The sequence below is a fragment of the Bufo gargarizans genome, chromosome 2 (assembly GCF_014858855.1).
Source record: "Bufo gargarizans isolate SCDJY-AF-19 chromosome 2, ASM1485885v1, whole genome shotgun sequence".
In the NCBI taxonomy this organism is placed as follows: Eukaryota; Metazoa; Chordata; class Amphibia; order Anura; family Bufonidae; genus Bufo; species Bufo gargarizans.
In genome coordinates, this window is record NC_058081.1 from 151,312,347 (window position 1) to 151,448,575 (window position 136,229).

A 136,229-nucleotide genomic window follows, 5' to 3' on the forward strand; every position below is an offset into this window, starting at 1 on the left:
GAACACAATATATATAACAGTTATATGACATCTGAACATGAAGTCACTGTGTCACTGTAAATAACTCTGCTTTTGTCTTTAACACACAAACATAGGAACTGTATTAAGGTTATTGGTAGGTCTAGCTGTATAAACATATAAGCTATATTAGCAACCTAGGACAGGTATTAGCTGGCCAGCTACACAGTTCATTGAGGGAACCATGAATGACAACATGTACAGTGACATACTGTAGCAGAGCATGATCCCCTCCCTTCGAAAACTGGGCCACAGGGCAGTATTTCAACATGACAACAACCCAAAGCACCTCTAAGACAACCACTGCCTTGCTAAAGAAACTGAGGGTAAGGGTGCTGGACTGACCAAGCATGTCTCCAGACCTTCAACGCTATTGAGCATCTGTGGGGCATCCTCAAACGGAAGGTGGAGGAGCGCAAGGTCTCTAACATCCACCAGTTCCTTGATGTCATCATGAAGGAGTGGAAGAGGATTCCAGTGGCAACCTGTGAAGTTCTAGTGAACTCCATGCCCAAGAGACTTAAGGCAGTCCTGGAAAATAATGGTGGCCACACAAAATATTGACACTTTGGGCACAATATCACTTTTGTTGCCAGCAGTTTAGACATAAATGTGAGGGGTGTACTCACTTTTGTGAAATACTGTAACATGTCTTTTCTCTAGCTGGCTTACTAGCAGAATTTTCACTCTAACCAGTGGAAAATGGGACCAGTCGATTACACAGCAACCGTAACTAAGAAACTGTCAGTTAGTCATTATCGTTCCTGGGGAGAATCTATTTAGTTAAGATGATATCCTTCGCATGACTGCTATACCCTCTTCAGATGATCCCTCTACTCCTCACACATAAGGATGTATCTCGCCTACAGAAGGCATTCTCAGCCTTTATATGGAGAGGGATAAGACCTTTTTTCTCTATGGCAAAATTGTTTCTTCCTAAATCTCAGGGCGGCATTGGCCCTGCAGGGGTTATATTCTGGCGTGCCATATGTGACATGTCTCAGATTGGCTGGGGCATACTAATACCCATTCCAGTTACAGCCTAGAGAGTAATCTTTCAACGTCATGGGATTTGGCGTCCCTATTGCATCTTCCTTATTCAGTGCTCCAGGGGGACATAAAAAAATGTTGAGTCTTAAAAGATACTATAGCAGCATGAAAGGAGGTTCGGCTTCAATTTAAACTGTTGAATCGCAAATCGAGTCTCTAAATGGGCAAGTTGCAACACTGAGAGGCATTGACAATTTGCAAAAGAGATTGCTTCTCACCGAGCAAGCATTCTTTGGGGTAGATGAGGGAAAAGGTAACAGAAAGCGGGGTAGAGGGAAGAGTGCCAGGGAGGCTAGCCCTGATCTGACACACCCCAACAAGTTTGCACGTTTGGGAGATGAGGAAAATGTCAGTCCAGGGACGGCACTGCCGCAGCCGGACACTTCCTCTGCCAGTCAGGGGAATGTCAGCTCCGGTAAGCAGGGGACCAGGAGAGCAGGGCAGGCCAGACAGGTGCTGGTAGTGGGAGACTCAATTATTAGGGGAACAGATAGGGAAATCTGTCACAAAGACCGTGATCGCCGAACAGTGTGCTGTCTTCCTGGCGCTAGAGTTCGACACATCGCGGATCGGGTTGACAGATTACTGGGAGGGGCTGGAAAAGATCCAGCAGTCATGGTCCATATCAGAACCAATGACAAAGTTAGGGGTAGGTGGAGAGTCCTTAAAAATGATTTCAGGGATTTAGGTCAAAAGCTCAGGGCAAGGACCTCAAAGGTAGTATTTTCCGAAATACTACCTGTACCACGGGCCACACAAGAAAGACAGTGGGAGATTAGGGAGATTAACAAGTGGCTCAAGAACTGGTGTAGGAAGGAGGGGTTCCTGGAGAACTGGGCCGACTTCTCTATCGGCTACAGGCTCTATTGTAGGGACAGGCTGCACCTCAATGGGGAAGGCGCAGCTGTGTTGGGGAAGAAGATGGCTAGAAGGTTGGAGGAGTGTTTAAACTAGGGACTGGGGGGGAGGGAAATTACATTATAGGAGGGGAAGAAGGGTGCAGATAGAGACCGGGAGCAAGGTAGTGGGACTGGGGGAGGAATGGAAGGAGGGACTAGAACAGTTCAGAAGGAAAGGTGTAGGGTAAAAAATATACATAAACCTTTCAAATGTATACTAATGCCAGAAGCCTGACTAATAAAACTGGGGAGCTGGAATTAGTGATGTGTGAGGAGGACTATGATAGTGGGAATAACTGAGACATGGCTGGATGATAGCTATGACTGGGCAGTTAATGTACAAGGTTACAGTCTGTTTAGAAAGGATCGTCAAAACCAGAGAGCGGGAGGGGTCTGCCTTTATGTAAAGTCCTGTCTAAAGCCCACACTCCGTGAAGATATAAGTGAGGGACATGAACATGTGGAGTCAATGTGGGTAGAGATACATGGAGCTAAAAACAATAATAAATTACTAATAGGAGTTTACTATAAACCACCTAATATAACAGAGTCCACAGAAAATCTACTACTAAATGAGATAGACAAGGCGGCAAATCATAATGAGGTGGTTATTATGGGGACTTCAACTACCCAGATATAGACTGGGAAACTGAAACTTGTATATCTCATAAAGGAAACAGGTTCTTGGCAATAACCAAAGACAATTACCTCTCCCAAATGGTTCAGGACCCGACTAGAGGGACGGCCATACTGGACTTAGTATTAACCAATAGGCCTGACAGAACAACAGACGTGCGGGTTGGGGGATACCTGGGAAATAGTGACCATAAAGTAATAACCTTCCAATTATCATTCAAAAGAGCGTTTCTACAGGGAGGAACAAAAATACCAAACTTCAAAAAAGCTAAATTTAGCCAACTAAGAGAGGTCATAGGCCTAACTAACTGGGACAAAGTCCTCAAAAATAAAAATACAGCCACAAAATGGGATATCTTTAAAAGCATCCTAAAATCTCATTGTGAGAGATACATACTGTATGAGAATAAAAGGTTAAGGAACAAAAAGAAACCAATGTGGATAAACAGAACTGTAAAGAAAGCAATAAATGACAAAAAGAAAGCATCTAAAACACTAAAACAGGAGGGTAGCACGAAAGCACTGAAAAACTAAGGAAAAAAATAGAACATGTAAAAAACAAATAAAAGCAGCCAAACTAGAGACCGAGAGATTAATTGCCAAAGAGAGTAAAACTAACCCTAAAATGTTCTTCAATTATATAAATGTTAAAAAGTATAAATCTGAAGGTGTCGGCCCTTTAAAGAGTAATGAGGGCGACGCAGAGAGCGACGAGGAGAAAGCAAAGCTGTTAAATATTTTTTTCTCCAATGTATTCACTGAGGAAAATAAACTGATGACATGCAGAATGTAAAAATAAATTCCCCATTAAAAGTGCCCAGTCTGACCCAGGAAGAAGTACATCAGCGACTTAAAAAGATTAAAATAGACAAATCACCAGGACCGGATGGCATACACCCCCGTATCCTAAGGGAATTAAGTAATGTCATAGCCAGACCCTTATCTCTGATATTTGCAGACTCTATGCTGACAGGGAATGTCCCACAGGATTGGCGCATGGCAAATGTGGTGCCAATATTCAAAAAGGGTCCAAAAACAGAGCCTGGAAACTATAGGCCGGTAAGTTTAACATCTGTTGTGGGTAAACTGTTTGAAGGTTTTCTGAGATATGCTATGTTAGAGCATCTCAACGGAAATAAGCAAATAATGCCATATCAGCATGGCTTCATTAGGGATCGGTCATGCCAAACTAATTTAATCAGTTTCTATGAGGAGGTAAGTTTTAGACTTGACAGCGGCAAATCAATGGATGTCGTATATCTGGACTTCTCCAAAGCATTTGACACTGTACCACATAAAAGGTTAGTATATAAAATGAGAATGCTCGGACTGGGAGAAAACGTCTGTAAGTGGGTAAGTAATTGGCTGAGGGATAGAAAACAGAGGGTGCTTATTAGTGGTACACACTCAGATTGGGTCACTGTCATTAGTGGGGTACCTCAGGGGTCAGTATTGGGCCCTATTCTCTTCAATATATTTATTAATGATCTTGTAGAAGGCTTGCATAGTAAAATATCAATTTTTCGCAGATGACACTAAACTGTGTAAAGTAATTAACACTGAAGAGGACAGTATACTACTACAGAGCGATCTGATTGCAAACCTGAATGATGAATGAGAACTTGATGGCGGCCTCCAGGGAGGTGACCAATTGGGGCCCTTTGTGATGTGATCATCCCTTGATGGGGCCCTTTGTGATGTGATCATCCCTTGATGGGCCCCATTGTGGTACGTATACAGTTCTGTCTATGCATATTTTTATGGGGATGCCACTTTGATTTGCATTTGACCAGACCTGTTGTCAGGACTGGAATAGTGGATCAGGTATGGAATCCTTTGGCAGGGACGAAATAAACCCCAAAAATTAGCGTGGTACAAAAAAGGTCAATCCAATCGGGTAGTCGGCTCCAGTTCCGGGTCGTGGCGGGCAGCAGAAATCGTAATCGAGGAAACAGGCAAGGAGTCGGTAGCTGGAAAGTCAGATTAAACAACAGGTTCACAGGAGGGAGCTGGGTGTTCACCATAAGGTTGAATAACTCAGCAATGAGTCAAGGCTCTGACCGGCTTTAAGTACACAGCGAACCCAGGACCGCCCCCCCTGGTTGCCGGGCAACCAGGAGGCTTCCTTAGTCAGAAGCCAATCATAAGGCTGAGGGCGGTGACGGAGGCTGAAGCCCTCCCCCAGCCTGAATAGCACCTGTGGTCTGGAATGGAGCATGTGCACTACGCTCGTATCCCCGCGCACGCGGCTTGTGTACCGCGCACCCGGCTTCCGACTCGCGCAGGCGCACTGGCCACATCGACGTCAGGTGTCCTGTCAGGAGGAGCTATCTGCGCCCGCCACCCGCGCCTGCGAACCTGATGCGAAACGGCCCCCCTGGTTCGCTGACAGAGCCCCCCACCAAGGAGCGGCCGCCGGACGCGAACCTGGGATGGCCGATCAGGATGAGCCCTGTGGAATGCGCGGACCTTGGCGTCTGCATGAAGGTTACCTGCCGGTTCCCAGGAATGCTCCTCTGGCCCATATCCCTTCCAGTGGACAAGGTATTCCAAGACTCCACGGCGTCTGCGGGAGTCCAAGATCCCCTGGACTTCATACTCATCATTGTTATCCACCTGAATGGGAGCGGGTGGCACCGGCACTCTGCCCACAAGGGTGTTGGCACGGTAGGGTTTCAGTAGTGATACATGAAACACCGGATGGATGTTAAATGAAGTGGGCAGGTTTAGTCTCGCCGCGACGTCGTTGACCATTGAGGCGATGGTGAATGGTCCCAAATAGCGAGGGCCCAATTTCTTGGACGGGCAGGTCAGTTTAAGGTGCTGAGAAGATAGCCATACCCTATCCCCACTTCTGTACTTGGGGCTCTCGGTGCGTCTCCGATCGGCCTGAGTCTTTTGTTGTTGCTGGGTAGTGCGGAGCTTCCGCACTAGGGTACGTAGCAAACCCCGGAGACGACGGAGGCGCTGGGCCACTTCAGGTACGGGATCAAGGGATGGTACCCGTAATTCGCATAAAAGGGCGAGAGTCCTGTAGAGGTATGCTGCTGTTGATTGTATGCATATTCTGCCAGAGGGAGAAGGTCCACCCAGTCGTCTTGTAGGTATGACGAATAGCAGCAGAGATACTGCTCCAAAGTTTGGTTCGTCCTCTCCGTCTGGCCGTTGGACTGGGGATGATAAGCAGAGGACAGGTTGCGGGTGATGTGGAGGCAGCGGCAAAATTGGCTCCAGAAACGGGAGGTGAACTGCGAACCCCGATCAGATACAATAGAGGAGGGGAGTCCATGTAGGCGGAACACGTGCTGTAGAAACAATTTTGAGGTATATTGGGCTGTTGGAAGGCCGGTAGTTGGAATAAAGTGGGCCATCTTGGTGCATCTATCTACTACAACCAAGATCGTAGTGTGGCCCTGTGAAGGAGGTAAGTCCACCACAAAATCCATGGCGAGGTCCCTCCAGGGCACCGTTGCCACGGGTAGAGGTTGTAGTGGGCCGACTGGCCGGGTGTGGGGTCTCTTGTGCATGGCACAGATAGTGCATGAGCCCACAAAGGACCGTACATCCGCCGCTAGGGAAGGCCACCAGAACTGCCTCTGCACGTACTCTAAGGTATTGCGTATTCCCCTGTGACCTGCGGTTGGGTGGTCGTGATGATGTTGTAGGATCGGCACCCGATGGGAAGTAGGCACGTAGATCTTTCCCTGATGGTAACGTAGACCCTGCCTTTGTGGCAGGTGTGCTGCTTCTGACGGTACGGTCATGCTGGCTTGTCGGATCTCTTCGAGTAATGAATGTTGTGTGGCCAAAAAGTAGGTGCTTGGAAGGATGGTTTCTGGAGGTGAAAACACTGCATCGGTGTCGTGAAGACGGGAGAGGGTATCGGCCTTCCCGTTCTTTGATCCAGGACGATATGTTATCTGGAGGGTGAAGCGGGAAAAGAAGAGGGCCCATCTGGCTTGCCGGGGCCGTAACCTCTTAGCAGTACGAAGGTATTCTAGATTACGGTGATCAGTATAGACAGTTACTGGGTGCTTGGCTCCTTCCAGCAGATGCCGCCACTCCTCCAGCGCATTTTTTATGGCCAGTAGTTCCCTCTCGCCCACATCGTAGTTTCGTTCCGTCCTTGGTTAACTTGCGGGAGTAGAACGCCACTGGGTGTAGGAGTTGTTTCTCCCCTTGTCTTTGGGAGAGAACTGCCCCGACTGCTTTCTCTGAGGCATCTGTCTCCAGGTAGAAGGGGAGAGCAGTGTCAGGCTGTGCCAGTACCGGAGCTTGTGTGAAGAGTCTTTGGAGGGTTTGGAAGGCCTTATGAGCGGCAGGGGTCCATACAAACGGAACGTTGTTCCCGGTTAGGACCGTAATAGGAGCGCATATGCATATGAGAAATTCCGGATGAAGCGACGGTAGAAATTTGCGAAACCGATAAACTGTTGGACCATTCGTCGATTTCGTGGGATAGGCCATTCTAGGACGGCCTGAACCTTCTTGGGGTCCATCTCCACTTTCCCGGGGGACAGTATGTATCCCAAGAATTCAATAGAAGGAACCTCAAAGATGCTCTTCTCCAGCTTCCCATAGAGTCGGTGTGTCCGAAGGCGCTGGAGGACTACCTTCACATGTCTCTCATGCTGCTGGAGTGTGTGGGAAAAAATAAGGATGTCATCCAGATACACTACCACATATGTGTCCAGAAGATCGCGGAAGACATCGTTGATAAAGCTTTGGAAGGTAGCTGGGGCGTTACAAAGCCCGAAGGGCATCACCAGATACTCATAATGACCGAATCTGGAACGAAAAGCCGTCTTCCACTCATCGCCCTCACGGATCCGCACAAGATTATAGGCCCCCCGGAGGTCGATCTTGGAGAACACTTTGGCATCCTTCACTCGGTCCAGGAGATCAGGGATGAGAGGGAGAGGGTATTTATTTTTCCTGGTGATGTTGTTAAGGCCCCGGTAGTCCACACAGGGCCGAAGACCCCCGTCCTTCTTCCCCACAAAAAATATACCTGCACCGACTGGGGAGGTGGACGGGCGGATGAAGCCCTTTGCCAGGCTTTCCTCAATGTAATCCCTCAGCGCCTGGGTCTCAGGCTCAGACAAGTTGTATAACCGTCCGTACGGTAGCGGGGTTTCAAGGAGAATAGTAGCTCGCAGGAAATAATAAATGAACGGCATTTCTTCCTGTCTCCAGAAAAGCGTTCTGGTAGGGCTACTGCGGGTTCACTGTTCACCACTTCTAGTGAGGTGCGTGGAGCGGGAGGAGGTGAAGGTGGTAGTGCAGTGAACTGGGCCTGGCGCAGCTCCTGGGCACGCATTCTCCCTAATAGGTGTGCATGGCTGGCCTGCATGTCCTGAAGGGCTTGCGCCATCATCGTCAGTTGTTCGGACAAAGAAGGGGCACCGTCTGCAGGTCCCGCGGATTCCATGGTTTGGCTGAGTTATTCTGTCAGGACTGGAATAGTGGATCAGGTATGGAATCCTTTGGCAGGGACGAAATAAACCCCAAAAATTAGCGTGGTACAAAAAAGGTCAATCCAATCGGGTAGTCGGCTCCAGTTCCGGGTCGTGGCGGGCAGCAGAAATCGTAATCGAGGAAAGAGGCAAGGAGTCGGTAGCTGGAAAGTCAGATTAAACAACAGGTTCACAGGAGGGAGCTGGGTGTTCACCATAAGGTTGAATAACTCAGCAATGAGTCAAGGCTCTGACCGGCTTTAAGTACACAGCGAACCCAGGACCGCCCCCCCTGGTTGCCGGGCAACCAGGAGGCTTCCTTAGTCAGAAGCCAATCATAAGGCTGAGGGCGGTGACGGAGGCTGAAGCCCTCCCCCAGCCTGAATAGCACCTGTGGTCTGGAATGGAGCATGTGCACTACGCTCGTATCCCCGCGCACGCGGCTTGTGTACCGCGCACCCGGCTTCCGACTCGCGCAGGCGCACTGGCCACATCGACGTCAGGTGTCCTGTCAGGAGGAGCTATCTGCGCCCGCCACCCGCGCCTGCGAACCTGATGCGAAACGGCCCCCCTGGTTCGCTGACACCTGTCAATCCAATGAACCAGCTCTGTGGTGAATGGGCTGATTAGAACAAAACAAGCCAGCCAAGAGGCACCCTGGTCTCTATGCATAATTGCTTACAGATATCGTACATTGACATGTTGGGCTGGATTCTGATTTTGGAAACCTGGACAAGGTAAGGAAGATGCAGCAGTCCTAGAGAAGTGTGGTACCAGCACAGCACATGGATCGAACAGACAGGTTTATTCTTTATCTCCCTGGTCCAAAAATCCATACAGTATATGACATCCCACAGAATGGATCAGCGCAGACACTAAATTGATGTGAACCTACAACACACAAGTCAAGATGGAAAACCAGCAATGGTTCCACACCAGTGGTGGCCACTTTAGTGCCTCTGGTTGAAGGAACAGGGGGTCGGGTGGACATGGACACACCAGCATAACAACGTACACTTTGAGGTGCATGCGGTTACTCATATATCATATTTTCAATAGCTACTTGAATTATTTTTTACTGGCAATTTATTAGTACTAGAGCATACATTGGATATTTTGTATGGATAAATACATGCATCTTACTTATAATTTGATGTTTATAGGATACTGTATGTCTTGGTGTGCATGTATTTATTTATGTACTATATTTGATTGTGCATTTTTATCATTTGGTGCATAAACTGACAACAGATATAATGCATGCACGCTTTCAGGTGTCTGCTCATTAGCTATAGGGCATATGCACTTACTGATTTGTCTGCATGAGCACTTTCTTATCTGGTTACTAGCATTGCATGAGGCCATCATCATTTGGCCTGCGCTGCTCTTGTGTGATGTAGGTGTACTAAGTGCAAAATGTCATCAGTCTTCAGGGGCGTAGCTATAGTGAAAGCAGGGGAAGTGGCTGCTACCAGGCCTGAATTCAGAAAAAGGGCCCGCCCAGGAGGAGGACTGGAAGATTTTATTATCAGGGCCCCCTCAACAGTATTATACAATGACATTATATACAGTGACATGACACACAGTATACAGTATATGAAACAAAGAGAATGTTGGCACTCTCTAGGCATTCGGACCACAAAGAGTTTATTAATACATAAATTAATTAAAATATCAACTTCCCATACTTTAATAATAACATCTTATACAAACTTCAACAATCATACGTATCATCTGAATAATAGCAGAATAAATAATGCCAAAAAATATGGAGGTAATGGCACGGCCCTGTAGCAAAAAATAATTGTGAATGGCCCAACAGATAATGTCAATGAGGTGGATGGGTACCAGATAATAAATATTCCCAAATACAGCTGTCGCAACGTCCTGGAATAATGCCAATGAATACTCCTGGTGTAGTATCACAAAAGAATGTCCTGTATGCCGAACCGAAACAATGTATATATGTGCGCACACAGAGGTACACAGAGGTAGCGGCACCCCGCTAAATAATTGCCAGCGACGTCCCACTGGAGAAACTTTCTTGTAGTCCTTGTGAAAGCCTGCCGAAGAAATTAGAACAGTCTTACCGTATCGATGAGTGTCCCGCAACTGCTCAGCTGGATGGTCCTATATTTGTCAGACCAGTGTTCACGAGCGTTACTCGTCCCCTCTCTCCCGCACTGGTAGTTTGTTTGGCACGTGCAGCTAGACGTGTATTGCTGGTCTTGCGCTGTATAGCTCAAATTTCCATTCGCGCAGCGGACGTTATTTGTATAAACGGCAGGCTATTCACATACATCAGGTAGTCGTAGAGTGTGTACCTCAGTGTGCGCACATATATACATTGTTTCAGTTCGGTATACAGGACATTCTTTTGTGATACTACACCAGGAGTATTCATTGGCATTATTCCAGGACGTTGCGACAGCTGTATTTGGGAATATTTATTATCTGGTACCCATCCACCTCATTGACATTATCTGTTGGGCCATTCACAATTATTTTTGCTACGGGGCCGTGCCATTACCTCCATATTTTTAGGCATTATTTGTTATGCTATTATTCAGATGATACGTATGAATGTTGTTGAAGTGTGCATAAGACGTTATTATTAAAGTATGGGAAGTGGATATTTTAATTAATTTATGTATTAATAAACTCTTTGTGGTCCGAATGCCTAGAGAGTGCCAACATTCTCTTTGTTCATACACCCACTTTCAAGAGGATAGGGTGAGTCCTCTTTTTCTGAGTGCACCTCTGGTCTTAGCGAGTCCTGTGCGTCACATCTGGTATTTATTCTCAGTATACAGTATATGTGTAGGAAACATGGGAAAGTGACATAGGCTATATACAGTAAGTGTGGAAAATTAATAAAAAGGCAGCCGAGAAACACCACTTGCATAAAAATGTGTGCACAAGTGGTGTTGAAAAAGTGGCAAACTACATGTTCATGCCAGAAAACTGGAGTATCTTTATAATAAACTAGTTCCTCAGTGTTTGATCAGTCGGTTATTTCCATCAGTAATCGTGAGACAAAACCAGGCAGGGATAAAAAAATAAAAAAAATAAAATAAAAAAAAACAGCAGCAAAACGTTACTTGATACCTTATCACTATGTACGCACCACTTCTGGTTTTGGCTCACAATCACTCACCAAGTCACTGAAGTGTGAACTAGGCCTAAGGGTGCTATCACACATAGCAACTGAAAAATGTGTTCCATTCATCTGAATGCGGCTCGCAGAAAAGCATGTGTTTCCCACCAAAACAACCCCATCGAATGAAACTGATTTTCAGTTGCAGAAATTTTCTGCAACAAAATCTGCTGCTTGTACAGACACCCTTACTAGATGGGACACTTTATCGTGAGGCAGAGGCATGATGGGTATTTGATATCTATGTAATCTTTTGAAATAAATCTTAATGTTTTTGGAATATACAGCAAGGTGCAGCCTGCATTATTCTATTCATTTTTTCAGCATTCTGGGGATTTTTTTTTATTTTGCAACATTTTATACAGGCTTTTATCCTACAGGGACCTATGATAAAATTGCCAGCTGAAAACACCATACCTAAAGCATAAAAAATACATCACTAAACCCAAAATGCCCCCCCAAAAAACAAAAACATTGTGTAGGTAGCAGTGTTAGAAACATTCAGAGTGTGTACTGTGTTCATACTAAAGATGCAGAGAGACAGGATGACTTGTTCAAGGCCACAATCTATTTTTAGGTTGAGAGTAGTGGAAATCTGAGAGAGCAGAGATCTAAGACATGGCTACGTAAATCAACGCAGATATGTTTTCAGCCTCCTGTAGAACCATCTGCTGGTATCCAAGAGACGTCACTGTTTTACATTTCCTAGAAAACATTCAATGCAAGAGGATACTGGTGCAGCTGCACTAATACAGTTTCTCTGAATGAATGTGTAGTTAGCTTTTTGAACATTAGGTAGCGCTGCTGACTTCTGAAAAACTCATATGCTTTAGAACGGGCAAGTTATATATGATTAAAATCAGAAAATTGTCCAGGATAACCCTTTAAGGATCAGGCCATTTTTGGATAAATTTTGTAAACTGGATTCTTTAAAACATAACCTTTACTTGGTCAATTAAAATATATTTCACACTGGGTGAGAGACAAAAATAACAAAAAACAACCTCCACTATATCACATAAAACCTATGAATACGTGAATAAATGGGTGGATCTCACCTCATCCGAGCAGGATCCACAATCGCAGAGGGTGGTCCTGGCAGTTGGTGGTGCCTGTGACCGGTGTGACCCGGGTGCTGAGTTCGTGATGGCAGTATTAAGCCTCCTACTTAACCCTATTCTGGCTTTCCTGCCTACCTAGGGGTAGGGGGCTGTTCTTATCACCTGCCTACCACACATGGAGCACCCGCCCCGACAGGGGCGACCCCACACCGAACCTTACCCTCGGTATGGGTATAGTGTTCTATATAACCCTATTACAATGCCCTACATGCCATGTTTCCATCTTTTATCATAGACATCATCAGGGGACTTCACATGTATTCAAGGGTGATCAGAGATCAGGGTGGTTTTAGCCTCCAATCAACTACAAATAAAATTACAGACATACACTCAGTATGGGTCACATATACTATTGAGCAATGCATAAGTAATCAGTTCTAAGTCAACTCAGTGCACTTACTCAGAGATCAGGGTGGTTTTCGCCTCCAATCAGCAGGATAGTTGGTGACTCTTATCCTCTCTGGAACATGGGAAGTGTCCCATGTCAGAACATGTCTCACCCAAACTAACAATGATCTGGGTGAGCAATGGGTGGTGTTATTTGCCTCCTCTTATCCCTCTCCTCCCGGTCAGTGCCCGCCACCCTCGATCAGTTATCTCACCTGTCCGAGTCTGTTAAGAAGCATGTTACTCCACGTGGAACGCACGCCGCTCGCGTGCGTTCCACCGGACCGGAAGTTCAAGTCACATGGTACGGGCTGGCCGGAAGTGAGGTAAGGACCTGCGCCTGAGCGTTGCTCGTTGCATAGCAACCTCTAAGCTCAGAGCGCCCGGCCCAGATTCAAAGCAATTGATAGCTTGCCTTCTTTTTACATATGCTCAATCGCATTTTGCGGATTTCAAATTAGCAGGACCGCCCAACACACGCCGCATTACTCCGAATATCTGACGTCAGTTAGGTCAAGGACATTAGTATGTTTTTTACTTAATGTGAATTTACTGGAACCGGAGTTCCAGCAAATTAGATATAGCTAGCCCCATTGGTTCTTCTAGCGAGGTTCACCATCGGGTCCCGTGCGCTCGTTTTTAAGGGCACGCAGGATCCAAGGGGAGGGGGGGGGGGGAACCCACCAGATACTTCCATATAATTAGCCCCATTGGTTATTCTTGCAGGGTTCGCCGTCAGATCCTGCCCGTCCCTGTCTGCGAGCACACTAAGTTCAAGGGGAGAAAGGTCCGCCGGACTGCAAAGTCACTATTTGGGCCTTGTCTGTGTCCTCCGTCGGACCACACATGCTCGCATATATATAGGGGGGCACATGAAGCCAGAGGGAGACACAGACATGTTATAGCCTTCTCTAGCGACTTAAATCATAAAAAGCAGCAGAAGTTCTGTTGTTCATTTAAACCAGACGGGTGAACTGTTTTAAGATAAAAGATCCATTTCGCTTCGCATTGTAGGATTCTCCTATCTAAGTCCCCCCTTCTCATTCCTGGTTTAATTAGTTCGATTCCCATAAAAGAAAGGCAGTCGAGTCTGCCGTCATGTTCGGTGTTCATGCAGTGTCCCAGGGGGGTCAGTAGTGTAGCTTTAGGTATGCTGGGCTTTGTAGTGCAGGGCAACCCACTAACCTGGGATTCATTGTCGTCTTCAATCTGGGTAGATACTGGAACAGGCAGTTCATAAATGTTCGTGACGCCAGTGTCAATTGAACGGTGACACGCCGTATAATGTTATGTAGAATAATGGAGTAACCACGTGATAGCCAACCAAAACTGGAACTTTACTAGAATTTTCAATAGTAATCAAGCATGGATGTCATTGGAAGCGCAGTTCCATTGAAGACAGTTGGTTTGCATATGAAGACAGTGGTTTTACATAGGTTACAGACAGGCCGGTTGTAGCAAGGTGATTTTCAGAGGGTTAAACACAGGACTTGTAGTACAGGAGGCTTGCACTCTATTCCTGACTGATCCTGAAACATGTGACTTATTCTCCAAGGTCTGATGCCCTAGCTCTGGCGTATCCTTGAATCTGTCTTTATCAAGTACCTCCTCTGTTACCTTGAGTACCTCTTGCTGATTAGACTCGTCTTCTGTTTTATTCTGGGTCTTCAGGCTGTTTAACTATGCCCTTCTTGCTTCTACGAATACGGACTCAGGAGGGGAACCTTCTCCTCAGATCTGGAATCCGGTTACAGGGCTTACTCTACCCTCTCAGCACTGAGTCTAGAAACTTCTGCCTTCCTGAGCTAGGCCCTAGCCTATTTATACTGAACTGGGGGCTCCCTCTGCTGGCTGTGACAAGGATTGCCGGTAACCGGCCTGACTGGCTTAAAGGGAAATACACATTCCAATCTAGCAGTGTCGGGTAGCCTACCCGTATGCTGCACACCCCCAGACTTTAACGTGAGTAAGGCCTCGTACTCACACACATGCCTGAACCAACATAAGCTGATGCATAATTTAAACATTACATTATAAATATGATAAACAACTATTTCACACAAAAATATAACTTTTGCGACTTGATGAACAAATGACGCAAGAAAAGGGGCGTCTTCTTTCTTCTTAGGCACGGCCGCTGACCTGGCACAGCGGACTTAAGGTGAACCAGGTTAGTCTATTTTTCTTGACTGAAGTATAATAAGGAACTACACAGGGTTTCCCCGTGGGTGTAGAACAGGCAAGGGCTCACGTGGAGGAGTCCATTCTTGCGCACAAACGTCAAGCAGGCTTTTTCTAGTAACAACTGTTCGGGAGGAGACACCACCAGCATAGTCAAAGTCTCCTAAATGGACTGGCGGACGTCCCCTGGTCATCCGGGTGGACCTTCTCAACACAGGGGTTTCCTCTTCCCTTAGCACCGAGGTAGAAGAGAGAGGAGCAACAGGAGGATCTCCATCCGTGAGACCTTGGTCAGGAACAACAGGAACAACAGGATCCACAAGAGGGGGAACTGGATCCGGGGCATCTTGAACCGGCTCTTCTGGAAGTAAAGGTACAGTAGGTGCCGGAGCGGGCACCAACAAGTTCAACCATGGTGTCAGAAGCCAATGCATGGGATCAGCATCATACCTTAGATTATTGACAGCCTGCATAGGATCCTCGGGCTGTATTGATGACTCTGACACAGGGGGTTCAGATATAGAACTCTCGGCACTGGGTTCTGGTGTCAGGCAGAGCTTTAACCGGTTTCGGTGTACAATTTGGGATCCCCTGCCTTCCCGGGTGATCTCATAAGTGTGAGTTCCAACATTTGGGATTGCAGTGACAACATGGGGACTTTGCTCCCATTTACTGTCCAGTTTACTGGTACGGCGGTTATTTTTTAACCATACCACAGCCCCTATTGTCAAGGGTTCTGCATGGGCTGCTTGGTCATAGTCTCTCTGCTGCCGGTCTCTAGCATAGTCCATACGTTCCTGAACAATAGCTTGGGCCGTATTCAATCGCCTTTGGTGTTCAGCAACCCAGTCGGTATTAGGTAATGGGTTGATGCAATCAGGTACGAGTACGTCCAAGGAGTGGTCAGCAGGCAATAACCCTTGGCGCCCAAACATCAAATAAAAGGGGGTATACCCGGTGGAACAGTGTATGGTATGATTGTACGTGAACATAAGCTGTGGCAACAGATTAGGCCAATCTCCCCTGGTTTCAGGAGGCACGGTCCTCAGCATCTCTATCAAGGTCTGATTCATTTTTTCACATAATCCATTACCTTGCGGATGGTAGGCCGTCGTCCGGATCTTCTTACAGTTGTGCAGGCGGCACAGTTCATGGAACAGATGGGACTCAAAAGCAGGGCCTTGATCGGTGAGGATCTTTTCTGGACAACCGTAGGGCAGGAGGAAGTGTTTCCAGAACAGTTCGGCTGTAGTCTTGGCCGTCTGGTCTCTCACAGGCACCGCTACAACAAACTTAGTGAAATGGTCAATAATAGTCATAGCGTACACATACCCTGAGCGACTAGACTCCAGTTTCACATGGTCGATGGCGACAAGTTCAAGAGGACGAGTACTTACAATGGGTCTCAGTGGTGCCCTCTGATCATGGTGTTCACCTCGTTTCAAGGCACAGGCTACACACTCCCGACACCACTTCTCCATGTCTTCTCTCATGCCCACCCAGTAAAACCGCAGGTGGATATTGGCCTCAGTCTTTTGGACCCCAAAGTGACCGGATTGATTGTGGTACATCTCCAACACCATACCTGCATCTCGTCGGGGTATGAGAATCTGATGCACTCTTTCGTTGGACACTGGGTCTAGGCTTCTTTGTAGCAACAGGCCCTTTTGTATGAAGAGCTGATGGCGCTGTCTCCACAGTTTGATGAGCTCCGGATCTGTACTCTTACGCCGAATCCTCTCAGGGGCTCTGCCACTGGTAATGAAGTCCAACAATTCACCCAGCACTCTACTTTCAGACTGTAGTTTCACCCACCTTTCTTCTTTGAGTTCAGGCCTACTGGAGGGTGAAGGGACTGCAGCTCTGTCACTGGTAGCCCGAGCCTGATCCTGTTGAGCAAATTTATGGTAGAAGGCCGGCATTTCTACATCTTCCCAAGCATCTCGCCCATCATCAGGAGCTGTCTCTGTGGGAAGCCTGGATAAAGCATCAGCATTGTCATTAGTACGTCCAGCACGATATTTTACCGAGAAATCATAGTTGGCGAGGCGAGAGGCCCATCTTTGCTCCAAAGCCCCCAATTTAGCTGTATTTAGATGTGCCAGAGGGTTATTATCAGTGAATGCAATGAATGGGGTAGCGGCTAGATAATCTTTGAATTTCTCCGTCACTGCCCACACTAATGCCAGGAACTCTAGTTTGAAGGAACTATAATTCTGGTCATTTTTCTCAGCTCCTTTCAGGGAGCGGCTTGCATAAGCTATCACTCTTTCTTTTCCCTCTTGGATCTGGGCTAACACAGCCCCCAGGCCTCGCTTGCTAGCATCAGTATACAGATGGAAGGGCTTGCTGTAGTCTGGATAACCTAACACGGGAGGCTCGGTCAGTTTCTTTTTTAACAACTTGAACGCTATCTCTCTTTCTTCATTCCACTCAATGGACACTGGAGTTCTAGGACTTTTCTTGGGCTGCCCCCTCAAGAGTTCCTGGATAGGATCGGCTATTTGAGCAAAATGGGGGATCAAACGTCTATAGTAGCCGGCAAAACCAAGGAAACCCCTCACCTCTTTGACGGTAGTGGGGACCGGCCAGTTACGGACAGCCGCTAACTTATCAGGGTCAGGTTGCACGCCCTCTCCGCTTACCACATGCCCCAGGTATTTTACCGCAGGTTTGAGCAAGTGGCACTTGGATGGCTTTACCTTCAGGCCATATTTGATAAGGATTTCAAAGACCTCTGCTAAGTGTTTCAGATGGTCTTCATATGTTTTTGAGTACACAATGACGTCATCTAGATACAGCAGCACTGTTTCGAAGTTTTTGTGACCCAAACACCGCTCCATTAGTCTCTGGAAAGTTCCTGGGGCATTACATAACCCGAACGGCATACAATTGAATTCGAACAGGCCCATGGGAGTGGTGAAAGCAGTCTTTTCCCTATCTGCCGGGGCCATGGGTACTTGCCAGTAGCCACTGGTCAAGTCCAATGTGGAGAAATAGGCAGCGGAGCCCAGAGCAGTTAGTGACTCCTCAATGCGGGGCAGTGGGTACGCGTCTTTGTGGGTTATTTGGTTAATTTTTCTATAGTCCACGCAGAAACGGATACCACCATCCTTCTTCTTTACAAGGACCAGGGGTGCTGCCCACGGGCTACGACTGTCCCGGATTACATTAGAGTCTTTCATCTCTTGGATCATTTCTTTTACAGTCTGATATGAAGTAGGCGGTAAGGGTCTGTATCTCTCCTTGATAGGCGGATGAGAGCCAGTAGGGATGGTGTGTTGTATGGCACTAACCTCTCCATAATCAGTAGCATGTTTACTGAAGGCCTGGTGGTGCTCTTTGACAAGCTGTAGTATCCCTTCTTGTTGACGTTGGGGGGTAGTCTCGTCCCCGACATGTAGCTCCTCCCACCAGGGTACTTGTGACTGGGGCACCGGCGGACATCCGCTGACTGCAGCTGGCGGCTTTTCTGTCACTGGAAGACGGATGATGTCTTGGAAGAACACCTGAGAAAGCTGGGCAACAGGGTAATGCTTAGTAAGCGCAACAGGATGATCACTCAGGTTAATCAGACAGACAGGTACTTTACCTTGGGAGACATTCACCAGGCACTTGGCAGCTCTCACATAAGGGTAATTCTCCATCTGGATTGGTTCCACCAGGGCCGGATAATCTCGGCCTTGGACTCCCAGGACAGCACGACACCATAACAGAGTTTGGGAATTAGGAGGCAAAGTCACAAGCTTATTATCACGAATCCTGGCAGTACAAATTTCTCCTTTCCCGTTAGCAAACCTCTGCTGGGCACTTAACACAGTGATAGTCTTTTGAATCACCCTCTTGGATGCAGAGGAAGCAGTGAGCAGAGTCTGGTGTAATACGGCAAGTATTTCTGCATAACAGTTTTTGAAGACATTGGTGCCTAGAATGACAGGATGTCCTCCTCTGTCGCCGGCCTGTACTACTATCACCCCCTGTTGAGGCAAGGTTACTTCTCCCACCTGCAGGGTGGGTTCCCAGTATCCATGAATCTTTACTGGTTTGCCATTGCTGGCGATAATCTCTACCCAGGATTCAGGCGGCTGGGTCAATTGGTTGGTGTCCCAGAATCTTTCGAAGGCGGGCAGCTGAATAGTAGTGACTTGAGACCCAGTATCTAATAGGGCTTCGAAGGGGACCCCGTTAATCTCTACATTGATTTTAGGATGGGATCCTACATACCGTGGCATCCAATTTGGATCCTTTGGACCTAGTGTTCTACCTCCCGAGGAGTGGTCCTCAGCCTCAGGGGTTGCCTGTTTAACTGCCAGCACGTGGATTCTGTGTGTCCCACCTTTTTGCAGTATGTACACACGGGCCGCTTGCGATCCCTATTGCGCCTCCCAGGGTCCCTGGGGTGAGTCTCTTGGTATGGAGGTGGGAACGGCTTAGGTGGTGACAGGAACTCTTCTTCTGACATCATGGGTTTTTCCCATTCCTCCATTTTTCTGCACACTCTCTCTAGGCTTTTAGTGAGGTGATTTACTTGCTCTGTCAGCATGGCGATAGTATCGGTAGCTGTAGCTTGAACAGCTTGACCGGCCTCAGCTCGGTTAATGATAAACGGTTTTGACCTGCAGGCTGATAACTCAGGTGGTGTGCTCAACTCTGTAGATGCTGCTGACCCCAGAATTTTTATAGCCAGTTCTTTAAAGTCCAGAAAGGTACTGTTAGGGTGTTGGGCAGACAGCATCTTTAATTGGGTCCTTATTTGCTCACTAGACACTCCGGTAATAAATTGTTCTCTCAGGGTCTGATCCTGGTTATCAGCTTCCTTGGGATCTATCTGGATTACAGCCCCCAAAGCCTCCTGAAGTGATAGGGCATAGTCACGGAGGGACTCACCGGACTTCTGTTTCTTGCCAAAGAAGTGCATCTTTATCTCTGAGGCAGTCCTCGTTTCAAAAGTGGCCCTAAGGCGGGTGAATATCTGCTCTAGAGTACTCCGTTCCGCAGCAGGCCAGGATAATACCTCTCTGCGGGCAGCCCCCTCCAGTTGTGCTAGCAAGATTTCCATTTGCTGATCGGCATTTATGGGGTACAGTTTGAATAAGGCCAGCAACTTTTCTTTAAAGTCTCTTAGGGTATGAGCCTCTCCGCTATAGCGGGGAAACCATGGGGCCCCAAAATAGTAAGGCATGGTAAAGGGCATCACGCTGGGGGTTATGGGATGATTAGGAGCCGCAAGCTCTCCCGGGTCCGGCCGCTCGGCAACTCCCGGATCTGATATGTTAACTTATTACGAGGTGGCCGCTGGTGACTAAAGGGGCCGGAACAATCCCCTTCCCTCCGGTTACAAGTTCTTACCGGTATCGCCGGGTTGGCGCAGGCCAAATCTCGAGAGACTCCGGACTTCCTGAGACCGCGGTGACGTAGAGGAAACAGGGCCGCGGCGGTGCGATGATGAAGAGGGGCGGGCTTTTCGGTGTCTTTGAAGGGATCCGCCCACGAAGGTCCTCAGCAGCGCGGGAAACTTTACTCCAGGCGGCCGGTGGCCATCTTGGTCACCATTACCTGACAGCAAGCAGGGTTGTTGAGAAGTTAATAAATTGTAATCCACAACCACGATTTTCTTTTCCTGGGGGTAGCGCAACACAGCACAGCGCCTCCGATTCCTCCCAGGCACAATTGTAATCCACCGACTTGGGAATAAAGGGTACAGTCCTTGCAATACGGTGATGGAATAGTTAAAGCACACAGTTCACACTTCTCTGCACTCCAGAAGTATGCGGATCCTGTTCGTGACGCCAAAAAGAGCGATGCAGTGTCCCAGGGGGGTCAGTAGTGTAGCTTTAGGTATGCTGGGCTTTGTAGTGCAGGGCAACCCACTAACCTGGGATTCACTGTCGTCTTCAATCTGGGTAGATACTGGAACAGGCAGTTCATAAATGTTCGTGACGCCAGTGTCAATTGAACGGTGACACGCCGTATAATGTTATGTAGAATAATGGAGTAACCACGTGATAGCCAACCAAAACTGGAACTTTACTAGAATTTTCAATAGTAATCAAGCATGGATGTCATTGGAAGCGCAGTTCCATTGAAGACAGTTGGTTTGCATATGAAGACAGTGGTTTTACATAGGTTACAGACAGGCCGGTTGTAGCAAGGTGATTTTCAGAGGGTTAAACACAGGACTTGTAGTACAGGAGGCTTGCACTCTATTCCTGACTGATCCTGAAACATGTGACTTATTCTCCAAGGTCTGATGCCCTAGCTCTGGCGTATCCTTGAATCTGTCTTTATCAAGTACCTCCTCTGTTACCTTGAGTACCTCTTGCTGATTAGACTCGCCTTCTGTTTTATTCTGGGTCTTCAGGCTGTTTAACTATGCCCTTCTTGCTTCTACGAATACGGACTCAGGAGGGGAACCTTCTCCTCGGATCTGGAATCCGGTTACAGGGCTTACTCTACCCTCTCAGCACTGAGTCTAGAAACTTCTGCCTTCCTGAGCTAGGCCCTAGCCTATTTATACTGAACTGGGGGCTCCCTCTGCTGGCTGTGACAAGGATTGCCGGTAACCGGCCTGACTGGCTTAAAGGGAAATACACATTCCAATCTAGCAGTGTCAGGTAGCCTACCCGTATGCTGCATTCACGTGGCGTGCCACCGATGTATCTCTGCCATTTCTTACATCACTCAGATGCTCTCCAATTCTTCTCCTTAGTTCTCTACCTGTCTTCCCCACGTATTCTTTTCCACATTCGCATGTGATTTTATAGACTAGTCCTGTACTTCTACAGTTGATGATATCCTTGATTGTATATATTTTGCCGGTATTATTGCTTCTAAATGACTTTGCTTTGGTCATGAACGGGCACGCTACGCATCTTCCGCATTTAAAATTGCCACTAATACCTCTCTCGAGCCATGTTTTTTTCTGTGGTACTGGTGTATAGTGGCTGTGCACCATCATATCTCGGATGCTTCTACCGCGTCTATACGTAATACTGGGGCGCCCCTTTACCGCTTTGCAGATGTCAGAGTCCATTAAGAGCACATGCCAGTGTTTGGATATGATGTCTCTAATTGCCGAGGAGCACCCATTGTAGGTACTAATGAAGCGGATCTCCCTGCTTTCACCAGAGCTACCATAGGTGGGGGTGTCTATTGGTGGGGATAGTAGAGACACTCGATCCTTATTCAGGGCCATCTGATATGCCGGTGTCAATACACCTGCTGGGTATCCACGATCCAGGAAACGATTTTTTAGGTCGCCCGCTTGTTTGATGAATTCTGAGTGCCTGGAGCAGTTCCTCCTTAACCGCAAGTATTGACCTCTCGGTATTCCCTTCCTGAGGGGATACGGATGACTACTTTCCCATCGCAGGAGGGAATTTGTTGAGGTAGGCTTACGGAATATGGAGGTCTCCAGGCAACCCCGATTGTTAATATTTACTTCGATGTCAAGAAAGGGAAGTTTTAAGGCGTCACATTCAGATGTGAAATGGAGGCCTATCTCGTTCTGGTTCAACTGTCGGACCCAGGACGAGAAGGTCTCCATACTTCCCTTCCAGATGACAAAGACATCATCAATGAAGCGCGCCCACTTTTGGACGCACTGTAGCTCGACTATGGATTCGTCCCTAAATACTATGGTGTTTTCCCACCAGCCCAGGAACAGGTTAGCATACGATGGGGCGCAGGGGCTCCCCATCGCAGTGCCCCATAGCTGGTGGAAAAAGCGCCCATTGAATAAGAAATAGTTCCTAGTTAATGAGAATTCTAACAGTTCCAGTACAAAGGCATTATGTCCCTGGAAATGTCTCCCCCTTGATGACAGGAAGTGTGATACTGCATGTAGGCCCCATTTGTGTGGTATGGATGAGTATAGTGCTTCGACGTCTACACTCCCCAGTATACAATCACCATCTAATTGTATGCCATCTATCTGTCTGAGTAGGTCCCCGGTATCTTTTACGTGGGATGACAGGGAAAGAACAAAAGGTGCCAAGATCTTATCTATGTATACACCTAGATTTTGACTAAGGCTGTCAATGCCGGATACGATCGGACGCCCTTTCAGGGGATCGTAGCCTTTGTGTACTTTTGGGAGGCTATAAAAAGTAGCAATTTGAGGATGTTCTGGGTACATAAAATCGAATTCTTCTTGACTGATTAGTTTTGCAAGTTTTTTCTGATAGAGCCTTCTGTCAGAAAAAATACATTCCATCATACGAGGTTGCCTTTAAGGAACTAGAAAAAGTGTACAAGGAACAGATAGTTTCTTTGTGGGAAGTCCAAAGTCTTGAACACTATTTAGAGCATAATATTGTTCCGCGCGGCCTACGGATTAATCTCACTCCTGCATCCCGGTGTAGAAATGCCTCCCTGATGAGTAAATGGGAGTCAGAAGCTACTAGTAGCTCATTAAGGTTCATGAGACTACTAATTGAACAGGAACGGCAAACCCTTGCAGGATTAGAGATTAAACTACGGGACCAGATAGCAATTACACAGTCCTTTGCACAGGAAACAGATTTTGGGACAAAGGAGAAACAACTTCAGACCTCGCTTGATAAGTTCCAATACCATCTTAAGGAGCGAAAACACAAACAGTTTACACGGGATCTAGCGGACTTTAAAGAAAATAAAGTATATGGCCAAATAACTGAAAGAAGGAGAGTAACTGAAAGGGATACTGACATCTCATCAACTGAGACAGACCTGTCAGGATCAGAAAAAGAACAATATATAGGAAATTGTAAAAATCTAACGAAAGGTAGAGGTCGTGGTAGGAAAAACAATCGGGGGGGATATTATAACAAGGCCGGACAAGGTTTTTTAGACCAGGGTTCGACATACCCCCTACAAAACCGAGTACCACAACAACAACCTCAGGGAGCAACAACAGTGCTGGCCCCAAAATAATAAATTTGTCAGACCATATTCTATCTACGACAGAAACTAAGGTCCTCGAGAAGGGTCTCTCCTTTGTCCCAACACCCAAATATAATCCATTTAAAACTGCTGTAGATTTAAATCTCTTCACACGGAAACTGCGCTGGTACAAACATTTTTGTAATATTGAGAAAAAACAAAGCGTAGAAATGGGAATCCCGAGAGATATGATATCTGACGTGAAATTGCTGGAAAGCTTGACAGCGGCCAATGAACCATCCTTAGGTGAAGGACCATTTACATCTTGTAAAAACAAGAGTAAGAGGGCACCGCCTATAGGAGAAATAAATTGCGTGGACGTATTCCTTAAACTAGTGAGTAAAGACTTGGAGACCACCCACCTGTACTCGGCACCCCAAAATTGTACTAGGGATGAACTGTCCGCACTTGATGACTTGTCTAAAAACAAAAATATCGTTATCAAGCCATCGGATAAAGGTGGAAACACAGTCATCCTTAGTACAAATAACTACGAAGCAATGTGTGAGAGCTTATTAGCTCCACGGGACTGTTATGAAATTCTACAGAGTGACCCGACAGCTGTCTATAAAAAAGAACTAAAAGGCATATTAGATAGGGCAAAACTTGCAAAACTAATCAGTCAAGAAGAATTCGATTTTATGTACCCAGAACATCCTCAAATTGCTACTTTTTATAGCCTCCCAAAAGTACACAAAGGCTACGAGCCCCTGAAAGGGCGTCCGATCGTATCCGGCATTGACAGCCTTAGTCAAAATCTAGGTGTATACATAGATAAGATCTTGGCACCTTTTGTTCTTTCCCTGTCATCCCACGTAAAAGATACCGGGGACCTACTCAGACAGATAGATGGCATACAATTAGATGGTGATTGTATACTGGGGAGTGTAGACGTCGAAGCACTATACTCATCCATACCACACAAATGGGGCCTACATGCAGTATCACACTTCCTGTCATCAAGGGGGAGACATTTCCAGGGACATAGTGCCTTTGTACTGGAACTGTTAGAATTCTCATTAACTAGGAACTATTTCTTATTCAATGGGCGCTTTTTCCACCAGCTATGGGGCACTGCGATGGGGAGCCCCTGCGCCCCATCGTATGCTAACCTGTTCCTAGGCTGGTGGGAAAACACCATAGTATTTAGGGACGAATCCATAGTCGAGCTACAGTGCGTCCAAAAGTGGGCGCGCTTCATTGATGATGTCTTTGTCATCTGGAAGGGAAGTATGGAGACCTTCTCGTCCTGGGTCCGACAATTGAACCAGAACGAGATAGGCCTCCATTTCACATCTGAATGTGACGCCTTAAAACTTCCCTTTCTTGACATCGAAGTAAATATTAACAATCGGGGTTGCCTGGAGACCTCCATATTCCGTAAGCCTACCTCAACAAATTCCCTCCTGCGATGGGAAAGTAGTCATCCGTATCCCCTCAGGAAGGGAATACCGAGAGGTCAATACTTGCGGTTAAGGAGGAACTGCTCCAGGCACTCAGAATTCATCAAACAAGCGGGCGACCTAAAAAATCGTTTCCTGGATCGTGGATACCCAGCAGGTGTATTGACACCGGCATATCAGATGGCCCTGAATAAGGATCGAGTGTCTCTACTATCCCCACCAATAGACACCCCCACCTATGGTAGCTCTGGTGAAAGCAGGGAGATCCGCTTCATTAGTACCTACAATGGGTGCTCCTCGGCAATTAGAGACATCATATCCAAACACTGGCATGTGCTCTTAATGGACTCTGACATCTGCAAAGCGGTAAAGGGGCGCCCCAGTATTACGTATAGACGCGGTAGAAGCATCCGAGATATGATGGTGCACAGCCACTATACACCAGTACCACAGAAAAAAAACATGGCTCGAGAGAGGTATTAGTGGCAATTTTAAATGCGGAAGATGCGTAGCGTGCCCGTTCATGACCAAAGCAAAGTCATTTAGAAGCAATAATACCGGCAAAATATATACAATCAAGGATATCATCAACTGTAGAAGTACAGGACTAGTCTATAAAATCACATGCGAATGTGGAAAAGAATACGTGGGGAAGACAGGTAGAGAACTAAGGAGAAGAATTGGAGAGCATCTGAGTGATGTAAGAAATGGCAGAGATACATCGGTGGCACGCCACGTGAACACCGAACATGACGGCAGACTCGACTGCCTTTCTTTTATGGGAATCGAAACTAATTAAACCAGGAATGAGAAGGGGGGACTTAGATAGGAGAATCCTACAATGCGAAGCGAAATGGATCTTTTATCTTAAAACAGTTCACCCGTCTGGTTTAAATGAACAACAGAACTTCTGCTTCTTTTTATGATTTAAGTCGCTAGAGAAGGCTATAACATGTCTGTGTCTCCCTCTGGCTTCATGTGCCCCCCTATATATATGCGAGCATGTGTGGTCCGACGGAGGACACAGACAAGGCCCAAATAGTGACTTTGCAGTCCGACGGACCTTTCTCCCCTTGAACTTAGTGTGCTCGCAGACAGGGACGGGCAGGATCTGACGGCGAACCCTGCAAGAATAACCAATGGGGCAAATTATATGGAAGTATCTGGTGGGTTCCCCCCCCCCCCCCTCCCCTTGGATCCTGCGTGCCCTTAAAAACGAGCGCACGGGACCCGATGGTGAACCTCGCTAGAAGAACCAATGGGGCTAGCTATATCTAATTTGCTGGAACTCCGGTTCCAGTAAATTCACATTAAGTAAAAAACATACTAATGTCCTTGACCTAACTGACGTCAGATATTCGGAGTAATGCGGCGTGTGTTGGGCGGTCCTGCTAATTTGAAATCCGCAAAATGCGATTGAGCATATGTAAAAAGAAGGCAAGCTATCAATTGCTTTGAATCTGGGCCGGGCGCTCTGAGCTTAGAGGTTGCTATGCAACGAGCAACGCTCAGGCGCAGGTCCTTACCTCACTTCCGGCCAGCCCGTACCATGTGACTTGAACTTCCGGTCCGGTGGAACGCACGCGAGCGGCGTGCGTTCCACGTGGAGTAACATGCTTCCTAACAGACTCGGACAGGTGAGATAACTGATCAAGGGGGGCGGGCACTGACCGGGAGGAGAGGGATAAGAGGAGGCAAGTAACACCACCCATTGCTCACCCAGATCATTGTTAGTTTGGGTGAGACATGTTCTGACATGGGACACTTCCCATGTTCCAGAGAGGATAAGAGTCACCAACTATCCTGCTGATTGGAGACGAAAACCACCCTGATCTCTGAGTAAGTGCACTGAGTTGACTTAGAACTGATTACTTATGCATTGCTCAATAGTATATGTGACCCATACTGAGTGTATGTCTGTAATTTTATTTGTAGTTGATTGGAGGCTAAAACCACCCTGATCTCTGATCACCCTTGAATACATGTGAAGTCCCCTGATGATGTCTCTGATAAAAGATGGAAACATGGCATGTAGGGCATTGTAATAGGGTTATATAGAACACTATACCCATACCGAGGGTAAGGTTCGGTGTGGGGTCGCCCCTGTCGGGGCGGGTGCTCCATGTGTGGTAGGCAGGTGATAAGAACAGCCCCCTACCCCTAGGTAGGCAGGAAAGCCAGAATAGGGTTAAGTAGGAGGCTTAATACTGCCATCACGAACTCAGCACCCGGGTCACACCGGTCACAGGCACCACCAACTGCCAGGACCACCCTCTGCGATTGTGGATCCTGCTCGGATGAGGTGAGATCCACCCATTTATTCACGTATTCATAGGTTTTATGTGATATAGTGGAGGTTGTTTTTTGTTATTTTTGTCTCTCACCCAGTGTGAAATATATTTTAATTGACCAAGTAAAGGTTATGTTTTAAAGAATCCAGTTTACAAAATTTATCCGTATATTTTGGGTGTAAATAGATACCACCACACCTGTACTGTAAGTGGCGGTATAATATAATTCAGGCCATTTTTGTCCTTAACACAAATTTTTGATTTATTTTTGTCAACAATGCAATATGAAGTTGTTTTTTGAGTAAGAAGTTGTAGTCAGGTTTATATTAATGTATACACATTTTATTTAAAAGAGTTTTCCAAGATTTTCTAACTGATGGCCTATTCTCCGGATAAGCCATCGGTATCCAATTGGTTGAGGTCTCACACCCAGGACCTTTTGAGAAGGCACTGACTCTTCTGTGAGCGTCGTGGCCTTCTCCGTGCTTACCAAGCCCAGCCTCATTCTTTTCTATGGGGCTGAGCTGCTCCTAGGCCACGTGACTGATGAATGTGTTGTCCCTGGCCTAGGAAAAGCTGTGAGAAGGCCATGGTGCCAGTGCCTTCTCAAACCTTATTGGCAGGGGTGCTGGAAGATACTGATGAACTACCCTCTAGACTTAGAAAGTCTCTGAAAACCCCTTTACAATGAAATGTATAGTCTTTTGCAGTGCTTTTGTTTTCTCTCTGTTTTGTCTGTCTTTTCTTATTTATTTATTTTTGAAATTTTTATACACACACTAGAGTAGTAGTGGAAAAAGCAGCGCCTTGTGTGCACCAAACCTGGATCTAAATACTTTCATAATTGCATGTAATTTAAAATGTAGTATAGCCCCTGAACTTTTCAATAAAATGAATCTGTGTAGCACCACCTGCTGTTTGTTCTTTCACTTATTTCTTGTCCACCTCACTGAGGTGGTCACATGTGCTTTAAATCTTCATCTAGGTTCAGTTAAATCTTCTGTTAGAAGCTGAGGGAAAGAGCTACAGTAGACGGGACATACCTCTAAGAAAGGGCATTTCCCCTGAGCTGCCAGCCTGAAATAAATCTAGCAGAGCAATTGGAGCAATGAATGAGGAGATCTCTGGACCCATGCGAGGTACAGGGCTGGTTCTAGCTTTGTTAGAAAGAGATTGTCATGTACTATATGATGTCCGATGTTTTTTTTTTTTTATATCTAACATGAGATAACCCTTTACCTGAAGTTTGTTGGAAAAAATGGCACAGTTGCACAATGTCTATAGAAATAACTTTTATTGCATATTTATTGACAGTAGAAGCTTTGAGGGGTCTGTATGAATTTGGGAACTGATGTGGTGTGTAATCTAGGGTCTGTATAAATTTGGGGTCTGATTTGGGTCTGTATAAATTTGGGGGCTGATATGGGGTCTATATGAATATGGCGGCTGATGACTTTTAAAGTCTGGCCTGTGGGTCTGTATTCATGCTGGGGTCTGACCTGGGAGTCTGTATTCATTTTGGGGTCTCATCTGAGGTCTGCATTAAGAAAGGGGGTTGTCCAGCCATATGGAATTTATTTTTATAAACTGATTAGAAAAATGTAGGGATACCTCTCTCATCCCACTGTCACTGTGTCAACCCACACATCACCATGGCACTTAACTGTGGCTGTTCTCAGCCCTACTCTGCTCACGTACGATGAGCAGACACCCTTGGCCACTCATGCAGCCTGAGCACACAATCACACTGGTGCCAAATGCTACTCATTTTAACACTTCTGCCTACCCCTTCCTCCCAGACAACCACAACCATCGGCGCCACAAAACTCACTATCATATCAGTGTGTGGGTCTGAGCTGGTGCTTGGTATCTCCTCCTTGAAGCTAGCAGCTGGAAAACCAGTGTGTATGGCACACAGTTCCATGCAAGTACTTTGCACAGCAGTCTATGTCCACAGAACAGCAAAGCACATGCACAAAGCTGTGCAATCTTATACTCCAGTAAAAGGAAGCAACATTTTTAACCACCTCAGCCCCCCTAGCTGAAACACCCTTAATGACCAGGCCACTTTTTACACTTCTGCACTACACTACGGTACTTTCACAGTTTATTGCTCGGTCATGCAACTTACCACCCAAATGAATTTTACCTCCTTTTCTTCTCACTAATAGAGCTTTCATTTGGTGGTATTTCATTGCTGCTGACATTTTTTGTTATTAATCGAAATTTAACGATTTTTTTGCAAAAAAATGAAATTTTTCACTTTCAGTTGTAAAATTTTGCAAAAAAAACGACATCCATATATACATTTTTCGCTAAATTTATTGTTCTACATGTCTTTGATAAAAAAAATGTTTGGGCAAAAAAAAAAAATGGTACAAAAATGTGAATTTCCACTTTTCGAAGCAGCTCTGACTTTCTGAGCACCTGTCATGTTTCCTGAGGTTCTACAATGCCCAGACAGTAGAAAAACCCCACAAGTGACCCCATTTCGGAAAGTAGACACCCTAAGGTATTCACTGATGGGCATAGTGAGTTCATAGAACTTTTTATTTTTTGTCACAAGTTAGCGGAAAATGATGATTATTATTATTATTTTTTTTCTTACGAAGTCTCATATTCCACTAACTTGTGACAAAAAAATAAAAACTTCCATGAACTCGCTATGCCCATCACAAATACCTTGGGGTGTCTTCTTTCCAAAATGGGGTCACTTGTGGGGTAGTTATACTACCCTGGCATTTTAGTGGCCCAGATGCGTGAGAAGAAGTTTGAAATCAAAATCTGTAAAAAATGACCGGTGAAATCTGAAAGGTGCTCTTTGGAATGTGTGCCCCTTTGCCCACCTAGGCTGCAAAAAAGTGTCACACATGTGGTATCGCCGTACTCAGGAGAAGTTGGGGAATGTGTTTTGGGGTGTCATTTTACATATACCCATGCTGGGTGTGAGAAATATCTTGGCAAAAGACAACATTTCCCATTTTTTTATACAAAGTTGGCATTTGACCAAGATATTTATCTCACCCAGCATGGGTATATGTAAAATGACACCCCAAAACACATTGCCCAACTTCTCCTGAGTACGGCGATACCACATGTGTGACACTTTTTTGCAGCCAAGGTGGGCAAAGGGGCACACGTTCCAAAGAGCACCTTTTGGATTTCACAGGCCATTTTTTACACATTTTGATTGCAAACTACTTCTCACGCATATGGGCCCCTAAAATGCCAGGGCAGTATAACTACCCCACAAGTGACCCCATTTTGGAAAGAAGATACCCCAAGGTATTTCATGATGGGCATAGTGAGTTCATGGAAGTTTTTATTTTTTGTCACAAGTTTTGCAAGACGGGTGGTAACGAGCCGTTGGGGGAAGCCCGCGCGACTAGTTCATACAGCAGCCAATCTGTTCTAGAAACAAATGCCTGAAGAGGGCCACACTTGCTTGGGATGTATTGTTTGAAGCCAAGGCGCCCGGTAAAATGTATAAGGGACTCGTCTACGCAGATGTTTTGCTCAGGGGTATACAAATCTGCAAATTTCTGGTTGAAGTGGTCTATGAGGGGCCGAGTTTTGTGGAGCCGGTCAAAAGCTGGGTGGGACGGGAGGTGGGACGGGAGGTGGTGTTATCACTAAAGTGCAGGAAATGCAGGATGGACTCAAATCGTGCCCTGGACATGGCAGCAGAGAACATGGGCATGTGATGAATTGGGTTCGTGGACCAATATGACCGCAATTCATGCTTTTTGGTTAGACCCATGTTGAGGAGAAGGCCCAGAAATTTTTTAATTCGGAAACTTGGACTGGTTTCCACCGGAAAGGCTGGGCATAAAAGCTTCCCGGGTTGGCGGATATAAATTGTGTGGCATACCGGTTTGTTTCTGCTACAGCTAAGTCCAAGAGCTCCGCAGTCAAGAACAGCTCAAAAAATCCCAGGGCCGAACCGATCTGAGCTGTCTCAACCCGAACTCCAGACTGGGCGGTGAAAGGGGGAACTAATGGTGCGGCTGAAGTTGGGGGCTGCCAATCGGGATCCTAGGGGGGTCTACAGGCCCGTCTTTGCGGTGGCTGCGACAGGGTAACTAATGCATGTGCCACCGTACCAGCTTCAACTGCCCTTCTGGTGCTCGCCACTTCACCATGTTGTACGGCAGTGCTGGTACTAGGTCCAGGGAGGGCTGGGCTGCTGGTGTATGCCTCACCACGTAATCCGACAGCACCAGCCCCACTCTGCTGCCCTTGAAGCGGATCCTGCGCAACCTGTGGTCTAGCAACACGGGGCCGGGTACGCCTGGTGGTATCAGGGACCTCAACCTCCTCGTCCGAACTTTGAGTCAGACTGCCACTGCTTTCTACAGGTTCATATTCTGACCCGCTAGATTCGTCAGATGAGGGTTCCCATTCCTCATCCGACTTGGTCAGAAGCCTGTAGGCCTCTTCAGAAGAATACCCCCTGTTTGACATTTGGGCTACTAAATTTAGGGGTATTCCCTGAGACTACCCAAGGAAAAAAGCGAGCCTGTCTTACAAATGGGAGGCTAGCGAAGTACCGGAGGCCGCTGCGGTTGATAAAAAATATCAAAACTGATTTTTTTATCGCCGCAGCGCTTGTAAAGTGAATGTGCAGTGATCAAAAACGAACACACGTGTGGGCGACCGATCAGGCCTGATCGGGCAAATACTGCGTTTTGGGTGGAGGGCGAACTAAGGTGACACTAATACTATTATTGATCTGACTGTGATCAGTTTTGATCACTTACAGATACTATAAAAGTACAAATGCTGATTAGCGATACACTAATCAGCGAATAAGTGACTGCGGTGCGGTGGGCTGGGCGCTAACCGATCGCTAAACTACCTAACCAAGGGGCCTAAACTATCCCTAAAACCTAACAGTCAATACCAGTGAAAAAAAAAGGTGACAGTTTACACTGATCACTTTTTTCACTTTCACTAGTGATTGACAGGGGCAAGAAGGGGTGATCAAGGGGTTAATTGGGGTGCAGGGGGGTGATCTGGGGCTAAGTGTGCTGTTTGGTGCTACTCACTGTGAAGCCTGCTCCTCTGCTGAGACCAACCGACGAAAAGGACCAGCAGAGGAGCAGGGCAGCCATTTAACACATCATATTTACTAATATGATCTGCTATGTGGCTTCTGATTTGATATTTTAAAAATCGCCAGCCTGCCAGCAACGATCATTGGCTGGCAGGCTGGTGACGTGACCCCCCTCGAACTTTTGCCGGCCCGCGATGCGCATGCGCGGGCCGGCTAAACGTGTCATCTCGCGTCTCGCGAGATGACACGTATATGCGTGACTGTGCGCAGCGCTGCCGCCTCCGGAACGCGATCCTGCGTTAGGCGGTCCGGAGGCGGTTAATGATGAAATTCTGGTCTAATTTATTGTGCGGGTGGTTACACACACAGTGGATTTTGGGGGGGAAAACACCAGATGTTGTGGCGGTTTTTCAAAAGAAAGCCTGGAGAGGACTGAATGGGATAGGATACATCACACAACATGAGATGTCCCATAGCAGTCCATAAGGATGGACAAAAGACAAACCATACCTCCCAACTTTGAATTTTTTTTAAAGAAGAACAACACCAGCAGCACGTGTAGCGTGCAGTTGTAAATGTTTGCATTAAGCCACACCTCTAACCCCGCCCAGTCCCCCTTTGCCCCCAACATGGTAAGGATGCCCCTTTAGACAGTAATGATGCCCCCGTAGCCCACCCCGAGCAACATTATGCCCCCTAGTGCCCCCATGCATTATGATGTTCCCATAGTGACCGCACACCATTGGGCCCTCTTAGTGCCCTCTATTCAGTATTATACCCCCTTCATACCCCCCTTACTGCCTCCCAATGCAGCATTATGCTCCCTTATTGTAACCCCATGCTGTATGATGCACATTAGTGCTAACCACACAGTATGATGCCCCTTTAGTCCTTCCTGTCATATAGCTACTGTATAGCACCAGGCATTTCACATTTTTTCAGTTGTTTTTCAGTTGTGCAGTCCCAGGAGGGCTCCCACATGTTCCATTTTTAACTGTCCTCAGGACACAGATACAGTTGACTGCAATGGAGAACCCCCTGCTCCACCATTCACTCTGTAACCCCTGGCATCAGTGGTTTGGTGCAGGCAGGCATGATGCAGTGAGTCATCATGCCTGTTACCCCAGGCCACAGACATATCTGAGATATCTGCTTATTGTTGGAACATAGGCTAGGTAAGTATTCATTTTGGAGCCAATAAAGGGACATCACACTGTGGGCACTTATTGGGACATCCTACTGGGAGGGGCACTTAGGGGCCATCATACGGTGTGTGAAGGCACTAAGGGGTATCATGCTGTGTGAGGGCACTAAGGGAGCATGACTAGAGGCACTATGGCACTAATGGGGTATCTTTACTGTGTAGGAGCCACTAAGGGGGCATAACTACTGTGAGCAGCGGTTTAGAGGTAATATTTACAGTGAGTGGTCAGTAAAGGGCATTACTTTGAGCAGGTTCATCATTATGGTTTGTGGGGCACAAAGACTGGATGGGATTGGGCATGTATGGATAGCTATTGGCCAAGGATTGAGCCATGGTTTAACTTTAATGGATCACAAATTTTTAACAAAACTTTTGATATGTCATTGAACCGTATCAAATGTTTATTTTTCATTGGGGGTCTGAGCACTGAGATCCCCACCGATCCCTAGAACGAGGGGAGAGAAGTGTGTGCATATTGGACTCTCTATTCTCACTACTGAGGACAAAATCGAGACGAGCCTATAGACTTTTATAGAACCCGTCTCATGCCGTGAGAGGAGAGAGCACACTATGCGCGTGCTTTTCTCCCGCGATTCTAGTGATCGATTGGGATCTCAGCGCTCATACCGCCACTGATCTAAACTTTGGATATGTCTCTATGACATACAAAAGTTTTGTAAAAAGTTTTGGACCCTTTAATGTAAAGAAAAAATAGCCACAGTGCACTACGCATGCAGCAGGAGTTTGTCCCTCTTTGCGTTCTTTCAAACTTTGGATGTATTAAGTATGCCCCGATAAATTATACTTTATCATTTTGGTTTCAGTCCTTGTCTATAAAAAAAATACTGTTAGTCAATGTTTTATACTGTATAATAAACAGTTGTTACAATATATCTGCAGGTATGTGATCTACCACTAGAGGGAACTGTAGAAGTACCGTATTCATGATTTCTGTCCGGTAAGAGCAGTGAGACTATGGAACTCTCTGCCTGAGGAGGTGGTGATGGTGAGTACAATAACCCTGGGTTCACACCTGAGCGTTTCTGAGACGCGCGTTTTACGCACGTATTTGTTGCGCGTTTTTATGCGCGTTTTTTGCAATAGTAAACGCGCGTTTGACGTGCGTTTGTGTGATTGACTGCAGTGTTTTCCAATGAGTCTATGGCCAAAACGCGCGACAAACGCCCCAAAAAAAGCTCAAGAACTTGTTTATGCGTCGGGCTCAAGTGTGAACCAGGGCCATAGGGAAGCATTGGTTTTCACGTGTTGAGCGTTTTACAGCGCGTTTGAACGCGCTGTAAAACGCTCAGGTGTGAACTTAGGGTAAAGGAATTCAAGAGGGACCTGGATGTATTTCTGGAGTGTAATAATATTACAGGCTATAGCTACTAGAGAGGGGTCGTTGATCCATGGAGTTATTCTGATGCCTGATTGGAGTCGGGAAGGAATTTTTATTCCCCTAAAGTGGGGAAAATTGGCTTCTACCTCACAGGTTTTTTTTTGCCTTCCTCTGGATCAACTTGCAGGATAACAGGCCGAACTGGATGGACAAATGTCTTTTTTCGGCCTTATGTACTATGTTACTATGTCCTGTCTGACGATCTGCTGATACCCCAGTTTATTCATTTTAATACAACCAATAAATCTTGTGTTTTACAGGATGATAATCATGAAAGCATAAAATTAAAATTAAACTACTGTACGCAAAGAGAGTCTGGTATTTGTGCTACACTTTACAAAACCTTTCTACATTATTACACTAAAAAAAGACAATGGCAACTGAGTGCTTAGGCTACTTTCACACTTGCGTTCGGGGCTCCGCTTGCGAGTTCCGTTTGAAGGCTCTCACAAGCGGCCCCGAACAGATCCGTACAGCCCCAATGCATTCTGAGTGGATGCGGATCCGCTCAGAATGCATCAGTCTGGCACCGTTTGTCCTCCGCTCCGCTCAGCAGGCGGACACCCGAACGCTTCCGTCCAGCCCCAATGCATTCAGAGTGGATGCGGATCCGCTCAGAATGCATCAGTCTGGCACCGTTTGTCCTCCGCTCCGCTCAGCAGGCGGACACCTGAACGCTGCTTGCAGGGTTCGGATGTCCACCTGGCCGTGCGGAGGCAAACGGATCCGTCCAGACTTACAAGTCAATGGGGACGGATCCGTTTGAAGTTGACACAGTATGGCTCAATTTTCAAACGGATCCGTCCCCCATTGACTTTCAATGTAAAGTCAAAACGGATCCGTTTGCACTATCATGAAAAAAATTAATAATATATATATATATATATATATATATATATATATATATATATTTTTTTTTTTTTTGTTCATGGTAATGCAAACGGATCCGTTCTGAACGGATCTAAGCGTTTGCATTATAGGTGCGGATTCGTCTGTGCAGATACCAGACGGATCCGCTCCGAACGCAAGTGTGAAACCTGCACAAAATGCTCAAAACTATGTCTGATCTCCTTAACCCATCAACATCAAAAACACACACTATTTGTGGTATATTCTGGGCAATCATGTGCTAGGTGGCTGGCTGCACATTGCTACAATATCTCAGGACGGGTTTACACATTTAAAATGCATCAGAAATGTATTGGAAAAACACATAAAAATGTATGTATATGTACGGTGATTGAGTGTGTGTTCACAGGTGAGACATGTTAATCAATGTGGTAACTGCCTATGCAGTTTTTAAAGGTCAAACACGTTGGGACAAAAAAAGAGCGAATTTCATATTTTGAAATTCGTCCACACTTTGTTGATAAAAGGTGAATTGCGTTATGGATTCCGTTACCCCTGACCATAACGCAATTGTATAATGGAATGCATAACGGAATGCCTTTAGAGGCATTCCATTATTCATTGAGTCATAATAGAAGTCTATGGGCTGCAAAACAGATCCGTCCCGTTCCCGTTATAACTCACCTTTTACCAACAAACGAAGTGTGAATAAATTTCATAAGCGGAAATTCGCTCATCTCTAATTGGGACAAATTTACTATCGAAAATGCGCCAGTTTTTGTATGCTTTATATCTTATTTACCAACTGTTTTGAACACCTTTCTAAGCTTTTTCTACCTCGTATGACAAGCGGCTGTGGCTTCATGGGAAAGTCATGTGGCCTAAATGCCCCACCATGTGCTAAAAATGCACCAAAATTTGGCAGCATTTTTTGGAGTGAAACTAGGACAATTTATAGGTGGCCTAAACCTAGATTTGACAGTTTTTTTGGTTGCATGGACATATTTTTTTTGGGGGGGGGGGCATGAACACATGTGGACAGAACTTTTGGCATACCGACAAAATTCTGGTGCACAGACAAAAATTGGGTGTAGGGATAGAATCTGGTGCAGAATTTAGCATACTTCAAACTTACAAAGGTCCGTGCGCTAGAATAGTACATTTGTCTAATATATAGATATATATATTCCTAGACAGTGCAAAGTGTGACACTATTAGTAAATCTGCCCCATAAAGATGCAGGTGGATGCTCACAATAATAGTGAAGCAGGTGGTGCAATGACCAGCCCTTTACTGAGGGACAGTCAGTATAAGGCCCCTTACAGACGAGCGTGTCTGGATTAGGTCCGGATGCGGTGCATCTGCGATCAGGGAAAATCATGCGAGTAGGTACGCAATTGCAATCAATTTTGACTGCGATTGCGTTCCAATGTTCAGTTTTTATTGCGCGGGTGCAATGCGTTTTGCACGCGCGTGACAAAAAACTGACTGTGGTACCCAGACCCGAATCCAGACTTCTTCACTGAACTTCGGGTTTGGGTTGGTTGTTCTGTATATTTTATTATTTTCCCTTATAACATGGTTATAAGGGGAAATAATAGCATTCTTAATACAGAATGTTTACTAAAATGTGGCTTTAGGTGTTAAAAAATAAATAAAAAATTAACTCACCTCATCCTGTTGCTCACGCAGCCGGTTTCTTCTTCTTTCTTCTTTTTTCAGGACCTGCCAAAGGACCGTTGATGACGTAATCTTCTATCTTCATTCAGCAGGACCTGCACTGACGTCACCGCGCTCACCACGTGGTGAGCACGATTACGTCACCAAAGGTCCTTTTGCGGGTCCTGTAAGAAGAAGCAAGAAGAGGATGCCGGCTGCGCGATCAATTTGAACAGGTAAGTACATTTTTTTTCTTTTTTAACACCTCAATCTACATTTTAGTAAGCATTCTGTATTAAGAATGCTATTATTTTCCCTGTTATAAAGGAAAATAATGCAAGTAATACAATTTAATGGGGTCCAGGGTTGCTTTCATCCCTATCATCTCCTAGCAACCATGCGTGAAAATCGCACCGCATCTGCACTTGCTTACGGATGCTTGCGATTTTCACGCAGCCCCATTTATTTTATGGGGCCTGCGTTGCGTGAAAAACGCAGAATATAGAACCTGCTGTGATTTTCACGCAACGCACAAATGATGCGTGAAAATCACTGCTCATGTGCACAGCCCCATTGAAGTGAATGGGTCCGGATTCAGTGCAGGTGCAATGCATTCACCTCACGCATTGCCCCCGCACGGAATTCTCGCCCGTGTGAAAGGGGCCTAAGGGCTCATGCACACGACCAAATTGCGGATCCACAAAACATGGATAGCGGCTGTGTGCATTCCATAATTTGTGTAACAGAACGGCCGGTCCCTAATAGAGCAGTCCTATCCATAAGGGTCCATTCACAAGTCTGTAGTGTATTGCGGATCCGCAATACACCCGGCCAGCACCCCCATAGAACTGCCTATTCTTGTCCGCATTTGGACAAGGATAGGACATGTTCTATTTTTTTCTGGAGCCGCGGACCGGAAGATCGGGGGCGCACTCCATAAATGCGGATGCGGACAGCACACTGTGTACTGTCCGCATCCATTCCTGCCCCATAGAGAATGAATGGGTCTGCACACTTTTCACAATTTGCGGAACGGATGCGGACCCATTCTACGGATGTGTGAATGTAGATAAGAATAGGACATGTTCCATTTTTTTGCTGGGCCACAGAACAGACATACGTGGCATCCGTGTTAAATCAATTTTTCCCTGAACACTAATAGGAGATGCTCTGGAAATTAATTTTCAGATGAGCAGCATCCGTGAATTACAGAAAACACGGAGGGTAAAAAACGGACACACAGACCAAACATGGATCCTTCATCAACATCTTCAAAGAAGTAACACAGATGCTTTATTCACGGACTTCAAAATAACATGGAAATGTGAGCGAGGCCTAATACAACAAACAGCGTGACAGGTGCGATCAACATTCAACTTAAATGTCTGTTAAAGTAATCATTTTTGTTGATCGAGCATGCTTGTCCAAACACTGAGTGTCCTCCCCGCACGTTTTTTGCCTGCTACATAGTAACATAGTACATAAGGCCGAAAAAAGACATTTGTCCATCCAGTTCGGCCCGTCATCCTGCAAGTTGATCCAGAGGAAGGCAAAAAAAAAAAAAACACCCTGTGAGGTAGAAGCCAATTTTCTCCACTTTAGGGGACTATAAACTTCCTTCCCGACTCCAATCAGGCAATCGGAATAACTTCCTGGATCAACGACCCCTCTCTAGTAGCTATAGCCTGTAATATTATTACGCTCCAGAAATACATCCAGGGCCCTCTTGAATTCCTTTATTGTACTCACCATCACCACCTCCTCAGGCAGAGAGTTCCACATTCTCACTGCTCTTACCGTAAAGAATCCTTTTCTATGTTTGTGTACAAACCTTCTTTCCTCCAGACGCAGAGGATGTCCCCTCGTCACAGTCACCGTCCTGGGGATAAATAGCTGATGGGATAGATCTCTGTACTGACCCCTGATATATTTATACATATTAATTAGATCTCCCCTCAGTCGTCTTTTTTCTAAAGTGAATAACCCTAATTTTGATAATCTTTCAGGGTACTGTAGTTGCCCCATTCCAGTTATTACTTTAGATGCCCTCCTCTGGACCTTCTCCAGCTCTGCTATGTCTGCCTTGTTTACAGGAGCCCAGAACTGTACACAGTACTCCATGTGTGGTCTGACTAGCGATTTGTAAAGTGGTAGGACTATGTTCTTATCACGGGAATCTATGCCCCTTCTGATGCAACCCATTATCTTGTTGGCCTTGGCAGCAGCTGCCTGACACTGGTTTTTGCAGCTTAGTTTGCTGTTTATTAAAATTCCTAGATCCTTTTCCATGTCAGTGTTACCGAGTGTTTTACCATTTAGTATGTACGGGTGACTTGCATTTTTCCTTCCCATGTGCATAACTTTACATTTATCAGTGTTAAACCCCATCTGCCACTTATCTGCCCAAGCCTCCAATCTATCCAGATCCCTCTGTAGTAGTATACTGTCCTCATCAGTGTAAATTACTTTACACAGTTTAGTGTCATCTGCGAAAATTGATACTTTACTGTGCAAGCCTTCTACAAGATCATTAATAAATATATTGAAGAGAATAGGGCCCAATACTGACCCCTGAGGTACTCCACTAGTGACAGTGACCCAATCTGAGTATTTACCATTAATAACCACCCTCTGTTTTCTATCACTGAGCCAGTTACTTACCCACTTACAGACGTTTTCTCCCAGTCCGAGCATTCTCATTTTATATACTAACCTTTTATGTGGTACAGTGTCAAATGCTTTGGAGAAGTCCAGATATACGACATCCATTGATTCACCGCTGTCAAGTCTAGAACTTACCTCCTCATAGAAACTGATTAAATTAGTCTGACATGACCGATCCCTCACGAAGCCATGCTGATATGGCGTTATTTGCTTATTTCTGTTGAGATGCTCTAATATAGCATCTCTCCGAAAACCTTCAAACTGTTTACCCACAACAGATGTTAAACTTACCGGCCTATAGTTTCCAGGCTCTGTTTTTGGCCCCTTTTTGAATATTGGCACCACATATGCCATGTGCCAATCCTGTGGGACATTCCCTGTCAGTATAGAGTCTGCAAATATCAGAAATAAGGGTCTGGCTATGACATTACTTAATTCCTTTAGGATACGGGGGTGTATGCCATCCGGTCCTGGCGATTTGTCTATTTTAATCTTTTTAAGTCGCTGATGTACTTCTTCCTGGGTCAGACTGGGCACTTTTAATGGGGAATTTATTTTTGCATTCTGCATGTCATCTGACAATTTATTTTCCTCAGTGAATACATTGGAGAAAAAAATATTTAACAGCTTTGCTTTCTCCTCATCGCTCTCTGCGACTTCCCCCTCATTACTCTTTAAAGGGCCGACACCTTCAGATTTATACTTTTTAACATTTATATAATTGAAGAACATTTTAGGGTTAGTTTTACTCTCTTTGGCAATTAATCTCTCGGTCTCTAGTTTGGCCGCTTTTATTTGTTTTTTACATGCTCTATTTTTTTCCTTATAGTTTTTCAGTGCTTCCGTGCTCCCCTCCTGTTTCAGTGAATGATATGCTTTCTTTTTGTCATTTATTGCTTTCGTTACAGTTCTATTTATCCACATTGGTTTCTTTTTGTTCCTTAACCTTTTATTACCACACGGTATGTACTTCTCACAATGAGATTTTAGGATGTTTTTAAAGATATCCCATTTTGTGGCTGTATTTTTATTTTTGAGGACTTTGTCCCAGTTAGTTTGGCCCAGTTAGTTTGGCCTACTCACTAATTCCAGCTCACCAGTTTTATTAGTCAGGCTTCTGGCATTAATATACATACATTTGAGAGGTTTATGTATATTTTTTACCCTACACCTTTCCTTCTGAACTGTTCTAGTCCCTCCTTCCATTTCTCCCCCAGTCCCATTACCTTGCCCCCGGTCTCTATCTGCGCTATCTATCTGCGCTACGCAGCCAATAAACGTGCAGGTAAGTACTGCCATTGACTGTAATGCCATAGCCATGTTAGTTACTGGCATTACAGTGATTGGCTGGCCAATACGCGTCATCGGGTGCTATATAGCACCCGATGACACGTGTTTAGCTCAGTGTTAGTCAGGGAGAACTGTGCTGAAGAAGGGAAAGATAGTGTAGGGAGTGAAATTATTATTTTTTTAAGTTGAAAAACTTGTCAGAGACTCAAAAGTCCTTTTAAGATATATTGTTTTGTGTGGCAGCAGCAATATATATTTTTAGCACAACCTGTGCTAAATTGCTAAAACTTTACAGACCCAAAAGTCCTTTCAAGGACTATTGTGTGTGGCAGCACTATCTATTATTAGCGCATCCTGTGCTAAATTGCTAAAACTTTACAGACCCAAAAGTCCTTTCAAGGACTATTGTGTGTGGCAGCACTATCTATTATTAGCGCATCCTGTGCTAAATAGCGTTCAATAGTTAGGTCGCTGCAGACAGTAATATAAGCTTTGCTACATCTCCTGTGTAACGTGTGCACATTCAAAAAATATCAGTGACATCCAGTGTACTTTTTCCGTAGACTGTGTCCGCTGCGGACAATGACATTTCCTGGGGTACCTCTCCTGTATAACGTTTCCACATCCCAAATACCTGTGACATTCCCTGTAATTTTTGATTAGCCGCTGCTGACATCAGCGACATTATCTGCGGTATTTCTCCTGTGTAACGTTTCACATCCAACATACCTGCGACCTTCCCTGTAATTTTATATTAGGTGCTGCAGACATCAACGGCATCTGCAGTATAGCTCCTGTGTGACATTTCCACATCCCAAATACCTATTTAAAAATTTTTGCGCATACTGTCACGACCGTAGGTAGGGACACGCATTAATACAGTGAGCCCTAAATTGAACCCAGCCCACTGACCCTGTCTACTTTCAGAACAAGTCCTAGGGGACAAGTCCACAACTGGTCGATGATCCCTATACTGGTAAGTGCAGAGATACAATCCAAGTGCCCGCGGAACCGCAGGTACCTGTTCACACACAGGACAGATAAACAAAGACCAAGGGAAGTCGCACCAGAAACAGTCAAACCAGGAGATCAATACCAACAAAATCACATAGCGGAAGGAGGAGGCAATAACAAGCCAAGGGTCAATACCGGACAGGAAGAAGGTACAGAATCTCTAAGCAGAGACAGAGGTCTAGGTATAGCCGAAGTCAAGTCCAAAAGCAACAGTTCAATTAACACACAGGCAGCAGAGCACAGCAAGGAAAACCTATAACTGGCAATAGTGATTGCCAGTTACAGCCTTAAATAGGGAGCTAATCACCTGAGCACTGACATCACCGGGAGCGTAGCTCAGGTGTGACCTAAGGGGGCATGGCCAAAGAGGGCTGTTAAGAGGGGGTGTGGTCTATATGGTGCCAAGAGAGGTGTGGTCCCTCTCATTGGCCTAAACACAATGAGAGGGGTGTGGCTTAAACGCCGGGTCACCAAGGGGCTTGACATGACAGCACGTCTGGCAAGCGCTGCAGTGTCTGAGCCCCAGACTGCAGTGCTGGAGCTCGGACAGGCAAGTTGGTGACACATACACCTACAAATCCTATGCTACTGTATGTGTGACATACTTTCAAGCATATTTAACATTTAATATGAAGCCGGCGAGCAGTAAGGGACAGGGAAGTGGCCGTAATGCTGATGGTGCATGTAGAGGCCGTGGCCCTGGGCACGTTGAAACTGTGCCTGCTGCAAGAGCACAAGAAAAACAATAATCCACGATACCTAGCTTCATGTCCCAGTTTGCAGGGCGGTGCAGGACAACGCTCTCGAAGTCAGACCAGTGCGACCAGGTGGTCGGTTGGATTGCGGCAGATAATGCTTTCAAGTCGGTTAAGCACCACCCTGTCTTCCACCAAGTCCAGTCTCAGTAGCCAAGAGTCTCGTCCACACAATCCTCACCCTGATCCTCCTTCCTCCCACCATGAAGAGTCTTGCCAAACAAGTGATCCCACACTCGGATATTCCGAGGAGCTCTTTTCAGCGCCATTCCTTCATTTGGGCTTCTCGACAAGCCCGCTTGAAGAGGGATATGAGATCTTGTGCCCTGATTCCGAAACTCTTGAGCATCCACAGTCACAAGAAGATGACTGTGGGGAATGGCAATTAGTGTTTCACGAGGTGGATGATGATGAGACACAGTTTCCAATAAGTCAATGGCAATTAGTGTCTCAAGAGGTTGATGATGAGGATGAGACACAGTGGTCAATAACTGAGGTTGTTGTTAGGTCAACAAGTCAGGAGGATGAGTAGAGTGAGGAAGTAGAAGAGGAGGTGGTGAACGATGAAGTCACTGACCCAACCTGGGAAGGTGGCAAGCCAAGCAAGGACAGCAGTACAGAGGGGGAGGGATCTGCAGCACCGCAAAAGGCTGGAAGAGGCAGTGGGGTGGCAAAAGGGAGAAGGCGGGCCTCACAAAACAGGTCCACAACTATTCCCCGGAGCACCCTCTTGCATAAATCTCCCTTGCCAAGGGGTAGGTGTTCCGCAGTCTGGCGCTTTTTTGAGAAAAGTGTGGACGACAAAAGAATTGTAATTTGCAACCTGTGCCATACAAAAATTAGCAGGGGCGTGAACACTAGCAACCTCACCACCACCAGCATAATCCACCACATGACATCAAAGCACCCTAATAGGTGGGCTGAACGCCTGGGTCCACAATCTGTGTCTGCGGGTCACACCACTCCCTCCTCTTCCCTTCTGTTATGTACTGGCCAATCCCCTGTCGAACGCGCAGGCCCGGATGCCTCCCGCCCTGCATCTGGACCTTTGCAAGCACCATCAGCGACCACATCCACTTCCATGTCCCAGCGCAGCGTACAAATGTCCTTACCCCAGGCATTTGAACGCAAGCGCAAATACCCAGCCACCCACCCACAGGCCATAGCACTAAATGCGTAACTTTACAAATTACTGGCCCTGGAAATGTTGCCATTTAGGCTTGTGGACACTGAGGCCTTCCGCAGCCTGATGTCGGCAGCCATCTCTTGTTACACAGTCCCCAGCCGCCACGATTTTTCACGGTGTGCCGTGCCCACCTTACACCAGCATGTGTCCAGGGCCGTCTTTAATATTGATTGGACCCTGGGCAAGAATTTACTTGGGCCCCTGGATCCCCCCCCCACCCACTTCCCACTTTGCTGTACTTGCTATACAGCAGCACTTACCTGTCACGTCCAGGGCCTCCAGGTGACGTCTCCTCTCCGTCATCATCTTCTCTGTAGATCTTCTCTCTCATCATCTTCTCCACTCGGTCTGGACAACTTCTCTCAGCCGCCTCGTCTCTGCAGAGTGTGACACACAGACATCTTAGCTTCCTCACATTCTATCATTATCCCCCAATCGGAGTCCCCACAGTGTTATCCTGCTGCTTGCTGTGCCCCCCCCCCCATCCCCCAGGGGTGTAGCTATAGGGGGTGCAGAGGTAGCAGTCGCTACCGGGCCCAGGAGCATGAAGGGTCCCAAAGACACTTGTGCTGCATAAGAAGACACACAAAGCACTGAGGGAAGGGGGGCCCAAGCTGAACTCTTTCACCGGAGACCATGAGCCTTTAGTTACGCCCCTGCCCCCCCCAATATTATCCTAAAGAAACATTACTGCCCCCCATAGTAATAGTGCTCCTCATAGTCCCACCAATAGTAATTCCCTTCTAGAATACCCTCATTAGTAACACTGCCCCAACCGTGATAATGCTCCTCAACAATGCCCCCATTATTAGAAGAGCCCTCCCATATTAATAATACCCTCACAGAGTCCCCAGTAGAAATAAGGCCCCCTATTGTTCCCCCAGTGGTAATAAAGCTCCCTACAGACCCCTCAGCAGTAATAAGGCCCCCATAGTGCGCTTAGTAGAAAAAAGGCGGATCTATAAGACCCTCCTATAGAGCCCCCAGTAGTAATAAGACCGCCTATAATGTCCCCTGGATCTGCAGTTATACTCCTCCCTCCACCATACAGCCCCATGTAAATAACATCACCTCCTCCCCAGCTGCCTCCAATGCACAATCCAATGTAAACATCACCCCCTAAGGCTACTTTCACAATTGCGTTCGTGCGGATCTATCCTGTACTTGTATAGGACGGATCCGCACCGATAATACAAATGAATGCATCCGTTCAGGACCAATACGGATCCGTCCTGACTTACATTGAAAGTCAATTGGGGACGGATCCGTTTACAATTGCACCATTTTGTGTCAATGCAAAGGGATCCGTCCCCATTTACTTACATTGTGAGTCAGGACGGATCCGTTTGGCTCTGCAAGGCCATGCGGACACAAAAACGCTGCTTGCAAAACGGAACGGGGGGCCGTACGGAGCCGAACGAATGCATTCTGAATGGATCCGCATCCATTCAGAATGCATTGGGGTTAAACTGATGCATTTGGGGCTGCTTGTGAGAGCCTTGAAACGGATCTCACAAGCGGATCCCCAAACGCAAGTGTGAACGTAGCCTAAACCCCATGTACATAAACATCATTCCCCCCACCATCCACTTTCAACATACAGTCCCATGTAAATAACATCACTCCCTCCCCCAGCCACCTCAAGCACACAGTTCCATGTCAATAACATCCCTCCCTTCAGCCCTAACATACATCCCAATTAAATAACTACAACTCCCAGCATTGCTCTGCCTCCCCCTTCACTTACCTCTCCAGTCCTCATGTACAGACATCAGCATTAGGCTCCTTCCCTTCTTCACTCCGGTCCAATCCTGCACTGGTCACATGATGGTGACATCATCCAGGTCATCCTATCACAGCCTGTTTTGCTGATCACATGACCTGTGATGTCACCACAGGTCCTTCACCTCTTCCCAGTGGATTACATTCAATTGTATTATCGTCCTTTGTAAGGGCAGGCAGGACATTCGGGGCCTGGGACAAAACATCCGGGGCCCAGGCCCTGAATGTTTTAACCTAGCGACGGGCCTGGAATGGGAGTCGGGAAACGGAGCTCCCTTGGGCCCCCAGGAGCAACTGGGCCCGGGGCAGCTGCCCATTTTGCCCTGCGGCAAAGACGGCCCTGCATGTGTCCCGTAACATCACCCGTGCCCTGACCAACGCAGTTACTGGGAAGGTCCACTTAACCACTAACACATGGACAAGTGCTTTCGGCCAGGGACGCTACATTTCCCTGACGGCACACTTGGTGAATGTTGTGGAGGCCGGGAGCGAGTCATACCCTGGGATGGCACAGGTGCTACCGACGCCAAGGATTGCGGGCCCTACTTCTATCAGGGTTTCTGCCCCCACCTACGTTAGTGGCTCAACCCCCACTTCTCCTCCTCCGTCTTCTCCTCCACTTCCACCTCAGAATTATTCTCTTGCAGCACCAGTCAGCCATAAGTCGATAGCTGGAAGCAGTGTAGAACTGCAGTGGGGAAGCAGCAATAGGCCGTGCTAAAGCTGATATGCTTAGGGGACAAACAGCACACCGCCGCAGAACTATGGCAGGGGATAAGAGACCAGACTGAGCTGTGGCTATCGCCACCTAACCTAGAACCAGGCATGGTTGTGTCTGATAATGGCCGTAACTGGGTGGCTGCTTTTGAGCTCGGCAAGCTCACACACATCCCATGCCTAGCCCACATCTTCAACTTAGTGGTTCAGCAGTTTCTCAAAACCTAGCCCAATTTGCCTGAGCTACCGGTGAAGGTGCGCCGCATGTGTGCCCATTTCCGCACGTCATCGACAGCTTCCGCCGGTCTGTCAACGCTGCAGCAGCGCTTACAATTGCCAGCTCACCGACTTTTGTGTGACGTGAGCACGCACTGAAACTCGACGTTCCACATGTTGGCCAGGCTTTGTGAGCAGCAGAGGGCAGTAGTGGAATACCAGCTGCAACATGGTCATTGCCTTTCTAGTCAGCTTCCACTCTTCACAAGCAAGGAGCGGGCATGAATGTCTGAGGTTTTAAGAAACTTTGAGAAATCAACACAGATGGAGAGCGGTGATAACGCCATTATCACTTCTGTGTCTACTCAAATGCTCGCTGCCAGTGGCGTACACACAATCCATGGGGCCCCTGTGCGAAACTGATCCAAGTGCCCCCCCACCCTCCCAGTGTCCCCGCCCCCCAGTGTCCCCGCCCCCCAGTGTCCCCACCCAGTCGCCCACCCTCAAGCCACACCTACGCACAGCCCTACCTATATATCGCGCCCATACCTCTTACATCCAGTGACGTCTCCTTTGATGTAGATGTTCTCTTTCTTCATCTTCTCCATTCAGACCGGACCACCATGATGATTTCTTTCAGCCATCTCTCATCTCTGCAGAGTTTGACAGACAGACATCTTAGTTTCCTACCCCCATCAGACCCCCAGTCAGCCCCCATGAGACCAAAGATCAGCCCAAAGACCCACAGTCAGCCCCCATCAGACCTCAAATCAGCCCAGAGACCCCAGTCAGCCCCCATGAGACCTCAGATCAGCCCAGACCCCCAGTCAGCCCCCATCAGACCTCAGATCAGCCCAAAGACCCCCCATCAGCCACTTTTGGGGTCATGGTAGGCCAGGGCCCCCAGGGGCCCTCACTACTCAAGTCAGGGGCCCAGCCTGGCCAGCGGGCTTTTCCTGCCAGGCAGCTCAAACCCCCCCCCCCCCCGGGTGCCTGGGGGGCTGGGGGCCTAATGTGCCCTGCTGCTGCCCCCCCCCCCCCCCGTTATCTGGCAGGGGGGATGCCGGGGGCCTAGTTTGCCCTGTGCCCCAGAGAGACGACGATTGCCAGGCCAGCCCAGGGTCCGGTCGGGTCCGGTACGCAGGGGGGATGCCGGGGGCCTAGTTTGCCCTGTGTCTTTAACATATGGCTGCTGACGGCTTCTTCAGTCCAGCGTGCTATTATGAGAACATGAGGGTAGTAGGGTCAGGTTATAGCCAGAGCAGGAACAGTACAAGGACCCTGACCACCACAGCACTGCAGAACATGAATGAAGGTGCAGAAAGCATGGTCTAAAGTTAGATGGTGACGTCTGTGGATCAATACTGCGACAGCCCAGGTGCATATTGGTACCAGTGAGAGACGACGATTGCCAGGCCAGGCCAGGCCAGCCCAGGGTCCGGTACGCTCCCCCCCCCCCCCCCGGCTTTTACTTACCGTCGAGTTACCGGCTGGCAGGGCAGGGGAACTTCAGTTCTTCTTCTGTTCTTCCGGTCGTCGCCTCGGTGGTCCTCTTCTCGAATCTGACGTCCTCTCTGAATTCCCGCGAGACCTGCACAGGAGTTCACACAGGTCTCGCGGGAGTTCACGGGCCCGGCGCAGGGAGGAAGGAGGAGGGAAGGAGGAGGGAAGGAGGAGGGAAGGAGGAGGGAAGGAGGCGGGCCCGGGGGGGGGGTGGCAACTTAAATGTGATGTGAATCGGACGGATGGATGCCAGACGCAGCTGCAGCAGGGGCCAGGGGTCCGCAGGCGGCCGGGCCCCCCTGGGGTGCCGGGCCCGGTCGCAAGTGCGACCCCTGCGACCCCTATATGTACGCCACTGCTCGCTGCTCACAATTAAGGCTGACAATTTGCATGAGAGGTGGAAATGGGGGAAGACATTACACAGGGTGATAGCCAGACAACCCTCAGTTCGTCTTCTCAGCGCAAATTTGATGATGAGGAGGAGGAGCAGGAGACGTTGCCTCCGTTACAGAGGGTAGTACCCATGGAAGTTTAATTCCATCTGTTCAGCGTGGATGGGCAGAAGAGAAGGAAGAGGATGAGGAGATTGAGATTCATCCTCCTGATAACAATAGTGAAGTCTTGCCTGTTGGGACTCTGGCACACATAGCTGACTTTATGTTAGGCTGCCTTTCCCGTTACCCATGCGTTTTACGCATTTTGGACAACACCGATTACTGGTTGTTTACCCTTCTCGACCCCCACTACAAAGAGAACTTCTCATCTCTCATGTCTGTGGTGACGACTCTGGCGGCAGAGTACGTAGTTCCTTGAGCAACCGAGGAGGGGAGACGAGGGGAACACACAGCAGTTCCAACAGAGGCAGGGCAAGACTCTCCAAAGCCTGGGACAGTTTCATGACACCCCGCCAGCACCCTCACACTGATATGTGGCCTAGTGTCACAAGGAGGGAAAATTTAGGGAAGATAGTGAAGGAGTACGTAGCAGACCATGTCAGCGTCCTCAATGATCCCTCTGTGCCTTACAACTACTAGGTGTTCAAGCTGGGCACGTGTCGCGAACTGGCGCTCTATGCCTTGGGGGTGCTGGCCTGCCCTGCCGCCAGCGTTTTTTCAGAGCGGGTATTTAGTGCTGCTGGGGGCATAATAACTGATAAGCGCATCCGTCTGTCAACTGAAAAGGCTGGCAGGTTGACTCTTATAAAAATGAACAAGGCCTGGATTGCCCCTGACTTCTCTACTCCACCAGAGGAAAGCGGCTGAACATAAAGGCACTTTAAATGTGTTTTGTTATAATGTACTGAATACACTGTATTCCCATGCACCCCTTTCACCACAAAAAAGGGTATATGGTTCAATCTTCTTTTCTCGTCCTCGCTCCTAATGTTGTAGAGGGCCAGCTCACCTGCAGGCTTCCGCATGTAATGTTTTAGAGGGTCAACTCACCAGCAGGCCCTCACCTTCAATCTTTTAGAGGGTCAGCTCATCTGCAGGCCCTCGCATATAATGTTTTAGAGGGTCAGCTCACCAGCAGGCCCTCACCTACAATTTTTATAGGGTCAGCTCACCAGCAGGCCCTCAACCATAATGTTTTACAGGCTCAGCTCCCCAGCAGACCCTCGCCCATATTTTTTTCAATGGTTAACTAAGCAACAGGCACTCATCCATAATTTTTTCAATGGTCAGCTCAGCAGCAGGCACTCGCCCCTAATGTTTTAGAAAGTTAGCTCTGCAGCAGACCCTCATTCCTAATGTTTTAGATGGTCAGCTCTGAAGCAGGCTCTCGCCCGTAATGTTTTAGATGGTCACCATCAGGCCCTTGCTCCTAATGTTTTTGTGGGTCCCCAGCAGGCCATCAATCATAATTTTTCAAGGGTGTATGATGCCCTCCTTTATGTTTAATGAAGGGTGTATTGGAGTGCCGGTTTCTTGTAATTTTTGGAAGCCCTTTCACTTAGTGCCTAGGCTTTATGAGTATATGAGTACCACTACCTGAACAATTGTACTACAACATGAATGAGGCCCTCCTTTATGTGATATACAGGTTGTATCGGAGTGCCTCTTCCTTGTAATTTTTGCCAGCACTTGCACTTTATATATAAGTAAATATACAGGAAAGAATGTTTCCTAACAATTTTTCCTCTAAAATCGATTTTATCTTTTTTTGTGCGTATTATTGTCAGTCTGTAAAAGTACTCGGACAACATCGTTCCCAGCAACGACCTGGGAGTCCAAGATGCATCCAGACATCCTCCCCATGCTGTTCCTGAACCATTTTGTTGGTGTGTCCATCAATTTCTGACCTTTTCCTATGAACCAGACACCCTCCCCTCTTCAGGAGCAGGGGGTACCTGGTTTAATGCTCGGGTTTTCCCATTGACTTCCATTGTGCTCAGGTGCTTGGTAGAGCACCCGAGCATTTCAAGGTGTTCGATCCGAGCACCCGAACACCTTGGTGCTCGATCAACACTAGTAATTTTAGATGTGAACAGTGTTTAGAAATTATATCCAGTTCCAGGAATGACTACAGCAACACAAAATATACTCCTATATGTTTTCAGTTCAACAGTCCTTATATCTGATGCCCTTTTAACCTGATGATTTGGACTCTCTGTAGTTTTTTATGTGGTTCTTAGGCTACTTTCACACTAGCGTTTTTGCTGGATCCGGCAGGATTCAGCAAAAACGCTTCTGTTACAGATAATACAACGATCTGCATCCTTTATGAATGGATCCAGTAACTGAAAGTCAATGGTGGATGGATCCATTTTCTATTGTGTCAGATTGTGTCAGAGCAGTGGCGTGCCTAGGGTGTTTGGCAGTCGGGGTGGGTCCTTTCCCTGGCATCTCCCCACCCCCCCAATCCGTTAGGGTCCATTCACACGTCCGGACCCATTCATTCTCTATGGTCCAGAAGAGATGCGGACAGCAGACAGTGTGCATTTCCGGAGCGCGGCCCCGATCTTCTGGTCCGCGGCTCCCGAAAAAAATAGAACATGTCCTATTCTTGTCCGCAATTGAGGAAAAGAATAGGCAGCTCTATGGGGGTGCCGGCCGGGTGTATTGCTGATCCGCAATACACTACGGACGTGTGAATGGACCCTTAGACCGCCATGACAAATTCTTTCAACTGAATCTCAACTCTACAGAGTTTTTAACACAGACATGTTATATTTCTCAGTTTTTCCATCAACCTCCCCATCCTGGTGTCCCGACAAAGTCATCCTGCTTCCACCCCCAATACTGTGCCCATTGTGCCCCCGAATGCCCCAGGTACTATACTGCTGAAAAAATAGTGACCCTAATAGACATAATTGGAGTCATTTATCAAACTGGTGAAAAGTAGAACTGGATTTCCAAAAGAGCTGTCAAAAATAAAAGGTGGAATCTGATTGGCTGCTATGGGCAACTAAGCCAGTTCTACTTTATACCAGTTTGATAAGTTACCACAAATGTCCCTATAGTGTCCACAACAGTTATAATGTCCCCTAGGGTGCCCCCAGTAATAACACCCCATATTGTGCTCCAGGTAATAATCCCTGTATAGTGTCCCCAAAAATAATAGAATTGCCCCTACAGTGCCTCCCCAATAGCAATGCCCCATATAGTAATTTCCCCCACACTGCCCCATATAGTAATTTGCCCCACACAGTAGTTTACCTCACACTGCTCCCATACAGTAGTTTCCCCACACTGCCCCCCACACAGTAATTTTCCCCACATAGTAATTGGCCCCACACTGCCCCCATACAGTAGTTTTCCCCACATTTCCCCCATAGTCATTTCCCCCACACTGCCCCCACACAGTCATTTCCCACACATAGTAATTTGCCCCACACTGCCCACACACAGTAGTTTCCCACACACAGTAGTTTCCCCCACATTGCCCCATATAGTAATTTGCCCCACATATCCTTCCCATAATAATTTGCTCCCACACAGTATCCCACCATAATATTTCCCCCCCACATAGTAAGTTAGCCCCATACTGCAATTTCCCCGGTATGTACTCTCTTCACATGTCCCCTCATGTGTGTCCTTCTCATGTCCCCCAAAGTTAGAACATAAAATAAAAATCAAAGCTAAATACTCACCTATGTCCACTATGCCCCGCCGCAGTCTGTGGGCGTCAGCGCCCCAGTAATGAGCTCTTCCATCTGTATTGATGAAAGCGCTCATTGCTTCTGGCACCCCCCTGAGAGCCGGCACCTGGGGCGGACCGCACGCCTTCCCCCCGGCATGCCACTGTGTCAGAGAAAACGGATCAGTTCCCATTGACTTGCATTGTGGGTCATGACAGATCCGTCTTCCCCGCATCCCAGGACGGAAAGCACTCAGGTATGAGAACGCATTTTGGAGCATTCCATTCTGTTCAGTATTACGTTTTGTCCCGATTGACAATTAATGGGGAGAAAACGGACGGATTCAGCCAGACAAAACTCAGGCGCATGATCATTTTTTCATATAAATATGCCACCAATCATCCAACAAACAAGCAAATGCTTATTTGTAGGGTGATCAGATCATTTATGTGAGCATAAAATGCCTTGTTTGTGATCAACACACCTCCCCATGTAAACCAGATATGCCATAAATATCTGAGAGCTGCTGGACTGGTCCTACCTCTGGGACTCATATCTCCAGAATGTGAACCAACCCCCTGTCCTGCCTAATGAAGTAGCTGCCATAGCCTGGGGCTGGTCTTCAGTTCTTCTACTCCTTGTGTGACCACTGTGATTTCAGAAATGGCCAACAGATGTAATTATGGAGACAGTCTAGTCTCTTATATACAGTGCCTTGCAAAAGTATTCACCTCCCTTGACTTTTTTCCTATTTTGTTACATTACAGCCTTAAGTTAAATGTTTTGTTAATGTGAATTGTATGTGATGGACCAGAAGACAATAGTCTAAGTTGGTAAAGTGAAATGAGAAAAAAATATAAATAAAACTATTGTTTAGAATTAGAAAACAGAAAATTGGCCTGTGTGCGTATGTATTCACCCCCTTTGTTAGGAAGCATATAAAAAGCTCTGGTGCAACCAATTACTTTCAGAAGTCACATAATTTGTGAAATTATGTCCACCTATGTGCAATCTAAGTGGCACATGATCTGTCATTACATATACACACCTTTTTGGAAAGGCCCCAGAGGCTGCAACACTTAAGCAAGAGGCATCACTAACCAAACATTGCCATGAAGACCAAGGAACTCTCCAAACAAGTAAGGGACAATGTTGTTGAGAAGTACAAGTCAGGGTTAGGTTATAAAAAAAATATGCAAATCTTTGATGATCCCCAGGAGCAACATCAAATCGATCATAACCAAATGGAAAGAACATGGCACAACAGCAAACCTGCCAAGAGACGGCCGCCCACCAAAACTCACGGACCGGGCAAGGGGGGCATTAATCAGAGACGCAGCACAGAGCACCTAAGGTAACCCTGGAGGAGCTGCAGAGTTCCACAGCAGAGATTGGAGTATCTCTACATAGCACGACAATAAGCCGTACGCTCCATAGAGTTGGGCTTTATGGCAGAGTGGCCAGAAGAAAGCCATTACGTTCAGCTAAAAACAAAAAGGCAAATTGTGAGTTTGCGAAAAGGCATGTGGGAGACTCCCAAAATGTATGGAGGAAGGTGCTCTGGTCTGATGAGACAAAAATTAAAGTGGCGCAAACCCAACACGTCACATCTCCCAAAGAACACCATCCCCACAGTGAAACATGGTGGAGGCAGCATCATGCTGTGGGGATGTTTTTCAGCATCCGAGACTGGGAAACTGGTCAGAGTTGAGGGAAAGATGGATGGTGCTAAATACAGGGATATTCTTGAGCAAAACCTGCACCACTCTGTGCGCGATTTGAGGCTAGGCCGGAGGTTCACCTTCCAGCAGGACAATGACCCCAAACACACTGCTAAAGCAACACTTGAGTGGTTTAAGGGGAAACATGTAAATGTGTTGGAATGGCCTAGTCAAAGCCTAGATCTCAATCCAATAGAAAATCTGTGGTCAGACTTAAAGATTGCTGTTCACAAGCGCAACCCATCCAACTTGAAGGAGCTGGAGCAGTTTTGCCAGGAGGAATGGGCAAAAATCCCAGTGGTAAGATGTGGCAAGCTCAAAGAGACTTATCCAAAGCGACTTGGAGCTGTGATTGCCGCAAAAGGTGGCTCTACAAAGTGTTGACTTTAGGGGGGTGAATAGTTATGCACATTGACTTTTTCTGTTATTTTGTCCTATTTGTTGTTTGCTTTACAATAAAATAAAAAATCTTCAAATTTGTGGGCATGTTCTGTAAATTAAATCATGTAAATCCTTTAAACAATCCATGTTAATTCCAGGTTGTGAGACACCAAAACACGAAAAAAAATACTTTTGCAAGGCACTGTAGGTGCAACATAAAGAGGATGGAAAGCTCTTGAGTCACCAAAGCTGCTTGTTGGTCAAATTGTGGGGATGCAGCAGCAGGAGAAGAGACCACAAAAGGGCTTGGAAGTCCTGGCCTGCAAGGGGTCTGGTTATATTTGGATTATTGGATTCTGGATATGGAATCCATGGTGTCTGCCATCTCCTTAGCTGGTCTAGTTCTTGTTTATGTGGGTAGGTCAGGTGTGTCCTGATTTTGAGGTTTTTGTGTCTTTCTTGCCATGTCTGTAGGAAGTTTCAGTAGGTAATTATCCATACTCCTCACAACAATAAGCAATGTAATTATAGTGGCCGCAGGGCAAACTTTAGGCTTACCGTAGCTGGTGTTCTACAAGACTCTAAAATGTTAGTGTTGTTAGGGAGAGTTCACATCACCGTTATTTTTCTGATTCGTCAGAAGAACAGAAAATAACGTATCCTGAAAAAAATGGATCCTATTAATCTGTTATGCCCATTTGGCATCCGTTTGAGCCATTTCCATCAAGGATCCCTTATTTGAAATGGGAAAAAAAAGTCTTGCATGCAGTACTTTTTTCTGTCTGAAAAACGGATGCCAAATGCCAAATGTGCACAACTGATACACAGGATCAATTTTTTTAACGGAATCCTGTTTTCCGTATTTTCTTTCCGTATTCGTTCCATTCATTTCAATGGGTCCACAAAAAAAAAGCGGAAGTACATTCCGTTTCCGTATATATACGTATGTCCGTATTTCAGTTCCGCCAAAAAATAAAACATGTCCTATAAATGTATGCATTACGGACAAGGATAGTACTGTTCTATTAGGGGCCACCTGTTCCATTCTACAAAATACGGAATGCACACGGACGTCATCCGTATTTTTGCGGATCTGTTTTTTTGGACCGCAAATACATATGGTCGTGTGCATCAGGCCTTAACCACCTCCGGACCGCCTAACGCAGATGTGCGGTCCGGAGGTGGCAGCTCTGCGCAGAGTCACGCATATATGCGTCATCTCGCGAGAGCCGGGATTTCCTGTGAACGCGCGCACACAGGCGCGCGCGCTCACAGGAACGGAAGGTAAGCGAGTGGATCTCCAGCCTGCCAGCGGCGATCGCTCGCTGGCAGGCTGGAGATGTGATTTTTTTAACCCCTAACAGGTATATTAGACGCTGTTTTGATAACAGCGTCTAATATACCTGCTACCTGGTCCTCTGGTGGTCCCTTTTGTTTGGATCGACCACCAGAGGACAAAGGTAGCTGTGCAAAGTACCAGAAAACACTACACTACACCCCCCCCCCCTGTCACTTATTAACCCCTTATGAACCACTGATCACCCCTGATCACCCCATATAGACTCCCTGATCACCCCCTGTCATTGATCACCCCCCTGTCATTGATCACCCCCCTGTAAGGCTCCATTCAGAGGTCCGTATGATTTTTACGGATCCACTGATACATGGATCGGATCCGCAAAACACATGCGGACGTCTCAATGGAGCCTTACAGGGGGGTGATCAATGACAGAGGGGTGATCACGCATATAGACTTCCTGATCACTTCCCTGTCATTGATCACCACCCTGTCATTGATCACCCCCCTGTAAGGCTCCATTCAGACGTCCGTATGATTTTTACGGATCCACTGATACATGGATCGGATCCGCAAAACACATGCGGACGTCTGAATGGAGCCTTACATGGGGGTGATCAATGACAGAGGGGTGATCACCCATATAGACTCCCTGATCACCTCCATCATTGATCACCCCCCTGTAAGGCTCCATTCAGACGTCCGTATGATTTTTACGGATCCACTGATACATGGATCGGATCCGCAAAACACATGCGGACGTCTGAATGGAGCCTTACAGGAGGGTGATCAATGACAGAGGGGTGATTACCCATATAGATTCCCTGATCACCTCCGTCATTGATCACCCCCCTGTAAGGCTCCATTCAGACGTCCGTATGATTTTTACGGATCCACTGATACACGGATCGGATCCGCAAAACACATGCGGACGTCTGAATGGAGCCTTACAGGGGGGTGATCAATGACAGAGGGGTGATCACCCATATAGACTCCCTGATCACCTCCGTCATTGATCACCCCCCTGTAAGGCACCATTCAGACGTCCGCATGTGTTTTGCGGATCCGATCCATGTATCCGTGGATCCATAAAAAATCATACGGACGTCTGAATGGAGCCTTACAGGGGGTGATCAATGACGGAGGTGATCAGGGAGTCTATATGGGTGAATACCTTGGGGTGTCTTCTTTCCAAAATGGGGTCACATGTGGGGTATTTATACTGCCCTGGCATGTTAGGGGCCCTAAAGCGTGAGAAGAAGTCTGGGATCCAAATGTCTAAAAATGCCCTCCTAAAAGGAATTTGGGCCGCTTTGCGCATCTAGGCTGCAAAAAAGTGTCACACATGTGGTATCGCCGTACTCAGGAGAAGTTGGGGAATGTGTTTTGGGGTGTCATTTTACATATACCCATGCTGGGTGAGATAAATATCTTGGTCAAATGCCAACTTTGCATAAAAAAAATTGGAAAAGTTGTCTTTTGCCAAGATATTTCTCTCACCCAGCATGGGTATATGTAAAATGACACCCCAAAACACATTCCCCAACTTCTCCTGAGTACGGCGATACCAGATGTGTGACACTTTTTTGCAGCCTAGGTGAGCAAAGGGACCCACATTCCAAAGAGCACCTTTCGGATTTCGCAGGCCATTTTTTACACATTTTGATTGCAAAGTACTTCTCACACATATGGGCCCCTAAATTGCCAGGGCAGTATAACTACGCCACAAGTGACCCCATTTTGGAAAGAAGACACCCCAAGGTATTCCGTGAGGGGCATGGCGAGTTCCTAGAATTTTTTATTTTTTGTCGCAAGTTAGTGGAATATGAGACTTTGTAAGGAAAAAAAATAAAATAAAAAAAATCATCATATTCCGCTAACTTGTGACAAAAAATAAAAAATTCTAGGAACTCGCCATGCCCCTCACGGAATACCTTGGGGTGTCTTCTTTCCAAAATGGGGTCACTTGTGGGGTAGTTATACTGCCCTGGCAATTTAGGGGCCCATATGTGTGAGAAGTACTTTGCAATCAAAATGTGTAAAAAATGGCCTGCGAAATCCGAAAGGTGCACTTTAGAATATGTGCCCCTTTGCCCACCTTGGCTGCAAAAAAGTGTCACACATGAGGTATCGCCGTACTCAGGAGAAGTTGGGGAATGTGTTTTGGGGTGTCATTTTACATATACCCATGCTGGGTGAGAGAAATATCTTGGTCAAATGCCAACTTTGTATAAAAAAAATTGGAAAAGTTGTCTTTTGCCAAGATATTTCTCTCACCCAGCATGGGTATATGTAAAATGACACCCCAAAACACATTCCCCAACTTCTCCTGAGTACGGCGATACCAGATGTGTGACACTTTAATGGCAGCAGCAATAAAATACCACCAAATGAAAGCTCTATTAGTGAGAAGAAAAGGAGGTAAAATTCATTTGGGTGGTAAGTTGCATGACCGAGCGATAAACGGTGAAAGTAGTGTAGTGCAGAAGTGTAAAAAGTGGCCTGGTCATTAAGGGGGTTTTAGCTAGCGGGGTTAAAGTGGTTAAAGGGAACCTGCCACCGGGATTTTGTGTATAGAGCTGAGGACATGGGTTGCTAGATGGCCGCTAGCACATCTGCAATACCCAGTCCCCATAGCTCTGTGTGCTTTTATTGTGTAAAAAAACCGATTTGATATATATGCAAATTACAGGACAGGACTGATCTCAGGTTAATTTGCATATGTATCAAATTGTGTTTTTTTTTTACACAATAAAAGCACACAGAGCTATGGGGACTGGGTATTGCGAATGTGCTAGCGGCCATCTAGCAGCCCATGTCCTCAGCTCTATACACAAAATCCAGGTGACAGGTTCCTTTTAATGAGCAAGAGTCAGACTGTAGCACAATGACCAGTATACGGTCATGATGGGAAATAGTTGCACTCTTTGGCCACTAGATGGTAGTGCAGGTTAAGATATAAAAAAAATTCCACTTGTAGAATGAGTGCTGACCAGTTCCTGGGAAGAGCAGCTGGATCTCTGTGCACCATTTCTCAAAGAAACTGAGATGTTCAAGGGAAATTAATATAATTCTCTCGCAGTCTTCAAAAAAAAAAAAAAAAGCGCAAACACACAAAATATAAAAGAAGACACAGAGGAGGGCTACACAAATAGTATCCATAGCACCTGGACAGTAAGTAGCGTCGGGCTGAATTGATGTTCAGACCCAAAGGTCACCCCAAATGACATTTGTGTAGTGTGCCAAACCTCTCTTTTATGGAGACAATGTACTTGGCACCAATGTCGGACTGGAATGCCTAGGGGCCAAACAGTAAATTTTATTCTGGGGGCCAACTGTAAAGCTACATGCAAATAGTATCTGCCCTCACAGTGTCAGCAGCAGCAAGATGCTGCAAAAAGATGGCTTATGGGGTTTTTGAGCACAAGGTATTGGCATTGCAGGCAATGTGTCTTCCTCAAGGTGAACCTCAGGACATTGGGTTAGGTAAGAAGCTGACACAAGCTGAGGACTGCCTGTTACAAGATATTAGGGGTTGAAGATCTAGTTACCAGCAATTGGCGGGCTATTGACTTCCACACCTGTGTGTGGATTAGGAGGGCAGAGCACCGGTTCCAACCACTCCCCCTCCAGAGCTGTCACCTGTGTACCTGTATGTGGGGGTGGGAGAGCATTGCCGAAGTCTACACCCCCTCTCCTCCCAGCAGAGCTGTATACAAAGCAGCCACTGGTGATCACTCCAGAATGGTTCATGCTCTTGTGAACAGGTGCAGATCCTAAGTCCTCCTGTGCCCTTTACACTTTAGACACGGATCCAGCAACGATGATCACGGTGTTCTTCACAGCCCTTCCCGGGCTGCTGCTTCTACCCTTGCTCATAAGCTTCATCTTCCCATATATCTTTCAGGACATTGCCCACCTCATCACTGTGGTGCGCTTTGGCATCAGAGGCAAAAAGCAGGTGACGAAGACCCCGGCGCACACAGTGGTGGACATCTTCTTGGAGCAGGTAGAAAAGTCTCCGGACAAGCCCTTTGTCATCTACCAAGAGGAGGTGTACACTTACTCCGAGATAGACCGGCTCAGCAACCAGGCAGCCCGGGCTCTGCGCAAGCATGCTGGGGTCAAGTCTGGGGACTGTGTGGCCATATACATGAGCAATGCCCCCGCTTACATTTGGATCTGGCTCGGGGTGGCAAAGTTGGGCTGTGCACTGTCCTGCCTCAATAATAACATCAGGTCCCATTCATTCCTGCACTGCTTCAAGAGCAGCGGAGCCAAGATCCTCCTAGTGGAGCCAGGTAAGTGCCCCTTCACACCTGCAGGCTTCAGGCTTGATCCGATTTAAAGCCAGAATCAGGATTGCATAATAAAAGCAGAAAAGGTAGAAATGACGGATAGTACTTCTTTTCTTTTTTTGAAGGAATTGCTGGTTTTGGATTCATAAAGAGAATAAAAAAACCTTCATGTGTAAATGTACCATAACTTTACTCTAATATCTAAAACCCAGTTACCACGGGCTGTACTAAAACAAAGAGCAAAATAAAATAAATCACAGACTGGTCTTAAGTCAGTCATAAGTGGCTTGCGTTATGGTCTGTGATGGCAAAAGCCACTTGCAGCTAATGACCTGCCAATACAAATTTTTGGATGACTGTTATGTTTTGATCATTAGATGCAATGCTGTAATCTTCATGTCGCTGTAACTGGTCTTTATTAAAAAAATAAATCTGAACAGTTTTTTGTTCTGCAGCCTGTATATACCGTATTCCAATACACAGGAGGCTGCAGAATGCCGCTCACTGCCAAACAGAATGTCTGTCTGGCTTGTTCTCCAGCAGCTCTTGTGATATCCTGAAAGCTCAATGTTTATGATATCACCTGTTAAGGGCTCATGCACACGACCGTATGTATTTTGTGGTCCGCAAAAAACGGACCAATTGAAATGAAATGTGGACCAATTGAAATGAATGCTTCCATATACGGTCCGCAAAAAAAACGTAACGGACATGGAATGAAAATGCGTTCGTTTGTCCATTCACAGGTCCATAGGTGTTTTGCGGTCCGCAAATTGCAGATCCGCAAAACACAGACACCGTCAATGTGCGTTCCGCAATTTGCGGACCGCACATCGCTGGCACTATAATAGAAAATGCCTTTTCTTGTCCGCAGTTGCGGACAAGGATAGTACATGTTCTGTTTTTTTCGGGAACGGAATTGCAGATCCGGAAATGTGGATGCGGACAGCACATAGTGTGCAGTCCGCATCCGTTCCGGCCCCATTGAAAATGAATGGGTCCGCACCCATTATGTACCCAATTATGCTGAACGGATCCAGACCATTCATACGGACGTGTGAATGGACCCTTAATGAGTAAGGTCTTTTTCACACGTCAGTGATTCACATATGTGTGCTGTCCATGGTCTCCACGGGCTGCTTACATGTTGACTTCAATGAGTGTATTCACAGATTAGTGGTTCACCACGGACCTTGAATCTGTGGTGACACCATGGAAGCATGACCTATTTTTGTCCACGATTACGAGTCCCTCACGTAAATAGTATATGGCTTGCTTTTGGTCGATGGATTTCACGGACAGTTACTAGAAGATGCTTTGGAAACTAATTTTCAGCCTGGCAGTGTCTGTAAAGCATGGATCACACACGGACCAAAAATCCCAGAACCACGGATCATGGACAGTGTCACGGATGAAAGATGGACCATGCCATCATGTACATACCACAAACACGGACATGTGAATGAGGCCTTACTGTAGCATTTGTAAAAGCCATTTAGGGTATGTTCACATGTAACAGGTGCCCTGCAGATTTGCTGTAGCAGTACTAGCAAAGTGGATGAGATTTTTAACGGCTCAGAGATGACCACATCTGTGTTGAGATCTGGAAGCCTGCTTATCTCTGACTCCCACCGCCGTAGAAGGGAGTCCACCATCTAACAAGAAAGGAGTGGATGCAAAGAGCATCTCAGGGTCTGGAGGACCCAGCATCTTTGTGTATTACATATGCAGTATATTGATTTCAATAGTAACATGCCTGACCATGAAACCTAGATGTTTTAAGCGCCCTTCCATTTAGCCAATAAAAAACATCACAAACATCTACCATGGTCAACATTGAATGCAATATTTCCCCCGTGTCTGGGTTCCAGGGGAATTGAATGCTTACTGATGGGTTCCCCTGCAGATTAAACCAATCTGCTGGGACATACTGTGATTGGTTTATATTTGGAAGTCCCTTCTAACAAAAACGACTAGAATCTATTACACTTTTGGCTAAAGTGAAAATTAATCATGTGTTAAAACTGGTGTAAGGGAAACCTGGCTTGGTTCTGCACAGCAACCAATCAAATCCCACCTTTCATTTTTCAGAGCTCCTTTGCTAAATTAATGGTGGAATCTGATTGGTTGCTATGGGCAACTAAACCAGTTTTCCTTTACACCAGTTCTAGTAAATCTCTCTTCACTCTTTATACACTAGCGGAAAATGTGAACATGAAAAATACAGTAGAACTTCTGGAAAAATGATTGTGATGCTGAGATTGACAAAGTATAAACTGCTAGTGGTGCTTGGTCAATGATTACACAAAAGTAGTCCCCCTTTATTTTGGGTTGTGCAGCAGGGTATATGTTGTCAGGGTCACATTATTACTGGGTGGCACCCTCCCCCCAGGGTCACATTATTACTGGGTGCCCTATTACTGGTTGCCCCCCCCCCCCCCCCCCACACCTTGCTGTAATACAGACTGCCGCTCTGGCATAATAATGGTCATACAGATGCTAGATATTCTCCTGTGGTACGCCATGCCAAGCTCTTTCATCTTGGACCTGTAGTTCAGCCATAGTGGCTGTTAGCTGCTGCATCTAGGAGGTCCATGTAGGTGGACGTTATCTTGTTTGAACACCTTGTCTCCTAAATCAGAAAAAGGTGTAGGACTGGTTCCACAATGTCACGAACATACTGAAGGTCGCTCCTTTTTACCACGAATACCAGATAGGAATAGCCATGGTAACTAATGACGCCCCACTCCGCGGCTCCTGGTGTTGGTCCTGTGTGTCTCCGCACTATGCATGATGGCAGTAGGTGCTCTCCAGGGCTCCTGCACACTGATGCGTCCATCATGTTTACCAAGGCAATACCTGCTTTCATCACTGAACACATTTGTTTGCTGTAGTGATGAGGACTATGTTTCTACTGATTGGTGGGGGTCTCAGCAGTGGGACCCCAGTGTTCAGACATTTATTACCTATACTGTGGATAGGTGATAAATGTCGATTGTGGGAAGACCCCTTTAAACTTAGTGATCATTAATTACAGTATATTCTAAGTATATACAGATACAAATGCACTATATATACACAAAAACATAAAACATACTTATGTCCATACCCATTACACACACAAAAACAGAAACACAGCCATACAAATAAGTCATCTCTTTCCCATCCCGCACTTTAGACGCAGTGGAGCAGAGGTCAGGCAATAGGATCAAGAGCAGGAGAGGCACAGGAGGAGCGCAGGTAGCCCCTGGACTATAATTTGGCCAATAGACCTTCCAGTGAAATACATTTCTGGTCTGCTGTGTTGAATATTTTCATCTAGGGCTCATTCACATCTAACAGTTGTATCTGGCTAGGTCTTTCGTCAGTAGACATGCGTGGTCAGGGTTCTCCACGGACAGCACACATATCCATTGATTTTAATGTGTTTATGCACTACTTTGGTCCATGTTGCGGAATAAACATCCCCATTAAGGCTACTTTCACACTAGCGTTCGGGTGTCCGCTTGTGAGCTCCGTTTGAAGGGGCTCACAAGCGGCCCCAAACGCATCCGTCCAGCACTAATGCATTCTGAGTGGACACGGATCCGCTCAGAATGCATCAGTCTGGCAGCGTTCAGCCTCCGCTCAGCAGGCGGACACCTGAACGCTGCTTGCAGCGTTCGGGTGTCCGCCTGGCCGTGCGGAGGCAAACGGATCCGTCCAGACTTACAATGTAAGTCAATGGGGACGGATCCATTTGAAGATGACACACTATGGCTCAATCTTCAAACGGATCCGTCCCCCATTGACTTTCAATGTAAAAGTCTGGACGGATCCGTTCAGGCTACTTTCACACTTAGAATTTTTTTTTTACAATATAATGCAGACGGATCCGTTCTGAACGGAGCCACCGTCTGCATTATATGAGCGTATCCGTCTCAGAAGGATCCGCTCTGAACGCTAGTGTGAAAGTAGTCTAAAGTGTATGGGTTTGTGAAAATCATGGCATCTGTGTTCTTTCAGTGGTTTTCACAGATTGTTGGTAGGAGATGCTCTGAAACTCACCATTTTAGCCTAGCAGTATCCGTGGAATATGGATGATACACGGAGAGCAAAAAACAGACCTTCACGGATGAAACAATGACGATCTTGTCATGGATAGCATCATGGACATGTACAAGAGGCCTTAGCTGAGCTAGGCAATGACAGCTGTTGTGTACATTGTCAACCTGTGTGGCATCCATAGTTGATGTATTTATTAGCCCACATTTACTAATGTGAGTGCAGATACATTTTGGAACATCTAGGTTTACAGAAATTACCTATAACTAGTTAAAAAAAGAGGTGTGGCTTCTCTGGAAAGGGGGTGTGGCCTGATAGGCATGAAATTTTGTCACGGGGTACACCAATGAATAGTTGGTACAGACAAAAGTGCCTATCCCTGAACCAGATTTGTCACCCGGCCTGAGCCCCTGTGAGACAGCCCATGTGTATGCCATAGGATTAGTCTGTCTGCCCCATTGTTTCTCTGTCTGGCTTGGGGAGACAGCCAGTGTTAAAACTGGTGCCCAGAAAGAAACCTGACCTCACAAGCAACAGATTTGCTGGCAGCGTTTAGCATTTAGTGAAAGTATACAATGAATTGTCATACCTCCCAACTTTTCAAAAATGGAAAGCATCGCGCGCTGCAGCAATTTTGTAGTTTACATTAAGCTACACCTGTAAAACCAGGGGTGCCCAAACATTTGCATACCAATGTAGATGTATAGCCCCATGGAATTAATGGAGCTTTCGAATAAATAATAATAATGCTTGGGGGTCTGATTGCTAGAAGCAATAGCTGCGCTCGTGCTCTCTTCTTGCTGCAGGACATGAGCTCACGTCGATGGGCCTGTCTCAGTTCTGTCCTGGGCAACGAGAGCGCAATATGCAAGCTCTTCTCTCTACTCATTCTAGCAATTGGTGGGGCTCTCAGAACTCAAGTCCCCACCAACCCAAACTTCTCATATGTCTCTATGACGTATCAAAAGTTGTTTGAAAACTCAATGACCCTTTAAGAACCACCCCTGACTTTGGCTAAAAAAGCGAAATATGACTCTCTGCATTCTGTGTGCCTTGACTTGAACAATGAAATGCAACCACTTAAGGTCCAAGGACATTTGGTGCAGTTTTCAGATTTTAAAGTTATTTTAAAGGCTTAGGCAATGTGTGCAAGCAGAAAGGGGACAGAAAACTATATAACACCATCGATACGCCACGTGTGTGTTTAGAGCACATAGCTGTCTTTGGGGATAATATGCAGTCCTCTGTTTTCTTCAGTAATATTGCTCCAATATGAGTCAAATGTCAATGCGGAAATCCTCAAATCTGTGTATTTCATGGAAAATTTCATATAGAACTATATTTTTATGGACATAATGGGCAACATTTTAGCTTCCAAATTACTGTAGAAATACCTGGCGCTCCTGCATAAGATCCTTTGTTGATCTACAGAACCCATGGCTCAGTAGAATGGTGTATAGAGCATACATTTGGTTCAGGCCTATCTATAATGTATGTGTCTGATGGAGGCCTGTAGAAATATAGCAGGATTGCACACGACACTGGTCCAGGCACTTTAGTTTAGATGAGCATTTTCCTTTATTTCAGTAGTGCACGTCAGGTAAAACAGCAACAATGGGTTTCGGGGATACCAAGGTGCCCTTCATCAGGTTCACAGGCTGGTAATGACAATTGGTGCTTATTGTGGGTTTTTATACAAAAAAAATGCCAAAAAGGACACCTGAGTCAGCCCCATAGGAGTTGTAGCCTCCACCAGGTTCCTCATTAGCATATTGGGGTTCAGGCTTAAAATACTGCAATAGATAAAAACCGTGTGAGGTGGTGAATAAGGAGTGTTTATATACATCTACTGTGTTGTGATGTATTTAAAAATCACAACCAGTACTTAAAATAAGAATATTGTGTTAATCTAAACCAATCAGAGGTTGGCCCGGGGATCCTGCGCCAATTGACCGCTACGTCATGGGTCATGTGACAAGCAAGTGTGGAGTGAACGGGAGGTGGCCCGGTGTTCCGTTACATTTACCTACTTTGTGAGATTTTCCTACCCTCGTCACTTCCAGGCTGCACCGGACATGACGTGAGGAGGTGTGCCGCACCGCGCAGGCGCACAACGACACGGTAGGGAAATTTCACAGCAGAGTTAGCTAGACACCGGCCAACACTGCGCATGCGCCAGGAGCCTCACCAGCGGTTATGGTAGGGAAAAATTACGGGCCAGTGCGCAGGCGCGGTGATCGGATGGATGTTCTCAGCTGGACACCGGCCGACACTGCGCATGCACTGGGAGCCTCACCAGCGGTTAGGGTAGGTAAAAAGCACTGGCCGTGTCCAGCTAACTCTGCTGTGAAATTTCCCTACCACGTCGTTGTGCACCTGCGCGGCGTGGCACACCTCCTCACGTAATTTCCGGTGCAGCCAGAAGTGACGATGGTAGGGAAATCTCACGAGGTAGGGAAATGTAACGGAACACCGGCCAGACTGATGAATAGACTACGTGACCGCAAGTATCGCAATCACGTGGCTAACTTTCAAGGCAACAGGATGCCTTATAGAGTAAGAGTAAAGGTCACGTGATCGCATGTGATCTTCTCGGGGAATAGAAGCTACTTAAGAAAAAACGTATGTCATGCGATCTTAATAGAATCGATCACATGATATAATAGAAGAGGAAAATGAAGAAATAGGATGGAATCCAGCTTCTGATTTAAAACAATATTTTTATTTCTTTTGCGGTAAAAGCATACACATTGACACCAAATGGAAGGGGAATGCAAAGGTGTGGGTATAGATTTGTAAACTACTGCCCCCAAGAGGTACTTGCATAAATTAAGGTTTAGTGTACCCTCAAAATTTAAGAAAAACTAAAAATTAAAATACAAATTGAAAATAAAAGCAAAGATAAAAGGGAAACAAATCACATATAACAATAAAAGTAGTGATCAATATAAAAGCAATACAGAGCTTCATAACTAAAAGAACATGTTCTAGGGGGGATTGCACATATCGAGGAAATCAGTATTACCAAAGGGGTCTATGTACAGGTTACAAAGAAGTTTGTATTTACACATAGCTGTACCGTAAATATGTATTATAATTGTTTCCGGAATTTTAAAGGTTAATTTTGAAAGCTTCATTAAGCCCGTATGGGTTTTTGCGCTGATGGATAGGTATCTATGAACGCATTGCACCCGCAGTGAATCCTGACCCATTCATTTCTATGGGGCTGTTCACATGAGCGGTGATTTTCACGCATCACTTGTGCATTGTGTGAAAATCGCAGCATGCTCTATATTGTGCGTTTATCACGCAACGCAGGCCCCATAGAAGTGAATGGGGCTGCGTGAAAATCGCAAGCATCAGCAAGCGGATGCGGTGCGATTTTCACGCACAGTTGCTAGGAGACGATCGGGATGGGGACCCGATCTTTATTATTTTCCCTTAGGGAGATCCGCTACGCGACCAAGTGGATTAAGGTGAGTTAAATTTGTTTATTATTTTTAAACTATGCATTCTGTATTAAGAATGCTATTATTTTCCCTTATAACCATGTTATAAGGGAAAATAATAAAATCTACAGAACACCGATCCCAAACCCGAACTTCTGTGAAGAAGTCCGGGTACCAAACAAGCCGATTTTTCTCACATAGAGCAAGTTCTATCTTTTTGCGGAACGGACGGATCGCGGACCCATTCAAGTGAATAGGTCCGCGATCCACATGTGGCTGGCCCACAGTTGGTGCACGTGCATTGCGGACCGCAATTTGCGGTCCACAGCATGGGCACGGGCTGCAAACGGTCATGTGAACAAGCCCTTAGTCGCATGTCTGGATATACTGTGCTTCTGGAATTTCTTTTTGGTATTTGACCTATGCTTGTTCAGTCTGTTGCAAAGGGTTTGTATCGTACGTCCTACGTATTGCAGACCGCATAGGCATTCTATGATATAAATTACATAGTAGAGCCTGTTATTTGAAACAATTCATCATCTTTTACTTTTGAAGTGGGTTTTTTGGTAGATGATCTCGCAACACAAACATTTGGTTGGCCGCATTTAGTAATTGGTGCTAAAATATTTTTTAGGGTGCGTGCTCTTCTATAAGTAAGACAGGGTGTTTTAGGAATGATTTTCCTTAAAACCGGGTCTTTTTTCAAAAGATGTCAATGTTTGTTTGTTTGATTGATTTGATCAGATTATGATTCTGGCTATAGGTAGTGATGAAATTAAACGAGTAGTTGTCCTTTTCAGTGGAAGTTTTTGTTTTTGGCAGCAGACATTCTGATTGAGTGAATGTAGATGCTCGTCTCTTTGCTCCAGTAATGATTTCATTGGGATATCCTTTTTGATGAACCTGGAGGATAGGATCTTACTTTGTTTTTCAAAGTCCTCCTCAAGGGTACAGTTCCGTCTGATTCTCTTGTATTGGCTGTATGGAATATTATGTTGCCACTTTTTGTAGTGGGCAGTGGCTACTTTTGAAGTCAAGATAGCTATTGCTATCTACCTTTTAAAAAAAAAAAAAAAAGGTCTGCGTGAGGATTTTGTTTTCTTGGGTATAGATCTCCAGATCTAGGTATTCGGTTCTGGTTTTGTGGTAAGATCCAGTGAAGGAAATTCCCCACTCGTTGTTATTTAGATGCACAATGAATTCTTCAAAAGTAGTGATGTCCCCTTTCCAGATGATATTCAGGTCATCTATTTATCTTTTGAAGAAAATAATGTTGTTTGTATACTAAATGTGTGTTTCCTCAAACAAACCCATAAATAGGTTGGCAAAACTTGGTGCGAAGAGCGTGCCCATTGCAGTACCCCATATTTGCCTGTATATATGGTCTTGGAATTGGAATGTATTATGTGTTAATATGAATTCAATGCCTTTGAGAATTAATTATTTTTGTTGTACTGGCATGGATGGGTCTTTGGTCAAAAAATCTGATATGCCTTTTATTCCAAGTTTATGTGAAATATTGGAATACAGGGCCGAGACATCTAAAGTCAGCCAATAGTATGTGTCATCCCATTTAATGTTTCTCAGTTCCATTATGAGCGAGGTCGAATCCTTGATATATGACTCAAGGTTCGTTACATATTTTTGTAGAAAAATATCGATATAGTGGGAGAGATTTCTAGTGAGAGATAATACCCCGGAGATGATGGGACTACCTGGAGGATTATTTAGGCTCTTGTGTATTTTGGAGAGATGGACGGACAAGAATAGGACATGTTCTATTTTTTTTTTTTTTTTTTTGCAGGGCCATGGAATGGAGCAATGGATGGAGACAGCACACGGAGTGCTGTCCGCATCTTTTGCGGCCCCATTGAAGTGAATGGTTCTGCATCCGAGCCACCAAAACGGCAGCTCGGATGCGGACCCAAACAACGGCCGTGTGCATGAGGCCTAACGTATCACTATATCATTATTGATTTGGAGTTTTTTTAAAGCTGATTTTTCATGAGGTCTGAGGTTGTGTTTCTGAGTACAGCCTAAGTTTATTTGTCGGAACTCATCTGATACCATAGTATAGAATGTATCAATAAAGTTTCCCTTTTGATGAACAGGGTAAAAGTTAGATGCTCATTTGAACCAGATGGCAGACTAATAGGAGTGTCTGACTCTTTGTCATCTTTATGTGCCGTAAGTGTTTCCTTTACTGCGTGGTCCTGGATTTTAAAATGTCTCTTGATGGTTAGTTTTCTTATGAATTTGTTGACGTCCAAAAAAAGATCAAATTCATTAATTTTGACTGTGGGACAAAAAGATAGGCCTTTCATTAGTAGAGAGATTTTACTCTTAGTGAATTTGTGGGTAGATAAATAAAAAATACCTAGGGTTTGAAGTGCCGTGGAGTCTATATCTACAGTGGGTTTTACTGTTTCCTTTTGTTTTTATTCCTGCCCCCCCCCCCCCCCCCATCCTCTTCTGGATTTTTTTCTTTTTATAGGTTTTCGTTCTAATGGTTGAAAATAATTTGATGGTTGGGGAACAGCTAAATAAGAAACGGATGTTGATGTCCCCATTATTGGAAAGTGTTCCAAGGCCTATGACAGGGTCCCTTTGTAAAAAAAAAACATATTGCTTGGTAAAAAAAAAATTCTGTAGCCTTCATTATCAAAGTACAGTCCTAGGGCAGCACGGTGGCTCAGTGGTTCAAATCCGACCAAGGACAACATCTGTATGCAGTTTGTATGTTCTCCCCGTGTTTGTGTGGGTTTTCTCCGGTTTCCTCCCACACTCCGAAAACATACTGATAGGGACCTTAGTTTGTGAGCCCCATTGGGGAAGTTAGATGCTAATGTCTGTAAAGCGCTGCGGAATATAGTAGCGCTATATAAGTGCATTAAATAAATAAATATGCTTTTGGGCTAAGTCAAAGTAAATGAGGGCATATTGAAATATTAACGTATACACCAGGAGGCTTTTCCGGATGTATACATGGAAGCAGTCCACCATGTATTGTGTGAGGGCCAAAGCATTCTATGGAGAGCATAATCGGGATCTGTATAACAGATCTCAAATACAGATGCGTAAATGAGGCCTGGGGCGGATTGGCCATAAACTTTACAGGGAAATTTCCCGGTGGGCCGATGCCCAGGGGTCCACTCAAGCCCTCTTGATGGCTGCAGGCCAGATACATAATGATCTGATGCTTAATGGCCACAGGTACCCTCCTGAACTGGACTGTATTATCGTCCTCATGATGGTGATACAGTTGAATACTGTGGTTGGGGCGGCAGTATTTTGTGCTGCCCTGTGGCATTTGGTTCTGCTGGGGCAGTATTCTGTGCTGTACTACGGTATTGCAGTCTCTGCCTACTTGTTTTGTCCTAGCTTCTGTCAATGTGGGGCACCTACAACATGGGTCCAATTTTTATTTTATTTTTTCCAGGGCCACTTTAAGTTCCCAATCCGCCCCTGCTTAGACACGTGATACATCTGTCAAAAATGACCAAAAACCATGTACTAAACTTTGCATTTAGAGATATGAGAAAAAGAAAGAAAAAATGAAGTACTGAAAGTAGTTCATTACTGTGCATTGTGTTGGTAAGGAAATAGTTAATATACACCTCTCAGCAACAGGATAATAATGGCAACAGGAGTGTTGTAGAGGCAGCTAATTAAAATGGGTGCCCTCAGACTAAGTAGAGTCCTATGGGATCCAGGAACCTGGGACATTTAACTGTTTATCCTCTTCGCTGCCATCAAAGAAGCGCTGACAATCTAAATTCTTGTTTTAGTGAAGGCCTTATTACACAGGCCAAGGTTCAGGGCAATTACCACCAATCACCGGACCGAAAAACGCTTGTTTGTCAGGTGATAGTATCTTCATGCTGCACATCTTCATTCGCCGCCACTCGTCATCCTGTGTAAACAGGGATCTGCTGCCAACAAACTGAATTTATATGGAGATGAACGATCACAGTAGAGCTTATTTGTCCCCATACAGAGGAGAAAATCGCTGCAGTAAATACAGCTGTCACATCCAGTCACAATCAGTCAGCTATTGGGAATGTTTGGTTAGTTCCAGATCATTGCCATTGAATTGACCCATGTAAACTGCCATCATGGACAATGGGGGCATATCGCTAGGATATGCCCCCATTGTCTTATAGGTGCGGGTCCCATCGAGAACGGAGTCCCGCAAGGTGGTGGCTGGAGGATTCTGGTCCACTACCAAGCCAGGATATGCCTCCATTGTCTATGATGAGACAACCTCTTTAGGTCCTGGAAGCCCCTTCAAAGTAAAGCTCATTGGCTCAATAGTCAGCAAATTTAAGATCTAGTATTTTTGTAATCTATATACAGTATTTATTCCATGTCTCTAATTAAAGGGGTTGGACCCTTTCTGGTTGTTCTTGACCAATGTGTGTAATGGTGCAAAACCCCAAACAACCAGAGTTTAAACAATGGTGGATTTATTAAATGACGGCAGTATGGTCCAGACCAGAAATCATATGCAGGTAATCAATCCAAATAATACCTTGTGCAGGAAAACTCACAAGGGACAGCCAGACCAGGCCAAAGTTCATATGCACAGAAATAGTCAGTGTAACGTAGAACCTAGGGACGAGACATTTCCAGGGTCCGATCCGAGGTCCAACACAAGACAAACTGTTCCGCATAGAGGTTTCCCACAAGCAGTCTCTAGAGATGGATTGAGGAAGTCAGAGGTCATGCACAGGTAGTCTGGAAGAATGTGGACAGCAACATACACCCGGGATGTCAAAACAACAGTGGACACTGACCAGTCAGGGAGATCACCTCTTAAACACCTAGCCAATCACAGAGAGCCTTGTGTCTATTCCTCATAGCCCATATGATTATCCAATCCCTGACACTTGTGCGGCCTTGGCTGGCCATTGATCACTTTACCCATGCCTGCCCTCTAATCTACTCGAGGTTATGTACAGGTATATTCCCCGTCAGCGGCCGGCGTAGCGGATAAGATGCGCGTTCGTTCGGTCCACGTAACCCTTTGCGAACCTCCTCTCGAGCGTGCACGCGGACTCCCAAGCGGCGCAGCATGTATACGCGATAGCGTCGGCACAGACGCCGGAATCGCGTCCGCCCACAAAGGAGTCGGAACCGAAGATTCCGCAGGCACATGCGTGACCTGTCCCGCTACTCCAATGGGAGCCCCAGTGGACCGCGAAACAGGAGAGTGTCTTACAATGTGTTTGTAAGATGATTATATGGAACCTAATAATATAGCCTTTGTTCAAATTTTGTGCCACTTTCTATATTTCATAAGGTATGGTCTCTTGTTTGCACAGTCTTTACTGCTGTCCACACAGAGGTCCTGTCCATAAAATGGCTGCTGATGGAGGGTCATGTGACCATGCAAATCATTTAACCACAATTCAAATACACAGCACCTGCCATCTGCACTTTTACTGTTCGGAGCAGTGTGTTTACTGTAAGTAAAGGAGACTGAGTGATGTCTGGTCACATGACCCTCCATCGGTGGTCATCTTTGGACAGGACCACTATGGAGGCAGCACAGAAGATTTGCCTAACAAGGGACATGGTTTATAAAATATAGAAAACGACACCGAATATCAACATAGTCTATATTAGTGTCATATAGTCATCTTATATACACATAGGTCACAAGTAGCCAGAAAGTGACCATTCCCTTTAATTGTCTTTAACTAACATGGGTTTACTGAGACACCAATCTATTACTGAAATATCTTAAGGCTCTTAATACATTGTTTGCATCACATAGTGAAAAGAACAGGTTTTAAGCAAAATAATCACTAGAAGAACCAAACAAACAAAAAAAGATTCTGTGAATCTACATTTTTTTGGAGGTCTTATGTGTGGTTTTTAGTCAGAGGGTTAGAGGATGACTTTTTTTTTCTTGTTTTTATTATTTATTTTATGTCCTGACCATAACAGTGTTGCATTGATTTGATGGTATGTGTCACATCACTTTCTATTTGGTATGCACTTTGTATGTGTTTCAGGGTCTTTTTAAGCAATTGTGGCACAAAATGGACATTATTGCCTTGATTGTCCCCAAATAATGCTGTACAGCACTTTAAACATATGCTTTACTAAAAGTTACAATATTTAGCTCTGTAAATATGGTAGATCTAGCATGCCGTGTGCATAAAAAGAAATCGGTGTAGTGTGCATGAAGAACAAAAACATCTCAGATCATCATCCCTAGGTATCTCAGGTCAGCATGCTAGTAAATATGCCCTTTGCCCACCCCAGCAAACAATGGATTAGGTCTCGCAACATATGTAACAATTAACTGAAAGCCAATAACATTCAACATAAGATTAAAGGGACACTGACAGGCCCAATAAGCATATTTAGGTATATATATCACAGTACAGGTCTTATAAAGTGTATTAAAATCATCTAAGTATCCCCTCTGTCCACCTTATAAATACAGAAAACTGAAGTTTTATAACCTGGTTGAAGCGTCTTCAATCTGCCCAAGGGGCGGCGTTTCAGCTTCACTTGCGCCCAGCCACCCTCGCCACAACTGCCGTTTTGAAGCGCCGCCCAGCTCATCAATATTCACTTCGCTGGGCGGCTACTACTGTCCCCGACTTCACAAGATCCGGCGCATGCCCAATACAATCCTATGGGCAGCGGCCTCCGTCTCATCTTCAGCGCATCTTCAGCGCATATCTCAGATATCTCATAGTAGTTCACCTCCACTATAATATCAGCTGCATATATCCCACCGGATGCTAATGCCAAGCTTGCTACGAGCGAACTTCTTGCGGTCATCAGCAAACAACAATCTGCACACCCCGTGGCTGCATTTATTGTAGCGGGTGACTTTAACCCAGGCATGTCCAAACTGCGGCCCTCCAGCTGTTGCAAAACTACAACTCCCAGCATGCCCTAATAGCTGTAAGCTATATAGGCATGCTGGGAGTTGTAGTTTTGCAACAGCTGGAGGGCCGCAGTTTGGACATGCCTGCTTTAACCACTCCGACCTAAGGTCAGTGCTACCTAAATTTCATCAACATGTCTCCTGCCATACCAGAGGGGATAAAACCTTGGCCCAGGTCTATACAAACATTATTACAGAATTAAATACATGACTAAAAGAGATCAGTACAGGGAAAGGCGACATCATCTGGAGGAAGACACAGCAGATACAAAGTTCAAAAATTGTCCATATTGATATAAAAAAACAAATCAAATAAAGTGCAATTGCATTGATTTATCAAATACATATAAGGGACAAAGAACAGTTACCCATGCTGTGTCCCTCTGTGATGACGCCACCCACAGACGAAGGTTTGCCGACACGTGCGTTGGGGCTGGTGCCATCCTGGTGGAGACCACCAGGATGGCGCCAGCCCCGACGCGCGTTTCAGCGAACCTTCGTCTGGGGGTGGCGTCCTCACTGAGGGACACAGTTTAAATACCCAAAGAAACCAATCGCAAAGACCTTATACATTAAAGGGAACCTGTCATCTGGATTTTGTGAATAGAGCTGAGGACATGGGCTGCTAGATCGCCGTTAGCACATCTGCGATATCCAGTCCCCATAGCTCTGTGTTTTTTTATTGTGTCAATAAAACGATTTGGTAGATATGCAAATTAACCTGAGATGAGTCCTGTCCCTGAGATGAGTCCAGCGTGAAGACGCCCAGCACCGCCCTGCATTCTCCGAATCTCCTCCTTGCTTCCCGACCTCACAAAGCTAGAGGCCGTAATCTGGCGATGCACGAGCCAGCGCATGCGCAGTTCATTCCGAGGCTGATGCCAGCACAGGGAAGGAACACTATGCTGACACTGCGCATGCACTAGCTCGCGCATCGCGAGATTAAGGCGCTCTAGCTTTGTGACGTCAGGGAGCAAGGAGGAGATTCGGAGGATGCGGAGCGGTGCTGGGCTCATTCACGCTGTACTCATCTCAGGGACAGGACTCATCTCAGGTTAATTTGCATATCTATCAAATCGTTTTATTGACACAATAAAAGCACACAGAGCTATCGGGACTGGATATTGCGGATATGCTAGCGGCCATCTAGCAGCCCATATCCTCAGCTCTATTCACAAAATCCAGGTGACAGGTTCCCTTTAAGCACCTGTGAGGAGATATGGCCGCGCTGTTTCGGCGCTCTATATCATAAGTCATGTGATGGCGCATGTCACGTGATATCATCACGTGACCACACCGTGAATCACTTACGCAGGACTGGAGTCGCGACGTACACATAGCGAGATCCGGGGGTGGCGGCATCAAAGGCATAAATGCGCCTGCTCAGGCCTGGCAGTTAGATCCAAACAAATGGTATCAGTCATAATTATTGTATTTGCATGATTGATTATACTAGATGTGAATTCTGGCCAACAGAAAGAGTGGAGAGGTAAGAATCAAGAAGAAAACAAATCAAAAGGTACAAAATAAATAAAAATATATGTTTATAATTAAATGAGATCCATGGTTATAATAAATAAGTGCCAAGCTGAAATTAATTACAATTAAATGATCATGATAATGAATGGGAATGTGCTAATAAAATGGGAATGTGCTAATAAAATAATATTTGAATATGTGAAATGTATGATGACGAATATCAATCAAAATAAAGTAAATGTGAAATGATTGTGCAAAAGTGATTCTATAAATATCATTCTACATAATTGAAAAAACACAATTACAATATGTGAAAAAATTTACAATAATAACCCATACCTCAAAATCATAATCCCTTAATCTATTCACTCACTCCCCACCCCACTTCTATACCTCAAAACCATACTCCACCTCCATGGTGCAAATTCAAAGTGGTAAGATAACATAAATCCCACAAAAAATGACCCAAAAATACTGGAGTAATTAAAATACATTAAAATGATTTAAACCATGTGGAAAATGGAGACCCGGGGAAGTCAACAGAACACGCACAGGAACAACCTATAAGAACGAGGAGAAGCCCGTAGATTCATTTAATCCATTTGGGCGCAATGTGTTAAGTTTCCAGATCCATTTACATTCCAATTGTGCCAACCTTTTTGAGATATCACCACCATGAACATTCCTTAGCACACAATCGATAGCTCAAACTTTCAAAACCTTATGCCACAGGCATGATGAAATTTAAAGTGTTTAGCAACAGGTTTTAAGTTTGTTATATCCCTTTCATCAGTCGCTGACATTATGTCCCTGACATGTTCGCGTACCCTGACCTTTAGTTCCCTAGTCGTAAGACCCACATACATTCTGGGGCAGGGATATGTAGCATAATAGATAACCGCTGTACTTGAACAGGTCAGACAGTGTGTTATCTTAAACATTTTCTTTTCTGCTGAATCATGAAAGGAAGTAGCTCTTTCCATGTTTGGGCATGAAATGCATTTCCCACATGGAACAAAGCCCCATTTTGGTTTACCTATCCCTGGGAAGATAGGAGGAATCTGTTTCATAAAATGACTGCGAACCAGATGATCTCTCAGATTTCTTGACCTTCTGGCTGTTATAGATGGACCCGAGGCAAGATATTTGGCAAGAATTGGATCTGTCAAGAGAACAGGCCAAAACTTTTTTAGAATGTCTTTCATCTCAGACCACCTAGCATGATACCCTGTAATGAATCTCACTTTGTTATCCATTACCCTTTGTTTCTCGGAAAAGAGAAGATCATGACGAGAACAGGATTTTGCTCTTCTGTACGCGTTCTTGATGGAACGTTGACTATATCCACGATTCGTGAATCTTTACCTCAAGTCATCAGATTGTTGTTCAAATTTCTGGTCCGTTGAGCATATCCTACGAATTCGTAAGAATTAACCTGTCGGGATCAAATTGATCATCTGTGGGGGATGAGATGAAGATGCATATAAATAGGCATTAACAGACGTCGGTTTCCTAAAAACGTTAGTTACACTAGAGCCATCAGGTCCTCTCATCAACTGAACATCCAGGAATTTAATACTGTTTTTATCACATTTATATGTCAACTTGATATTTTTGGAGTTCTGATTCAACATAGTAAAAAAAATCTTATAGTTCAACAGAACTGCCCTGCCAGATCATAAAGACATCATCGATGTACCGCGCCCACAAAGTGGCGCGGTCCATTGATGTGTATTAGTCTGACAGGAAAAGTTCTCTCTCCCACAACCCCAGGAACAGATTTGCGTAAGAGGGCGCACAACTTTTTTCTTGATTATTACCTCTCCACTCTTTCTGTTGGCCGGAATTCGCATCTAGTATAATCAATCATGCAAATACAATAATTATGTCACGACTCCGGTCTCGTGTCATCATTATGTGATTGGTGGTGTGGTGACGTGATGATAACACGTGGCACACACCATCACGTGACTTCTAATGATATCGAGCGCCGAAACAGCGTGGCCACATCTCCTCACAGGTGCTTAATATATAAGTGATTGGTTTCTTTGGGTATTTAAACTGTGCCCCTCAGTGATGATGCCACCCTCAGACAAAGATTCGCCGAAATGCTCGTTGGGGCAGGTGCCATCCTGGTGGAGACACAGCATGGGTAACTGTTCTTTGTCCCTTACACCAATGCACTTGCACTTTATTTGATTTGGTTTTGTATATCAATATGGACAATTTTTGAACTTTGTATCTACTGTGTCTTACTCCCAGATGATGTTGCCTTTCCCTGTACTGATGTCTTTTAATCATGTATTTAATTCTGTAATAAAGTTCTGTATTTGATTTGCAAGCGGTCTGGTATTGCTTTATAGTTATTTATTTAAGTTATTATACCATAGGCTTTTTTGTGATAAGTCAGGGTGCCAATTTGGCAGATATGTTAATTTTTGGGGCTTCTTGGTTGTTCTTTACAAACATTTTTGGAGCCTACAAGGTAAAGCCCGTCCCCCACTTGTGACAGTCTGATCACCTTTATTTGTTTCTCACCGCCAAGTACTTGCCGCTTATCAACCGTGTAAAACCATCAGTGAAGACAATCCAAAGTGTGACCAGCAGGGGTAGATTCTGTACTCCAGGACAGGTTTGAAGACACGGACTGGAGCATGTTTGCCTCTCAGGCCACCTGTGGTTCTTACACTAACATCGACTCTTAGACGTACTCAGTACTGGAATACATCAACACCACAATTGACAATGTTACCACAGAAACGCAGATCATAATGTACCCACATCAGAAACCTTGGATGAACAAAGAAGTGCGGAATCTACTAAAGGCACGTAACATTGCCTTCAGATCAGGTGACACTCAGGCCTACAGTACGTCCAGGGCAGACCTGAAGAGGGGCATCAAGAAGGCCAAGCACAGCTACAAGCTGAAGGTGGAGGAACACTTTGTCAACTTTGACCCGCGACTCATGTGGCTGGGCATTCAGGCCATCTCTGACTATAAGCTCAGCAATTCCACACAGACGGCCATGACTGTGTCCTTCCTCAATGAGCTACGCTCGTTTTGACAAGGACAACATAGAAACATAGAATGTGTCGGCAGATAAGAACAATTTGGCCCATCTAGTCTGCCCAATATACTGAATAATATGAATAGCCCTTGGCCCTATCTTATATGAAGGATGACCTTATGCCTATCCCATGCATGCTTAAACTCCTTCACTGCATTTATATAAGGAAAAGTTAGCAAAAACCCTACCCTCTGACTGTCATACCCTCACTCTCACCATCATAGATGTCCATAACGCACTGAGCAGTATCAACGCTCACAAGGATGCTGGCCTTGACGGCATTCCTAGACGTGTGCTTCGAGCATGTACTGAGCAGCTTGCAGGGGTCTTTACTGACATCTTCAACCGGTCGACTATCGCCCTGTAGAACTCACGTCTTTATAAAGTGCTTTGAGCAACTGGTCCTGGCACACCTAAAGTTGTGCATGCCCCCCACACTGGATCCTCACCAATTTGCCTATCGAAGTAATAGGTAGGAGTACAGAGGATGCTGTATCGACAGCGCTTCACTGTGTACTCTCACACCTGGATAACAAGAATACTTATGCAAGAATGCTGTTTGTTGATTTCAGCTCAGCATTCAGTACAGTCATTCCCTCCAAGTTGATCACTAAACTTGTGGATCTTGGAATCAGCAACCCTATCTATAACTGGATCATGGACTTTTTTGACCAACAAACCCCAGGTCAGGAAATAACTGCTCCACCACCATCATACTCACCACTGGCACTCCACAGGGCTGTGTGCTGAGCCCATTCTTCTACTCCCTTTTCACCTATGACTGCAGGCCTAGGCATGGATCCAATTCCATCATTACGTTTGCAGATGACACCACGGTGATTGGTCTTATCACTGACAGCAATGAGTCTAACTATAGGGAAGAGGTAAAGCGCCTAGCTATGTGGTGCGCTGACAATAACCTGCTCCTGAATACCAGCAAAACAAAAGAGCTCATTGTGGACTTTAGGCAGGAGAAGAGAGACACCCATGACCCCATCCACATAAATGGCACGGCTGTTGAACGGGTTTCCAGATTTAGGTTCCTGGGGATCTACATCTTTGAGAATCTGTCCTGGTCAACCAACATCTCTAGCCTGGTCAAGAAGGCACATCAGCGCTTTTCTTTAGGACACTGAAGAAAAACCACCTGTCTGTTGACATCACTGTGCGATAGAGGGCATCCTAACCAACTTGTTACAGTCTGGTATGGGATTTGCTCTGTTGCTGACCGCAAGGCACTGCAGCGGGTGGTGAAAACTGCACAACGAATCATAGGGACTGCACTTCCTGCTATTGAGGATGTTAACAAGAAGAGATGTCTACGTCGGGCACACATCATTCTTAGGGACTTCTCTCATGCTGCCAATAAACTCTTCCAGCTCCTTCTTTCCAGAAGGCACTACAGGAGCCTTCAGACTTAAACCAGCAGGTTTAGGAACAGTTTCTTCCCCACAGCTGTTAACCTACTGAACTCAGTCCCCTCAGAACCTGTTCATCCACATTCACTTAACCCTCTACACTCCTCCTCCCCTCCATCCCTCCCAATGACCATAATCATGACTGTCATTCATTCTCAACACTCACGGTATGTTCACATTGGTTACCGCTATAGTTGGGACACTGTCACAGCATAAGTCTCTGTTATAGTACGTACTTACACTTGTAGTACTTGCACTACATTGTTCACTATTATAGTCTGTCCAGGACACTCTTCCACTTCTGGAGCTATATTCATAGCATTCTGCAGATCTGTTTATTATACATCTGTAAATTTGTATATACGTAGCACATCTGTATACTTGTTTATAGTACATCTGTATATTTGCCATCTGTATAGCAATATAGAAACTGTTCATCTGTATATCTGTATACATCAGCAAATCTGCATATCTGTATATATGTATACATCAGTACATCTGTATATTTGTCCATAGTACATCTGTATATTTGCTCTCTATATAGTAATATAAACACCTGTATACCTAATTTATTTGTACATAATCTGTACATAACTATTCCTACTTTCTATACTATCCGTATCTGTATATAACTTGTTTTTTATTGCACTTGCTGCTCTTTGCACTTCTGATTGGATGCAAACTGTATTTCGCTAACCTGTATTATACATGTGTAATGACAACAAAGTTGAATCGAATCAATATCCCACTAGGCTATGTGAGCCCAGTTCAGGCAGCAGGATGCTGCCTATTGACTAAAGTAGCCACTAGCGTCCCAGCTTGTCGGTGTACTGGTTAGCCATATTTACTGCTTTTCCAGCTTCATTGCTTCAGCGCTGCTATTTTAACTCTGCCACCTCAACTCAGTTGTTCCATTTTGCTGGATCAGCTCTGCTGCTTCAACTCTGCTAATTCAACTGGACCACATCAACTCAGTTATTCCACTTTGCTGTCTCAGTTCAACTGCATCAGCTCTGCCATTGAACTCAACTACATCAACCAATGAGGGGGGCCTACACAGTATTAGGCAGGTAGATTTATTGTTATAGCTGGTCAATGTATTCCTTTCTGGCTCAAACTGAGTCACAATTTTGGCATACAGGCCATGCACCACACTTTTTGGCTCATTCAACAAGGGGGCACCGCTTAGCAAAAAGGTGGTGTGGTTTAGCAGAGGAGGGACATGGCTTAAGAGGCACCAAACATTTTAGTGCCGTTTTTTGGCACAATGTAATCCACCTAATAGGTGGTATAAACATAGGCTAGAAAGCCTAAATGTGTGCCAAGACTGCTACCTAGCATCGTCTAGTGTAATAAATCTGGCACACTGGCACATCTTTAGACTGCCTAAGTCTGCATTGCCAAAATTTACACAGTATTAGTAAATCTACCCCAGTGAGTTTAAGTTCTTGGGCCTAAATGCAAAATGTGTAACGGGGTCCCTCCATCCATGCTCCTCCATGCTCTGAAGGGGGCTTGTCATGTCACAAGAAGGGTCAGTGCCTTCTAAGAAAAGGGGGAGACCTAGAAAAAGGGCATGCCCATGCCCTGAAATAATTTGGGCAAGCAGGCATCTTCCAGTGACTGATTACTAAAAGTTGATAAATATGAGCTACGCCCCTTACTGAAGAACCCTTTATCAGGGAAGGAAATTGACTAGTGACTACTGGTCTCTTTTTATATCCATTCTATGGGCACAAAACAATTTTGCATTGAGGCAATTTGGATGGAGAAGAGGTATTTGAACTAGCTACCTTGAAACCTGTTTTTATTCTCGGAGGATTATGGAGGGAAACTACAGGGAGTGCAGAATTATTAGGCAAGTTGTATTTTTGAGGATTCATTTTATTATTGAACAACAACCATGTTCTCAATGAACCCAAAAAACTCATTAATATCAAAGCTGAATATTTTTGGAAGTAGTTTTTAGTTTGTTTTTAGTTTTAGCTATTTTAGGGGGATATCTGTGTGTGCAGGTGACTATTACTGTGCATAATTATTAGGCAACTTAACAAAAAACAAATATATACCCATTTCAATTATTTATTTTTACCAGTGAAACCAATATAACATCTCAACATTCACAAATATACATTTCTGACATTCAAAAACAAAACAAAAACAAATCAGTGACCAATATAGCCACCTTTCTTTGCAAGGACACTCAAAAGCCTGCCATCCATGGATTCTGTCAGTGTTTTGATCTGTTCACCATCAACATTGCGTGCAGCAGCAACCACAGCCTCCCAGACACTGTTCAGAGAGGTGTACTGTTTTCCCTCCTTGTAAATCTCACATTTGATGATGGACCACAGGTTCTCAATGGGGTTCAGATCAGGTGAACAAGGAGGCCATGTCATTAGATTTTCTTCTTTTATACCCTTTCTTGCCAGCCACGTTGTGGAGTACTTGGACGCGTGTGATGGAGCATTGTCCTGCATGAAAATCATGTTTTTCTTACCTTGCAGACTTCTTCCTCTACCACTGCTTGAAGAAGGTGTCTTCCAGAAACTGGCAGTAGGACTGGGAGTTGAGCTTGACTCCATCCTCAACACAAAAAGGCCCCACAAGCTCATCTTTGATGATACCAGCCCAAACCAGTACTCCACCTCCACCTTGCTGGCGTCTGAGTCGGACTGGAGCTCTCTGCCCTTTACCAATCCATCCATCTGGCCCATCAAGACTCACTCTCATTTCATCAGTCCATAAAACCTTAGAAAAATCAGTCTTGAGATATTTCTTGGCCCAGTCTTGACGTTTCAGCTTGTGTGTCTTGTTCAGTGGTGGTCGTCTTTCAGCCTTTCTTACCTTGGCCATGTCTCTGAGTATTGCACACCTTGTGCTTTTGTGCACTCCAGTGATGTTGCAGCTCTGAAATATGGCCAAACTGGTGGCAAGTGGCATCTTGGCAGCTGCACGCTTGACTTTTCTCAGTTCATGGGCAGTTATTTTGCGCCTTGGTTTTTCCACACGCTTCTTGCGACCCTGTTGACTATTTTGAATGAAACGCTTGATTGTTCGATGATCACGCTTCAGAAGCTTTGCAATTTTAAGAGTGCTGCATCCCTCTGCAAGATATCTCACTATTTTTGACTTTTCTGAGCCTGTCAAGTCCTTCTTTTGACCCATTTTGCCAAAGAAAAGGAAGTTGCCTAATAATTATGCACACCTGATATAGGGTGTTGATGTCATTAAACCACACCCCTTCTCATTACAGAGATGCACATCACCTAATATGCTTAATTGGTAGTAGGCTTTCGAGCCTATACAGCTTGGAGTAAGACAACATGCATAAAGAGGATGATGTGGTCAAAATACTCATTTGCCTAATAATTCTGCACGTAGTGTAGATTAAGGCCTATGTAATACATCTGTTATCTATGTGGCAGCATACGGTGCATCCATGCAACTCCCTGTTGATTTAGTATTGGCTTGGTCACAATATCTCAAACTTTTACAGGTGGCTGTGAGGCAGTATAAAAGGCATGGGCACCGGCAGCATGCAACGTCGCGACACACCATAACACAGGTTGTCTTAATACTAGTTTTTGAAAATCTCTTGTTGTATAAACTTCACTGTCAGACAAATGAATATAAAATGCTCATTAGAGGGAATGGTTGTTGAACTGTCCACATTTTTCCATATCTTCTATTGATCTTTGCTATGTAGACAATAGTTTACTAACCCACCACTCTTTAAACAAGACTGGTTAGACTCGTCCTTCATTATTGGTCAGAACAACTTTTCTAATACATGTTGTTTTAACCATTTGTTACAGTTTACAGCTTAACGTCCAGTGCTATGCTGTCAAACAAGTATATGCGTCCTTAACATACACCCATACATAACCAGTTTATGTATCTTGTCAAGGGCTTTCTATGACAAATTACACAGTGACCTTTGTCTGCACCACATACATTTCTATGTAGTGCTGTGTTCAATGGAGGAACATACAATCTACTCCCAAGGGCCTTCTACATAGGCCCTTAGGGTTAGCAGTGACTGTGTCATTTATGTGCAGCAATGATCACTGCTGTATGATGGTTACTATAATCATTTGTCCCCATGCAGTTTCATACAGTTGTTTGTTGGTAGCACATCCCTGTTTTCACAGGGGAACGCGCTACCAAAACTGAGGATTTTTGTTAAGGCTCCTAAGCCTGCCATAGCTAAGTTCCTATTAAGTCCTGCCTGTGGTAGGGCGTAATAGGAACAGATCAATTTTTCTCAAACTGTTTTGTCAAATTGTTGCAGTTTATGGTATATAAGTTATTAAATGATCGTTTTCTAAAGCCCCCACTAAAAATTTAAAGAAATAAAAAAAAGATTTAATATTTTTTTTTAATTCAAAACACCCCCGTTCTCCATTTTACATATAAAAAAATAATTGGGCTTGTGGCGTCCGAAAACTATATATAAACGTATTTATCCTGAACGGTGGCCACCATAACAGAATGAATCAATCTGTCACTGAATGAAAAGTCATCAAAAAGTCATCCATAACCCAAAATGGTATCAATAAAAAGTACATATTTCCACGCCAAAAAGTTGCCTTCACACAGTTACATAGACAGAAAAATTGATGTCATGGCGTCAGAATATGGTGATGCTTTTAAAAGCATTAAAACGTAAGCTATTTAAAAAAAAAAACTATACAAATTACCGTATTTTTCGCCCTATAGGACGCACCGGCCCATAAGACGCACCTAGGTTTTTGGGGAGGAAAATAAGAAAAAAAATATTTTTAACCAAAAGGTGTGCTTTTGGTGGGTTTGGAACTAATGGTGGTCTGTGGGTGGCACTATTACTGGGGATCTGTGAAGGACACTGTTATGGGGGGATCTGTGGATGAAAGACACTTATGGGGGGGATCTGTGGATGACGGACACTGTTATGGGGGGGATCTGTGGATGACGGACACTGTTATGGGGGGATCTGTGGATGACGGACACTGTTATGGGGGGATCTGTGGATGACGGACACTGTTATGGGGGGATCTGTGGATGACGGACACTGTTATGGGGGGATCTGTGGATGACGGACACTGTTATGGGGGGATCTGTGGATGACGGACACTGTTATGGGGGATCTGTGGATGACGGACACTGTTATGGGGGGGGGATCTGTGGATGACTGACACACTGTTACGGGGGGGGGGATCTGTGGATGGCACTGTTACAGGGGGGGGGATCTGTGGATGGCACTGTTACAGGGGGGATCTGTGGGTGGCACTGTTATATATGTGCCATCCACAGACCCCCCACCCCATAACCGTGCCATCCACAGCCCCCCAGCCCATAACAGTGGCATCCACAAATCAGCTCGATCATACCGCCACCCCCCCGCCGCCGCCGCCAGTATACTAATATTAAATGTCTTATTCAATTAAATTGTATTATATATGCCCCCTCACTCCTATATTGCTAATCGTACCTTAAATCCTATTCCTAGATGCTGTAATGCAGGCCGGGCGGCCGGCGCGTCACACGCTGACGTCACTTGCCTGTGCCGCCTGCTTCATTCATAAAGTAGGCGGCGCAGGCACGTGACATCAAGGAGTTACACTGCCACCCGCCCGGCCTGCATTACAGCACCTAGGAATAGGATTTAAGGTACGATTAGCAATATAGGAGTGAGGGGGCATATATAATACAATTTAATTGAGTAAGACATTTAATATTAGTATACTGGAGCGGCGGGGCGGGGCTATAGTACATTGATTGCACCGCCCCGCCGCTATTCCCGGCCCCCAGCTCCTCCTCCCAGTCCCTCCCCCGGCCCCAGCTCACTCTACATCGCATCCAGCGATGTTAAATTGTCAGCATTCGCCCCATAAGACGCAGGGGCATTTCCCCCCGATTTTTTGGGGGGGAAAAGTGCGTCTTATGGGGCGAAAAATACGGTAGGTATTACTGTAATAATGGTATTGACCCTCAGAATAAAGGCAGTGTATTTTTTACTGTCTAGTGAGTGCTGTGAATATGAAGCTCTTAAAACAATGGTAGAATTGCATTTTTCTTTCCCATTCCAACCCATTATTGATCTTTTTTCCAGATTCCCAATACAATGTATGAAATATTACATGATGCCATTTGAAAGTGCCACTTGTCCCAGGAAAAACAAGCCCTCATACAGTTATGTGAACAAATATTAAAAATGTTAGAGCTCTAGGAAGGCAGGGAAGTAAAAAACAAAAGAGGAAAAAAAAAAAAAATTGGCTGGATCCTTAAAGGATAACTGTCACATTTAGACCCTAATTTCAATTTTCATATATGTAGTTACTAATAACATGATATTCCAGAATCAGTTACTATTAGACTGACTTACCCCATATTTAATAAGATTCAGCCTTTAGCAACCAGTCTGCATAAAACTGCAATTTCACTATTCAGTTAAGATGGCCGCCACTGCCCTCACCCTGAGGCTAATCCCGCCTGCCCTCACTAGCCAGTAACAATAGCCCCCCAAAAGTGTCAGTAACCAGAGCCCTCCCCCTAAAGGGTTAATCTCCTGCAGCACAAAGGGGTCCTCTTACCACATGTTGCTTTCATTTATACACTGAGCAGACGGCAGATCTCCCTTCCCTGGTCTGCGCTGCTTCAACTCTGCATTCTCCAGCTCTGCTGAGTGAGGGAGCGTCTGCCAAGCGCAGGGACAGGGAGAAGTGCACACAGCCCAGGCACTGCTATCAGCTGCTGGGGAGGACCTGGCTTTAATCATTTTCTTACAGTCCCTGGCTGTCAGCAATGTGACCTTGCACGCTGCGTGCTTCTGCGTCCTCCGTCCTTCAACAGATAGACGGACCATGCCTAGCAACCCTATTTTAAGCACAGGTAAAAGTAGGCAGTACAGGGAACAAAAATGTGGAATTAAGGGGTAATTGAATACACAGTGAAAAGTAGAAATAGGGCCACCAAGGTGATATTAATCACCACAATCCAATACTCCAAAAAATATATATATGACAGTTATACTTTAAGGGGTTAAAATTGTTCTGGTCATGTGTTGATGTACACAGTTCATTAGAAGAGATCTCAGATAACTGCATCGTAATGGTTTCTGTGTACCTATGTGATGTATTATTTTCTGAAATCAAACTACTACTTTAAAGGGTTAAATGAAAATGGTAGTGTAAAAGCTAAGTACCAACACTATGCAACCAATCCAAATTGCAGATAGGAGTTTGTGCACTGCAAAATGTGGCATGTAGTTCAATGTTAAAGGGTTTGTGCAGTGCTAAACTATTGATGACCTTTCCTTGGGAGCGGTCATCAGCGTCAGATCGGCAGGGATCCAACTCCAGACACTCCTGCCAATCAGCTGTTTGAATGGGTAGCGGTTCTCATGCAAGTGCTGCTTCCGCTTCAAAATTACCTGTGCTCTCTCGCCTTTGTAGTGCCAGCACAGTGTAGTTGCAACTTCTCGTCACATTCACTTACATAGGACAAGCAGTTGTAATTGCACTGTACTGCCTATACAAGCAGGACAACACACAGGTAACTTTGAAGTGGAAGCAGCACTTGCACGAGATCCGCTACCCCTTCAAACAGCTAGTCATCAATATTTTAGCACTGCCCACCCCCTTTAAGTTTAGGAGAGTAATCCCATCCTTACGCCAAGCAGTAACATGAGGGCACACCTTTTCTTCCCCTGGGCACACTAGATGTTGGGGCACCTGTCTGATTGTACTGTAGTTGGGGTGCCCTTGGTGTTATGAGACTTTCCAAAGTCTCTCTCTGCAGAATCTAAGGCTGGTAATAATATTATATATACATTACAGTTGGCCAGGACCTTGTCAGTGTGGAAGGGTGTATTAGCAATGTCCCTCTCACTGCAGTAAAGTCTCTAGTCTTAAAAAGCGATTACCTTCCTGACTGAATCCAATGCTCAACCATGCAGATTTTGGACCTTCTAGTTCTTTTACTCTACCTGGAGTACTTTAAGTAAAGATGGCTTTCTCGATGCAAATATTTCAGAGATAGTGATTCTCAGGCACTCAGGCCTAGTTTCTCTGAGAAGTGAGCACATGTACAGTAGGTCCTCTCTCTAACTTAGCTAAAATTATATGAGATTCACCACACTAAACTAGGGGTGGACCTAGGTCCATCTCCTAGCTTTCTACAAAGTCAGGGCTAAACTATATGGGTTATACAATATATCAGAACTTTAAATAATATTTAAATACAAGTTTACAAGTAACAACTTTGCAGGTACCCTACTCTGGGGTAATGCAACAGCTGTTTTCACTAGAAATGTTGGGCTTCTTTTTATAACATATCTACCAGAGCACATCGGTCTAGATACAATCTAGGAAATGTGGATATGATTTTATTCAACAATTCTTAACATTTCTGAAAAATCTAAATCTATTTGACGCTTCTTGCTATCACATGATGCCATACTTCATTCCCTGTGCCCCTTTCACCTAGTTTTATTCTTGTGCAAGTGGAGACTTTCATCTAGGAGTAGACTTTTGTTCATTTGCTAAAAACAAGTTTAGCTCAAAGTTCAGTGAAAGAGTAGATAAAAGACTCTTTGCACAAGCTTCTCTGTCTGAGCAAATCACAACCATAAAATGTATTTCATAGAAACATAGAATGTGTCGGCAGATAAGAACCATTTGGCCCATCTAGTCTGCCCAATATACTGAATACTATGGATAGCCCCTGGCCCTATCTTATATGAAGGATGGCCTTATGCCTATCCCATGCATGTTTAAACTCCTCCACTGTATTTGCAGCTACCACTTCTGCAGGAAGGCTATTCCATGCATCCACTACTCTCTCAGTAAAGTAATACTTCCTTATATTACTTTTAAACCTTTGCCCCTCTAATTTAAAACTATGTCCTCTTGTAGCAGTTTTTCTTCTTTTAACTATTCTCTCCTCTTACCTTGTTGATTCCCTTTATGTATTTAAAAGTTTCTATCATATCCCCTCTGTCTCGTCTTTCTTCCAAGCTATACATGTTAAGGTCCTTTAATCTTTCCTGGTAAGTCTTATCTTGCAATCCATGTACCAGTTTAGTAGCTCTTCTCTGAACTCTCTCCAAAGTATCAATATCCTCCTAGAGATATGGTCTCCAGTACTGAGCACAATACTCCAAATGAGGTCTCACCAGTGTTCTGTACAGCGGCATAAGCACCTCCCTCTTTCTACTGGTAATGCCTCTCCCTATACACCCAAGCATTTAAGTCTTCTGAAATAATAACCCTAAATCCCTTTCCTCAGATACTGAGGTTAGGACTGTATCACTGATTGTATATTCTGCTCTTGGGTTTATATTCTGCTCTTGGGCATATTGCCTGGTAGGGTTGATCATGCTGAGTAAAATTATACCTTTCTATAATCGCTATGGTCAATATCTTCAGCGATATATATTACTTTTTTTATATGTATGCAGATTACCAATTTCAAGCACCAAGGGGCTGGCCATAGTGCTTGGAGTCCCTCCTCTCCTTTGTTTGACACGGCGACCTCCCCTCAGGGCCGGACTGGGAGGGAAATTTAGCCTTGGCATTTGAAAATGCACAGGCCCACTTGTGTGATAAATACCAAATGCAGTGTTTGTGTGCTTGTAGGTTACAGATTATCAGGATACATATAACACATTTGCAGAATATAAACTGCTATAAGAGTCCATGCACATTGCACAGCGGATCGTCAGCATATACAGTAAGTTTTGAATTCAAGTCTTTGGTAATGATGAGTGGCTTTTTTAAGGTCTCATGTACACTACTGTTCTGTGTTGCATGATACTGTACTACTGTGCCCAAGGCCTGTGCAATGAATGCAGGGTGCACCGATTCTTCCCTCAGGACACTCCTGGTATTAGGAGTCCTGTCTGGTGGTAGTTGGGATGCCCTTGATGGTGATCAGTTGGTAGGGTGCAAGGCAGTAGGGCATTAGGGCTCTCCTGCTGCCTGCTTCACTCACTGTGCCTGCTCCAAATACTAAACAAGACGGTACAGGCGCGGGATTTTACAGGCGCAAAGGAGAACTAGGATGTCAATCAACTGGACATGGGCATGCCAAAGAGTGACAAGATGGAGCCTCTAGGTGCTGCAGCAAAGCCCCAGTAGCACCTAGAGGGTCATTTGTAACACCCCAGAGGTGTGTTACTATACTCCTCTACCCCGCTACTATCTTCTAGGAGCTGTTATATTTTCATCTGATGTGATTTTGATTATGTCTTCACAAATGTGCATGTAAAACCTATGTTAAAGAGGACCTTTCACTAGTATACAAACTAAAAACTAACTCTATCTGTGGGCAGAGCAGCGCCCAGGGGTCCCCCTGCACTTACTAGTATGCCTGGGCGCCGCTCCGTTCGCCCGGTATAGGCTCCGGTGTCTCAGCTCCGTCTGTTGTATTGGACTGATTTTTTGCATTAGGCGTGTCCCTTGCTGCAGCGCTGGCCAATCGCAGCGCATAACTCATAGCCAGGCTGTCCCTATACATCAGAGGTACAGAAAAGTGCAGAAGATTAATTCCTGCCACAGTTATAGAGCTACCAAGCAGACGTCCTATCCTGCAAGCTCCCCATATATCAAGCAGAAGCACTTATTCCTGCCAATGATTGCTAAAACCTGCTGGGACCAAAGACCAAAGCTGTATACTGCTTGGATACAAGTTATCTTCAGTAAATAAATGTTTGAACTTAATCTAAAGGTCTGAACATAATTTTTGCTGCAAAATTCCTCTATTACTCCTACTATAACTACACTCAAATTTATTGCAAGTGAGCCAGGAGTCCAGCTGTACCCAGGTAGGAGACACCGTTGACACAATTATCACCACCCTATAGAGACAATATAGGCCATTACACCACTCTGGCATTCCTAACCTGGGACGTGCATTATGACACCTTGGCAGGACCCTGTGATAGTACCCTGCGCACACTGCAATTGGCGTCATGAACAAACTACAAACTATTATCCACCCATATCCGCACGTTGCATAAGTGACACCAGCGTACCCGTTCCTGCTCACTGCACATTACCATATTATAAGTCTTTATTTTGAGGGAACGGCGGCAGGCAGGGACTTAAAAACCTTACAGTTATGTACTGCTGACATTAGCACATCGCTAATGTCAGCCAGATACATATCGATTTTTTATTTTATTTTTTTTTTTTTAGGACAGAAACCCTTTAAAGGGGATATCCCATGACTAATGAAAAAAAAAATGAAAATCAGAGATCATATAGTACATGATAATCTAGTAACATAGTACATAAGGCCGAAAAAAGACATTTGTCCGTCCAGTTCGGCCTGTCATCCTGCAAGTTGATTCTGAGGAAATCAAAAAAAAAAACTGTGAGGTAGAAGCCAATTTTCCCCACTTAAGGGGAACAAAATTCCTTCCCGACTCCAATCAGGCATCAGAATAACTCCCTGGGTCAACGACCCCTCTCTAGTAGCTATAGCCTGTAATATTATTACGCTCCAGAAATATATCCAGGCCCCTCTTGAATTCCTTTATTGTACTCACCATCACCACCTCCTCAGGCAGAGAGTTCCATAGTCTCACTGCTCTTACCGTAAAGAATCCTCTTCTTTGTTTGTGTACAAAACTTCTTTCCTCCAGACGCAGAGGATGTCCCCTCGTCACAGTCACAGTCCTGGGGATAAATAGCTGATGTGATAGATCTCTATACTGACCCCTGATATATTTATACATAGTAATTAGATCTCCCCTCAGTCATCTTTTTTCTAAAGTGAATAATGTTGATAATCTTTCAGGGTACTGTAGTTGCCCCATTCCAGTTATTACTTTAGTTGCCCTCCTCTGAACCCTCTCCAGGTCTGCCTTGTTCACAGGATCCCAGAACTGTATACAGTACTCCATGTGTGGTCTGACTAGTGATTTGTAAAGTGACTATGTTCTCATCACAGGCATCTATGCCCCTTTTGATGCAACCCATTATCTTATTGGCCTTGGCAGCAGCTGCCTGACACTGGTTTTTACTGCTTAGTTTGCTGTTCACTAAAATTCCTAGATCCGTTTCCATGTCGGTGTTACCCAGTGTTTTACCATTTAGTATGTACGGGTGACATGCATTGTTCCTTCCCATGTGCATAACTTTACATTTGTCAGTGTTAAACCTCATCTGCCACTTATCTGCCCAAGCCTGCAATCTATCCAGATCCCCCTGTAGTAGTATACTGTCCTCTTCAGTGTTAATTACTTTACACAGTTTAGTGTCATCTGCAAAAATTTATATTTTACTGTGCAAGCCTTCTACAAGATCATTAATAACTATATTGGTGAATAGGGCCCAATACAGGACCCCTGAGGTACCCCACTAGTGACAGTGACCCAATCTGAGTGTGTACAATTAATAACCACCCTGTTTTCTATCATTGAGCCAGTTACTTACCCACTTACAGACATTTTCCCCCAGTCCAAGCATTCTCATTTTATATATTAACCTTTTATGTGGTACAGTATCAAATCTATACATCCATTGATTCGCCGCTGTCAAGTCTAGAACTTACCTTCCAAAGAAACTGATTAAATTAGTCTGACATGACCGATCCCTCACGAAGCCATGCTGATATGGCGTTATTTGCTTATTTCCGTTAAGATGCTCTAACATAGCATCTCTCAGAAAACCTTCTAACAGTTTACCCACAACAGATGTTAAACTTACCGTCCTATAGTTTCCAGGCTCTGTTTTTGGACCCTTTTTGAATATTGGCACCACATTTGCCATGCGCCAATCCTGTGGGACATTCCCTGTCAGTATAGCGTCTGCCAATATCAGAAATAAGGGTCTGGCTATAACATTACTTAATTCTCTTAGGATGCGGGGGTGTATGCCATCCGGTCCTGGCTATTTTTATCTATTTTAAACTTTTTAAAACGCTGCTGTACTTCTTCCTGGGTCAGACATGACACTTTTAATGGGAAATTTACTTTTACATTCTGCATGTCATCTGACAGTTTATTTTCCTCTTTCTAATAAAGGTAGAACAATATCTAAGCCCAGGGGGCACATCAGCACTAAAAGGAAAAATCCTGAGGGTTATTCTTTCTTGCTTTGTATGACACTTGGAAGGAGTCATATTTATAGGACTGAGAATCATTACCTGCACTAATTCCCTTCCAGTCCAGAGTCCATATCACTGCCATCTACTCCATAGCTTCCAGCACAGCCTTTCTATATTTGCCCTCAGACGCCACAGTAACCACCTGACATGTTTATGCCCATGTGTTAAGAGCCAGCAGAAGCTGTTTGCCCTCTTCCTGAGTGTGGTAGACTGTACCATCTTCCCATAGGTGTCATTTGACAGCGTTCTTTACTAGTTTGCTGTACCTTTATCACAGAAAGAGCAACATCATTGATACACCATTGCAGGTAAAGCATTTAGGGGTGGCTTAATTGCCCATAGCAGCCAATCAGATTCCACCTTTCGTTTTGGACAGCTCCTTTGGAAAATGAAAGGTGGAATCTGATTGGTTGCTATGGGCAAGTAAGCCAGTTCTACTTTACACCAGTTTGAAAAATCTCCCCCTTTTTTTCTGTATATATCACAAATTAAGCACTGAATCGGCTTAGTGACTTGGTGCTTGCACCGTGGATCGGATGAGCTCAGCTGTAGTAACGCTGAATCACTGGGCCATGACAGTCTAGGCACAAGAAAACCAGGCTAGGAGAGAGGTCTAGTGCTCTCAAAGGGGAAGGGGGAGTACATAAGTATTGCATTAGCTGTGCTCCAGGCACTACGGCCAGCCCCTTGGTGCTCGAAATTGGTAATTTGCAGAATATAAAAAGTAATATATCCCTACATCTATTGACCCTAGAAACAAAAGAAATGTATTATTTTACTCAGCATAATCAACTCTACCAGGCGATATGCCTGGTTTAATAAGGTCCATCATGCTGACAGATGCTCTTGTCAGGAGATTTGTACCAATGAATCTGGCTAACCTGTTGCATATGCACTTGGCATCTGTGTTGGTCCCATGTGATGACGTTTACACTGCCTGACCCTGTCTCAATCAAACTGCAGAGGGTGCAGCAGTTGTAGAGAGAGCAGAGCCTCTAGGTGTAGTGGAAACACCTTAGTTGCTTCTAGAGGCTCATTTGCATATATTAAAAAAATCATTTTTCTCAACAATATGACCAACACAGATGCCTTCAGCTGCCAAGCGCACATGCAATAGATCAGCCAGTTTCATAGGTACAAATCTGCTGACAGATGCCCTTTAACTCAGATACAAACAGATAAAAATGTTTCTCTTGTACCTGTCCACAGTAACAAAACATCATCAATATATTTTGTCCAAGAAGAGATAACAATATAGATCAGCTTTGACAGACATGGGCCTGAGTATTATAGGCCACTGTATAATACTGTATGGTGGTTGCTATTGAACACGGTGAGATTTATCAAGGCTTTTACACCACAAAAGTCACATTAAATAGTGACATTTTCACGCATGCTATATTTACATCATGATTTGCAACTTTTTGCACTTCTCCTCAAAAAAGGTAGGACTTAGTGGAAGGGGAAGACTCTCTGCAGCCTGCTGGATTTAAAGGGAATCTGTCACCACAATGTTGGACTATTATGTACAGTAATACATGAGTAGTACTGAAGATAAGGCCTCCAAATCACCATTTTTATTTTCCTACTACAACCAGTTTCCCCATTGTCAGCCTTTAACACCTTAATGACCCAGGACGAGATGGCTCGTCCTCAAACGCCGGCACTTAGCGCTCGAGGACGAGCGCTCTTGTTCTGGAGTCGTTCCTCCCCCCGCCTGCGGTCCCCCCGGTCAGCAGCAGAGATCCGGCGGTTACTGACCGCCGGATCCCTGCTGCATCTACCAGCATCGGCGATAACGCCGATGCCAGTGGATTAACCCCTCATATGCCGCGGTCAGCGCTGAACGCGGCATATGGGAGGTTTGCGCTCCCTCACCTGAAGCATCAGGTCCCCGCTCTGCTGTGGCGGGGACTCGATCGTTGTCATGGCAGCCCCAAGCCATTCCGAAGCTTGGGGCCTGTTATCTACAGAAGCCTAAGAGGCCCAGCCCCCAGGCTGGGTCTCCTAGGCAACTGTTAGCGTCTTACAGTGTAAGACACTAACAGTTCAATACAGCACAATACAGATGTATTGTGCTGTATTGAAACAAGGATCAGACCCTGTCCCATAGTGGGACAAAAAATAAAGTGAAAAAAAGTTTATAAATTTAAAGTTAAAAAAAAAAAAAAAAAAAGTTTCAAGTAAAAAAAAAAAAAAAAGCGTCCTTGTCCAAAAATAAAGTAAAAAAAAAATTTGAAAAAAAATAGGAAGAAGACATATAGACATATTATGTATCGTTGCGCCCGTATTGAACAGCTCTATAAACATATCACATGACCTAACCCCTCAGATGAACACCGTAAAAAATAAAAAATAAAAACTGTGCTAAACCATTTTTTGTCACCTTACATCACAAAAAGTACAACAGCAAGCGATAAAAAAGGCGTACGCCAACCAAAATAGTACCAATCTAACCGCCACCTCCTCCCGCAAAAAATGAGCCCCTACTTGAGACAATCACCCAAAAAATAAAAAAAAACTATGGCTCAGAATATGGAGACACTATAACATCTTTTTTTTGTTTAAAAAAAGCTGTTATTGTGTAAAACTTACATAAATAAAAAAAAGTATACATATTAGGTATCGCCGCGTCCATATCTACCGGCTCTATAAAAATATCACATGACCTAACCCCTCAGGTGAACACCATAAAAAATAAAAAACTGTGCTAAATAAACCATTTTTTGTCACCTTACATCACAAAAAGTGTAATAGCAAGCGATGAAAAAGTCATATGCACCCCAAAATAGTGGCAATCAAACCGTCATCTCATCCCGCAAAAATAATGCCCTACCCAAGATAATCGCCCCAATACTGAAAAAACTATGGCTCTTAGACTATGGAAACACTAAAACATAATTTTTTGTTTGTTTCAAAAATGAAATCATTGTGTAAAACTTACATAAATAAAAAAATTGTATACATATTAGGTATCGCCGCGTCTGTGACAACCTGCTCTATAAAAATACCACATGATCTAACCTGTCAGATGAATGTTGTAAATGGCAAACAAAAAAAACGGTGCCAAAAAACAATTTCTTGTTACCTTGCCTCACAAAAAGTGTAATATAGAGCAAACAAAAATCCTATGTACCCTAAACTAGTACCAACAAAACTTCCACCTTATTCCATAGTTTCTAAAATGGTGTCACTTTTTTGGAATTTCTACTCTAGGGGTGCATCAGGGGGGCTTCAAATGGGACATGGTGTAAAAAAAAACAACTGTCTAGCAAAATCTGCCTTCCAAAAACCGTATGGCATTGCTTTCCTTCTGCGGCCCTGCCGTGTGCCCATACAGCAGTTTACGACCACATATGGGGTGTTTTTGTAAACTACAGAATCAGGGCCATAAATAATGAGTTTTGTTTGGCTGTTAACCCTTGCTTTGTAACTGGAAAAAAATATGAAAATGGAAAATCTGCCAAAAAAGTGAAATTTTGTATCTATATTTTACATTAATTCTTGTGGAACATCTAAAGGGTTAACGCCGTTTGTAACATCAGTTTTGAATACCTTGAGGGTGTAGTTTCTTAAATGGGGTCACTTTTATGGAGTTTCTACTCAGGGGGGCTTCAAATGGGACATGAAAAAAAACAATCTCAGAATGGCCTGGATAAGTCAAAGCGTTTTAAAGTTATCACCACATAAAGTGACACTGGTCAGATCTGCAAAAAATGGCCTGGTCCTCAAGGTGAAAATGAGCCCGGTCCTTAAGGGGTTAAAGCAGTGCGTTGGGACTGCCGTGCATGTGCACATGAATCCTCTTTATAATGTTAGCACAGCGTAGCAGTTCGGATTGTGTATTTCAGTGCAGTCTTGACTTCGGACAGTGGGGAACAGGGGGCAGTAGTCTGGTCTCCTTATGTGCAGTAGTACTCATGTATTACTGCAGATAAGAGTCAAGAATTACGGTGGCAGATTCCCTTTTAATATAATGTATGTCAGAAACTGGAGCAAATTTATAGCTCAGGAGACACATCGGAATTTCCTTTTTCAAAGATACGTACTGTATGTATTTTTTCATATTGAATAAGATATTCAATACTGAGAATTTTAATGACAATTGTTATAGTACATTTCTCCTTCCCTGACCTGCAAGTAGGAAATTAGATTATTGCAAGGAAGGACACATCTGCATATGTAACCTAAAACAGTAGTCCCCAACCTCTCTGTTCCCTCTAACAAAAGTAGGATTTATTGACATTCATGGCATATCAGTATTGCTCCAGCGCATGGCTAATGTGTTTTTTTGTTTGTTTTTTTAATATCTACTGCAAAATTAGATAAACTAAGAATTTATTCATACGACTACAAATTCAAGACTTAGGTGCGACTAGTAACTCTGCTCCCTCAATAGCTGCCCCACTGTGTAGTACATATTTGCATCATTGGTGCCATTGCTCTTCCCCATAAAGACTCGTTGTTTGCCGACAGGAGATCGTGTTTACGCGGCACGATCTGCTGCCGGTAAATGATCATCTTTGCGTGCGCACAAACAATCGGATTACCCGATGAACGAGCATTTCACTCAGGTAATCGGCGGTACATTTACACCACCTGATCATAGTTAATGCGTTATTATGAACACTTGTTATCGATCGGTGCGATTCTCGGCCTGTGTAAAGGGCTTTTATGCTGCTTTCAGATGACTACAATGTGGGCACATTGTTCTTTGGTTCTTCTGAGCATTGATTATGATGGAACCCTATGGTGATCCCACAGCTGTACAGGTCACCTGCTTGGATGCTACAACTGTCACTCAGACCCCAGAGGACAGGGGCTATGAAGGGTCTCAATGCAGAGAGTAAATTTCCTCCTTCAGTGCATTTGTAGGACCAGAACCTGGCAGAATAAAAGTTCATATTCACTCTACTCCTGATAATAAAGACTCCACAAAACATATATTTGTCCTGCTCTCCCCTGGGTATATCAGCAGTTTAGCATGGTCAAAGCTACTGACCTAGTCCCTTTTAATGATCCATCTCAGCAGGACACCATTGTGACCTCAAAGTTCTAATTAGTGCCCCATAATTAGAAAAAACAGATCCATCACCAGAGCTTTATTGATGGTCTCCAAGTAGTAGATTGATTTTATTATGCAAATTGTGTTTTGTTCTTTTTTCTAAGTTTAAAATTCAGTTACATAGGAGCTGCATTTATTTAAACAAACCATTTTTCATTTTACCATAAGCAATGTTCTTATAGCGTTTTCTCTTCTTTTGCCTTAAAGAGCTCAAGGATGCCGTTGATGAAGTCATGCCCGAGCTCAGGAAAGAAAATGTCAGAGTTTTCTACATAACTGAAACACCCGTCAGTGAAGAAACAGAAACATTCCTTGACAAAGTCAAAGCAGCTTCTTGTGACTCTGTTCCAAAATCCTTGAGGTCATTTGTTGGGGGGAAAACACTGGCCATGTATATTTACACATCTGGAACCACAGGTAATGCTGCTTCTCCTGGTATCATGGACATGAATTCCTGACAAACCACCATATCCTGTGAATATGCACTTGTAGAAATTTTCCACTTTTCCCCAAAAAAATTTATGTGCCAGTAGTTCCAGGGTGTTGTACATATGAAAGGCCCTCTATAATGTGAATAAGTACAAAAAACATGAACTCACTAAGTGGCAAACTGATAGATAAGTACATGTGAGGACTTACGAGCGACAAGAGAAAGAGACAGTAGGTGAAGGAAGAAGTTTCTTATACAATTGTGTAGTGGACACTGGTTTACTCTGGATGGTGGGAGAGAGTCAGACATTTTGGGGCAACAACAAGTTCCACAGCATGGAAGATGCTTGAGAGGAATTCATGAGACAATCCTGGGAGGGGCAGATAAGCAGAAAAGAGAAGGGTTGAGGATATATTGGAGTATTCTAGGGGAGGCCACAGAGGAGGATGTGGCAGTAGTCTAGGCGGGATAGGATGAGGACATGTACAAGTTTTTTATATTTTCATGTTCTATCTCAACAGGACTTCCAAAAGCAGCTATTATAAATCATCAACGAATCAGTATGGCTAGTGGCATGTTTGAATTTTGCCATGTCCGACCTAGAGACATTGTGTACATTACCCTCCCACTGTACCACAGCTCTGCTATGTTGATTGGAGTCCACGGTTCTATTCTTAAAGGTAACATCACTCTTCATTCATTCATTCGTTTTTATCACTGTCATTCTGAAAGTAAAAGCGGATTGGTTTGATCAACAATTTCACATTCCAGTGAGACAGTTTTGATGACTAAGGCCTCTTGTATTTTCCATGGATGCAAGTCAATGAATCAATACCTTATTTATTACAATTTAATGTAATTTAAAACCAGAAAACCAAACTTTTCATTGAAAAATTAGTGGGATGATGAGTGCCATACCAAATCCAATCCCCTTCATCATCAGATATGTTGGTAAGCGCGGAATGCCTAGCATGTGGCAACAAAGGAAGCCTAGATGCACAGTCCAGTACAGGGCAAGTCAGCTTGCTCAACCTGAGCGCCATAGTCTTAACTTGGCTTCATACCATCTAAAATTTAGCGACAACACATGGATCATGAATTCACATCACATTAACCATTTAATCCTCAAAGGAGAGCAACCAGGTTAGGCTACTTTCACACTAGCGTTCGTCGGTCCGCTCGTGAGCTCCGTTTGAAGGAGCTCATGAGCGGACCCGAACGCCTCCGTCCAGCCCTGATGCAGTCTGAATGGAGCGGATCCGCTCAGACTGCATCAGTCTGGCGGCGTTCAGCCTCCGCTCCGCTCGCCTCCGCACGGCCAGGCGGACAGCTGAACGCTGCTTGCAGCGTTCAGCTGTCCGCCTGGCCGTGCGGAGGCGAGGGGATCCGTTCAGACTTACAATGTAAGTCAATGGGAACGGATCCGCTTGAAGATGACACCATATGGCTCAATCTTCAAGCGGATCCGTCCCCCATTGACTTTACATTGAAAGTCTGAACGGATCCGCTCAGGCTACTTGCGCACTTAGAAATTTTTCTAAGTTATTAATGCAGACGGATCCGTACTGAACGGAGCCTCCGTCTGCATTAATATGATCGGATCCGTTCAGAACGGATCCGATCAAGCGCTAGTGTGAAAGTAGCCTTATTAGAAGACATGTATCAGTGCAGTGTATTGTGTATAGTATGATGACCACTATTGCTTCACGTCTCGTTGACAGCAGTCTTTTAGAGGAGCGAATATCTCTGCAGATAAGGAAAGGGGTAAATTCATTAGATAGATATTTCCCATAAATAATGCTGAGATATAAGGATACTAATTTGTGATTTATCATATAACTTGTGTTTCTTCTCACTGCTCTTAGGTGCCACTATAGTCTTGCGCAAGAAGTTTTCAGCCAGCCAGTTTTGGGATGATTGTAGAAAATACAATGTGACTGTTGTGCAGTACATTGGGGAAGTGCTGAGATACCTCTGTAACGTCCCTAAGGTACCTTTAATTTCTGGTTAAGTGTATAATTTTTTCTTTTTTTTGTATTCAGCATCTTATTTAGAGCAGAGGCTTCTGCAAAAAATTGTAACAGGCCCTTCTTCTACTAAGTGCCATTTGTGATACCAGGTGCCCCATTTCATAGTGCCAGGGCTTCATGGCAACTTCATATAGTTTTGCCCCTGATTCAGAGGTTTTGTACTTGCATAACTCTTTTAAAACTTTCATATAATGACCACTTCCACCTGCAGGGTAGACATCGCTTTCAAAGTATATTCTACTGACCTGTTAAAATAGAATTGCATCAGCAATGATGGTTTTGGTAATATTGATATAATGATAATTGTTAGCCAGGTTAGGTCAATTTTTTTAAACAATTTTTTCTTTTTTTTCAATTTACAACCAGCTTTTATATTTATTAAGCATATCTACCATCTCCTTTAAAGTGATTTTCCATCTGTGGCAATTCCATTTATATACGTAAGGTCTCCCAACAATAAGCTATCCAGAGGGAGCCTAGCAGCGTGTGTTCAGTTTCCCCGCAGCTCCACCACAGGGGCAATAAGGAATTATTTTTTTTTACTGAAATCAATAGCTTATCCTTTTAATGCATGCTCTAGCAAATAGGCAAGGGTCCTAAATCATGGTCAATATAGCAAACTATGATGTAAACTGTAAAGTAGCAGATATATACGTTATGATGATACTGTAGGTGTAACCTTTGCAATTGCTAATGTGCAGATCTTGATGTCTGATACTCGGTTTCTCTCAGTCAGATGACGATGCGTCACATAATGTCCGGATGGCTATTGGGAATGGCCTGCGGACTGATGTCTGGAGTGAGTTTCTGAGAAGATTCGGCGACATTCAAATGTATGAGTTTTATGCTGCTACTGAAGGAAATGTTTTCTTCTTGAATTACACTAACACAGTTGGCGCAGTAGGAAGAGCAACTTCCTTACACAGAGTAAGTTTCTAAAAACCACTGTCGCCTTTGCATCAAGTACACTGGGATCAACCACATGTAAATGTGTTATACTGTATGTATGAAACATACTGATACTACAACACCTTCAATACAGTAGATTCACCAATACTCATTAGACAATTGAGAATTGGTGTACATGTGCTTATTGATACTAAGCATGTATCAATGCTGGGCTTTCGTTCATGATTAATTAGGGTTTTTGTATTAGGCGTGTCCCTTGCTGCAGCGCTGGCCAATTGTAGCGCACAGCTCATAGCCTGGGACTCCCAGGCTATGAGCTGTGCGCTGCGATTGGCCAGCGCTGCAGCAAGGGACACGCCTAATACAAAAAATCCGTCCAGTACAACAGACGGAGCTGAGACACCAGAGCCTATACCGGGTGAATGGAGCAGCGCCCAGACATACTAGTAAGTGCAGGGTGGCCCCTGGGCGCCGCTCTGCCCACAGATATAGTTAGTTTTTAAACTAGTGAAAGGTCCTGTTTAAGCCAGTTTTCAGTCCAATTACTTTCCAAGCCTATAGACCTTACTTTACCTATTAAACGTCTATGAGGGACAGTATCAAAAGCCTTTGCAAAAAAAGTGGAAAAGTGGTGAACTTCCTCTACACACATCTATCTAAAATGACCAGAGATTTATTTGTTGAATTAAGTAAAATGCAAACACTTGAGTTCTAGTTATACAGGGCGTGCCGAGGACTTGCTTTCCAACTAAATCAATCCAGAGGCACTCTGTATCTACTTGTCGGTCTCTCTGTTCATAAGTGTACTATACACTGCATACACATGATTAGCTTCTTAAACACATTTTATATTATTATATCCAGCTTAATGAAGGTTCACACCCTATTTAGTTTCTTCGGTACAATGTTCATGTTTAACTATTTTCCTTTTATTTATTTTTTTATAGCATTTTGCATTATTGCTGTGCTAGATATCACTTTGTGCTTTCTGTACTGGACATGATTGTGTGTACTAACCCACTACTGTTGCATGGCTCATAAACTGTAGCTTCACAAAGAAATGTACAGGTGAAACTCAAAGTTTGAATATCGTGCAAAGTTCATTTATTTCACTAATGCAACTTAAGAGGTGAAACTAATATATGAGATAGACTCATTACATGCAAAGCGAGATATTTCAAGCCTTTGTTATACCGTATTTTTTGCCCCATAAGATGCAATTTTGGGGAGGGGGGGGGGATGCTGCCATTTTCACATCACTAACACTGAAACATCGCCGGCTGCGATGCTGCACAGCACAGCGATGTATCAGCGGGGAGGGAGGAGGGGCTGGAGTCCGGCAATGGCAGTATTAATATCTAAACAGTAATCCTTAGCCTCTTATTAACTTTAACTAAAGTTGAGCTCTCCCATGTGTCACTACTTACTAACAATCTCCAGTAGCAGGCAGAGAGGCCAGCAGCGTAATATCACTCACTGACATCACGCGCCTGCTATTCCCACTTTATGAATGGAGAAGGCTAAAGTTAAAGTTATTAAGAGGTTAAGGATTACTGTTTAGATATAAATACTGCTGTGAGCGGCAGGGCCACTGAAATAGGCCACTAAGTTGAGGGACAATGTTATAGGGGGATCTGTGGATGACACATATATAACAGTGCCATCCACAGATCCCCCATAACAGTGCCATCTACAGATCCCCCCCCATAACAGTGCCATCCACAAATCCCCCCATAACAGTGCCATCCACAGATCCCCCCCCCATGACAGTGCCATCCACAGATCCCCCCCATGACAGTGCCATCCACAGATCCCCCATAACAATGCCATCCACAGATCCCCCCATAACAGTGCCATCCACAGATCGCCGATAACAGTGCCATCCACAGATCCCCCATAACAGTGTGTCATCCACAGATCTCCCCCCATAACAGTGTGTCATCCACAGATCCCCCATAACAGTGCCATCCACAGATCTCCCCCATAACAGTGCCATCCACAGATCCCCCCCCATAACAGTGCCATCCACAGATCCCCCCCATAACAGTGCCATCCACAGATCCCCCCCCATAACAGTGCCATCCACAGATCCCCCCCATAACAGTGCCATCCACAGATCCCCCCCATAACTGTGCCATCCATAGATCCCCGATAACAGTGACATCCACATCTCCCCCATAATAGTGTCATGCACCGTTAGTTCAAAACCCACCAAAAGCACACCTTTTGGTTAAAGATTTTTTTTTTCTTATTTTCCTCCTCAAAAACCTTGGTACATCTTATGGGCATGTGTTATAGGGCGAAAAATATGGTAATTTGGATGGTTATGGCTTACAGCTTATCAAAACCCCATAGTCATAATCTCAGGTACCCTTTGCTCAGGGGATATGGATTAATTAGCTGACTAGAGTGTGACACTTTGAGCCTAGAATATTAAACCTTTTCACAATATTCTAATTTTAAGTTGCATTAATGCAACTCCTTTTAAGTTACGTTACTAAAATAAATGAACTTTTGCACGATATTCAAATTTTTCGAGTTTCACCTGTATTCATGTTCAACTATTTTTTATATTTTTTTTTATATTCCAATAAATACATAATATATGACAAACTATATATGGACATATATACCTAACCCACTATACCCATACTCTGTCAGTGGATCAGACACAAAATTAGATGGTTCAATGTGCCAAATTATCCTCTGCCTTTGTTTATATAATCCTTTTGGCATCTCCATATATCCCTTAATTTTTTTATATAATTTTCATAATGGCATTAAGTGAAATACACAGTTCTTCCAGTACAATATAATTACTGGAAAATTAGGTTTTCAGTTCATCACAATAATTATCCATACTGAAAATATCATTATATACCCATTTAACTACACTTATTACCTTGTCCCCAAATTCCCTAATTTTCGGACATGCCCATTCCATAAGTAACACACTTGTATTCTCGCAATTTACATTTATATGTTTTTATAATTTCTTTTATTTAACCCTGTTGGTGTGTATTCCAATATAATGATACAGTATTATGTCACACTATAATTATTATTTGTATATTAACACCCCTTTTATTTTACCAAATGGCCCCGTTGTGTTCCTGTGATCTCTCCTATTCCTTCTTTTTTCATGGTTTTCCTGTCCTTTAACCCCTTGTAACTATTTCTTCAATACAAATCTATAAATCCTCAATATAAAGCCCCCTTTTGTCTTACATTTACCAATAACTTTAAAACCTCAAACTTGTAAGAGAAATCTTCAAATATGAAAAACTCTCCCCTCTCCTAGAATATCTTTTAAGTCTTTCTTATCCCACATCTCTTCCAATAGTCATAATATTAAATGTTGAACTTCACATATGTCCGGTGATCTGGCTCAGTGACCCTCCAGCATAAACCAGAAGGCACCAGAGGGGAGCTGAGCCAGAACTGATCCAATGGTTTTCTATGGGATCATTCTCATACATCTGGCTCATCAGTCGTGATGCCGGATCTCAAATAGCCAACACAAAAATGCTGCATGCTCGGTTATTCTGTCCGGCGCCATCAATGTGTTGATGCTGGATCTGTACACTGACATGCAGTACACATATATCAGTTGTGTCAGGATCCCAGCCTAAAATAGCTGGCTGGACACAACTGATATATGTAAAGCGGGCCTTAAAGGGGTATTCCATCCAAGATATTTTGTCAAATATCCACTGGATTGATGATAAATGATAAATCAGTGGTTTGACCATTGTCTGACCAGCTGCAAGAGCACAGTTTTTTTACTGGAACAGCTGCTGAGCATGCGCCCTGCTGCTCCAATCAGTGTCTATGTCTGAGCACTATGCTTCCACACTGTACTTTTTTCTTCATTGATCAGGTAAAGCAATCGTAATGTTATTATGTTCTTTTATACCTTTTTATACCTAGCGAATGCTGTTTAGTTTCTTCCATACACTCCAATACCTCAATGCAAACTCACCTGGTTTTCTTTTAACAGATATTTATGCCTTATGCGTTCATCAAATATGACATTGAAAAGGATGAGCCTATGAGAGATGCCAAGGAACGCTGTATTAAAGCAAAGAAAGGTATGCAGTGCTTGAATCCTCATATGTGGACTCTGAGCTGGACAATGTCACTATTGGCAGTAATTTGCAGCATTGCTCTTCAGTGCAGCATATTCAACTCCAAGAATATTTCTAAAACTCTGTTCCATGGATCAGCAACCTTTGGCAGTCCAGCTGTTGTGAAACTACAACACCAAGCATGCACACTTGCTTGGCTGTTGTTATAACTCCCCTAAAAGGGAATAGAACATTCTGAGAGTTGTAGTTTCAGAACAGTTGCAGAGCCAGAGGTTGCAGATTCCTACTCTATTCACATGGATATCATGTCTTTTTTTTTTTATAGGAAACCGTGCAATTTTCATAGGATCCAATTCATGATGGATGAATTGTGATCTGTTATTATCCAGGTAAATAATGATCTGGTGCTCTCAACATAAATTAGTAGGAGTATCAGATTCTTATGCACCTGGCCGGCAGCTGCAAGTGCCCTCCTGAATTCAACTGCATGGTCATCCTCAGGACAGTGATACACTTGAATACTGCAGTGAGGGTGGTGGTATTTGTGCTGCACTGTGTTATTTGGTTCTGCAGGCGCATTTATTTTATTGGTTTCCAGCCAGGTGAGGTCAAATACCGGACCGAAGTTTAAGTGCCGGACCGGGTTTTGGAAGCACCTGGCTGTCCTTAAATAGGCAGCTGGGCTCAGCAGCTGAGTCTCTGGTTTGAGATCTAAGGTTTTGTGCCGGACTTAGGGGCTGAGACCCATGTGCAGGGGAAACTGGCCCCCTAAAGCCTGCTGTGGACTACTGGAGGCAGAACTGCCAACAAGGTGACTTGTGCAATATGAACTTTCCATTGTGTGTGAATTAACACCAAAGAATGCAAAGTGAATATGTTGTTCTGTGCAAACTGAACTTTCCATTTGTGTGTGAATTAATGCCAAAGACTGCAAAGTGACGTTTTGTTTTGTGCAACTGCCGCAAGTGTGAATAAACACTGAAGTTTGAGTTACCCCACACTACTTATTTGTGTTGCTCCACCTGTCACTTTGAATTCGCCTACAATATGGGACCACGTTTAGATTTTCAAGGCCACTTTAAGTTCCCAGTCTGTCCCTGCCTATCCTTTCGAGCCAATCTCACATAATTAAGACCCTTCCACTCCAGTCCCTTGCTACTGGTCTAAAAGTCTGCTCCACGTGTGAGGACACTGTGCCCATAGAGGTCACTTGTTACCCATGCCACAAATCATTTTCATTACATTATATCATCGACCTCATTATCACCAGATTCAAAGTCTGATAAGCTGATAACTTCACACATAAAAATGCCTCATAAAAATACCATGCATTGTCGCTTGTTTCATTTCATACCTTTTCTCCACCATAGGGAAACATTGAGGTCATGCAAGAGTTGCAGTAATACCACAATTTTCCTGAAACTTATGGACAAATCTGTGTCACCAGGGACCCACCAGCATAAAATAGAGGAACAGGAGTAAAAATGGTGTTTGTAATAGCAGTTACAAAGTGATAGATTCACAGATGGTTAATACTTTGGTGATCAATGTTCATGGCAGGACTTGTCCAAGATTTAAAAAATTTGAAACATTGCAATGCAGAACCAGTCTGAATTCAAGTGAATGGGGCCAAACTGCAACCAAACAGTACATGGACACAAATGGTTCTTCTTCTGGAATGAAGAGCAGATCTTGAGTAGAACCTTGAGAAAACCAAAGTGTTTATTTTTGAGTGGGGGCCAGATCAAAAACCCTAATGTATATCTGACATACATCTATGAATAAATTTACTCACACTTTTTGTATACTGTTAGGTCAGCCTGGACTTCTTATCAGCAAGATCACACCACTTTCTCCATTTGGAGGCTATGCTGGAGACAAATCTCACACAGAAAAGAAAATCTTGAGGGATGTGTTCCGGAAAGGAGACATGTATTTTAACACTGGGGATATTCTAATGGTGGATGAGCAAAACTTTGTTTATTTCCATGACAGAGTAGGAGACACTTTCAGGTGAGTGAAAGAAAGTAATATGACTGCGCATTGTAGACATTAGGGATGAGCGAATCGATTTGCATAAAACATTGTTAGAATACTGTATGGAGCGAGTGCTCTGTACAGTATTAGAATGTATTGGCTCCTGTGAGCCGAAGCTATTACTTTGGTGATAAAGTAATAACTTCAGAAATTCATTTCTACTGTTAAAAACCTTTTACCGAACTCGGTTTTGGTTCCAAGCGGTACATTGAAACCGAACCCACGTTCAGGAAATGTTTTTTTACAGTAGAAATCTATTTATGAAGTTACGCAAAGTAATAACTTTGGCTCATCGGAGCCAATACATTCTAATACTGTACAGAGTGCTCGCTCTAGCAATAGAGCAGTGCAGTGGCTACTATTTGATGACCATGATTGATGGCAAAGAAACATAGAGAAGTAAATAAAAATCATGAGGCCAAGGAAAGGACATTATCAGTGCACTGTGTTCTCTTCCCACGCATTATCCATATACTTACCATATAAATATTTTTCGCATTATTTCTTACATTATGTGATGTCACCTGTAATGTGGCATCATCTCTTGCATTATTCCTGTGCTGGATATCACTTTGTGCTTTCTGTACTGGACACGACTGTGTGTATTAACCCACTACTGTTACATCACTTTTTGCATGGTTCATAATCTGCAGCTTTACAGAGAAGATTATTCCTGTACTTTGACATTGGTGTGTCCATTATCTGCATATTGTATCATCACTGTGTGCATTATGCCTGTGAAATAAAAGAAGGCATGTCACATATTGGAGAGCAAAATAATTATAAGCTTTTCTAGTTCGGAATTCCCATTCAGTTAAGATAGTCTTAGTAAAGTTGGGCTTCATTCCAGATTTTGCTATGGAGCATAAATTGCTATGCAGGTGGTTAATAGCTAAAACTGTTATTCAGTGGCGTTATCTCTGTATTTGAATAAATAAATCTTCTGTCCTGTAATTTATTAATCATACAGCTGTGACACTAAGGGTCCATTCACACGTCCGCAGTGTTTTACAGATCCGCACCGGGCCGGCACCCCAATAGAAATGTCTATTCTTGTCCGCAGCTGCGGACAAGAATAGGACATATTATATTTTTTTTCCGGAGCTACGGACCGGAAATGCGGATGCGGACAGCACACCCACTGAAAATGAATGGGTCCGCACCTGTTCCGCATAACTGCGGAACGGATCCGGACCCATTCAACGGACGTGTGAATGGACCCTTAATGTTATTTCTTACAGCCACTTTTCTGTTTTGTGTGTTTTTGGTCTATACACTGTTAAAGGGCCTCTGTCAGCAAGATCAACCCTATTAAACACAGGCATACTGGCCTGATAGAGTTGATCATGCTTATTAAATTGATACTTTTCTTTTGTCTGTATGTTGAACAGCTGCAGATATATTTTTAATAATATCCAAATAAGCACATCGGAGCACCAGGGGCAGGGCTGAATCATTGGCGCACTGCATGTACATATAATATATGCTACTTACTATAGCCTTACCATGTTGAATATAGTTGCTATGCTTAGAAAACTAATACATATTACTGGTTTATTTCACAGACACAATGTATGATTTAAAGACATTAGTAATCAGTATTAGCTTTCTAAGTACAGAAAACCACTGTACTCAAAATAAGGCTGTATCCTGGAGGTAGTATTTATCCTTGTATGTAGATGTCCCAGGTTCATATCCCAGAAGAGACTTCTACTGTAGATGTTTTTCTCCCTCATCTAACTTATAATAAATGTCTTATTATATGAGGAATAGAGGTTTTCTATGCTTTAACTCTATGGGACTGCTAGGGGATAAGAGTACAAGCACTTGGCTACCTCCAGCAGCACCACATTCCTGAATGGACCAGCAGCACACATTCATAACTGCTGCTACATTCAAACTGGGGGCCCCGATTTTTGTGCAGGGAATATGTTATCTTAGTGGAACAACTCTTTTAACATAAAACTTTCGGCTTGTGCACCTGAACCTAGTAACACAGCTGGAAGTGCAAGAGATCAGAGCTGGGGCTCTCTGCCCAGCACTTTCTAAATTTACAGAATGTGACTGTATTGTTGGTACTGCATTTCAGCATTTGGGGCCCCACTTTTAAATTTCCCCAGGGCCACACTTTGTTCAAAATAGGCTCTGAGCAGCCTTAAAGTCTAACTTTAGTCTAACTGCATGCTGTAATAAGATCGCTCAAAAACTTCAAATCTTTTTTTTTTTTTCAGGTGGAAAGGAGAAAACGTCGCTACTACAGAGGTCGCTGATATTTTAGGTCTTATCACTTTCATTGAAGAAGTGAATGTGTATGGAGTACCTGTCCCAAGTAAGAAGCATGTTTGTAGACACAGCCTTGTTAGGTATTTAAAGGGGTTGAGGTCAACCATATCAGATCGGCGGGGTCCGACACTTGGCACCCTTGTCGATCAGCTGTTTGAAGATGAGATGATGCTCCATGTGAGCGCTGCTTCCTGTTTATTACACTGGCCATTGTCTGGGAAGCTAGTGTAATTACAAGTACTTGTTTCTTTCACTTGAATGGAACTATTGCTTGTAATTACACTGCGTCGTTGCTGCAAGGGAGACAATATATAGTGCAGGCATGCTCAACCTGCGGCCCTCCAGCTGTCCCACAATGCCCTGATGTAGCCTGATAGCTGTAGGCTGTTCAGGCATGCTGGGAGTTGCAGTTTTGCAACAGCTGGAGGGCCGCAGGTTGAGCATGCCTGATATAGTGTAATGAACAGGAAGCAGTGCTCACACTTAGCAATGCCTCCTCTTCTTACAGCTGCCTGGTGTCGGAACCCACGCCAATCAGATCTTGATGATCTATCCTGAGGATTGATCATTAATATAAAAACCCTGCACAACCCCGACTCAAATTTACTCAGTTGCTTGGCATTACCTATACATACAATTGCATAGACTAACCCAGGGATTAGCAACTTCTGGTACTACAGCTGTTCTGAAACTACAACTCCCAGAATGCTTCATTCAATTCTATGAGAATTACAAGAACAGCCAAGCAAGTGTGCAAGCTGGGGGTTGTAGTTTCACAGCAGCTGTAGTGCTGAAGGTTGCTGACCCCTGAACTAATCTATCTATCAAACATACAGCCATGAGAAAAATGAAGTACACCCTCTTTGAATTTTCTGGTAGCATCAGGACATCATAATAAAAAACATCTGGGGGAGATTTATCAAACGGGTGTAAAGTAGAACTGGCTCAGGATCAGATTCCTCCTTTCATTGTCCAAAGGAGCTGTCCAAAATGAAAGGAGGAATCCGATTAGTTGTTATGGGCAACTAAGCCAGTTCTACTTTACACCCTGGTCCTTAGAAAGACTTAAAAATGGGCAAATACAACCTCAGATGTGCAACAGCACAGCACTCAGACCCTCACCAATCTCAACTTTTGAAAACCTTTTTGACCTTTTGCTGACCCTTTAAGACCTTGTAAGGACCAGATGTTACTTTATTACGTCCAGAATTCAAATCGGGTTTACTTTGTATTTGTCATGACTGATCTTCTCGTCTGTTGAAAACTTAAGGCTGCGTGGAGTATTAAAAATCGACGTGATTGCGCAATACTAATGTATAGCATTATATTTCACCTGTCCTGAGAGTAATTACACAGCAGTACTAGTGCCAGCGTTACTCTACGGTAATCTCTTTTCTTTGCTCAGAGCTTAACATAATCATAAAATTACCAGGGGATACATTTCCCATGCCTGTGAACAGTACAAACACAGAATAAATAGACTCGGCAACGTAGAAAAAGAGGCGGCACAGCTACACATACAATCCGCAAGCAAGCAAAGTGTCCGGCAATTCAACTGGTCTTCCAATCACACTACCGATGGTGCACAGCCGATAGTAAGTAGAGGTACATATGAGCAGTATCGAAGAAGAAAATAGTCAGCGGCACTCACCAGTGAGTTTCAATCAGGGAACGGGGCAGACAGACAATCTAACACGCACCAAACAGCGACGGACGCTTCACGCTACATAAGCTTCGTCGGGCTGTGCGTCAGCGTGTGTGTCTGCGCCGCCCTTTCAAGTAGCGGCACCGCGCGTTGCCATAGAAACAGACAACAAAGCGTGCCTGCATAAGGGGTCATTACAAACATAACAAATACAGGCAATACACAGAATGCAAACATAAGCGGCAACAAGTACATGGCACATATATTCAGACGTCTAGAGGAATAAATAAAGCTCTCCCAATGCTTGGGTCCGTAAAATCCTCTGTCTATCTCCCCCCCCCTCCTGCACAGAGACGGCTACTGTCTCCAGGCCTGTGAAGGATATACAATCCAAGTTACTTGCATGAGCATTTCTTATATGGTCAATGCATCTCGGGCATCCCTTGTCTGTCCTGACGGAATTAAAATGCTCTCTCTAATAAATAGATCACCCCCTTGTCTATACTGTTTACCAGTATAGCAGCTAGAATATGATGTGAATTTCTCTGTCTTCTCTTAGGGCTCATGCACACGGCAGTATTTTGCGTTCAGTATACTGGCCGTTTTTTTAGTTCAGTATGCGGTACATATACTGAACCATTCATTTCAATGGTTCAGCAAAAAAAACTGAAGTGTCTCCGTGTGCATTCCGTTTCAGTATTTCCGTACCGTGAAAAGATAGAACATGTCCTATTCTTGTCTGCAAATCACGGTGCTTGGCTCCATTCAAGTCAATGGGTCCGCAAAAAAAAAACGGAACACATACGGAATGTACTCCGTATGTCTTCCGTATCTGTTCCAATTTTGCTGAACCATCTATTGAAAATGTTATGCCCAGACCAATTTTTTCTATGTAATTACTGTATACTGTATGTGGCATACGGAAAAACGGAACGGAAAGGAAACGAAAACACAACGGAAACAAAAAACGGAACAACGGATCCGTAAAAAAAACGGACCGCAAAACACTGAAAAAGCCATACGGTCATGTGCATGAGCCCTTATAGAGAGCAGCTTATATACTACTGCTGCATGTAGACAGTTTCTTAGAAGTCTGATTCCACCCGCGTATGAGGCTTGATCTACACAACTATATATTTTTTTCCACATCCAAGGGAGTGCAAAAAATTTCGACAGCACACTGTTCGCATCCTACTCTTGTTTATTTTGCAGACAAGAATAGGCATTTTGACAATGGGGTCGGTGGAAATTGCGGGGTGCTGGGTTTATACACCAGAAACCCCACCCACCCTCACTGACCAATAGCAGCACAATTGTGAAAGTAATAACTCAGCCTAAGGCCTCATGCACACGAATGTATATTTTTTCTGTGTCCGTTCAGTTTTTTTGTGGACCGTATATGGAACCATTCATTTTAATGGGTCTGCAAAAAAAAGGAACTTACTCCATGTGCATTCCGTTTCCGTATGTCCGTATTTCTGTTCTGCAAAAAGATAGACCATGTCCTATTATTGTCCACATTACGGATAAGGATAGTACTGTTCTATCAGGGGCCAGCTATTCCGTTCCACAAAATACAGAATGCACACGGACGTCATCCGTATTTTTTGCGGTTCCATTTTTTAAGGACCGCAAAATACATACGGTCGTGTGCATGAGCCCTTAGGGTGGGTATTTAAAAAAAAATAATATGTCACTGCACTTTTTGATGCAGTTTTCTTCTGGTTCTGAATTTTAAAAAAAATGCTGTGTTCTTCTAAAAATAAAGGGGTTGTTCAAGATTAGAAAAAAGGGTCTTCATTTTTTCTGTTCAAAATATAACATAAAACCTTCCCTAAATAGCAAAAGAAAGGAGAAATGTATTCCATATCTAATGCTTTTGGTTTATGAATGACCTGTTTAAGGCTGAGTTCACACTTCAGTTATTTGATCAGTTATTTCCATCAGTTATTGTGAGCCAAAACTAGTAGCACAGCCTACTCAGAGATCAGGTATGAGGGAAAGATCTGTCCCTGTTCTGTGTTTTTGAACCAGATCTGGTTTTGGTTCACAATAACTGATGGAAACAAATGAAGTGTGAACTCAGCCTAACAAGCACAGCTGGATATGTTTGGGTCTCTTCACAACATACCTTGGCAGGGCCGATCCTAGGGTCACAGGCGCCTGGGTGCAGAAATATTTCTGGCGCCCCCACATGGGCGTGGTTATCTTACTAACTCCTCCCCTTTACAATGTTTCTATCCAGACCAGGCAGAAGGCATTCAAGGCACTGGGCAGGCTCAATCAGCTCAGCTGAATAACCTTGGCCATGCAGGATGTGGGTTACGTACTCGACATGCTTTTCCTCCACTTGTACGTGATGTACTTATCCACTAGAGGTCAGACATTCCCTCAAAATACTTTACTTCATGCTAAAATATGATTCAACTAATAGTAAAGGAGAAGATATTTTACTAAAAGTCTAAATGGCCTTGGATAGTTTAAAACATAGACATTTTTCATGGTGTAAATGGAGGGAGAAAATACTTTGTGATCACATTAATGAAGTGAAGTCTACCTTGGTCTACCACTATAGAGTATGGGCACATTCACAAAATATATTTACAAAGTGTCCAAGCACAACCACCGATGCCGGATTGCAAGATGGTTGTAACCATGGAAATGAGAATTGTATAATATGATGGAAAAATAAGTCTAGCCAGCAAAGGAAGTGATATGGACAATCACAATACATTAGTAAGTGCCTTGTATTAACTTTCTCTACATGATAAATGCTATTTGCTGAAGTGAGACAACCCTTTAATGCTGGAGAATTTTCATACAAGTGATTCTAATTAGGAAAGCCATATTGAAAAACTGTACACTGGTCAGTAGTTTATATTTAGCTGTCATCTGAATGATTTGCTTTCTTTAACAGATCATGAAGGCAGAATAGGAATGGCCACTCTTAAATTGAGAGAGTATGAAACGTTTGATGGTAGAAAGTTGTACGCTCATGTCCGAGACTTTCTCCCGAATTATGCACGACCGCGCTTTATTCGCGTTCAGGTACGATGTCTAATAAATGACTAATTTGTGATGATATCATACTGGTTTGTATTAATGAGTTCCTAGGTAAAAACACTATAAAGCATCATATAACATGCTGTTCCTAAGAAAAACAAAGTCCCTGAAGACTACTTTAAGCGCAGTGAGGCAGTCCTACATATGTGCTGTGACTGAGTAGGAACATTAAGCCATTGTATAGGACCGTTACTCGATTATTTTATAGATGAAACTTTTATTTGGTCACTATACATCACTGCATGGTGGTATTTCCAGTGTATGGCGCTGCACAGTGTATTATTTTTGTGTGTATGATGACGGCAGCACTATATAGGATTGCTATTTAGGCAACTGTAGAGAAGATTGATTTGTAAACCCATACCACTGCTATATACCATAGTATATGGAGCTTATAACTGGGCACTGTATGTGGGAATCAAGACTGTACCACAAAGGCCATCATCCAATGTTAGGCCAGCCATGGTGTATTAAAAAGCACTACATCTTGGAGACTACTTCATAAGATATAAGATATACAGTATTGAAGTATGTCTTCTTCATCATGTAGTGGCTATCAGTGGCGTAACTACCACGGCGGCAGACCATGCGACTGCTATAGGGCCCAGGGCAAGAGGGGGCCCAGTTGGGATTATCTCCTCTTCTACTGGGGGAGAAAACTTGGTCAGGACTCTACCCTCTAAAGCAGGGGTGCTCAACCTGCAGCCCTCCAGCTGTTGTAAAACTACAACTCCCATGATGCCCTTCTGTAGGATGATAGCTGTAGGCTGTCAGGGAATGATGGGAGTTGTAGTTTTGCAACAGCTGGAGGGCCGCAGGTTGAGCATGCCTGCTCTAAAGGAACATCTTTTAGCAAATAAGGCAGTGGAAAAAATGGCCCAAGAATCACTGAAAGGGGTTTAGGCAGAAACCCATCTGTCCTGTGTGGGGGCCTGGTTTGATCCTTGCTATGGGGCCCTTACTTCTCTATGTACACCATTGGTGGCTATGTTCTCATCATATATTTTTGTTCTTTATTAGAAAGAGCTAGAGATCACAGGAACCTTCAAACAGCGCAAAGTGGAGCTTGTTAAAGAAGGGTTCGATCCGGCTAACATTACCGACCCCCTTTACTTTCTGGACGAGAGAGAAAAGAAATACGTCCCCATGACCCAGACTATATATGAAGATATAAAAAATAAAAGACTCAAAATGTGAGACTACGAATAACGGGACAGCTTTGGTTTCTCTGAATTCATCATACCCTGGATGTTAACACTGTGACTAGATTATTTTCTATAAAAAGAGATTGGTAATGTAAGTATATGTTTGTACTTTCTTAGGAGGGTTACTTAGTAACAACATCAATTCCATCAGGATGATATTTAGTGCCCCATTGGGGCCAATTTGTACGTGGTGACCCTCTGAACGGGTTACAAAAATAAACAACATGAGCGGCTTGTGTTGTAATACAGCTGCAATACCCAGCACTGCTCATTTAGAGCAATCTTTGTAAGACATTACAAGATATGAAACTGCTTGCCCTTTAAAAGGAAAACTAGAGAGACAGACACGGCAGGACATGATGGACTACAGTTACCAAATAGACTTATGCAGGAAAGGCGTTATGAAAATACTGTAAGCATACTGTAAACAGACATTTGCCAGAATTGCAGGATAGTAGCCCTTGACCCCATCTTGAAGCTGTGATAATTAGATATGTCTGATATATTAGACGAGTAATCAAAATCCCTTACAAAGTGATAGCACTGGCAATAAACCATGAAACTGGTACACTTGCTGCCTACTGCTCGGATACGGTGGTGCTCAAGATGATAGAAAGTCTCTTTGTAAAATCCACTGCCAGCTCAATCACACATTGCAACTCAGAAGGTCGTTTTAGGTGCTAAGGCAGGTATACAGCAAGAAACAAACATATGGGGGTCATTTACTAAGCTGAAATACGCCTAAATTAGGGGTATTTCAGGCGCAGATGGTGGCACAATGGACAATGTTTAGTTGCGCCGCTATCTGTGACTTCGCTCTGCTCACGCCAGTTCTACAATTGTGGGTGTAGAAAAAGGTCTAAATGTAAGAGAGCTAGGAAGCTGTCTTACATTTAGAACTGGCACTGGATGCACCGAAGTTATGTAGAGGCCTGCGCCTCTTCGTAACTTAAGCGGATCTCCACCAGTTTAGGGGTTTATCTAAAATGTTGATTTTAATAAATGGGCCCCATGGAGTTCAGTAACCTCACCAGGGATTACCCCGAGTTGGTACTTGTTTGATAATGTCTGCTCCTCAGGATGGTGTCACATACTGTTTCTTTTCTGCCATTCTTTAGGGGTTTTGTGGCTGCAATGCTAAATAATTGCAGTCTATGAGAGAAGCAATCAGATGATCACATGTTCTAGCCCGCCAGAGAAAAGTGTATAGAATAAAATAAAGAGATAAAAATTAAAATCAATACAAACAATAAAATATAAAGATCATTGGTATTGCCGCATCATAAAATGCCCATACTATAAAACTCTACGGTGAACGTTATACCGGAAAGAAATCAAATGGCTGATTCGCCTTTTTTTGCTGCTTCACCTCCACAAAAATGGAATATAAAGTGATACACATCCCAAAATAATGAAAAATACAGATCATCCTACAAAAAAATGAGCCCTTACACAGATCTGTGGATGTAAATGTAAAAAGGTCATGGCGATGCAAATAAAAAAAAAAATACTTTATTCAAAGGTCCAAGTTTTCCAATTCCCCCCATTTGGATTTTTTGTTTCCAGTTTCCAACTACATTGTATGCAATATTAAATGGTGCCATTTGAAATTACAACTTGTCCCACAAAAAACAAGCCCTCATACATGTATGTAAATGGGAAAATAGAGCTATGGCTCTAAGAAGGCAGGGAGTACAAAAAAAAAGAAAAAAAAGAAAATCGCTTAGTCAGGAAAGGGTTAAAAACTCCAGACGCTAAAAGACACTTTATGTGCAAAAACTCTACAAAAATGTTGATCATATCAGGTGTTTTTTGGCCCAAAAATGGAGACTTATCAAAACTGGTGCAAAGGAAAACTGGCTTAGTTGCCCATAGCGACCAATCATATTACAACTTTTATTTTCCAAAGAAGCACTGAAAAATGAAAGGTGGACTCTGATTGGTTCTTATGGGCAACTAAGTTTTCCTTTGCAGCAGTTTTGATAAATCTCCCCCATGTGTTTGTCTCTCTTTGTATCCTTACAGTAGCACCTAAATGAAGACCTGCCGGCTTGTCAATCAGTGAATGCTGTGATTCTATTCTATGTGAAATATCATGTGACCACTAGGATCTTCTGTGTTCAGTATTCAAATGTCTAGGTCTTATCTTGTCTGGTCATTGGTGGCTGGAATCAAGGGGTTTCCTGGCTTGTTAATAATAATAAAATAAAAAAGTTACAATTAAAAACATAGGCTCTGCATGGTGTAACATAAAAATTAAGTGATGCCCAATTAACCAATTCATTGCCACTTCTCTCCCACTGTTCTCTACTTCCTGGTCCCTCCCAACACACAGGAAATGACCGTTCAGCCAATCACTAGCCGATGCTGACAGTGATGGGCTGAGCAGTCATTTACTATGTGTAAAGAGACGGGTGGGGGACCGTGAAGTGTCAGAATGGCAGGGGATTGGTAAGGTGGGTAGCTCTTATTTTATTATTTTACACAGAGCCTTTTATAAAAAAAAAATAAGTAAAATACACTTCCAGACAACTCTTTAAAGGTTAATGCTCCACAGGCTACAAACACATTATACATTCGTAACATTCCTAACTATTGAATATTAAATGGTCATTTTAAAGGGCTTCTGTCACCCCACTAAAGTGTTTTTTTTTTTTTGGGCTAGTTACATTCGTTTTAGTGCGATATATGAGAATATAATGGTGTTACTTACTTTCATGCGGCCGTTTCTTAAGAAAACGAAGTTTTATTATATGCAAATCCGGTCTCTACCAGCAAGTAGGGCGTCTACTTGCTGGTAGCCGCCGCAAAAAACCGCCCCCTCATCGTGTTGATTGACAGGGCCAGCCATGATCTCCACCTCCGGCCCTGTCAGTATTTCAAAAATCGCGCGCCTCTGTTCATTCGGCGCAGGCGCTCTGAGATGAGGAGGCTCGTCTCCTCAGAACTCCCTCAGTGCGCCTGCGCCGATGACATCACCGAAAGAAGACGTCATCGGCGCAGGCGCACTGAGGGAGTTCTGAGGAGACGAGTCTCCTCATCTCAGAGCGCCTGCGCCGAATGAACAGAGGCGCGCGATTTTTGAAATACTGACAGGGCCGGCCGGAGGAGGAGATCACGGCTGGCCCTGTCAATCAACACGACGAGGGGGCGGTTTTTTGCGGCGGCTACCAGCAAGTAGACGCCCTACTTGCTGGTAGAGACCGGATTTGCATATTATAAAACTTAGTTTTCTCAAGAAACGGACGCATGAAAGTAAGTAACAACATTATATTCTCATATATCGCACTATAACGAATGTAACTAGCCCCAAAAAAAAAAATCACTTTAGTGGGGTGACAGAAGCCCTTTAAGATGGGAATTTTTAGGTCTACATGAGAGAGTCCGACATTACTTTTCCCACTTGTTTTTATATGTGCGGACAATGTAATAACTATAGTCACTGGCAGGTGCGTAGCTAAAGGCTGATGGGCCATGGAGCAAGAGTTCAGCTTGGGCCCCCTTCCCTCAGAGCTTTGTGGCCAGGGGCAGGGAAACACACAGCCTTCATGCTGCCTGAGGCAAAGAATTGAAACGTGCCCCCGTCCCCCCACCCATGCCAAATTCTTGACCTAACCCCTTCCCTCCAGCCAGAGGTGTAACTTGACGATCATGCACTTTCTATAATACCAGTGTTTTCTTACGTGGCACAAGGGTTTTGGGGTACCCTCAGGCTTCTGGGCCCTACCTCTGCACTCCCTATAGCTACGCTCCTGGTCACTGGCATATCTTACTGTCCAAATAGGTTTGAGTTACAAGCACGGCTTATCTGCTGCCAGTTATCTCATGTCCATAGCCAAATCACTACTTACACCACCACATATCTGTTTCCTGATCAGCCGCATTGCACAGCTTCAGATACTTTCGCCTTGGGGTAAAAGCAATAATGTGATCAAATATGACTTACTGTAAAATTTCTTGAATGTGACTTTTATTTAAAAAATAACTGAAAAAGGATACATATATAATTAATTTAACTGCAGCAATTTCTGCAATCTAAAAATGTTAGAAATAATAGCATTTAAAGATAACATAGGGTAAAAAGGGGGATCAAACTTTTGGTGAATAAATTGTTTAAATCACTGCGAAAGGTGCACCACAATGATATGCAACTGACAACACTGGCTGATCCCTCAAGCTGATGTTAAGAACTGAGACTTTGGCCAATGTATTCATGTCAGGAACACATCGGAGCCCTTTTGCACCACCGTCAAGGTACCTCAGTGTGGCATGGGTTCCTACCACTAAACTACCTACGTTGTGTGAACACGGTCTGAGAGGGGCTAAGATACAACTCACAGCCAAGCTCCCACATACCACCATAGTGAAATCACTCAGGTAGTGGGAGAGATGATAAGGCTGTAAGTCCCACCTATAACAGGCCACGTGACACAGGCTACCAGGTGCAACAGAATGCTACCAGCAGTACGCAATGGCACAGTCTAAACATATCAAGAAAAATAACTGACATAAAGTGGCCTAAATGGGAGGAAATGCTCAAAAACCCCAAACACAGTTAACTGTCCAGGTCTGTTCTTATTTTCACTGATTTCAATATTAGTAGGAAGACATATTAGTAAATTTTACTGTTGGTAAAACAACATTTTAAAGATTTTTATTTTATTTTATTTTGTAACCAAAGAGTCAGAGCCCAGCACATGGATTGACAGTTTTTGAGATGTTTTACTCTGGTAATCTTTTTTTTAAAGTAATTCTTTATAGAAGTGTATGATTTGGTATTGTAATACTTATAATAATATTGATAATAAATAATAATAAATATTTAAACATTCAAACAAATATTGGCATTGTTTCCTTTATTTATATTGTGGCATGTCTTGTATGCCAGGCTTAATAAAAGGCCTAAGAGACAAATTTATTAAGGAGTGCAGGCCTTTTAATAAATGTATTGCCTCTTACGCTGCTCTGTGCTGTACAAATTGAAATCTACGGCAGCTATGAGCTGGCATAGATTTCAGTTATAATGTTCACCAATTTCCTGGTGTAAGTTGTGGTAAATGTGTTGGTCTGAGGAGGTCCAGCCTCTTCAACTAAGCCTTGCCCACTTTATTAAAAGTGCTGTAAGTGGGGAAAAAAAAGTCACAATTTTTACACAAGATTCTACCTGCATAAAACTGTTTTACCACTTTAGTGGATGTGCTCCATTCTATTTCCTAGGAGTGTAATGAATGAATGCACATATACATATACCTAATGAAGTTTTTTTTTATTTCCATAATTTTTATTCAATATTTCAGTAAAAACAGTACAGCACATCAATTAGATGCCTAATAAGCACAATTATTATAAATGGTTTTGGTAGTTGGCTGTATCAAAGATAAAAGGGAAACAAAATGGTAAAACAAAGGGAAAATCCCAAACATTAAACAAAAAGTCTCAGAAAGACTCGGGGTCCAGAAATTGCAGGTAAGCATGTTATAATAGGCATAAAATATATCCAAGCTTTCCAATGGTGGAGAAACCTATGATATCTGTGATCCTTATAGGTCATCATTTTTTCATACAGGCAGTTGTGTTACAATTTCCGCCAGTGTAGGAATGTTGGCAGACTCCAGTATCTGGTGATGGTCAACTTAGTGAGTATAATTAGGTAGGCTATGGGGATTCTATTGGTGACAGGTATGTAGTGCATGCTAAGAAGGGGGTAGATTTATGGAAGGTTTGTTTAGCTCCCAAACACATATATATATATATATATATATAGTGGTCTAATGCCTAAGGCAGTAGTAGATGACCTAGGGGATCCCCATACTTCTATTAATTGCTTGTTGGCAGTAACGCTATATGGGATTTGTGACTTAACCAAGTGGCAAATTTTTAGGTATTTAAAAACGTCACTTCATGTCAGAAACACAACAGAGCCGGTTCTTGGCAATAACCAAAGACAATTACCTCTCCCAACTGGTTCACGGCCCGACTAGAGGGACGGCCATACTGGACTTAGCATTAACCAATAGACCTGACAGAACAACAGACGTGCAGGTTGGGGGACACCTGGGAAATAGTGACCACAAAGTAATAACCTTCCAATTATCATTCAAAAGAGCGTTTCTACAGGGAGGAACAAAAATACCAAACTTCAAAAAAGCTAAATTTAGCCAACTAAGAGAGGTCGAACTAACTGGGACAAAGTCCTCAAAAATAAAGCCACAAAATGGGATATCTTTAAAAGCATCCTAAAATCTCATTGCGAGAGGTACATACCGTATGGGAATAAAAGGTTAAGGAACAAAAAGAAACCAATGTGGATAAACAGAACTGTAAAGAAAGCAATAAATGACAAAAAGAAAGCATATAAAACACTAAAACAGGAAGTTAGCACGGAAGCACTGAAAAACTATAAGGAAAAAAATAGAACATGTAAACAACAAATAAAAGCATCCAAACTAGAGACCGAGAGATTAATTGCCAAAGAGAGTAAAACTAACCCTAAAATATTCTTCAATTATATAAATGTTAAAAAGTATAAATCTGAAGGTGTCGGCCCTTTAAAGAGTAATGAGGGGGGAGTCGCAGAGAGCGACGAGGAGAAAGCAAAGCTGTTAAATATTTTTTTCTCCAATGTATTCACTGAGGAAAATAAACTGTCAGATGACATGCTGAATGTTGAAATAAATTCCCCATTAAAAGTGTCCTGTCTGACCCAGGAAGAAGTACAACAGCGACTTAAAGGGAACCTGTCACCAGGATTTTGGGTATAGAGCTTAGGACATGGGTTGCTAGATGGCCGCTAGCACATCCGCAATACCTAGTTCCCATAGCTCTGTGTGCTTTTATTGTGTAAAAAAAACGATTTGATACATATGCAAATTAACCTGAGAGGAGTCAGAGCTTGGAAATATGACTCTTCTCTGGTCACACAAGTAAGATATGACTCTTTTAAGTTAATTTGCATATGTATCAAATCGTTTTTTTACACAATAAAAGCACACAGAGCTATGGGGACTGGGTATTGCGGATGTGCTAGCGACCATCTAGCAACCCATGTCCTCAGCTCTATACCCCAAATCCCAGTGACGGGTTCCCTTTAAAAAGATTAAAATAGACAAATCGCCAGGACCGGATGGCATACACCCCCGTATCCTAAGGGAACTAAGTAATGTCATAGCCAGACCCTTATCTCTGATATTTGCAGATTCTATATTGACGGGGAATGTCCCACAGGATTGGCGCATGGCAAATGTGGTGCCAATATTCAAAAAGGGTTCAAAAACAGAGCCTGGAAACTGTAGGCCGGTAAGTTTAACATCTGTTGTGGGTAAACTGTTTGAAGGCTTTCTGAGAGATGCTATCTTGGAGCATCTCAACGGGAATAAGCAAATAACACCATATCAGCATGGCTTCGTGAGGGATCGGTCATGTCAAACTAATTTAATCAGTTTCTATGAGGAGGTAAGTTCTAGACTTGACAGCGGCGAATCAATGGATGTCGTGTATCTGGACTTCTCCAAAGCATTTGACACTGTACCACATAAAAGGTTAGTATATAAAATGAGAATGCTCGGACTGGGTGAAAACGTCTGTAAGTGGGTAAGTAACTGGCTCAATGATAGAAAACAGAGGGTGGTTATTAACAGTACACACTCAGATTGGGTCACTGTCACTAGTGGAGTTCCTCAGGGGTCAGTATTGGGCCCTATTCTCTTCAATATATTTATTAATGATCTTGTAGAAGGCTTGCATAGTAAAATATCAATTTTCGCAGATGACACTAAACTGTGTAAAGTAATTAACACTGAAGAGGACAGTATACTACTACAGAGGGATCTGGATAGATTGCAGGCTTGGGCATAGAAGTGGCAGATGAGGTTTAACACTGACAAATGTAAAGTTATGCACATGGGAAGGAATAATGCAAGTCACCCGTACTTATTAAATGGTAAAACACTCAGTAAAACCGACATGGAAAAGGATCTAGGAATTTTGATAAACAGCAAACTAAGCTGCAAAAAACAGTGTCAGGCAGCTGCTGCCAAGGCCAATAAGATAATGGGTTGCATCAAAAGGGGCATAGATGCCCATGATAAGAACATAGTCCTACCACTTTACAAATCATTAGTCAGACCATACATGGGGTACTGTGTACAGTTCTGGGCTCCTGTGAACATGGCAGACATAGCAGAGCTGGAAAGGGTTCAGAGGAGGGCACCTAAAGTAATAACTGGAATGGGGCAACTTCAGTACCCTGAAAGATTATCAAAATTAGGGCTATTCACTTTAGAAAAAAGACGACTGAGGGGAGATCTAATTACTATGTATAAATATATCAGGAGTCAGTACAGAGATCTCTCCCATCATCTATTTATCCCCAGGACTGTGACTGTGACGAGGGGACATCCTCTGCGTCTGGAGGAAAGAAGGTTTGTACACAAACATAGAAGAGGATTCTTTACGGTAAGAGCAGTGAGACTATGGGACTCTCTGCCTGAGGAGGTGGTGATGGTGAGTACAATAAAGGAATTCAAGAGGGGCCTGGATGTATTCCTGAAGTGTAATAATATTACAGGCTATAGCTACTAGAGAGAGATCATTGATCCAGTGAGTTATTCTCATTGCCTGATTGGAGTCGGGAAGGAATTTTTTATTCCCCTAAAGTGAGGAAAATTGGCTTCTACCTCACAGTTGTTGTTTTTTTGCCTTCCTCTGGATCAACTTGCGGGATGACAGGCTGAACTGGATGGACGGGTGTCTTTTTTCGGCCTTGTGTACTATGTGTATGTGTACTATGTTACTACGGGTAAGTGATACTCCAGTTGGAGATCAGTAAATGATTTAAAGTGACCTTCTCTAAATAACTGGGCAATACACTGAAGGCCGCGTAGTCGCCATAAGGAGAAGTCAGTATCCCGGAGCCTCATCCCTAGATGCTGTTATGGGGACAAAATTGTATCAAAAGAGTCCCATGGTCATATTTTGGGTGAAAGGTGCGCCAGTGATATAAATACACATCTATGAAGTAAGGTAGTGGCGGAAGTTTCATTAGTAAGTGGCTGATGCAATTAATAAGAAGTGCCCGTGCATGGTTTGAGGGGGTTGAAGAGGATTCAATATGAATCAAGGGGATGGAGATATCCCTGATCCACCACCCCTGAAGATTAGTTTGAGTGGCTAGATAGTAATCAGCTAGGTTAGGTAGCCCTAGTCCTCCCCAATGTTCTGCTCATGACAATAATGTGAAGGACACTCGATTAGGTTTGCGTCCTGCCCAAACAAAAGAATTGAGCATGCGTTGTGCTTTGATAAAAACGTTAGAAGGGACTTTTATCGGGACAGTGCAAAATATGAACAGTAGCTTTAGTAACATCATCATTTGGAAGGTTGCTATGCGACCCACCCAGGAGATATTAAATTTACCATATGAGGAAATATATTGTTTAATGACATCAAAAAGCCGGAGGTAGTTTAATTGGTATAGTTGAGAGATAGATCAAGTAATGTTAATACATAAATATTTGATATGGGTTAACTGCCAGTCCAGTAGGAATTGTAATCTTAATGTTGGAATTGATGAGGGCTGTATGTTGAGGGCTGAGGGGAAGGAGTTGCGATTTGCTCTCGTTTACTTTATAATAGGGAAGGTGGCCAAAATTAGCAATCAGATCTAGGGCTTTGGTTAATGAGGATTGCGGGGAAGACAAAGTCAGGAGGATATCATCTGTGTATAATGAAATATGGTGTTGTCTGTCACATATTGTAATGCCAGAAATATCAGGGTGTTGCCTGATAGCTTGGACCAGGGGTTCAATAGCCAGGACAAAAATTAAAGGGCATAATGGACATCCTCGTGTTCCGTTGGAGATGGGGAAAGCAGCTGAGATTGCACCCTTAACAAATACCCTCGCTGAGCGAACTGAATATAGGGCCCTTATGGCTGTTAATAAAGAGTCCCCAAAACCTAAATGTTCTTGTACCGAGAAGGCGAAGGACCAGTTCAGGAGGTCAAACGCCTTCTCGGCATCTAATGTGACCATAAAGGCTGGGATACCTTTACGGTTAATAAAATCTAGGATGTTTAAAACCTGCCTGGTGTTATCTGTGAGCTTGTCTGCAATGAAGCCTACTTGATCTATCCCCACTATAGTTGGAAGTATATTGGAAAGTCTGTTTGCGAGGGCTTTAGCATAAATATTGATGTCTGTATTTAATAGGGAGATGGATCAGAAGTTTGGGGGTTTATCCGGTTATTTACCTGGTTTTTGGCGGAGTGACTATAGTCTATATACATCTGTTGTGGGAATAAGCCATCTCTAAATGCTTGGGAATACATTGACATCATATGAGGGAGAAGGCACGTGAAGAAGGATTTGTAATATGGATATAGGATTTGACTAAAAATGCGAAATCGTGTTCAAGTACATGATGTATTCTCCATATGTCATATAACTCTTCTCTGGTTAATAAAGGATTTAAAAATATATACCGGTAGTTAGATCTGGAGGATGCCGTGGATTCCACCATTGCATCTGGGAAAATGTTAAAGTCACCACAGAATATACTATGGCCTTGTTTTATTTTAGCTACTTTGGCTAAAAGTCTGTGGCGAAAGCACACCTGGTGTTTGTTGGGTGCATACACCGCCACTATAGTATAGGTAATGTTTATTATACAAACTTGAATGATAAATCTACCATTGGGGTCTACCACTGTGGTGATAGGCTGAAATGCAAATGAGGATTTAAAAGCTACTATGACCCCTCTTAGTTTTTTGCGATAGTGGGATTAAATAATGTGTGGGAAAAGGTGGTGGTTTATTTTCTGGGCGTCCCGAAGGATGATATGGGATTCCTGGACGCACAGTACAACCGCATGTAACTGTAATGCCTCATTCCAAACATATGAACACTTCTGGGGACTGTTAAGGCCCTTAGTATTAAGGGATACAGATGTAAGCACCATGGTGAACTCTTATGATGCTGTATCTACGATGATGCCTAGGATAAACATTGACTAGCGTACTAGCTACCTGAGTGAACACACAAGGATGCAGGCCTTCTGAGACATAAACTACCCAATATAACAGAATAAAATAACTGTAAATCCTGAAAAGAAGAACAAAAAGTAACAAAAGTCTTATCTGTAGTAGCATGAATCCGGGTAGGTGCTGGCATATAAATGTCATTTGTGTGTCGGATGAAAGAAAACAGTGGAGGATCAAAGTTCGGATCGTTGCCGAGCTTGTGCAGACCGCTCCTAGGCACTAATGAAGAGCTTTTAATAGTCAATGCTTGGTTCCCCGTCTAGCCTCAACTGTGCACCATTCTGGTTCCAGCAGCCGCAATGAAGGCTTGTGGATGACCGTTGGGTCTGTAACCTTAAGTTCACACCTGAGCGTTTTACAGCGCGTTCCTACGCGCTGTAAAACGCTCAACAAGGAGAAACCAATGATTCCCTATGGGAATGGTTCTCACCTGGGCGTCTTACAGTGCTTACGATCGCGCTGTAAAACGCCCGACGCTCAAACAAGTTCTTGAGCTTTTTTGGGGCGTTTTGTCGCGCGTTCCTGTACATAGATATTCCGGAAACGCGCGACAATGTGTGTTCGCTTGTCTCTGTATGCGCGATTGTAAACGCCCGTACAATCGCGCATACAGAGCGCTCCTTTCAGAACGCTCAGGTCTGAACCCAGGGTAACAGGGATGTTCCAGGTATCCAGCAGATGGCAACATTCCTCCATCGAAGAGATGCTGTATTGTTTCCCATTGTGGGTGAGCAAGATTTTCACCGGGGACCCCCATTTATGTGATAAAAGTGTATCCGTGCCAGGGTATCCCTCAGTGTTGTCTCTGGGAGATGTCGGGGTCTAGGGATCCTATGCGCTCTGGCAATGGTAAAGTCCATGGTTGAACAAGAAGGGAGAAGTAGTTTGAGGAGAGCTTGTAAATACGGTACTAAGGCTGAAGGGCTGACATCCTCTGGCACTCCGCTGAATTTGATATTATTGCACCAGGGTCGATCTTCCAGATCGGTAAGCTTGGCTATAATAAGCTCTATGTCAGCTGCCAACTCCTCATGAGAGTTGATAACTTGGTTGTGTGAAGTAGCAAAATTGCCCATCTTTACTTCCACATGTGAGACTCTAGAGTCAATGGCAGAAACAGAGATTGAAGTGGGGTGAGTAGAGAGGAAAAGTCCTTGTGGAAGGCAGAGCTAAATGCCACCGGCATATCCCTTATTACCGGAGGCATATCCCCTATTACTGCTAGCCTCTTCAAATCAGCATATTTCTACAATTTTGAATGGGCTGTCCTGACAACATTGGATTTGTGTCTGTGCACGATACTTTCACTCAGAAGTATAACTTAAAGCTCCTAGGCCCCAATACAAAATCTCTAGCAGGGCCTCTTACCTGCCATGTGTCTCTAGCAGGGCCTTCTTACATGAAACCATAAATACAAACCATATTTATGGTGTTTGCAAAAAAAATTACATAAAAACTACAAACCGGATTCCAAAAAAGTTGGGACACTAAACAAATTGTGAATAAAAACTGAATGCAATGATGTGGAGATGGCAAATGTCAATATTTTATTTGTAATAGAACGTAGATGACAGATCAAATGTTTAATCCGAGTAAATGTATCATTTTAAAGGAAAAATACGTTGATTCAAATTTTCACGGTGTCAACAAATCCCCAAAAAGTTGGGACAAGTAGCAATAAGAGGCTGGAAAAAGTAAATTTGAGCATAACGAAGAGCTGGAAGACCAATTAACACTAATTAGGTCAATTGGCAACATGATTGGGTATAAAAAGAGCATCTCAGATTGGCAGTGTCTCGCAGAAGCCAAGATGGGTAGAGGATCACCAATTCCCATAATGTTGCGCAGAAAGATAGTGGAGCAATATCAGAAAGGTGTTACCCAGCGAAAAATTGCAAAGACTTTGCATCTATCATCATCAACTATGCATAACATCATCCGAAGATTCAGAGAATCTGGAACAATCTCTGTGCGTAAGGGTCAAGGCCGTAAAACCATACTGGATGCCCGTGATCTCCGGGCCCTTAAACGACACTGCACCACAAACAGGAATGCTACTGTAAAGGAAATCACAGAATGGGCTCAGGAATACTTCCAGAAACCATTGTCAGTGAACACAATCCACCGTGCCATCCGCCGTTGCCAGCTGAAACTCTACAGTGCAAAGAAGAAGCCATTTCTAAGCAAGATCCACAAGCTCAGGCGTTTTCACTGGGCCAGGGATCATTTAAAATGGAGTGTGGCAAAATGGAAGACTGTTCTGTGGTCAGACGAGTCACGATTCAAAGTTCTTTTTGGAAATCTGGGACGCCATGTCATCCGGACCAAAGAGGACAAGGACAACCCAAGTTGTTATCAGCGCTCAGTTCAGAAGCCTGCATCTCTGATAGTATGGGGTTGCATGAGTGCGTGTGGCATGGGCAGCTTGCATGTCTGAAACGGCACCATCAATGCAGAAAAATACATTCAGGTTCTAGAACAACATATGCTCCCATCCAGACATCATCTCTTTCAGGGAAGACCCTGCATTTTTCAACAAGATAATGCCAGACCACATTCTGCATCAATCACAACATCATGGCTGCGTAGGAGAAGGATCCGGGTACTGAAATGGCCAGTCTGCAGTCCAGATCTTTCACCTATAGAGAACATTTGGCGCATCATAAAGAGGAAGGTGCAACAAAGAAGGCCCAAGATGATTGAACAGTTAGAGGCCTGTATTAGACAAGAATGGGAGAGCATTCCTATTTCTAAACTTGAGAAACTGGTCTCCTCGGTCCCCAGACGTCTGTTGAGTGTTGTAAGAAGAAGGGGAGATGCCACACAGCGGTGAAAATGGCCTTGTCCCAACTTTTTGGGGATTTGTTGACACCATGAAATTCTGATTCAACATATTTTCCCCTTAAAATGGTACATTTTCTCAGTTTAAACTTTTGTTCCGTGATTTATGTTCTATTCTGAATAAAATATTAGAAGTTGGCACCTCCACATCATTGCATTCAGTTTTTATTCACGACTTGTATAGTGTCCCAACTTTTTTGGAATCCGGTTTGTATTTTGGAGTAATGTTTTTAACATTTTTAAAAGATTCCTGTATCTCACAAAATAGCTTCATAGTGTGAAAAGTTAAAAATAAAAAAAAATGGAAAAAGAAAAAAAAGGAAAGGTAAAGACAAAACTCTAAAAGGTAAAAAGTAATGAAAATCCCTAATATGTGGTAGCTCCAATATATATTTTTTTAATAATGAAACCTTTCAGTTCTGTGTCATAGGCATGAATACAAAATATACCGGTCAGACTGTAGCTGGACTGTTAGTAAAAGGAACCCCTCTACTGTCCAGAACACACACTGCAGCTGAAATCACGACGACAGTATATGAACTGAAGCGCTGTCCTTACTGTGCACTTTTCTAACAAAGCATTACTGATCCTCCAGTGAATGTTCCAAATCCCACAGGAGTTAATTTATTCAAGGTTTCTTCGCCGTACACTAGGGATTCAGTTTGCCGAAACAAACATACAGTACATGTGTGAGTGCACAATTATACACAGCAAATTAAAGGCAGATCTAAATTTAGCAAGCCAAGGGCATCATTGGGGAACATTGCTGCTTAGGAGGGTGATGAAAGTTATTATTTTTAGGACAGATTTAGAAGAAATGACAGAAAAAGAAAAACTACAGCATCAACAAAAATGTATTGTACGCCATAATTTGCAATACAGTGTTTCAGCTCATAGAGCCTTTAGCAAGATCATAGTTCCCAAGTGTCCCTTTTTTGGAGGATCCATCTGTACTTTTGACTCAATCCCCCCTGTCCATCTTTGCACCTTAATTATGCCTCTCTTTTTGATCTAGGAAATAGATGCACATTAAAGAGGTTTTTTCGAGATTTTGATGACCTATCCTCAGGATAGCTCATCAATATCAGATCGTTGGGAGTCCGACTCCCAGCACCCCGCCGCTAATGCATTGGAGTGTATGAGAGAAGCAATCTGATGATTGCTGGTTATAGTTCCAACTATAAAATAGTGTAAGAAAATATTTAAAAAAATATAAAAATTCTAATCGCATCCCTTTCCCCAAAATGTTAACAAAAATATGTAAACAATAAAAAATGGATGCCCGTACTATTAAAATGTAAAAATATTTTTCTCAAACAGTGAAAAGAAAAAAAGTCAAAATGGACTATTTTCAATTTTTTGGTCGCTTCCCCTTCCACAAAAAATTTTAATAAAAAATGATCAGTCATACACACCCCAGAATGGTATTAATGAAAAGTACAGATCGCCCTGCAAAAAATTAACCCTCACACAGCTCCATACACATAACTACAAAAAAGTTATACGAGTCAGTTTTTTTTTTCCAGTATTAAAATGCAAGAAAAATTATAAATATGTGGTATCGCCGTAATCGTACTGACCTGGAGAATGAAAGTAACTGGCAGTGGTATAGCGTAGGGGGACCGGGGGGCGTTGCCCCGGGCACCAGACTGCAGAGGGCGCTGGCTGGCCGCTGGTGTAAAATCACTGACCTAATGTTTTCGCTCTGTTCTGCTGCACTGCGCAGAGTGAACAAGGAGCGGTAAACTTTCAGCCGAAGGAGCACGCGCCCTGATGAATCACCAGGGAGCACACGGCAGTACACATTGATATTTTACTCCGCCCACCGTCCCGACACTGCGGAGCAAGAAGAGCTTAAGAAGAAGATGGCTGCCTCTTCAGGACTGAGGGCAGCGGCAGCCTGTGTGTGAGCGACACGACACTGACAGTGAGTGACAGTCAGTGTCAGCTGGCCTAACTCATACCAGATGAGGTAATAAATAAGGATCCTGTCACACACAAGTGTGCCAAAAATCTTTATCCACAAGAGTGCATTTAAAGGAAATTTTAAGGCGGTAAATGCCTTTTAGGATTTGGGATGTTGTAGGTTTCACCCCAGAGTGGCTAGCCTGGGGGACACATGGTGGCACTGCCCCCTGCCCCAGTTTTTACCTCATCTTATATAATTGGTAATTTGAAGGAGTTTTGGGGGCTTATGTATTAATTATTTTAGTTGGTTTGGTCCTGCGTATTCTCCACCCCAGCCCTATTTTTGTTTCCGTTGGACTCTGTTAAGGTCATCTATGGGTTAGTTGTGTGGTGCTCAAGCAGGGCACTATTGGGGTGGGGGAGGAGCAGAGAGAAGAGGGAAAAGGGGACATTATACTAATGTGGGGGTCATTTTATTAATAATAAAGAGGGGGTCTTTATATTAATAACAAAGATGGGGTCATTATATTAATAATAGAGGGGGCATTATATTATACTAGTAATATAGAGGGGCCATTATACACTGAACATAAATATAAATGCAACACTTTCGGGTTTGCCCCCATTTTGCATGAGCTGAAATCGAAGATCTGAAACATTTCCTACATACACAAAAGACCCATTACTCTCAAATATTGTTCACAAATCTGTCTAAATCTATGTTAGTGAGCACTTCTCCTTTGGCGAGATAATCCATCCCACCTCACAGGTGTGGCATATCAAGGTGCTGATTAGACAGCATGAATATTGCACAGGTGTGCTTTAGACTTCCCACAATAAAAGGCCACTCTGAAATGTGCCGTTTGATCACACAGCACAATGCCACAGATGTTGCAACGTTTGAAGGAGCCTGCAATTGGCATGCTAACTGCAGGAATGTCTACCAGAGCTGTTGCCCGTGTAATGAATGTTCATTTCTCTACCATAAGCCATCTCCAAAGGCGTTTCAGAGAATTTGGCATTACATCCAACCGGCCTCACAACCGCAGACCATGTGTAACCACACCAGCCCAGGACCTCCACATCCAGTATGTTCACCTCCATGATCGTCTGAGACCAGCCACCCGGACAGCTGCAGCAACAATCGGTTTGCATAAGCAAAGAATTTCTGCACAAACTGTCAGAAACCATCTCAGGGGAGTTCATCTGCATGCTCGTCGTCCTCATCGGGGTCTGGACCTGACTGCAAATGCTCACATTCAATGGCATCTGACACGTTGAAGAGGCATTCTGTTCACGGATGAGTCTCGGTTTTCACTGTTCAGGGCAGATGGCAGACAGCGTGTGTGGGTGAGCGGTTTGCTGACGTCAACGTTGTGGATCGAGTGGCCCATATCACCTCATATTGCAGCATGATAATGCACGGCCCCATATTGCAAGGATCTCTACACAATTCCTGGAAGCTGAAAACATGCCAGTTCTTGCATGGCCAGCATACTCACCGGACATGTCACCCATTGAGCATGTTTGGGATGCTCTGGATCAGCGTATACGACAGCGTGTAACAGTTCCTGCCAATATTCTGCAACTTCGCACAGCTACTGAAGAGGAGTGGACCAACATTCCACAGGCCACAATCAACAACCTGATCAACTCTATGCGACAGAGATGTGTTGCACTGCGTGAGGCAAATGGTGGCCACACCAGATTCTGACTGGTTTTCTGCTCCCCCCCCCCCCCCCCCCCCCCCCAAGTAAGGCAAAACTGTGCACATTTCAGAGTGGTCACCAGGGGCGTAGCTATAGGGAGTGCAGAGATAGCAGCCACTACCAGGCCCAGGAGCATGAGGGCCCCAAAGACCCTTGTGCCACATAAGACACTGGCATTATAGAAAGTGCATGCTGGTCAATTTACACCTCTGCCTGTAGGGAAGGGGTTAGGTCAAGAATTTGGCATGAGGGGGTGCCCTTTCAATGTTTGCCTCAGGCAGCAGGAAGGCTACGTGATCCCCTGCCATGTTATAAGGGAAAATAATAAAATCTACACAACACCGAACCCAAACCCGAACTTCTGTGAAGAAGTCCGGGTTCGGGTCTGGGTACCAAACATGCCGATTTTCTCATGCGCGTGCAAAACCCATTAAAATGCTTTGCACTCGCGCTGAAAAATCGTGCATTTTCCTGCAACTGCACCCGAATCTTGTCCGGCCCTCACACGTGGCGCCCGTGTGAAAGAGGCCTAAGAATTTGGCCCACACTGCCGCAGACCGGCCCCAGACTTCAGGTCATACTGTGTGTGTTCTGAATTCTGGGTCCTCACACACATCTACCACATTATCTGTACTCAGAGAGTTATCACTGTGTTATCTGTGGAGTTATGTAGGACTGCAAGTGATCTACTACATTATCTGCTAAAAAGGGCGTGCCCATAGGCTTGGGGGGAAGGGTGCAATTTTTGGCTTGCCCCGGCTCTTGGCAACCCACGCTACGCCACTTGTAACAGGTCATATTTACAGTATAGGGAATACTGTAAAAACAAACCCCATAAAACTGTTGCGGAATTGCATTACTTGTAATCCATGCAATGAGGAGATGCAGCAGCGGCCGTGCAGGGATCCGGAGTGACGCGGGTGTGGGAAGCAGGTGATCTATAGGAGGTGCCTGGGCATTTTGGGGGCATTTTTAGAACTGGATAACCCCTTTACAGGGATTGTCTCATCTCACTGTTACTAAGATGGCGGTCAGGGCTCATTCACATGACCGATGCCTGTTTTGCGGCCTGCAAATTGCAGAACCGCAAAACGCGGATACCGGCCGTGTGCGTTCCTTTTTTTGCTGAACGGAATGTCCAGCCCCTAATAGAACAGGCCTATCCTTTCCAGTAATACGGACAATAATAGGACATGTTCTATTTATTTAAAATTTGTATATGACTGAGTTATTCACTGAAATCTATCCATATAGCGCCACATGCTGTTTGCTCTTTTCCTAATTTTGCCGTCCTGATCACTGAGATGGAAGCTCATGCTTAATTCCAGCCTTCCACTGCTGCTAGCTGCAGTAGAAAGGACACGCCTCCTGAGCTTCCCGCTTGAAAAAAATCTAGCAGAACAATTGGAGCAATGAACGTGGAGATCTCTAGAGCAGTGTGCGGTACAGGACCGGTTCCAAGTTTGTTAGAAAGAGAGTGCCGTGTACTATATCAGGCATTGCCAACCTGAGGCTCTCCAGCTGTTGCTAAACTGCTAAACTACAACTCCCAGCATGCCTACAGCTATCAGCCTACAGCATGGCATGGTGGGAGTTGTAGTTTTACACAGCTGGAGAGCTGGCCATCCCTGTACTATATGATGTCTGATTAATTTTTTTGTAATTAATCATGGGATAACCCCTTTAGCAATTAATGATGTAAGTGAACGTCATTTATGCAGCAGACTAAGGAACTGAGCTCAATCAATACACAGCTGGTGGCAGATGTGTTATACAGCTGGCACCCACCTGCAATGGATTCCAATGGAATCGGATATATCCCCTAAGACGCCATGGTCGACATTAGCTATTGTGGAATTTAACCGGTTCCCCAAAATAAATTAAAAAATAAACCTATTTGGTATTACCACATATAAAAATCT

At 44.2% G+C, this 136,229-nt stretch overlaps 1 protein-coding gene across 1 annotated transcript; it reads left to right on the plus strand.

The window, feature by feature from the left end:
• Window positions 1–60,048: 60,048 nt before the first annotated feature.
• On the plus strand, window positions 60,049–119,457 carry SLC27A2 (solute carrier family 27 member 2). The gene is made up of 10 exons (XM_044283262.1): window positions 60,049–60,596; window positions 99,329–99,538; window positions 100,073–100,231; window positions 101,417–101,541; window positions 102,314–102,508; window positions 106,491–106,581; window positions 108,393–108,591; window positions 110,847–110,944; window positions 115,461–115,591; window positions 116,627–119,457. Exons 1-10 carry the CDS (start codon window positions 60,119–60,121, stop codon window positions 116,801–116,803), a joined length of 1,863 nt encoding a protein of 620 aa, XP_044139197.1. The 5' UTR covers window positions 60,049–60,118; the 3' UTR covers window positions 116,804–119,457.
• Window positions 119,458–136,229: the final 16,772 nt, after the last annotated feature.

Coding starts and splice junctions, on each gene's coding strand:
- SLC27A2 (XM_044283262.1), top strand. CDS start 60,119: ATGATCACGGTGTTCTTCACAGCCCTTCCCGGGCTGCTGCTTCTACCC. Junction 60,597..99,328: donor GATCCTCCTAGTGGAGCCAG/GTAAGTGCCCCT, acceptor TTTGCCTTAAAG/AGCTCAAGGATGCCGTTGAT. Junction 99,539..100,072: donor TTACACATCTGGAACCACAG/GTAATGCTGCTT, acceptor CTATCTCAACAG/GACTTCCAAAAGCAGCTATT.